This window comes from Argiope bruennichi, chromosome 7, assembly GCF_947563725.1.
Source record: "Argiope bruennichi chromosome 7, qqArgBrue1.1, whole genome shotgun sequence".
Taxonomy (NCBI): Eukaryota; Metazoa; Arthropoda; class Arachnida; order Araneae; family Araneidae; genus Argiope; species Argiope bruennichi.
This window is the reverse complement of record NC_079157.1, coordinates 105,485,092-105,629,270: the sequence shown is the minus strand read 5'-3', so window position 1 is coordinate 105,629,270 and position 144,179 is coordinate 105,485,092. Positions and strand designations below refer to the sequence as shown.

At 29.1% G+C, this 144,179-nt stretch overlaps 4 protein-coding genes across 15 annotated transcripts in view; 3 read left to right on the top strand and 1 right to left on the bottom strand.

The window, feature by feature from the left end:
* LOC129975087 (ankyrin-3-like) overlaps positions 1-10,606 on the bottom strand; it is a 20,131-nt gene extending 9,525 nt beyond the window's left edge. For 6 of the 7 annotated variants that reach the window (XR_008785010.1, XR_008785009.1, XR_008785011.1 and 3 more), the window contains exons 1-3: positions 10,467-10,594; positions 5,890-6,242; positions 3,619-5,115 (exon numbers count right to left, since the gene is read on the bottom strand). Coding sequence is in view for 3 of the 7 variants with exons in the window: in XM_056087994.1 (XP_055943969.1) it covers positions 3,619-5,115; positions 5,890-6,060 (1,668 nt within the window). In the remaining 4 variants the exon portion in view is untranslated. Of the gene's footprint in view, positions 1-3,618; positions 5,116-5,889; positions 6,243-10,466 lie in introns of all 7 variants that reach the window. The other variant, XM_056087995.1, reaches the window with a different exon arrangement.
* Positions 10,607-11,480: 874 nt separating this feature from the next.
* Positions 11,481-50,864, top strand: LOC129975849 (polyphosphoinositide phosphatase-like). Of its 2 annotated transcripts, none has more exons than XM_056089097.1 (22): positions 11,481-11,762; positions 12,809-12,907; positions 13,306-13,429; positions 17,428-17,584; positions 20,293-20,343; positions 20,668-20,848; positions 22,176-22,314; positions 23,361-23,489; positions 24,444-24,544; positions 25,622-25,784; positions 26,814-27,045; positions 28,129-28,387; positions 31,024-31,082; positions 31,788-31,954; positions 32,101-32,242; positions 32,976-33,034; positions 38,120-38,267; positions 39,710-39,959; positions 40,919-40,998; positions 44,078-44,158; positions 46,352-46,525; positions 49,309-50,864. In XM_056089097.1, the coding sequence occupies exons 1-22, from the start codon at positions 11,688-11,690 to the stop codon at positions 49,367-49,369; spliced, it is 2,931 nt and encodes a 976-aa protein (XP_055945072.1). In that variant the 5' UTR covers positions 11,481-11,687; the 3' UTR covers positions 49,370-50,864. The 2 variants fall into 2 exon arrangements, with proteins under 2 accessions (XP_055945072.1, XP_055945073.1); XM_056089098.1 differs by having other exon boundaries at positions 11,506-11,524.
* A 23,117-nt stretch (positions 50,865-73,981) lies between these two features.
* On the top strand, positions 73,982-127,486 carry LOC129976116 (peroxidase-like). Of its 5 annotated transcripts, none has more exons than XM_056089506.1 (15): positions 73,982-74,231; positions 83,669-83,819; positions 87,514-87,632; positions 92,972-93,032; positions 98,277-98,473; positions 101,726-101,896; positions 103,806-103,952; positions 110,263-110,367; positions 111,694-111,795; positions 115,158-115,293; positions 116,954-117,310; positions 120,211-120,402; positions 122,208-122,377; positions 125,942-126,044; positions 127,411-127,486. In XM_056089506.1, coding segments are annotated over exons 2-15 (1,923 nt in total). In that variant the 5' UTR covers positions 73,982-74,231; positions 83,669-83,817; the 3' UTR covers positions 127,472-127,486. The 5 variants fall into 5 exon arrangements, with proteins under 5 accessions (XP_055945481.1, XP_055945484.1, XP_055945483.1 ...); XM_056089508.1 differs by lacking the exon at positions 73,982-74,231 and adding an exon at positions 74,439-74,475; XM_056089505.1 differs by lacking the exon at positions 73,982-74,231 and adding an exon at positions 76,848-76,938.
* LOC129975513 (uncharacterized) lies at positions 80,923-81,411 on the top strand. The gene has a single exon (XM_056088575.1). The coding sequence runs from the start codon at positions 80,923-80,925 to the stop codon at positions 81,409-81,411; it is 489 nt and encodes a 162-aa protein (XP_055944550.1).
* Positions 127,487-144,179: the final 16,693 nt, after the last annotated feature.

Sequence of the window (144,179 nt, the reverse complement as noted above, 5' to 3'; positions counted from 1 at the left end):
TATATAAAATTAAGGCATTCTATAAAATGCTTATTCAATAAAGTGTAACACTTAAACATATCTTTTCTAAGGAATAATATAAAATATTCACAAATTATATACAAAGATAATATTTATTTTTTCATTTGGCACACTATGCAAACTGTAGAAGCAACTGCCAATATATATATATAATGTAAGCATATAATTTTTCAGGTTATAAGGCAGGTTTGATGATAGAGATGACACTTTGCATTTTTAAATTATCTTTCTCGGGAAGGCATGATTATTTGCAAGCAGGAGCGACAAGCACACACACAACACAGAACAAAAAGAATTGATGGAAAGCCGATGAATATTTCATACCTGGTCTTATTATGACACGAGATTTCTGACATGTGTTGTTTCTAATTGGAATTTCTTACACGTGTTGTCCTTGACAAGAGAAATAGAGGGATCCTTTAGAAGAATCTCTTTACATCAGCGCTTCTCTATGCCTTCACTCGGCAAATGGGAACCGCTGATGCAATAATTTTTACAAAGATTCAGTTTAATTAATTAGAATTGATATTAGAGTTTAAAATATAGTTACATGTATATATATAATCTGAACAGTTAAATAACTAACTGCTTAAGTCATTTTTTTAAACTCATCAATACTTAAAAACACATGCGAAACATTAAAAACAGAGGTATTTACGTATTAACCACATAGCAATGATTAAATGACATTAAAAGAATTGTCAAAGATCTTGCACATTAATAGCTTCTTTTGTAATTAAAATGTAACCACATTTATCAAAGACATGATTGTCAATGCAAAAATTCCGAATTAAAAAAAAATTATTATTTGACTAGACATTCTAAGGAATGCCTGAATTTCTTTCATTATTAATATATATGCATAACTTCATTTTGGAGGCTGACAGCCATGCTATATTACTGTCTAATTTGTAATGGTATCGAGCTATACGATTATGTTTCAAAGAATTTTGATTTCAAAAAACATTTATATCAGATAGGATGTTATACTTTTATTACCATTATGCAGTTAAAATATTAGTACGATTATGTTTACATTCTTTTTTCAAATTCTAAGCATAAAATCAAAGTATAATTTAATTATTTTAAATTATGTTTAATATTCAGAAATCAAAATAGAATAGTAAATAGTTACACTGCAATTTTAATTTCTATGAAAAGTTCTAATTTTTCTCCATTAATTATCATCATTCAAATAACAAATTTCACTGAATTTTTCAATATTAGGACACAATTACAACAAAAAATGCTAAATTAAAACAAATCCTGTTTTTATATTACTTAAATGAAATGCCTGATACAGTATCTACTGAAAATTCAAATGCAGTTTTCAATATAAATGCTTTTTTCCCCTCAAAAATTTTAATGAAGTAATAAGTAATTTCAGAAACTTTTTACCCACAAATAAAACTATATATCTATCAAAAAAATTGCTGTAACAACTTTTCATTTTATTTGTGTAATAAAATGCCTATAATAGATTTTGAAAAATGTTAAAAATCCAATGGAGAATTTATATTTTATTACTAATTCATCCAAGAAGTATGTCTACCTTAAACTTTATTAAGAGCTAATAAATTCTGCTGCTGCATGAACTATTTAAAATTTTGAACCATTTAAAAAAACAAGCAACTCAATAAATATTAAAAGAGAATGTGTCTGTCAGCTCTTTACAAGACAGACGGTTTGACCAAGACTTGCCAAATTTGGCATAAATATACTTTTGAGAGTTGAAATGTGCACATTGATGCAATTTGCTTGAACTTTTAATTAATTCAATTGGTGCTTTTCCATGATAGTTCCTGAAAATGTTATTGTGCAAATCTGATTTTTTTTACATCATTTTAAAATTTACCTTTTTATTGACACTAATTAAAATGTCAATAAATTTTTCTTGAATTTTTTTAAAACAATTTTTGCATAAAGGATTTTAATTGTGTAATAAAACTCCTACTGCTTACATAATTTCATCAAATATTTAATAGCCTGTTTTTCTTACACTATTGAAGATTCTCTAATTTTCTGTAGAATTTATAAGAGGAAGAAAAAAAATTAATTACATTACCATAAAAGACAACATATAATTTCAAATAAAATACATAGATAGTTTAAAGTTTCGAATGGCACTATAATGCCATGAGATTCAACTATATTAAAATAATTTGAGAACACAATACACCAAACAGTGAAAAACCTTCATGTGGGTCAGAATTTGATGGAGAAAAGTAATAAGCTGAGGAAATTGTTAAATTTAAGATTTGCATCAAAGTTAAATGAAATTAGAAGCAACCAATATCAATGAAAAATTAGGTGGCTACCAAAGGGTACTAATGTAATAAGGTAACTAAATAACATAGTAATAAAAGAATACTGCAAATCATAAATATGGCAAAAACAAATAACTAAAAATTCATAAGTTTACATTCAAGCTATATATTTAATAATAAAAAGGGCAGGAGGGATATTTCAATGAAATAAAAATCAGTGACACAGTTGTTCAGTAATAAATCTGTCATTTCTTTTTTCAACTATGTAACTGCATCAGATAAATATTGAGATATTAATGGTCATAATATGTTTTCATTATGTAATGAATAATGATGTCAAGAATTTTCTTTCTACATAGTATTTTGTTATAAAATTCTTCTACAAGTATTTAACTAGAGTAGAATATAATTTCGGACAAATATCATATTTTCATTTAATTTTAAGATGCTCAAATTTCTTAGAATATATTTTATTGGGAATTATAATTTTCTAATGTATTGGGAATCATCATCATTTCCCATTTCAGCAAGTTCTAGATCATAACAACTATATGCTATCAATTACAATCCAACACTGCCTCCTAAGTGCATTTTCAACTTAGACATGCAAAAGAATTTCTTTCTTTCATAGCCATACAACACAATGCAACATACAACCCTTGCTCATCCTTTCTTTCATAGCCATACAACACAATGCAACATACAACCCTTGCTCATCCTTTCTTTCTTCTTCCATTTGGTGCCCACACCAAACAATTCTTTATTACCCATTTGTCAGAATTCTATGTTTGATCCAACACAGTTTTTTTTAAATTTTGGCAGAAGTTATATCATACAATTCAAAGATCTATTTAGCAATATATTTTAAGAAGCTTTCTGAGTCAAGTAGTTTGGAAGGCATTTAATTTCTGTACTTGTGATTTAGAAAGTTCCAAAACTTCACTACTATAAAGAAATACTGCAAATACTGTTACTTTAAACAGATGTAACTTTAATTTATTGCTTCTATTTGAGGGTTTCTAGAATCTACGTGTAATTCTGAATGAATGATAGACCTCCTACTTGTTTTTTTTATCTCAAATTTATTTTGATTTATTAAAAGTGAATCATTACATTTAATACTTTCATTGACTTTTGTTTTAATTTATTTCCAAACTATCTATTTGGCAATACTGAAGAAAATAAAAATGACACTGTCAGTAATGTATTAGGAATGATATTCCCATAAATACTGGCATGGAAAAACTTGTATTCAATATATTAATTTATATTATTATTAATTTCATTTTTTTTAAAAAAAAAGAATAGAATATAAAATACAATCACTTACCCAATTAGACTGTACATACAGAAAAACAGAGCTCTGGGAATGGCAAATTGTTGCCTCCGCACTGCCAATACTTGCATTGGGATCAGCTCCATACTGTATCAATACAAGAGTTAAATCATAAACATAATGCAAATCACTTGGAACCCGTGCATTTGTTACCATATCCATTAGAGCCTTAAGTATATGTTCATATCGTGCAGAAAATTTAACATTTGGGTCAAGTCCATGCTGAAGTAAGATGACTAGTAAGTTTCGAATGAAAGCAAAAGCCTGGTTCTTGTGCTCTTCCTTACTAAGAATAATATATTCACTGGCAGTGAAGACAAGAACATGCATAGGAGTCAAATTACTTCTGGAGGAACAGTTTGGATTAGCACCATACTTGCACAAAAGTAACACAGAGTTCAAGTAGAATACCTTCTTGTTGTGGGCCAGAAATTGCAGTGGATCTTTATTGATCAATGGCACAAGACAGACCATGAGAGGTACAGATCCATCTCGGCCTACGCTATTTGGATTACCACCATTCTTGAGCAACATTTCCAGCAGCTCATATCGGAACTCCCAATCCTGGATGTGTCGTAGAACGCATGCTAATGCACTATTTCCTTGGTGATTAATGCTCGGACTAGCACCATTCTGAAGTAAATATCTTACCATATGCAACATGTCCCATTTATTCCAAGGACTAGGTTCTTGGGCATACCCAAACCGGGATTCTTCAAGAGCATAACGGACTATCAAGGCGTGGAGTGGAGTGTTGCCAAGAGTATCTGGTTCATTGATTAATTCACGGCATCCATGATCTAATAACATTTTTAAAGTCTGCAAAGTTGCTTCTGCAGATTTCCGGCCCGACAACAAAACAACATGAAGTACAGTCATTTGTTGGGTAGCAGTTTTAACTAAAACATCTGCACCACATTGGAGAAGGATTTCAAGAAATTTTAGATCCTGCATGGCAGCTTGGTGAATAGGATAGTACTCATCGTAACATTGATTGATTTCATCTGATCGCTCTGCTACCAAGAATCTGGTACAATTCCAAGCTCCCCTTTCACAAGCCAAATGTAAAAGAGGCCTTTTTTGTTGCCATGGTAACCAATTATCCTCACCCTGCGCCAATAGCAGCTCTAGAATTTCTGACTGATCACCGTCAATAGCATAATATTCAGCAGACTGCAATCGATCAGAAATCCGGTCCGGCATACCCATTCCTGGGACATTGCAGGACCTTAATTCACAATTTTGATTGTGAGGACCAGGAAAACACATCCTGGCTTCTAGATCAACACGGGCACCATGCTTCAGAAGAAGTTCAACTATCTCCTCTGTGCCATGGAAGGCAGCAATGTGTAAAGGCAAACTGCATGCTCCCCGGTTCACATCACATCCACGATTTAATATCCATTTTACAAGCTCAACACAATTAAATCCAATGGCTCGTTGTAGTAAATTGTATCCATCTTCACTCTGAACTGATAATATATTTTCTCCCTGTGATATAAAAATAAATATTTTAAATGTTTAGACATAAATATAGAAAAATATACATTCACATTTCATTTTGAAAGAAAAATGAACCGGCAATTAAGAAAAATATAATTAATAATCTATAAAAGATACTAGTTTTCTTTTAACTAAAATATATTTTCAGGAATCAGGAAAATTAAATTATTAAAATTAAAATAAAGGAGAAGAAATATTTATAGAGATCCATAAGTTATACAGTGTTTCATTTAGGTTTTTAATAAAACCAGATTTGTAAAGAAATTTCTATTGCCCAGGAAAATCACTATTTTGCTTACAATTAAATTGCGTCTTCACAATAAGCATTGAATAATTATATATCCATTCCATTTTTTTTCTTCTAAATTTAATTTTGAATTTCCCCAAAGAAAAATTGAAGAAAAACTTATTTTTATAACCTCACTATTCAAAGATTAAAGAAAGTAACCTCACTATTCTCCATATATTCAAAGATTTCTATTACAAAAATCAATTATAGAAAATATGAAGTAAATGTAGAATTATCTTCATAAATATATAAGCTTATAGAATTAACTGGTGACATTTCTGCACATTTTTAATAGGAAACATAGAATAATGGTTTAAGAAAAACATTAGCTAATGGTAACCATTAAATGTTCATGTAATAGTTGCTGGCAATGAAAATTAGAATGATATTTGACTTCCATTTCTTATGATTACAGCTTTTTGAATAGTCACTACAATATTTTAGAAACTAATGAATAAGTAAATATTAGTTACCTTAGGTATATTGCTAATGTATCGTTCAATGTGACACCATTCTATATGAGACATTTCTTTCTCTCGCATATCTCGCAAGAGAGCTAGCACAGCATTCTGGGTGGCCTTTGAGGTCCCTGGAGACAACAGATGCCCCCCAGTTTGGAAGAAGCTGCTAATCATGGACCCCATCTTGCACAGCAGTCCAAGAAGGTAGCAGCCTTCTTCTTCAGATTCCACCTCCAACGTTCACGCTGCCAAGATCTCACAATCAGGAGAAATTTGAAAGAGTCTTGGCCACATATCTCTATTATGAGGATGATGAGAGCTGATCAGCATGCTCTTAGAAGATTGGTGATAATAAGTAGAGAATACTATAAGAAAAAAATATCATGTGTATAAACTGATACAAACTACATACTTGTCAAAATAAAATCGTTGAATAAAATCTAAATATTGAAATCAAAACATCTTTCCTGTCTTAAATTTGAATTATCTTCTGTATGCTACTTAGTTTTATATTATCATTAAATTTTGCACCGATTTCTTTGCTTATATTTTCACTTTAAACAATTTCCTTTTAAAGGAATACACATACATTTTTAAATTAAAAATCCAGTAATTAATATTATATCTTGACATATTTCCATTAACATTTGGTTATTTAACTTTAAGCCCTTAATTTTTTAACTTTGTTAACTATTTAATCATTGGCGACATTGTCTGTTTCGGAGAATATGTCGCATTGATTAAAAAAGAATCGATAAATTATTTGAAAAGCTTATTGTTTATATCTATAATTTTTGTATAAAATTGCAAGACTAAAAAATAACTTAATTTTAGTCCTGAAGTTTAAAAATTTAATGCTTAAGTGATTCTCATTACCACAGACAAGAAATTATGGAAAAAAATAAAAAATAAATAAAAAAAATGCTAAGATACTAAAGTTAACAGCCAGAAAACAAGCATATGTCTTAAGGAAACTAACAATTTCAATATCGATTAAAAGCTATGATTACATAAATTCTACTAGGCCCTTTATCATTTTAAAAAGCTTTTCTTAAAATTTATTATCTGTAAGTAAATAGTAATTTATTGTATATTTTTTAGAGAAGAGACCTTCTCTTTCTCTAAAATGCAGACATGCAAAGCTTTTATTCTCCTCATCCTTCATATGTTTGTACACATGAATCTAAATGAAGTAGGCTGAGAATCTTTTGAATTTATTTATTTTTGTATAATTTCACAAAAATCCTACATGCTGTAGTTTCTAGAAACACTTCCAAAAAAAATTTAAAAAAAAAAAAAAAGACAAACAAAATTATTTTTCAGAAACAACAACTTTATGATAATTATGAATTTAAATAGCTAAAGAAAGTCTGAAAAGAAGGATAAATTTATATAGTCCTGGAAAATAAAAAAACATTTTTATTATCACTGCACAATTTTCAATAAAAAAAGTCTAATAAGAAATTAAGTGATATAAAAGATTTAAACAAAGAATATCTCCATGTAACATAAGAAAAACTATTTTCTGATCTGGATTCCACTAACACAAAAGATTCTATTCAGAGTGGTACCATTATGATCAAGTGCCCTTGAGAATTGCACTCTCCCCTTAAGTGCAAAATTTTTATTTTTCACCACTCTGTGATCTGTCCCTAAGAGGGAAAAAACTGCATATTTTTTAACAATAAAGGTTTGAAGAATTTTATAACTTGTTAATAGTTTAATAAAAATTATGTATTCTTGAAAAATAATACTTTAAATAGCCATATTGATGAAAAGTATTGTATGCAACAAATCAAATTTACAATTACAGCAAATGAAACAGAAACCATAAAAATTTTCTGAAAGATTGAAAATAAAATAAAATTACCTTATTGTTTACTAGATCCCTGTGGAATCAAATGGTTTGCTGGGAATATCAGTTGTGTTAATTTTCAATTAAATCGCTTATACAAAAAATTCTGTTCATGATTTGGACAACAAATATTTTTAAAGTAACAAATGGTCATTGATATTAAATCCCTGTTATATTAGTAGTCTTAAACTTGCTCTATTCATAGTGTACATAACCTCTCTTAACTAAATCAAGTTCCATCTGGTTCCTTTTTCTTTTAATTTTTGCATTCTGTGACTTCTTTATATATTCCTCATGTAAACTACACATATATTAAACATTATCCTTCCTTAGCTTTTAACAATAAAAGAAAATTATGCAATTAAATCTTTGATGAAGAAATGAAAACAGTATTAATTTCAATGCAACAGTGAAGTATATTGTTTAATATCGTGCAAAAACAGATCAGGTGGTTAACAGGCTATTATAAGTGGGAAAATTGGCATATAAACTCATAAAAAACTTATGATTATAAAAATAAAAATATGATTTAATAATATGAAATGAAATTTCAAACTTTACCAGATGCAGAAAAAATGCAGTTATTTTAATAACTTGCATATATCAGAAAATTTATACTATTTATAAAGCAAATTATAATTTATTTAAAAATAATTAACTATTTAACTGGCACATATGTAATTAAAGTATTGCACTTTAAAGCTGATAAACTAAAATAAAGCCATTTTAAATCAATAAAGAGAATTATTGGAACAATGATCTTTTTAAATTATTCAATGGACTCATTGTTGAATCAAAATAATTACACTATTCCAAATAACAGACACTTCATTAGAAAGCTGATAAATAAAAGCAATTAACAAAATTTAATTGCACATGAAAATAATATTTACATAATTTTCTCACCCAAAGCAATTAAATACATAAAAAAAAAAAACCTTCTCAGTTTATATCTTAACCATCTGTAAATTTCTCAAAAGCACTTACTAAAAATGATGAATGGATCTTTAGCAAATTTAATATAAATAATCCTTTATGACTATATTTCCTTTGGTTTTATAAACTCAATAACAATTAAAAATTAAGGAGATAAAAAAATACTACAATACTACAAAAGGAATCAACTTTGCTGTTAATAAGTAACATCATTTATAGCACATTTCCAATCCCAAACAATTATGCATCATGAAATTTTTAATTTTTCAATACAAAAATAGAGATTAGGAAAAATCTAGGAAAAATTGAAATGTCATCTCACTACAATAAAAACAATCAGATAATATGTATTTTTGAATTAAATTTTTACTACTATTCAAACTAATTTAAATAGATTGTTTATATTACTGTTAATGACAAAGTTCTATTTGTTAATATGTTTCAATTTTTTTATATTTTGGTAAGAAAGTTTACTATTTTAATAATATTTATTTAATTATAATATAATAATCTTATTGGTTTAGAATTAATGACTTTCTTAAAATAATACCAATGCAATAAACAAAAAAATAGTGCCAATTTTGCATCATTCAATTTTTGAATCTCTCAAAAGCAAAGAGAAAAGTAATATACATAACATTTTCTATTAATTAAAATTTTTTAAAATATTATAAATAATTTAATTATCTAGTTTGAAATATCATTAAACCATTAATTTTTCCAATGTTATAGATTTTTATTTTTACTAAACATTTTGCAACTAAAGTAAAAAAAAAAAAAAAAAAGATATTTCAGATCTCAAATAATAAAATTAATACATTCTACTGTTTGAAAATAACAATGTTAATAGAACAAAAATTTTGAGGAACTTAATATGTTTTGATTAAAATGACAAAATGAGATAAATAATTAAGATCTTCAATGAAATGCTTTTTCAACATTACTAACAATCAGTATAAAAATTAGTATTTTCATTATAAAACATAAAATAAGTTATTAATAACTTTTCTATTTTTGAAAGTCACAATAATCGAGAATGATTTCTGAAAGAGCAGGTCTTTATTTTATCCAATAATTCTTGACAATTTTTATTAATCCAAAAATTAAAGTTATCGAGAAATACACAACAAATGACAAATATCTTGCATCATCCACTGATTTATATTAGTAAAAAAATACATTTCTTTCTCTTTTATTTCTCCTCAATCTATGGATTTTTTTACAGTTAATTTTTAAAATATAACCTCATGGATTAACTTCATAACATTTCTGTTGAGCAAGAAAAGACTTAAGAAATTATTTGTAAGTTGAAACACTTCAAACATTAAAATAATAAGCACTTATTTATATAATTTTCAAGACTTCGTACATTTAACATGCCTTTTATAGAAAATACAGACAATTCGCAAAGGAACGCCATGTCGACGGATAAAAAATTTTAAAAAAATAATATTTGACTAAAAAATAAATTTTATATAATTCTTAAATGAATTTTTTTACAATGCACGACCAATTCTGGATTGGCCGTGCATGATTTTAATTAGCCGATGAAAAGTTTGTCTCACTAATGATACTAAATAAAAAATTAAGGTTAAAAAAAGGAATTTTTCACTTTTGAAATTTGCATTCTGAATTCTTAAATACATTATTAATAAATAAAAATTAAAGCATGGTGGATCTCGCTGGAATAAACAGATTAAACCAATGACATTTAATCACGGCACACACAGGAACTGAGATCTGCGATGAAAAGACTGGTTCCGTTATAGGAAAATAGAAAGAAAAAAGTAAAACATACCTCAAAAATCAAATAAAAACACCAATAAATCCTACCATTTAAATTTTATCGACATGCGTTCGTAAACTTCTCTGCGAAGTTTTGAACCTTTCGATAATTAAATAACGAAATTAAAACAAATACTTCTGATTATGACATATGAAAGTTGCCAGAGCCGCAACTGTGATAGGTTAAACAGATCATCCGATCAGATGATGATGATAGTGGCTGAGCGACGTGCTCAGCATGCTTAATGCACGATATAAATAAGATTGGATATAAGATAATAATATAAGAAATAAGATAATCAACATTTCAAAGTATTCTTTTTCTTATTCATGGATGAGCATTCATTTATTATCCTAGATTTAATTAGAGAAAATAAAAATGATTTAACAGCTCTAAAGTAAAAATAGTTTGCTTTTTTTAAAAATTTTTGTCTTTTATTTATAACTTAATCCGACATTTCTAAACAAAAACTAAATTAAAATTTCAATATAACTACAATTTCAGCAAAAAACATTGAAATATAAGTGCAGTAAGTATTGTTCAAAAGTTTTTGCAGAATCAATATTTAATTTTGTTTTCACCGCCATCATTCACTCCTATGGGCTAAACAGCCTTACTGTTTATATTCAAATTCAAAATCTTACAATTACAAAAAAAATAGACCATGATATTCACCGCTTTATATATATATATATATATATATATATATATATTATATAAATTTTGAAAGATAATTCTCTTTGAAATATTCTCTGAAATAATTCTTGATCGCAAAGATTCCCATATTTTATTTATTTTTTCATTTTAGCAAATTGAGATCCTACAAAGTTCAATTTACAGTTATATTTTTGGTTTCATTTTAAAATCGAATATCTCTGGTTATGATTTTAACTTGTTTTTCGAACGAATAGTTTGATATTTAGAGTAATCGAATCAGTGTGGACGAATCTCGATTTTTGGAAACCAGTCAGCGGAATTTTCCAAAGAAAGATTCGTTTTAACGGATTATGTTTATGAAGAGTTTCAATTTCTGCTTTACTTGAGAACTTCAAAGTTTCGGAATACGCCGAGTAATGTTTAGATTTCAGCACATTTTATTATCAAAAATTTTTAGAAAGTGTTTTTCAAAATGCTTAAAAACTCGAATGAGTTTTATTTAGAATATTTCGATTTAATTTTATACATATGAAACTTCTCAATCTTTGTTCCTGAATATTTCATGAATATCCGAAAATGACTACCAAATCAGCAGTTGCTTTTCCTATCGTCAGTTTAGTTCAAAAAATTATTCTCTACAAAACTAAAACAGTAGGTTTCTCATTTGGTTACTATTAATTAGCATGCTCATTTGATCTTGTTTTGAAACTTTCGTATCTTTTACGATATCCAGTTGAATTTAAACACTAAAAGTAGAAATAGTTGATCTAATTTATATGTGTGTGTGTGTGTGTGTATAAATTATTTTTGTTTTTAGTGTTTTTATTTCATTCAATATTGCAACTTATTAACGAATAAGTATTTATTTAATGATCAAGCAGTAAAATTTGAACAAATCTTTATGTTTTCTTAAATAATTTTTATTATATAACTTGCATTGAATTTGAAATTAATTGAAAAATGTTTCGGTTAGTTAATAAATGGTGATTAATATGATGATTGGTACTGTATATATATTTATATTGAATTATCTATATTATCCTCTTGACACTTTTAATTCTCTATATTCTAAACTGATACTTCTATTAAATGAATACTTTTTTCGGGGACCCATCTAAAAATCTGTAAGGTGATATTTGTAGTTTCCACATAGTTTTTGCGTACTTTTCCGTTAGTTGGGCGCAAATGTCACCAATTGTGAACCAAATGCAAATTTGACATGAGAAATGTGGTAGAATTCTACATTATTTGGCAACTTTTCACTTGCACCCGGCTAACATAAAAGTACCAGTTTTTGTATTGAATATTTGCATGTGCACACAGTTTAAATTTAGTTTATAAAAAAAAATTCTTTAATACAATGCATGAAAGGAATTCACTATAACCTTGTTAAAGTCAATATAAAATTCACATAATCTGAATGCTTCTATTCTTTGTATTTTTACATTTGATGTGCAGTCTGTAATTATTAGCTTATTACGAATTTAATTATTACTTATGTTTATTAATTTATTTCTAATTAAATAATTTACTATAAATTTAAGCTGACTTAATTCATAAATAAGTTTTATGATCTGAGCTGTACTTAATCATATGCATTTTAAAAATATTTCCAGTTTTTTTTCAGTTTTGTCTTTTGGTGCTTTTGTTGTCCTTTTTATTATATCAGCTAATGAACATTCTGCTTCTATTGACAGAGATTCTACCTAGTAGGATGTAACAATACTGAAAGCAAATTCCGTGTCCTGAAGATTGATCGGACAGAAACTAAAGAGCTAAATGTTGTGGATGATAAGGTCTGGTGAAATATTATCTAATTTGATTATAAGTTTTGAATTAAAAAATATATTTAATAGATAAATTTTGTACAAAAAGTAAAAATAGAAAAGATTAATTTTTATTAATAAATTTTTTTTAATTCTTTCTATAATGAATTGATGTTATTACACATATTAAAAAATAGAAAGATATTTTTTTAATAAGCAAATTTTTTTCCATTTTTTTTCTTTTTTGTTTCCTTTCTTTTTTAATAAAGTTTTAATTTTAAGTTAAGCATTATTTAAATGTTTTAAAGTTTTTTAGCATTATTTTTTCAGTGTCAACATTTATCACTAGCAAAACCATTGTTAAAATTTGTCAACTCACCTGTAATAGAACAAAAATGTTCTTTTCTTAAGATTTCAAAATTCCTTAGGTTGAGTACAGCAAACGAGAGATCAGGGACTTGTTGAATATGATTAAGTGTGGTAATAGATCTAAGCAAGGACAAAAGTTTGTAACTGATTTAAAAGGGACTATATCATCCTTTGGAATTGTAGGTATGTAAGATTTTATATTTGTTTTATATTATTAAAGAAAACTGCATCAAAATTTCAGTTGGCTTACTTTTTCATTTTATAATGCAAGTTTTACTTATTATTTTTCCCATAATGATTAAAAAACATATTTGACTAGCAAAACAAACATTTTTTCATTATTTTTTTTATCAAATTTAAGTGATAACAGATTGATTTTTTATAGTTTCAATCATAATTATTTGCGTACAACCATAATTATTATAAATATAATCAAAATTAGTTAATATTAGTAATTCTAGCTGCTGTGTGTTTCCCTTATATAAATTTTTGAACTTGCTCTAAAATTAAATTATGAGGATGGTTTATATATGGATTGGTTAATATCATGTAAAAAATACGAACATTTTCATTAGCTAGGTGTAAATGAGGATTGGTCATATGAAGAATTTATCGAAAAATGCCAAACAGCCATGTTTTTTTTAAAACTTTCCACAAACACATTTCTCTGTAACTTGAAATATGATGTATAAAAATTTGTCTTTCCTCTCATTAAAAAAATAAAATAAATAAGTGGTAAATATATATATATATATATATATATATATAAAGACTAGCATGCATACAAGGCAGCAATTGGGAAAAAAGAATTTCTTGCTTCTGATAGATTTACCAGAGTTAAGCTATCGCTGTTGATATCTTGGGTTTTACTTTTTTAGCAATTCCATTGGAAAATGTTTCACACATTTTTCATTTACCTATATTTTTTGCTTGTAGAAAAAAATCTGAAAATCGTGGTTTTTTTAAAAAAAAATATTTCTTTTTAATACTGGTTTTGGATTTTGTGTAAAGTTTTGAAGGAAAATTTAGCTTATATAAAGATTAACTTATATTTGGCAATTTGCTGTAACAATCCTAACTAATAAATTGTAATAGTCTTAAATATGACTCCAGTGTATTAAGAGATTGCTTTATGCGAATGGAGTTTAAATTTAAATACCAATAATCAGTGCTCTAGAAGAAAGTACTCATTTTGATTTGAGATGGTAAAAACCTTTGCTTTTTTAAATGTTGGTGATTGCTAAATATAAGTCATGTGAGAACATAATGCTGTTTACTTATTGAATTGACATAATAAAAATTAATGTTCTCGCAGGATAATTTGAAATTTGCGATAGCAGATTTCAATTTTTTTTAATTTAGTTTTATACAGCTTTTGCTGTAGTTCTAAATACATGAGAAACACATTTCATATCATTAATTTATGATGTGGCATTTTTTTTATAAATTATCAACTTAAATTCTATAGTGTTAATTAAAAATATGCTTAAATTATGTGATTAGTCTCTATTTAAGGATTTTTCTAATTTCCACCTTGTGCCATACCATGATTCAATTTTTCTTTTAAAAATTCTCCTAGAATATATTTTCTACAATTTCTGTGCCTTTCCCTGTTGCAAAATGTTCCTTTATCACTGCATCAGATCTTAATTATCTGTCTATTTTTGCAGTGTTGTAGGAATTTGCATCTAAAAATAATAAAGGAGAATGTATGTGTATTAGCTCTGCAGGCCAAATCATATGGCCAAGAGCTATTAAACTTGACACTCATAAATTTAGGATGTTAGAAATGTGCTCCTCGGTGCAATTTTTTGAAATTTTGATAAAAAATTAGCCGAGATTTTGATGTCTTTCTTCAATAACTAATAAAAATATTACTACATAAAAATTATTTTTACACCATTTAAAAACTCAAAAATTATTTTTTGAATGATATTAATTTAGGTATCGTAAGATTGTTTGTCTTTTTTTTTTAATTTAAAAAATATTTCTAAGTATATTTAACAAGCTTGATGAGTTCTAAATAGTGTTTTGATTTTTATAAATGACACCCATATTGTCTCCATTACTGTTACTAGCATTTCATGCTGGTTTTTTTTCTCCTACTATTGATGAATAAAATATAAAGATTTGACTTGTTATCCATATTCAGTAGGTTTCTCTTTAACCCTTTGCAGTGTGCTACCTTTTAAATTTCCAACTCAAACAAAAAAAAGTTGTATGTGATCTATTTAGACCTAAAGGATCCTACAGGTTAAATTTCGTGGGGATTCTATTCACCATTTTGATTCTGTAAGTGTTCTATCAGCTAGAATACTGTGCACCTCTGGGTCTCTGAAAAGTGAAAAGAAGTAAGCATTGCAGTGAAATATAAAAATGAATAAAATCTCTTGCATTTGGATAAAAAAATACTACTTTATACCTGTGTAACAGATTTAGCGTGGTTAAAGAGGCATGCTTGGATTCGCTATTTGAAGGTAATGAATGAAGCATTTTTAGTACTTTAGACAAACTTAATTGTTCTCTCCAAGTCAGTTTCATTGCAGTTAATTGGCAATAAAAAGTTAACAACAATTATATTTAAAATATATACTTTTTAATTATATATATATAATTAAAAAGTACAATATATGTGATTATATAAAACTATGTTAGAGAAACTCAAAATAATGAATAGAAAAATCCATGCAGCTTTGAGTATAAATGACCAAAGCTACTAATAAAAAATTACAAAACTTAGTAGAGTAAGGGTCGATCATTTCCAAAAATTCTAATCCTTCCAAACAATATTCTTTGAATTGAGTTCGTTTTTCATTAAACAGAGAGAACAGAAAATTATTACACAGATTTCTCTTTTTGTCATAGCATTCCACCACATAACATGATCTGCACAATGTTCCAGCTGATGGAAGCACCTAATTTTATCTAATGATTGTATATATGCTTTCTCTTTTAAAGAATTTAAAAATATATAGAGTAAATAGTTTGATACAACAACAAAATAATGTTGAAACTTTATTTCAACTATTATGTTTTACTAGAAAAAAAATTAACAAAATTCCTTGAAAAAAAATAGTTTTTTACATAGCATACTGTCAACTTGAAATTATGGATCTGCTTGGTTTAAATTGGCATTTATTATTAAAAAAGAGGATCAAAAGTGAATCCTAAATTTATTTTTTTCATTTATAATTGAATTTAATGATTTTAGAAATGCAAAAGGTTAAAACAGGCTTTTAATAAAAAGATTTTTATTATTATGACAATTATAGCTAAGATCAAAAGTAAGCAAAAAGGAATTTTTAAAAAAAGTTTGTATATTTTTAAAGCTTTTTTTGTATTATTACTACTTTAATTTGACATTTTCTTTATTATATTATGCTGAATCTTTTTCATTAAATTGATAATATTTTTATTGAATAATTCTATGATATATTGTATGAATCGTAAATTATATTTTGTATTATATACAAACATACATATATATTATACTTATCTCTTTTCTTATATTTTTTGCAAACATGCTTGGATTTAAAAAGAATTTTATTGGATTAGTTGAAGTTTAATCATTTCTTCTTTAAAACTAAATTTTAGGTGAAGTAACAGAAAATTAAAGAAGTGTATAGCACAACGAAAATAATTGTATACAGCTTCTAAAATAGTATAAATTACAAGTGTAAAAAGTATTTTGCTGCAGTTAAGAGTTATATAATGCTAAGTATCATAAAAAAGATTCAAATGAAACTATACATGGTCATTATTCTCAGATATTAGAGGTGGTTAGCATAGAATAAAATCTGACAATCTTGGACATGGTCTATTATGTCTCGGTCAAAAGAAATTAGTAGCAAGAGCAACATTTATTTCAACATTTATATTTTATTTTAAAATATTTGGAATTCTTTTCTTTGCACAAAAGTAAAAAGTAAAAAATAATAATAATCTTACTAGTATTATTCTGGTTATCTTGATTATAAAAGACTGTATAATTTAATAAGTTTTTAAGAAACTCATGAATAACCTTTATTATTTTAATGCCCAATCTCCGTTTTGCTTGTTATAATTCAAATTGGTTCAAGTGAATTTCTGCATACAACAGGAAAATGAAGAATTATGCTATTATATATTGATTATAATGGTTTGAATATGCTTACTGAAATAGCTTTTCATTTTTATTTTAGGTTTTGTTAAATTTTTAGAAGGTTATTATCTCATATTAATTACTAAGCGAAAAAGAGTTGCTTATATTGGTCACCATACAATATATAAAATTCAGGATACATGTATGGTTTACATTCCAAATGATGGCGAAAAAAATATGCATCCTCATGAAGCAAAGTATGTTGTAATTTTTATCAATGCATTAATTTATTTATATGGCCTTTATTTTCATCTATATTTTTAGAATAAATATTATTAGAATAATTTAAATGTCCTCAATGTCATTATATTATATTTATCTTATATTGTGTTACATATTAAATCATATCATTACATCTGATTATCTATAGCACAATGTAGACTGAAAAAAGGAAATGGTTGAGCCATTCATTAGGAATTTAATTTCAAAGATTTATTGTGAGATGTTTGAAGAAAATCACATGATACTGAATATCTCTCTGTTATTAGAAAAAAATCCATACTGCAAATGTGTTCGATTATATTAAGACAAACCGATAAAAGTTCATATTTTTATTTAAAATATCCGCAATTCAATATTGGAAAAAATATTAAGTAAGAATGTTAACAATTTTATTGCAAAAATTAGATATATGTAAATAATTTATTAATTATGTAATGACATAATTGCATAACAGAAATTTGAATGGCAATGTAAAATAAAATACTACTAAGTGACGTTTTTTCATTGTTTTATGCTGCAGATTTAAAGTTATTATATCAAAAGTTTATTTTACCCCGATTAATTTTTTATTTTATTAAAAATTTGCATTTCAGAGGGTTGAAACTAAGTTTGTAGTTTGACATGCATACTTATCAAATGCAATTTACTGGTATAAAGCTACTACAAATTTATAATAACAAATTATATAGATTTGCAGAAATGATAAATGAGTGCTAATAAATAGGATAAGAAATAAGGGATGCTTTCACAATAATCAAAACTTTATCCTTAACCCATTCAGGATCATGATCACAGATATGTGATCATGCGATTTTCCCTTCACATATGACACACAGTATCATATATAAGACGAGCCTTTTCGTCTCTATCTGATCATGATTATGCTGGTGTGATTTCTATTTGGAACATTTTGTTTAAATTTTTAAACAACACTAGATAGCGGTTGAAGTTCATTACAATTTTTAATAATATCTCGCAGAGTGCTGACCTTCAATATATGCCTTCGGTTCCTAGTTTTTTTTAACATTTAAAAAATTTATTTTGATGTATTTAAACGTCAACAATTGCACATGATCAGTTCTTTCGAGAGAATTAGACATTTAAAGGGCCATGATTTATTTTGCTCTGAGTTTATGTTTATATTTTTACTGAGTGGGAAAATATTGGAATGCTTTATTGGTATATGTAGGAATTAATTTGTTTTTTGCAGTTTCAGGTTCACTACCTAGTTTCTTATTTGTTTTTAATCGGTTTTATTTTGCTTACCATGACAAGAAAAGTGAAATAGCAGTCAAATTTTATGGCATTTAACCTTCATATGTAGACATTGGTTTCTAATCTCTATTTCTAGATCTGTTAGATTTATCAGTATAAACAAATGGCTCGCTAAAAGTGAACATGCAGTTTAAAGACACTCCGCAATTCTTGTTGATTGCTTTTTTATATTTTTTTTATTATTACTAGGAGAGTATGGGAAAGTGCGTTCAGTTGACTATTGCTGGGGTTGCAAATTTTATATTTATAACTTTATTTTCATCTATATAGTATTTGTTTTCATGGGTACAGTTAAAACTTGAATACTTTGCTTGTTTCATTTATTTCTATTAATGTAATAGTCTTTATATTAATATATATTAAGTAGTTGTATATTAAATACGTTACTTGTAAAATTGAAATCATTATATTTAAATGATTTTAAATATGTGTGATGCTCCATTTTGGAGCATTCAGTCCATCCGTGAAAGTGTTTCGTTCTCCAAACTTGGTCCTGAAGGGGTTAACAATATTAGCTTAACTATTGTTTCACATTTGTCAATCAGAAACTGAAAGAAAGAAACAAGCATACAGTTTCTTTTTCTTCTTCCTGTAACAAATATGTTTTATTCTATATATGTTTATTACTAACGGTAAATGTAAAACTTCTGTGTAATCTCTGGTGTGAAAATTATCACATAGTTAACAGATAATTTATCATAAAATGGAGCTAATAGATAAATTATCATTAAAATAATCTTAAATAAAAGAAATAATTTTTTTTACTACCATTTTTTCCTGTAAACAATTTTTTAAACTTCTTGAAGCTGTGGATTAATTATAACTCATACCTGTTATTTTGATTCTCATTAAAATCTGAAGCAACATTTTCTGGTTCTCTCTTTACAATCTTATTATCATATATAAAAAGTTATACAATATATATTAATATCTTCATGAAAAATTCAGGAATTTCTTTACAATTCAGATTAACAAAATACTATTAACATTTTGAAATTAACTATTCGATCTAAAGCTTTTTCAACTTAGAAGATTAGTTTTTATTTACTGCATTTGTAAGCTCTAAAAAAATAATTAACTCGCCTTTTTGGCTTCAATACATGTTATACATGGAGAAAAGCATATTCTTAAGAGAGACTTGGAGAATAAACATATTATTAAGAGAAAATAAATAAAGTTTTAAAAGCATATATGTATGAAAAATATTTTTTATTTTGTATATTGAACTTTTTGATTAATCTTTATTTAATAATATTAAGAGTTTAAAGGAATTTAATTTTTTTCTATCAATTTTAGCTTAATTTATGTTTATTTTGTAATATTATATTTATTATTAAAATGTTATTTACACATTTAAAAAATTTTTGCCTCTACCAGTTTTTATTTTCTCATGTTTATTTTTTTCTAGATATGTCAAGTTATTTCAAAGTATGGATTTGTCTAGTGATTTCTATTTCAGGTAGGCCTAATTTAATAAGCACTTAAGGCTAAAGTATATAATTTTTTATTTATTTTTCCGAATTTTTAAAATATGTTTTTAAATGTTAAAACAAATTTTTGGTATTAGGGTTACATATGATTTCTAGTGTTATATTATTAAATGTTATATATGTAATGTTAATGTAACTAATGAAATCAAGATTAAGTTTCTTAGGCATTTTTACAGAATTAATTTGACTGTTTTTTTTTTGTCAATTTATTAAATTATCTGACTTATTTTTCACTTAAAAGATGTAGTTTTCTATTGTGTAATATTTTACTGAATTTTTATTGATTTTTTTAGCTATAGTTATGACTTAACTCACACTCTGCAATATAATATGGCTGTGTTAAGAGAACTCTCTTCCTTCAATGTCTCTCAGGATGTTGACCAATCCAAAAGTACACCATTTTGGGATCCACAATTGAAAACTATTGAAGGAGCACCTGAGGAAATAGCCGACAATTTCCTTGAAAGCTTAAGAGTAAGATTTGTTTTTGTATAATATTATATTTTTATTATCATTTATATATTTATTCTTATATTTTTTTATTATAAAATTATTTGTATATTGGCCTGAGTAACTTTTATCCAAGTTAATGTCTTTTAAAAGTTGTTGATTTTTATAAATAGTTTGAATTCCAAACTATGAAAGGTCACATTGTGTTTCTGTTACTGTGGATGATAAATTATCTGCTTTAAACTGTGTTTTAATCTTCTGTTTAAACTGACTTGATTTTATTGAACTGATTGAGTTGACTTGCTGTTCATTTTGGTCCTATCTTTCATTCTGTCTCCTTTATATATATGTGTGTGTGTTTGTGAGAATTTTCTCTTATTTTTCTTTTTACTCTTTGCTCCCATTCAATTTATAATTGAAAAGATTTAAATGCTTGTTAGTTTAATTTTATTAAAATTTTGCCAATTTATTGAACTACTATATACGACACCAAACTTTGTTATGAGTCTTAATCTAAAAATTTGAATTGATTTAATTGCTTCCTAAATGGGGTTGTAGAATAACCATGTGGGTGCCAAAATTTTAACAGAACCTTTCAAAATCCTCAATATTTTTAAATGCAATTTTATTATTTTATTAATTTAAAATATTTTATTAGAATTTGTGAAATAACTATCTTAAATTTAGCATTATTTATTGCTAACTGTCTGTGTGGACTAGCAGATTCACTATGGATTAATTGCATATAATTTCTTATGCATATTTTAATAGTCCTTTCAACAGTATTTTTAAACATTAAATGGGGATAAGGTATGTTAATTTAATAGTCTTAAACTTAATTTTTAATTATTTATATGAAAGTTTTTTTGTGGAGTCCAGTACTTTGATGCCTTTGTGCCATTAAAAATGCAATTGTCTTTGTAATTCATCTTTTAATTGTTGATGGTATTGAGACTTCACTTTGATTCTATATGTAAATTTAGCAAATAATAAACAGTATCTATTTTTCTGAGCCTTTTAATCAGGGCAAAAATTTATTCAGTAAAATAATTAGCATTTCTTTTTAATTTAGAGAAAAATTGCATAATAGCTTAATTGGTTACCATTAAAAATTTATTTTTTATTAGTCTTATTAGTTTCTGATGGTCATTTCTTTGTTTCTATATCTAGGAATCAGATTATGAAATTTCTAGATAAGGAAAAAATGTGTTTGCCTATTAATGTTTGATGGTAATTTTAAAAAAAATTAGAAACTCATTAATTATTATATCAAATAAAGCATATATACTTGATACATTTCTTTCAAACTAAGATGTTCAGTTTTAAAATATTCTGTTTTTTTTTTAAACAGAATTCTGTTGATAAAGACAGTCCAATCAAAGCAAGGGGCAGCACTGGGTCATCTCAATTTGATAATTCATCAGATGGTGATGCTGTATGGTCAGAACTAAGATCTAATGAAGACTTAGTTGCTTTACCTAAAGAAACTGGTGTGTTCATTTACAACTTTTTATTATAATTTTTATCATCACAATATTTTTTTATCAAATATAGGAGAAAGTCTTAATTAAAACCCATTTAATTTCTAAATTCATTAACTTCACTTGCACATTTCTTAATACATAACATATTGCTGTAAAGGAAACAACTATGTTCTTGAAACACCTTATGTGAATATATCATTTAACTATTTTGAAATCATCACTATAATTTTAAAAGTGTTTCTTTATAATTGTTTGTCTTGCAGCACACTGTATTTATTTTAAATGAAAGATTAAAAAGAAGAAGAAGAAGAAGAAGAAATAATAAAATGATACTTTTAAAAGTAACTTCTCACAAATTTTGAGAGTAATCTAAGTATATTTATAAGCTTCAAATGGCAAATTTCGAAAAATGTACTATTGTTGTTCCAAAATAGATTTAATTTATAAATATTGCAATATTTTATAATACATCTGTTGTATTTCAATCTTTTAAGAATTTTTTTAAAATTATATTTAAATATTATGAGGTATCCCTAATAAAGAAATATAATTTGTTTATCAGTTTGGCTCAGAAAGTTTTGGGTTTAAATTAATGATATTTATACAATAGCTCAATTATATCAATAAGTTTACTCCTTTATGTACTTTTTACATATTATATATATAAAAATGAAGGAAAAAAGAGTCTTGCATTTTAAATAGAAAACTTTAACCTTTAATATTTTTTTTATTTAATTTTGCGATTTGAAATTATGATTTCTAAAAAATTATTAGATTTGAATGTATGTAGTTATTGGAAATATGAATATATTTATTATATCCCATCCGCATTTTTCTTTTAATAAATAAATATTATATATGATTATTAATATTTTTTGAAAGAATTTTGTTTGTGGTTCTTATTTAATTTACAAATAGAATTAATAATTTGGAACTGATATGTTTCTATGAAATTTTAATAAATTTGATTTTTGATGTGATAAAACCTTAATAATATGCTTATTTTTAAATAACTTTCAATCAAAAATTATTCCTTATTGTGTAATTATTAGGACAGACTAACTATGGTGTGAAAGTAAAACCACATTTAAGATTTGTATGGAATTCTCACTTATTGGATATGGTTGATTTACACCCAGACTGGCTTCTGTATATAACTCATGGTTTTGTTGGTCAATCTAGTATCCTTTTGAAGCATGCTTATTGTTGTGATAAAGTTTTACATTATTTTTATAATTAATTACTATAATCTTTAATTATGATTGTGTTTTAAGTAAGATAAATCTGGGTAACCAATTTTGAATGGCTGCCTCTCCATGAATAATAAAAACAATAAATTCTACCTGCATTCCAAGTCTGTTATTTATTTTTTTGTGCTTGATGTACATTATCAGAACATTAAGTGGATACTTCTATTAGATGAGATCTTAAAACTATTATAATATTCTTAGTTTGATGAAATGTAGTTAGGCAGGGGAATCAACATTTTATACATCTGTTCTTTCACTCTGCATGTCTATGATAAAAATAAATAATATTATATCACAAAAGTGTGATTTTATAGGAAAATAATTTAAGAACAGGAAAAGGGTCTTTATTTGCAGCTTGTAATAAATGTTTTTTGGTAAACCTTGACATCTGTTCTTTAAATTGTTGACTTTTAAATTAATACATGCTCATAATTTTAAGATTTATTACTTTTTAAAATAAAAAAGTGCAATATTGTTTTTTTATGACTAAATATTTGTTGATTAACAAAATATTAGTACCTTTAATATGTTCATACACACACAACAATAAACATGTAGAAAACATATATAAAAAGAAAGAAATTATAGAAAGATCATGGCATATTGTTCATTAGTAATATCTTTATTAATAATAAAGGAGAAAATGTATATATATGCATTGGCGCTGAACAGAGCAGATCATTTGAATATAAAATTTCATGCAAATATACTTTTAAGAGTAAAAATGTGCACCATTGAGCAATTTTTTTGAAATTTTTAATTAATTTGGATTAAATGAACATTGAAACTTACAATCAGATTGAATATCTTATTGAAATATCCTTCAATTCTAACATAAGATCATGGTATCTTGCTTAAAAATAGTAAAATCTTAACAAAATTCAGATTTAAGTATTTATGGACATTCCATCTATTTAACGCTTATTGCTCGGCGCTCACAATTTTTTGCTGGAACAAGATTTTTAAAGAGAGGAACTAATGATAAAGTAAGTATCTTTAATTAATGAATAAAAAATTATTTAACTTTTATTATATTATATAGTAAGAAAATATGACATAATTAAAATACTACAATTGATGTATCTTCCCATATCCAATAACTTTTAATACAGGCAATGAAGTACTATTTTCTTGATATGAATACTTCAGCTATGTAAACTTACTTATCTTAAACATTTTCAATCAAGTTCTAAACAAATAAAAAATAAATGAAATATCAAAATATCTTATGCAACTTATATTTCTAATGCAATAAATTTACAGGATTTACTCTAAAATAAACTGCTTTTGTTTGAGAAAAAAAAAAGAATATATATTTTATGTTAATACTTTCTAAAACGGAAAAACTAATTATGAATATGATCATAAATAAATTAAAAGCAAAATTCTATGATAAAGTCTTTTAAGATATTAGTGAATGAAAATGGCATTCATTTAAATGCATTTCGAATGGGAGTGGAAACTATTGGTGAAAGGAGGGGAGGAGGGATCCTTACTCTTATCTTATATCAGATTAAAAACAAAATAAGTGTTCTTCTAAGATAAATAATCATGACTTAGTAGTTTTTAGAATATAAAAAATATATATATATTTCATCTAGTATGGTGGATTTGAGTCTTATTAATCATAAAATAAGGCCCAACTGTTTAAATTTAGATTTCATGTTTCATTAAAACTTATACAGGAATATTATTTACAGTTCCTGGCTATAAACTCACCATATTTAGCAATTATTTTTAATACTGAAAGTCTCACTGTGATTGTTTACATGATCTCTAACTTTTCAGATTAAACTGAAAAATCATTGTCTTATAACCAATGTAGTTTAGAAATTTGTTATGTCACAAACATCCCCAGTGTGCTGCTACTCTTACTTCTAGAAAAACAATTAATACTCAATTTTCATTAGAGGATGAGCAGTTGATAATACATTATTATGAGAAAAAGATAAAATTTGCCTTTTTTAAAAATGTATTTTGTATTATTGTATTTTATATTTTTGAGAGATTTATTAAAATATTTTTTCTTTCAAACCTCATTATTTTAATATATTACTTCACAGGGTGATGTTGCAAATGAAGTGGAAACTGAACAAATAGTATTTGATTCTTCTGTCTCTCTTCTGAATGTTGGCAACTTCACATCTTTTGTCCAAATGAGGGGTTCTATTCCCTCTCAATGGTCTCAAGATATTTCCAAGATGGTTCCTAAACCTCCAATTACTTGTAGGTATCTTTACTAATGTTGTAATTTTCATGTCATATATTTCAAAGCGTGCATGCATACACACAATTAATAAAAAAAAATATATCTGCAAATCATTATATTAATAATTTAACTTTGGATTTTGTATTTCATAGAAGATATTAAATGAGTGATTAAAAAATGGCAATATTGCTAACTTTTTTTCATATAGAATAACACCTATGTTGTAGCAGTAAATATTTTTTATCATTGTTAACATCTTGGTTCATATGCTGTATCAGTAAGTTATTAGGATTTCATTTATCTTACAAATCTAATCTTTTGGAATATTCAATTCTTTATGGATAATACTACTCCCTTTACTTATTGTGAAGCAACCTATATATGGGTAGCTTTATTATAAGTATGTGGAGACAAAAATAAGTAGTTCTATAAAAGATCTTTTAATACTTTCTGGTGATATGGAAGGAGGGAAGTGACACTTTCCCATTTCTTTGTCAAAATCTCCTTCTAAAGCAATTTTAGGTTCTATCTGATCATGAGCTAAAGGGTAAATTTTTAGAATTCTGATGCTTTCAAGTCTAAAGAAAATTCTTAGCTATTTATCTTTTACAATTCTCAATCTTTGTTGGAATTAATTTCTACCAAATCATTTTAACAAAGTGTGTATTAATAACACAAATAATTGATTAATAAATATTCTTAACTTTTATTCTGCTCCTTTTATGAAGTATTTATTCAATTCATATCAGAAAATGTATTAAAATCACTATTAAGCAAATAGTCTAAGCAATTATATGTTTAAATTATTTTTGTCTCCCTTTTATCTGTCGAAGTAATGACATTATTTTTTGACTTTGTTGTTATTTTTAAAAAATTATGGATAATTTTTAGAACTTAATAAGTATAATACAGTAGTCTCGATGTTACTGCAATATATATTCACAATCTTTAAAATATGTGGAATCATTAAAAAAAAATTCTACTTTAATTATTCAAGTAAAATTCTACAGCAACAAATTTTGAATTAATTTTTTTCTTTTATTTAGTGGATATTGCTGATCCATTCTGTTATGTGGCTGGTCAACATTTCAATGGACTTCTTCGACGCTATGGTTCCCCCATTATAGTCTTAAATTTGGTGAAGAAACGAGAACAAAAACGCCATGAAAGCATTTTGAGTGAAGAATTTTCTGGGGCCATTGGTTACCTTAATCAATTTCTACCTCCACAGCATCAAATTATCAACATTGGTTTTGACATGGCTCACACAAATAAAATGTATGAAGCATTTTTAATTTTTCCATCTTATTACATTTCAATATTTGTCAAGACTTATATTGTTCTCTGTAAAAAAAATTTTAATATCATCCTTTTAGTATTTCCTGCAATTTTCAGAATGCAACTATTTTAGTTTGTAACTATCTTAGAAAAATACCTCATATGGCTTCTTGTTTGGCAAATGTACTTTACTGAATGTAACAATTCTTTGAATTTCAATTTTTATACTTTTAAAATTTGTTATATAGCATTTTATTGTTATGCAAAATTCTGTTAGTGAGTGCCGCTTCAAAAATATTGAGTTATTTAATGGCAAGACCAAGTAGAGAAATTTAGCATTAGCATTATATTGTGTTAAGCAGTAGCTAAATTATGAAATATTAACACAAAGTACTAGAATTGTCTTTATTTCATTAACTGTTGTCAAAATTCTTTCATTATGTGTGTTTGGATTTAAAATTTTTAATTTTTTTTTTAATGAAAACATTCAAATTTTGAATGACTGATCAAATATACTATAGTTCACTGGAGATTAGAAGAGAATTTGCCAAATATTGTCATTATGCAGGAAAAAGAATATGAATATTAGTTTATCTTTACAACAGTTCATCTTTTCACTGTTTTAATAATTTGCTGTTCTATATATTTTAATACTTACTATATGATTGGGAGTTTTATTCGTTTAAATGTGAAACTGAAATTGTGTTTGCTTTGTAAATGTCTCTTCTGTACCTATTTTAAATTTTCTTCATATAAAGATAGGCTCAAATTGGTCATGTTTTTACAAAATTAAATAACTATGTTAAGTCTGTAGTTTTAAATCCTATATGTATGTATTTGATATCATTATCCATTTTCAACATAATATTTATGAAATTTCAGTTTCTTTTTAAAAATTTAAAAATTATAAATTAAAAATAGTAGAGCAATCACGGGTAATAATTTTATTTATTTTGTATTATTGCATTACCTTACAGCTATGTAATAAAATCTTCTTCCTTTGGAAAACTTTACCTACATATTTTTTACAACATTTATTCTTTATAATTTATAAAAATGTTTGTATAAATTTTTTTTCCCCAGGAAAGAAGCAAATGTCATGCCTCGTCTTGCTCAGATAGCTTATTGTGTTCTAAATAAAACAGGATTTTTTCATACCAGAAAAGAATTTTATTGCCAAACTATCAATCCACATATTAACAAAAAACTGTCTCTTGGTGGTCATCTGAGACCTGATGGCTCCCGGCTTCAAACGGGTATTGTGAGAGTAAATTGTGTGGATTGCTTGGATCGAACAAACACAGCTCAGTTTGCTCTTGGAAAGGCAGCTTTAGCTTTTCAGGTAATTTCTAGAACATTTATATTGGCTTATGTATATATATATATATATGTACAGTATATACTTTTACAGAAAATTCTCTTTTTGAAATTCTGTAAAATCAATTGTTTATTGTACTGGATGTATGGTGATATAGCCTAAACAGCCTCAATAACAAATAAAGATGTTCATTCACACGAAAGAATAAAACACAGCCACAACATATATAGGAAATAAACAGCAGCCCACACGTAGCTAATCCATAGTAAACAATCACATAAACAATCCATATAAAGCAACCAGACAGAACTCAATAGGAAGAGAGAGTTCACACATCTATTCTTGTCCCTCCAAATACCTGTTATTTTCCATTGTTTCCTTACTTTAGCTGTACTTGACTGTCAGTTAACTGTTATAGGATTGGCTACTCAGCACAATACTACTACTGCAGCTTCAATACTAGACTCCAAGATTCAGCACATGACTTAATCCTCTAGTCTCTTGACTCTCTAGTCTCTCAACGCTGATTGATGAGTGATCCAATTTCATCAATGCTTATTAACTAAATGACTGACTTGAGTTTGGTTTACTGACCATTTATTAGTTCCGAGACAGAATACTGAAAATTCTCAAAATGTGGATATAATTTGCTTGTTATTGGGCCCTCTTGCCAAAATTCCTGGTTATTGTAGAATCTACCATATAATCACCAAGTCTGAGGGTCACTGATTGAACATGCATTCAGTATCCAATAAAGCTGTCTGTAAAACTGTCTTTCTTACGATTGAATTAACTGTGCTGGAAAGCAGCATTACAGATTCCTAACAATATATATTCATAAACTGGATAATATGAATATGTTGCTTAGGGTTAATATTTTTACTAATAAAAAGTTACTGTTTAATTTATTGTAATGAATCTTCACTAATATCATCCTCCTTATATGGCAGTATTTGTGGGTAAAATTTAATGAAATTATATAACTGATACAGATGTGATAGTTGTCAGATATCAAAAATTACAATCATATCAAATCGTTTGTTGGCTACTATATTATATAAATATCACATGCAAGAAGTTAAAAACATATTTGATATTAAGATTCAGTGGAATGGCAGCATGCATATAAATAATTGCATTTGTCAAATGTTGATAATATTTTTAATGTTAAAAATGTATGAAGTACTGTAGTACTCAAGATCCTACTATTATATCTGAGCATATCAGTTGCAGCATTAAATCTCAATGTTTCTTGAAAAATCATGGATTATATTAAATGTTTTAAAAATGCCAAAAGCTAATTATTTCCATTAGTTATCAAGTTATTTTAAAGAATAATGTAAAATTTAATTCACATTTTGAATAGTAACCTAAAGGCAGATAAATCTAAACTATTTTCGTTCAAAAAGAATGAGCATAAATGACTAAATCTTTTATTTTAAAGGAAAAGTGATCTATGTAATTGATTGTTATAAAACTTGCCTTATTCTTCCTCATAGCATTTCAATAGTGTAGTAATCAGGCCAAAGGGAGGATGAAGGGGTAACAGAAGCTTGGGCATTAATGCTTTTTTGCCACTTTTTTCTATTCAATATGTAGAGGGAATTTTTTCTGGGTGTCATTTATATTTCTTAAGTTGCTGATGGTGATAGTTAGAGGGTGACTGCAAAAATATCCTGTTATGTCCTAAGCATTGTATATCCTTATAATGTTATCCTTATAATATATGTGAGTGAATTTAAAGAAAACCTAACTTATAGTCTGGATTTTTAAATTATGCAAAGTATTTATGAATTTCACTTTTACCTTTATATATTTTCTATAGCATGTTAAATTTGAATATTAGCTAAAACATCTCAGGATAGTTTATAGAAGTGAAAAATAATTAATATTATGATTCTAATATTGTTATATCATAGCAGAAAGTTGTTAGATATTAAATAAGTTTGTTTCATTGATTATTCATAATGCAAGCGTTTCAAAAATGCAGCTTCAAATATTTGAATGCTTGTTATATGCCTGATTTCTGAACTTAATGACAACTTTAGTGTAAAAAAAAATGATGGAAAAATACTGTTCGTTGAGAAAAGCTTTAAATGATATTTTTTAATCACTAAATCAAAATCTACTATACATATAGTTTAAAATTTAATTTTGCAGATGTCAGAGTTTGTTCTGTTTAAAATATGACATTAGTCAAAGTAACTATTAACAAATGTTGAATTGCTCATCTCTCTCATGGAATTCAACTGTCAGTCAAAGTTTTTCACAGCATTGGATATTTTTTTGAGTAACTTTTTTTGTAGCTTTAAATGTTGCTAATATGTGTGTTACTTAAAGGTCATTTCAATACATTATTTAAGAAAAAATAGGAAGGCTATGAATGAAATAGTATTTCATACAATTAGACTTGATGTTTGACAAAGCAACAATTAAAGAATAAGTATCCTGTGGTATGTTTTATTAGAAAGGGGTCTTTGATTTCGAATTGTAAAATATTCTTATTGTTGTAATGTTATAAAAGTGTTTTTCTATTTTCAATGATTTAAGAAAAATTAAAAAGTATTAAAATGAGCTATCAAATAATCAGGTGAACATTTAAAAGTATAAAATATTATGAATTTACTTTTACATTGATGTGATTTTTAATATAATTTTAGTTGTATGTTCTTGGAGTGCTAGAAAACCCGAAATTAGAGTTTGATACAGATTGTGTGCGGTAAGTTGAGTAGTTTTGCTTTTATACATCCTTTAGACAGCAGCTCTATTCATTAATCTCTGTAATTTATGTTATCACTTTTCTTAAATTTATTTATTTTTTTAAAAAATTATTTTAATAAAATTTAATCATTGTTTTCTATAAAATTCTTCTGTGGATAATTTAATGAAATCTATTATTGTCAATGTTTCCCAAGACTGATCGAAAATCAAATGCAAGCAAAATTTCAACAATAAGAGAGTACAATTACCATTAATTGTAATGTTCTACTTAACTTCTAAAAAAACTGTTTCAAATATTTTTGACATGAGTTGTGTAATGCTTTCTTAAAAAGGAATTTTTTGTAATTTTCTAGAAAATTAGAGAAGTAGTGTAAGAGCATTTTTTTTATGTGTGAAATTGTTATAATTCCTCAGTACCAAAATTATAACACAATTTTCATCAAACATTTTATCAAATACATTCAAATACCTCATAAGAAGTGAAAATTTCAATTTTATTAAAAAGTTAACTAAAATTGAAACATTTTTTATAGATATGTTTAATCCTTTTTATTGTATATTTGCTTTTATGGAATGAGATTCTTAATTCTGTATTTCCCATTTTTGATTAACATAAATTATTTTCATCTTGTTTATTTTCACTAAAATTGAATTTTGATATTCTAAAAAATTATAGATTTTATAGCAAATTTGATATTTTTAGAATGTTAGAAGAACTTTATGAAGATCATGGAGATACATTAGCACTGCAGTATGGAGGTTCTCAGCTTGTGCATAGAGTTAAAACATACAGGAAAATAGCTCCATTGTCATCTCATTCGCGAGATATTTTACAAACCTTATCAAGATATTATAGCAACACTTTTTCTGGTAAGTTACAGTTTTGGTTCAGTTTAGGTTATTTTTGAATTATTAAAGTTTATCTTTTATAAAGAATACTTAACACTCTATGTAATAATAATCCTTATTTTAAGTAAAAAACATTCTGTTATCTAAATTATTATTATTATTTTTAGATGCTGACAAGCAAAATGCTATCAATTTGTTTTTGGGAGTTTACAAACCTAGTAAAACAACAACACCACTTTGGGAATTGATGACAGACTTCTATTTGCACAATTCTTTAGCTGCAGGCCAAAGATTATGTCATAGAAATTTGTAAGAACACAGATTTAACTGTTTCAAAAGAAATGTCTTGAAAAAACGTAAAATATTTAAAAAGTTAAAGCAATATATATAATATGATTTAGAGGTTTCTGTAGATGATTCTGTATATGATATGAGCAAATAGCATCAACAAAATTTTAAAATGATACAACAGTTTTTTTTTTTTTTTTAAATAGAAAATGTGTGAATAGAAATGAAAACATTGAAATATAAAAAATGTATTATTCTTGTTTATTTTTACTGAAGAAATTTTTGATTAAAATATCAAAATTGTTCCTGATTTGTAAAAAAAAAGAAAGAAAGAGTAATGTGACAGTTTCAGATATATATATTATTCTTAAAGAAGGATTATTAAAAATTAAGGCCGGGAGCTCTTTTTACAATGCTATTGTTATAATATTGACCAATCTTCCTCCTCCCAAATTTTTTATTGTTTAGGCTGTATCAATGATGATGTTTTAAGACTTGATTTTATTTATTGAATCAAGTCTGTTTGAAGTTTTTGGATTCACAAGGAGATAGTTTAACAGAGCTAGTCGATCTGAAATTTGTAACAGTATCAGTAGCAGACTTAAAAATAGATAACATATTAATAATTTCAACGTATTTAAATATAAAAAGGACTTAATTATCAAGTATAAATTATTGTTATGTTTTGTGGCAGCTTATATTACAGTTAATGCTTTCATTTATATTTCAGTCATTTAAATCTGTATTATTTTAGATACACATGTTGGTGGGATATAAATGTCATGAATTCTCTTCCTGTTGCTGTGATAGAAGGTATGGTTTATATATATATCTCGTTATTTCAATAGAGAGACTAATTTAAATGTTTATAATTGGTGATAACTCTGTAGTTTAATTGTTCTGGTTCATGTAGTTTAAAGAAATGAATTGAGTATGTGTCTTAAATTATGCCCAAACTTACTTCCTGTCCTGACTTGACTGTAATTATCGATAATGAATTTCTCATTTTTGGGTATCTAATAAGTGCTAGTATGAAATATGAATATGAATAGGTCCAATAGTATGAATAGTATTTAACTCAATAGAAATTTTCATCAAAAATAGTAGTGGTTGGGTAATTAATAAAATAAATTTCTTAGATGTCAATATTAAAGTTATAGAGAATCATGAAGGGGTTGTGGTAATATAAAATTACCTCACTGCCTAAAGAAAAAAAAAATCGCTTCTAAATATAAAATGCAACGATCACAAATGTTTGGTATATAGTTGTTTAGCTCATCTGTTCCCCACTTACAAAAATTCGAATTCCCCATGCAGTTATTAGAATAAACTAAAATATTTTTAAATGAAAAATGTGAGTTTCCCCATGAAACTCTCAGACATAAAGCGTTTTGAAAGGATAAACGATTTAAAGTTAAATATTTTCACTTACGACAAGAAGCCGCTCTTATACCAACTGAATGGCGCAAAAATTTAGCTCACCCTCTGCTCGAATACTTTGAAAGAATAAACAAAAATTCCGTTGTCTTTAAAATGAAGAGAATTAATTTAACACTTGATAAACCGATTAACGTAGGATTTTGTATGCTTGAATTAGCCAAGCTGCACATGCATACTTTATACTACTCTAAGTTCAAAAAATATTATAAGGCAAATTGTAAACTGTTGTATACTGATATGGATTCTTTGTATATGCAGATAATTACAAATGACGTTTTCAAAGATTTTAAAAACAATTTTCTGACATCATGGATCTTAACAATTATCCATCAACAAGTAAATTTTTTAATTCTGAAAATAACAATAAGGGTATTTAAAAGATGAAACAAAATCTCAGTCAATTTTAGAGTTCGTCGGGGTAAGATATCAAATGTACAACTACAAATGAGAAAATTCTGAAACAAAAAAAAAGCAAAAGGAGTGAGGCAGAGCTATCTAAAAAACATAACACACGGAAATTTTAAAAACACTTTACTTAATTAAATGTTTCTTTGCCACAAACAATTTTCTATACAATCTAAGACACATACTCTTTCTACAAAGTAACAAATAAAATTTCTTTATCTCCATTTTATGATAAATTATATTTAAATGATAATGGCATTGCGGGAAAATACTTTAGACATCATACGCTGCTTAAATGATATAGTAGTGTCTCTTTTTCCGCCTTTATAATTTTTTTTAAAAAAAAGTTTTGGAAATTTTCCGATAGATAAAAAAAAAAAAAGATTTAATAATTAATGAATAGTTAACTGCTATGAGGGGAAAGAAGCGTCTCTTAGGTTTTATTTTTCTTGCTACCTGCTTATTTTATGTGCCACCTAACAACTGAGTGTTTTTCTTGGTTTTCCTTAGTCTGTAACGCAAATGCAAACTAGCATCGAAAAAAAATCCTCCATGAAAATGTATATTCAATTATATTTCTATATGCTATTTATGCATCAATTATATGTATAAATGCTATTTTATTCTCTTTATTTTTACTCCATTTTATATTCTTTATTATATTTTTGTTTTATAGTGTTTTCATGATGTATCCAATGCAATACTGTTTTTCGAGTAAAATAAAAATTAATTTGCATTCAATTCTTTTTATTTGTTTAAACAATTTTTACTTGTTCAGAAAAAAATTTGAAAATATATTTATATATGTATACACTGAATAATATTTTAGAGCCAAAGGATATCGGTAAACGTTCATTGCGGAAATTCATTGACCATCAAATGAAAATAAGTATCATTTATTATTCTACTGTACGCAGTTTTAATTGTTACAGAGGAATAAGACTTAATTCAACATTTGCAATGTAATGAATCTCATTATGCAAATAATGTGTATTAAGTGAAACCTCTGTAGAAATAAAAAACGAGTGGAATCTTGCCACCTCCTTTGGGTGCAAATGGAAACGCAAAACATATCCCGTTCACAATTGCAGTTCAAACTTTCACATAAGAGGAAAGAATCAGAGTACATCAATCTCTTGTAGGTGGAAGAAAGGAGGTTTATTTTAGATCAATACTATACTTCTTTTTTTTGGTCTTTGGGAGTCGATTAAAGCAACAATCATCATGTTCTTCCATATACACAGAATACAGATACAATTTTTTCTTATTTCTTATTATAATATAGAGAAACTTATTGTAATTATAATGTTATTCTTAATTTTTAATTCTGTAAATGAGATCAAAAAAAATTTTATTTAAGCGAATATTTCTGCTTTCATCAAACACACTTTTTATCTGAGAGCCATCGCAACCATATTACTTTTATGTACTTCAATAGAAGTTACTTTATCGGAAAATTCATTAATTAATACAGTTTTAAAAGCATGATACGAATTTCAATTTCTCAGAAGATAAAAAAAGATTTAGCTGCTCTGGAAAGTAACCTCTTTGTGAAGATTAATTTTTGTTGTTCGCTTAGAGAAGGAAAGAGCGAAAAATTCTCTTCAACATCACACACATAAAAAACTTTTTATAGAATATGAATCATTTCCTGTGAAATTTCTACAACTTCTACAGAGATCACGTAATAAAAAATAAAACTGAAGGTTTATTTCATTCATTGTTTGGTTATTCGAAGGATCCTTTTCGAGTGATTCCCTTTTGGCGCCAGTAATTAATGCCTGACTGTTATTTATGTATGTTTCCTCTGATGTAGCGGAGAGGGAGAAGGAAAAAAATATTAGGGGCATTATTAGATTATCTTTCTCTTTTGGGTTGAGAAATCTGTTGAGGAGGCAAAACTTCTGTTTCTGATAAAAATCTGATATCTAGCGAGTTCTGAAATTCGGTTAAATTGGTTAAGACTTTAAAAATATTTTCACACAAAGCATCTCTCAGTGTAATAAATTAGAAACGGAAATAAAATCAGATAAAAAAAAATTCTTTAACAATTCTTGTTTATGTTTCTCTATATCTAAATATTCAAATCTTTCAAAGTTTCTCAGTCTTTTGGGAAGAATGGTCAAAATTATTGTAACCTAGCACAGAGTTAAGCAATTTTACTGAGTTAGTTTTAGCATATTTAATAGAGTTAGCGATCAATGGAATTTCGCTTAGTTTTAAAGATATTTTAAAGAATTGAAACAGAACTAATATACATACAATCGGGATTAAAATTAAATGGGAGAATAAAATAAAATAAAGCACTATAAATTACAAAGTTATCAAGAATCGCTTTTATTTATAGAGGAAAAATTGGGTCTACCTGGTTGGGGGGCAGTCGAACTATTTACTCCTAAATAATTCACACATTTCCAAATAATTCAATTTCTTCTGTAATTTAGAAATGTCGAACAGGATGATGTTCCTTTTTGAAAGCAGCCAGTATACGTCATCATAGTTGCACAAGAACACAAAGTAATTGAACCTTGAAAGTTTTCACTTGAGTCATATACATCAAAAACATGCACTAACATCCATTCATAAGTCCAGTAAATCATCCACAGCAAAAATCTACTCTTATGAAAATTTTTGACACCAATTTAACGTCTTAAATTTTACTAACGTCCAACGAGTTTCGACGATTTGGCGAGATTTGCTAGGGGTATTCATAAGAAAGGTCGAGACCCTCAAAATGTGGGGAAAGGCAACGACCAGCATTAATCTGTAAAATATATTTATTAAGTATGCAAGAACAAAACATTACTAAACTAACATAAAAAAGATGCGTGAACGGTACGTCTCGCCGTCAAGCTCTCGTCTGCCGCTTTTGGCAGGAAAAGCGGCATGTTATCAATAACGCAACACGGCACCATACAGGATATGAGAACTCTTAGCAGCTCCCACATTATTTAAATTGGAATGAAACCTATTTGCGAGAAATTTGCCTGTTAATATATGCAAGTGAAATCAATTAAACACAAAATTAGATTAATAAAATTTGGTAAACAGTTTCGGTAGGCAAATTTGTAAAAATTGCACATACGAGTTGACCATTTATCAATCTGTACATTCACATCTATGTGGATGTGATAATTCAAAAATACAAGGATTTAAATAAATGAAATATAACATTTGATTTTGCTTCAAAAATTTGTATGTCAAATTTTGGTTTCAAACATCTGACAAAAAAAATGCTCAAAATACATACTCAGTTTTCTTTATTATACTGTGAAGTATTAAACACTCATTTACAGGACTTTGAAATTTATTAACTAAACATTTCTGGCTTTTGTATCCTTATTCAAAATTTAAAATTTTTAAGCTGGGCTGAGGAGGTAACACTTCTATTTGGGAGTGATCAAAAATGTTTTACGAAGACCAATTTTTGCCCATTTAATCAACCACAACATTATATTGATTTGCATCCGCCCTTCTTACCTGATTCATTCATTCAAATGTGAATTTTTTTCCTTTTCTCAAATTCATCTCGATTCGATCAATTCCATCAGTAAAGAAACTGATAGGGGGGGGGGGGAAGAGAAAGAAAAAAAATAAACTTTAGTATTGATCTTGCGACATTGGCCATTAGTTTCACATTCTTACTGACAGTCAACAAGATTTTTTTTTAATTTATGGACTTATTTATGCAAAAAAATTTTCATGCCACATTCTAGCTGTAGCAGAATTATAGGAACTAGTGGTGTAATTTCACCCTTTCGAAGAAGATTGTATTTAAAATATAATCATTAATGTGGTGTTTTTTTTTTCTCTCATAAGATGTAATTACACAACAGATGTATGAAAATATCTATTATTAATGTAAAATGGATTATTATGTCTTATAGAATTGATTTTATTAATTAAACCTGAAATTTAATTTAATGTATAGAATTAAAATATTATATCATTTCTATATATCTGTTCATTATAATGCATCTTATTAATATATGCTTCAAAGAGAAGGTAATTTTTTGCAATGATATAGCAAACTAAATTTGTTTTGTTTTTTAGATAGAAAAGAATTGGAATCATCTCTGGCAGAAATTGTGAAGACTCATCTTATGGATCCCAGAACAGATGGTTTCTTTGATCACTATCGACCATTTGAAATGACCTCACTTGCTGATCTATTATCATTTTACATGAACCATTCAATGAGGTATGAATTTTAGCTTAAAAAAAATTGATTGGTTGTTTATTTTAACCTTTTACTTCAATCATTTTCATTATGATGCACAATGAATAATTGTAAAACACTCGTATTTGTTAATCACATTTTCATGCATTCATTTCTGTATAGCTTCAGTTTTTGAAATTATTATTCATTTTAAAGTAATGGGTTATTGGTTCATAAAACATTTTAATTTTGCAATTTCTTTTCACAATCCATGAATATGTTAATGAGGTATGCAAGTTCTCCTAGTGATGAATTATGTTAATGGATTAAAATATTTGGTTGTAATTTGAAATTTCTTGTTGGGATTTTTGTATTTATCCCTTCCTTCATTTTGTCCATTTTAAGCTTGAATAATTAAACATTTTATTTCCAAAATAGTGATGATGATTTTTTTTCAGTATTTTTTTTTAACTTCAATCAGTGTAATGAAAGTAATGTTTATAATTCTTGATTTAGTTTATGACCACTACTGGCAAACAAAGTGATTTTTAAAAGCTATGTTTTTGTACATTAGTAGCATAGGATGTCTTTAAAATGATATAAAAAATGAGAACGCATGTATTATCTTCTTCATACATTAACTCTCTATTTCAGGATTGGGTATTCTGAGATGTTCATGGGATTTTTCACATACAGACGAGGAATCTGATTTGCAAGCATTTAGCTAATTCTGTGAGGATTAGAAATTCAAAGTTTCATATAAGGGAGGGAGCTATTTGTATTCTATATCTCACGGACCATTGTGCAATGCCTTTAAGTGGGAAAGTATTCGCAGATTAAAAAATCTTGTATTGAAAAAAAAAAGTATTTTTTAAACATGCTTTTATTAGTTTTCAAAAAAAAAAATTATTTTGGCTATTTCAATTTTTTTAAATCAATTTATGTTGTATTATTATCAACCTTTTTTTTTTTTTTTTTTTTTTTTCAAATTCATTACAAGTCAATACCATTTGTAGAGAATCAGAATTTAATTAAAGTAACTGATTCTGAAATTCTGAAAATTATAAAATATGGGACTCATAAAAAATATGCAAATTTGAAAATTCTAGCACATCAGAAAATGAATGAAGAATCGATCTCATAATTTTATCTTTATGGACATGAAACAAGTCAAGTTAAATAAAAATGAGTAAAAATCGCAGTCAATTAATAAAAATATTATATTGGCATATTGATTGTTCGTAATATTTGGAAGCAATTGGTCCACCAGAATTATTAAGCCCATTTCCTATAATTCATTTCCAATCTATGGGTAATTGTAAGACAACTTCTAAGCAACTGCAAAGTGTTAAAGGTTCTTTAAATCTGTATTTTATTAATATGTCTCATTCCAAGCATTGTTATTAATATAAACTATGTTTGTTATGCTAAACATTGTTACAATTATAAACTATGTTATATTTATAAGATTAAATTCTTTTCAGAGATGTCATGCCTAGTTTCACCTCAGACTACAGTCCTTTTTCCGTGCGGGTTAGACCTGGTCGGAAAAGGGAAAGTATTGGGGAAAAGCCTCCGAATCCTTCTGTGACTGGCATTTCTTCAACTGCCTCTGCGTCAAGTGGCACTAGTGAGACTGACAGTGGTGAATCTAGCAGTGAAGATAATTTTGTCTTTCTTGACAGTGAAGAATCCAGCTACTCGTTATCTTCATCACGTGGAGTGACTTTTGAGGTGTGAATACTTTGCTTCCTTCTTTGACTGGAATTCAGGTTCTTGCTTAGGGTTTATCCTGGCAGAAGAGTCTTCTCTTTACAACTCAAATATCTGGATTCATTGTCATCATATAAACTGTGTGCATATATTGCACCCATAGAGCACATTGAATATGTATTTTCCATCCTTGTTAAAGTGTAAAAATTTGGAAAGAGTTTTGCTATCGCAAATTAGTGTCACACTTAGCATCTATCTAAGCTTCAAAGTTACAATATCTTTTCCAACAGTCTTGTTATTTTCAAAATATCATGAATTTAAATAGTTATCCTTTTTTTTTTTTTTCCTTCAGATTCTGTATTAACATTGTAATTTTATGCTTTTTTTTCCATAAAATAACTGAATTTTCGCAAAAGCAATTAACACATAGTTAAATTGGAACTGAAATTTAGAAACATTACATTATCAGTACAAACCGCTTCTTTTAATTTTCACAATTTGTTAGATACATGTGTGTTAAATAAGATAATTATTTATGTCAATATTTTGATAAATTTCTGAATGTAAATATGCTTAAAATCAAATCATTAACTTTTTAAAAAAATAACTAGACAACAAAAAGAAGAAGAAAAAATTTATTTTAAAATAAAAATTCTATTTCATTTTTCACACCAATATTTTTCAATCAAAAACACTATATATCTTTCAAAATAGCCATTTTACTGATTATTTTATTTAATATTAAATAATATTGGCATGTATTATAGCACCACCAAAATTTGTTTTTAATTATGCAATTATTAGTTTAATACCTAATTTTTTTTTGTTTCATATAAGCATAATTTTTACATAAATAGGAGGGGGGACTTATTTTATACTTTAAGCACTGGAAAACATGTTTTGTTGTTTTTTTAGAATATGAATTCTTATTTTTTATTGTTATACATAAAATTATATATATAAAAAACTTTTTATTGCAGAATATATTTACAACTACAAGGCAAGTGTATGGAATGGAGCTTAAAAATCCATCTGACAAAGATATGAAGCAGTATAAAAAGTGAGTTTACTTTTTCTCTTGAAATTTCTACATTTTTTTGCATTAAAAAAAAGCAAAAAGCTCTAGTTTTGTTATTGTTTTGTTTATGATTTTTCTTTTTAATATTTAAAGAATATTATTAAGGATTATATGCTGAATTCTAAATTTTCTACATTCAATTTCAATTTTTGATTGTATATTAGTATATGTTAAATAAACTGTTTCATACATAGATAATACATTCTCTTTCCTTAAAATTTATTTTTTTTCTTTAGTTTATTTATTAGTTTGTATAAGGAAAAATCCTTGGTATAAAATCTTGATTCAAGTCATTTCTACTAATATTAAAAACAAATCTGTGCTTGTTTTCTGGCTCTCTATTGGGCAGGATATTGAAAACCGAGTTACCAAATTTTACAGAAATATATTTTGGAGTGTAAAAATTGCACCTCAGAGAATTTTTTTTTAAGTTTTAATTAAAACTATACAAAATGTTGGTGTTTTTCATTGATCACTTTTAGAAATATGATCAATCAAAAAGTATTCTTTAAATTAAAAAAAATTCTTTTTAATAATACCTGTTTTGTTCTGTAATTTGTTCTTAAATTTCAACAATTTTAAAGATATATTAATATAATAATTACAACAATAGTTTTCATAATAATATATCCAATTTGTTGAAAGTTTATATGATCTATTCTTTCATTGAATTTTTTTATCATATTTCAATTCTCCTAGCATGCTGTTAAACATACTCATACAATACAATAAAAATATACAACTGCATTTCAATCTATGAATTAAGTGTGAATTTTATATGGGAAATAAAAACATGAAGTTGAGTTGTCAGTATACATAATTACAGTGTACGAATGTACTTGATCAGCAACAATTAATAAAAATACACAATAATTGAGGGTACCTTCCACAGAAATTAATGGACCATAAGTATGCCAAGAAAACATGCCTGGAGACCATCAAACTGACTCCTTCACCGTATCCAACAATTGTATTTGATGACCTTTGAACTGACTGGGATATCGAATACCGGTATTTTGAGCCATTTGTACAATGTTGTAATACCGGCGTTCACAAGATTAAATGCCGTTTTTTCGGTATTTACTAGAAATTTTTTTGTTTCCACTATATATTCAGGTATCGCCAACAAATCAAAATAGTATATATTTTAGTTTTTAAGTCTCCCTAGTGGGCGAAATTAATTAGACTGTGAATACAAAGTTCCATCGTACAATCAAGAAAAGTGATAAAATACTGTTTGACAACGGATTGTAAAACCCTATAATTTATAAAGTTCGAAAAATTGTTAAGATATTTAAACGTTCCCCAATAAAAAATGCCATATTACAAAAATATATACTAACTGAAAATAAAACAGAATATATGTTGATATTAGATGCTAAAACATATTGAACTGTTTACTCCTAATGATGAAACGATTTTTGAAACTGAGAAATTCAATTCAAAAAGATATAATAGACTTAAACCTGCAAATTAATTGTTCAGGTAATGAATTCGACTTAATATCCAAAACTGTATCAGCTCTACTTCCAATAAAACTGGTTGTTGAGGCATTATGTCTAAGAGATTCTAATTTGTTAACAACTAATGCAGCAATAAATTTCATGTTGCAGTCACTGAAAGAACAACACACATCACTATCTGAAGAATTATATATTACATTCAAAAATTGCACAGAAGAAAGGTATACCGAAATACAAAATGTTTTACGGTATTTAGAAAAGAGACTAACCAATTCAAATTGGATGAAGTTTATAGTGAATTTTATTAAAATGTTTTATCCACAAACCTTTCCACATTCAAAAGAATTCTGTACAGTTATCGAAGATTATGATGACACTAATGTCGAGAGTGAAAAGGAATTGTCTCTTGGAACAAAAATTAGAATTAGCGACAAATAAAAAAATATCAACAAACCAAAATACAATACAGAAATCAGCTATATCCAAAATCATCCGAAGAGAAATCGATTTATTTGAAGATGAGGAATTTAGAGGTAAATACTTGAAAAAAGTATATCGCACACTGCTAACAGTACTACCAACTAGTGTAGATGCCGAAAGAGCGTTTTCGACAGCTGGTAATTTTTGCACAAAATTACATTCCAGGCTTAATGACAGTACAATTGATGCATTATGTTTTTTAAGATCACATTTCAAAAATTTGTAATAGTACCACAGACTGACTAGAGATATTTACACTTTTTACTGGTATTAAGATCTAAAAAATACCAAATACCGGTATTGAACTTTTGGTCCAATATTGCAATCCTTACCTTCGACAAATATGCCAGTACCCATCCATCCAATGTATCAGAAAACTTCATATATTCCCACTAACTAGCTACCCATTAAAGGCATCTAATGTGATATAAAAAATAATATAAATAAATCTATTTTTTAAAATGTTTAATGGTATTTGTTAAAGGCAATTTTAATAAAAAAATTTTAATTTTTTTTATATTTGAAGATTTATTTTAGTTTTAGCTAAAATTAGCTCTATGATTTTCTAACTTTAAAGTGAAATTGTGTAACATCATTTGAATGTTTTCTTAGATAAGATTTGCTTCTTTGATACAGCTAAATATTAGAGTAAAAGGTAATTATACAGTGTTAATAAGGTATCATTAAATTGTACTGAATTGTTGATAAAATTTTATTTTTATTTCCTCCTTATTGTAAATTAAAATATTTAGTTTCTTAGATTTCTGATATTTGCATCTAACGAAAAAGTTTCAAAAATACAAACTTATATTTTTGGAATATAACAATTTTTTAATGTGATTTTGTAATATATATATATATATAGTTAAAAAAAATGTGTTTTAACAAACATTTTAATTAATGTTGTAACAGTCTTTATGAATCTGCTGTTAAGCTTTTTTTTTCTTACTTTGTTTCATGTTTCAATTTGTCATCAAAATATTTCATTAGATGCCTTAATTTTATTCTTTGTTATTATTTCATAATTCAGTCCAATTGTTTTTAGTTGAATATCAAGAACTTAATACATTGAAACAATAAAAAATTATTATATTACTATTTATTTGTTTTTATTGTAGATTTGTCAATATTGGTAAATATGCAGGAATGACTGAACCAATCTCTTCCGATTCAAGATCATTAAGTATATCTTTTAAATTGTAAGTATAAATTATTAGCAGTCATTTTATTTTTCGTTAAACCTTTATCAATTTAGTTATTAGGATTCAGTGACAAAGTTTTGGTTCGGGATTAAAGGATTCCAGGTTCAAGACTCCATTTCATTGTGCACAGCTGTTGAATTTACTGTAATATTAAATCAAATGAGAGATGAAACCTTTCACATTTAGTAAAACAGAGGGTTTCAAGCTCAAGACCCAATTTTACTAAAGATTAATTGTATACTTAGGCCTAGTTAATGTTAAATCAGTTCAGTGGTAAATTTCATCACACTGGTAAAGCACCTCATCATTGTATAATCCCTTTATAGAATTATTATATTTGTCAATAGTTTTTAAAGTACTTAAAAAACAATAAAATTAACTGGAATTATAATTATAAATTAATATCATTATAAGTATTAATTACATGAAGTTTTATCATTGCATCTTTTATTATTCATGGTCAGTTTCAACGTCCATATTTGCTGCATGCTTAAGTTTTATAAATGCAATACTTATTCTGCCTTTTTAATAACATGATAGCATTTTTAAACTTGTATTTTACTTCTTATAAGCAGTATCTTGAAAAAGATAGATATCATTATATATTTTAATTAGTCTTCACCTTCAATCATAATTCATGTCCTTCAGTCATAAATGCTGATAAAAAGGTAATAAAACTGGAAAAGTTACTTATTTCATGCATTTTTTATCCAGAAATAATAAATAAGGTGATATACAAGCCTAAGTTATAAAGAAATATTAATTTGTAGAATATTTATGTTTTTAATATTATGTTTCTCCCACCTCTTTGCTTGAAAAAAAATTTACAGATATATTTTTCCTGTCAATCATGATGTATATTAATTATGATATAAAAAATCACTCTTGACGAAATTATTTATCACTGGCAAATCACCTGTGATACTTTTATATATCCCCTCTCCTGCAATAAAATAATAAATGATTTAGGTCTTTGTTATATGTCTTTAATATTAGTGTTATAATTTTTTACATTGTTTAAATTTTTTAAATTTAAAGATTAAATAATTTTTAAATTTATTTTGTTTAAATTTTTTTAATTTAAATTCTAAGCAATTAATGTATTTCTATGATAACATGCTTTAAGTATGCTATTGCATCAGTCAGCAAACTTCTATCCTTATTCATTGCGGTAAGCTCTGTGTTAACCTAAAAAAAATTATTGTTGGAAGAAATAATATTAAAAATTTATAAAAGTGCATACTTTAAACAAATTTTCTATATTTCCATAATTGTTCTGTGGCAGATTATTAAATATGTAACCATCTAAAGACATTGAAAATATTACAAAAGAAATACCCAGACTTCAAAGTTATTTAATAGTATTTTCATTGAATTTGGCTTGAATAGCTATGTACTTGAATTTATTCAAATTAAAATCAGATGTTGTTTTAACTTTGGTACATTATTCTAATAATATTTCTCATTTAATTGCCTTTAGTAAGTTTTATATTATATTGCTTTATAATTTTAAAAAATATTTATTGCTTTATTATTTAAAAAAATATCAATCCTATAATTAAATAATATCTAAAAATAATAAAATGAGTGTTTTATCATTACTTATTATGCTTTATAAGATGACTTAATTTTTTTTTTTTTTTTTTTAAATCCATATGCTATTCCAACGAATATGAAGGTGATCTTTATTTTAATGTTTCATTGTTTCAGTTAGTCAAAATTTACTATTTAAAACTTATGTAGAGATTAAATTACAGTCAATAAAATAATTACCTTGTTGTGGTCATTCTAAAGGGGGAAAAAATGTCCCAGGGTCTTCTTGTTTTACTTTAGATACCTTAGAGGGCTTTATTTGGTTTGTAATTTTAAAGGAGACTTTCCATATTTGGTTATCAGTTTTTTTTTTTTTTTTTTTTCTTACTTTAAAGAATGACAAATTTATATTCTTAATTTTAAAAGTATAAATATATTTTTCAATACCAAATCAGTCCTTATCTTTTCAAAGATTAAATGTATCTGACTTTCTTTATAATAATTTAATTCTTTAAAATAATGAGGAAAAAATTAGCATATAATTTTAAATTTTTGTATGGTTTTCAAAGTGTCTTTTTCAATGCGTCTTCTTCTTTTGATACATTTGATCATAATTTTTGATGTCAAAAATAAAGTTATGAAATTTATATCTCATAGGAATCAAAAAAGCAATTTCACTAATGATTCCACCAGATGTACAACTCTCCCTACAGTGAGTAAAAATTCCATTGATATCTACTGCGCCTATGTGACTAGAGGTGCAGATGGTGCTTCATCTCCTCCAGCAGAATCAATTGAGCTTTACAAGGAATTTGTTAGAAAACAGCGCCAGTAAGATATTGTTCTGCATGGAATTTTTCTTTAAGAATTTTTATTATGTGTCGTTCATAGCTTTTTTTAAAAATATATTTTTTTATTCCTTAAAACATAAGTGTTTTTCAATGCCAAAGAGATAATTGCCACATGTGAATAAGCATTGATTTAAAAAAATGTATAAAAATTTCATATAAATTACATGATCCCTTTCCCCTCTACTATTTTGTGATGCATGAAACATTGGATATTGTTGCATTTTAAAATATTGCTATCTATATATTATACTAAGCAATTTTATATGAGTTTCACATATATTTTATCTGTATTAAAGCATTCTTTTATACTCTTCAAAATTGATTGATTTTTAGCATATATTTTTTAAGGTTTTCAATCTTCTATGTGAACTGTGTTCTAATGAAATTGTTTTAATTTAAAAATTTTTAATTTGTATGACTAGATTTTATACATGCCTTGATATTTAAAAATAATAAATGGTCAAATATCCTTCTTCAAGCTTTTATTTTTAAACTATTTTCTCGAAAATTTTCGTGTGAGTTCTTAAGATAAATTGAAGAAAATTAGTTAAATGAATTGTCTTATTTTTTACGGTCAAAAATTATATTATGGAGTGCATTTGCTATTTTCGATGCAGCCTAGATCTTCTAATAGTATATGTTATACAAATGCCTAGAATTTATTTTATTACATAAAATTAAGTATGGTTGTCTTATATCTAAATAGTGACCCCATTTTATAAGACTAGTGAAATTTCTGTTTTTAATTTCTTATTGTAATATCTACATTAATACTAAATATAGTAATTCCGTTTATATTTTTTTTAAATTTAGATAAAGGATATTTTAAAATTTTGATTCATGCATCAAAGTTTTATAACGGAGTTAGCTGATTTTTATAGTTTATGGCATTAGATTCAAAAACTATATAGTTTTATTTGTAGCTTTCTCTGTGAATTCAGTTAGTATTAATTATTCAATTAGGCTTAAAAAGCAATTATAGCATGAGTGGATGTCATTTACTTGCTTATATTTTATTCGTATGAAATTGAAGTACAGAAATGATGAAAAATTAGATAACTTTTGTGTAATTAAAAAAAATCAATTTTTATAAAATTATAATTTTTTTTACCTTTCAATAATTAATATTTCTTTCTGTGAATTATAATATTCCATTTTCAGGATGAATCTGCTTTTAATTTCTAAATATTCTTTTATTCTAACTTTTATATATGAATACCATATGCATTTGTTCTATATAAATTTTGTATTACTTTATAAGATGTGTTTATAAAATAGATGCTAATTTAATTTTTGCATATTAATTTAGGATTCAAAGATTTTCAATTTTTCATCTATTGCTGATTATTTTGATTAAAGATATAATTGTACTCTTTTATGATTTAGTTTTTGTGAGAATTAGAAAATTTATTTTCTAAAAAAAAAGTTTCTTTTGTAAAATTAAAAGAAGAAATTATTTTTTTAAAAAATTATTCATTATTGGATGAAGCGAAATTGGGTCTGTAATTCGAAAAAGATGCATTTAAAATGTTTGAAGTAAAGAGTTTTGTTACTGTGTTAGCTAAAAGTCTGGTATGAAATTTGGATTTTAATTTGCAAATGCAAAGCAAACAGCAAAAATTAAGAATGTTCTAGAGCCTTTTATAAGAGAATTTATAAGAAATAAGATATTACTATCCCACTCAACTCAAATAAACAAATATCTATAGTAATATAAATTATTTATTTGCATGTATATATTTCATTATTCTATGGAGTAAGCTATTGTTTGGACTCAAACTTTTACTCATTAAATCAATCATAAGACTTGTCATAATGTGCAGTTAGAAATATGGGGAGCAACTTCTCTCCAGTATCATTAAGAAGTTGCAAATTTTTCAAACTACTGATACAATTGTAAATGCCCTCTGGTATTTAAGATGAAAAATACTGCACAATGACCTTCAACTTGAAGCTGTTTTGAAATTTATCTAAATGTCAAATTATTCCAAAAATTTCCTTAAATTGCTACAAATACCAGTGTATTATCTAGCTGTTCCCTGTTCTAGAAAAAGGCCTGGAGGCAGCAATTGATATTATCTATATTAGCTTCTCATTTGCAAAAAGACTGAGAAGCATTTGCATTTTTGCCAATTGGGGTTTTTAGTTTTATCAAAATTATTTTCTATTTTGAATCCAGATTGCTATAATTTCATACACATGTGAAATTTTGGGAAATTGTTTTAACTTTTTTAAATAGTTCAAAAAATTTTTTATTGGAACCAGGTATGAGCAACATAATTGCACTAAATCCATCTTTTCCCCATTAGTAGTTTTTATATTATTTTAATAGTAAATTTGATCAAAGGAGATTCCATAAAACCAGTATTAGAGCTTTATGTTTTTTTTTTGTTTTTTTTTCTAATTTGTCCAACTAATTTTAATTATTTGCTCAAACTACAAATAATGATGTGAAGATACTTGTAACCACTTTCTCAAACCACAGAATCTTCACAAAATTTCATTGCCTCATACAAGTCTTTTATACTTATCTTATACATGCATATACAGCCAGATAAATTATGTTTTATATGATTTTTTGTACAAAAAGTAATATATATTTTTTAAATCGAATACTAACTATAAAATGCAATGGAAATAATTTTACTAAATTTTATTATCAAGACAAAATTTTAACATTCACATTTCCAAAAAATCCTTTCAAATGTATTTATTCATTTTTTTAAAAAGTTTTATTCAAAAGAGTTGTATATAACTTTTTAGGCGGGATCTGTCTGATTCTGGAGACTCAAGGGGGGATCTCCTACATGATGAGGAAACATAACTTCTGTACCATGTTAATCTGACACCATCTTACCCCTGATTCAAATCTGGACTTATCAACGTACTGGCATGCAGTCATGTCAGAAAGAGGCTTTTGGTCTAACATTTAATTTTTCAGGTCAGTTTGTGATCTTATATTTTATGCTATAAAAGTAAAGTCACTACAACAAATTCTCTCTCAAAAAATATTTATAGTTTATGAATCCATTTCTTTCGAACAATTACTTTTAACAGTGCCAAAAATTGCTTTTTGTTCAATCAGTATTCTGTTTCTCAAAGTTTATATAAAATATTATTGTTGAACATTAAATGTGGACAGTACATTTTTCAATGTTTATCAACATTTTGACAGTTTTTTAAGCTGCTTGATTGTGTTATCAGTTTAATTCCAAATTCTTTTAATCAATATATATTACATATGAATTTTGAAACATTTTACTAGTGAAGCAAAAAGTCTTAAGAAGAATTATTAAAATTTAATTTGTATTTTACTGGATCAATTTTGTTCCTTAAAGTTCAATATAATCGCCAATAAATTTTATATAGAAAATTGATTCAAGTGAAATTAAAATTTTTGTATTAATATGTTTTGGAAATGAAGAACTAATAATGGAATAATAATGGTTCATGGAATATAAGAAATTTTGTTAAGCCATCGAGTTATTCAATAAATTTATCAAATGCCTTTTTCTCACAAAAAGATTTTGAGAGAAATTTTCTGACCTAAGAATTTCTTAGATCTTTTTGTATAGTAAGAATAAATAGCATTTAAATTAGGACTATTCGAGAATAACATTATCTCTGTTATATCATATTAATTTTTAAATGATATTTTTTCTTCTTAATGAGATACAATTAAATTATTTTCATTACTTTTCTCATTAGCAAATCATTGAAGTTAAGTCCTAATTTGAATTGTGGTGTAAGATGGATTTTATATATTCAATAAATTTTTAATTATTTACAAAATCAAATTCTGTGTAATATTTCTGATTTGCAGCTACTAAAAAAAATATTTAAACTAATGAGAATTTCTTACATTATCATTGTTTCTTAATCATAGTTCATTCACATTATTTTTATTCAAAATATAAAGGCTTAATATATGTAAGGAATTGACCCCACACAAATTTTAAGTACAGAAAGTTTATTATGTGAAAGTTTCTTGAGAAATGTACATATAAAATTTTTAAGGTTCAACAGTTTTTTTGATTCTTTAAAGATTATGATGGAAATTTAGATTCCATACTTCAGATTTCCACTCCCCCCCCCCACCCGTACTATGATTGAAAGTGAGTTACAGAAAATTTCAAAATATGTTATATAAAAGAATTTGTCATTAAATTTTATAAAATGCACTTTGAATTTTCTTCGCTTTCTTTTAATTATAAACTAAGGATAACAGATTTAAAAAACTTTACTATTTTATTTCCTTTTCCCTAAAATTGCTATATTCTGTGCAATATTTTAAATTTTGTGACTTTGTAATAAATCATTCCAGAATCAAATATCTTCATTATATTATATTATTTAAAGTATTATTTGAATCATTTTATATAAATGTATTTTGATGTTAAGTTTGAATAGATTTTATGTTTTTCTAAGCATTGTTATCATCTTAAGCTGTTTTGTATAAAACATTTGTATATTTTTGTGAATAAACATTTATTAATGCTTTCATTGTATTTATACTCTCAATCAACTTATAAAAAATATGAAATGAAAGGTATATCTACTGACAATTACAGCCACTTTTGTCATTTCAAAATAACCACAAAAGAATGCATGCTTTCTATTGCCGTTTATAGATAATCATGAATTTTAACAAACTTCTGCACTGCACCAGTGGAATATCGTTTGACCCAACAGATGTAACTTAGTCTTGGCCTACCCGAAAGGGCGTAAGACCTTGAAGGTCGCTGGGGAGAAACAGATGCAACTTGCACCAGGCCATCTTAATTTGAAGTTTTTCAGTGGAATTGGGGTTTCAAATCCTTAGAGCCCAAAATTGAGACTTAACTACACTAGCCTCAAAAAATTTAATATTAGAATATAAATATGTAAATCATTTTGTATACACACACATATATATATATATATATATAAATTAATAATATAAAAATTTCCATAGTTTGGAGGAAAAGTTAATCACTTTTTTTTAACTTCAATATAAATTTATGAATTTTACATTTTACTTGATTATTATTTCTAAATCTAATTGTTCCACATGGAAAATGCTTAAAAGATGAAATATATCAAAATTTTAATTATTTTATGTATATGCTTAACTCAGATTTTATAAACCAATGATATTTTCAGAATCTCCTTCAGTTTTTTTTTTTGTAATTATACAATGAATATTACTTTAAAGGATTTAGTATAACTCTGTTTCTGCCATTTCTTTTATTGAAAGGTTCTAGTTTCATTTCATAACAAAAGGCTATAATCCATGTATTGTAATAGTTAGGAATACTGGACTGGTTGAAAAATCAGAAAGAAAGCATCTAGGAAAAGAAGAAAAATATATATATATATTGTTTTGATTTAATCTGAATTGTGTGATTGTCAAATTCAAAGAAAAATATAAAAAATAAAATTCTTGTTCTAATTGTTCCAAATGCAATTGTGAATGGGAAGTTCTTAATTTGTGTTTCAAAACAATCTGTTAAAAACTAAACATATATCTTTGTGGTATTTTGAAAATAAATTGTTCATGTACTACATTATTTTAAATACCTGTCTAAACATACATACACATACCCCAAAATCTTATAATTGCTCAATCATAGGTCAGATATGGGAAAAGTATATCAACACAAGTTTATACCAGATTTAAATAATTTACTTGACGTTGTTCACACAAATGCTTTGAAAATTATAAAAATGGAAAAAGAAAATTTTATTAAGTTAAAGAAAACCAGGATGAACTACAGACGTCAAACTAAGATGTTGGAACTGGGGAGCAAGGCAAGAGGGTATAGATGCTCCTGCCGCCAGTTCTAAGGAGAAAAAACATTAGTGATCATTTACTACTATTTAAAGAAAAATATAGTGGGTTAAAAACATAATGAGTCAAATGCTTAATAATTTTTAATAAAAATGTTAATATTGCATCAAAAAAATATAAAATGGAAAGATAAAAAATAAATAAATGTATATATCCAAAAAAAGCACCTCTTCTCTTAGTAAGAGTAATTTTAATATCTATTTCATTTATAAATAGTACTTTTATTAGACATTTTTCTTCATTAAAAATTTGACTTATCATACCAAAGCATTTTATTATAAATATTTACAAATTAAATCATTCAGAGTATATATCAAATAATTAGTTTATTGTAGTTGACTTTTGGTTTTTTTGGGGAAAAACAATAGATAACTTCGACACAGACCTCATTCCAATAGCGAATATTAGGCTAAATTGCATCTGATTTCAGCTCCATCTATAGGCACATTTTGGAATTATTACTATTTCCTCTGCCAAACAAAATTCCATTGCTTCACAATTGTTCTGCTAAAATATCAAGTCATTCTTACCAGTAGTTTTAAAATTATTGATTTTTTGAAATCGTAACTATAATTATAATTACCCTGTATATAAAACTCAATGTACATGGTAACGGAAACAATAGCAAATATGAATGAAAAATTTATTAAAATTAGAGAAAATGTTGTGCTGAAACAAAACTGATATCACCGAGAAGCCTCATTTTTACTTTCTCTTACATGAAGTATAAATTATTGTATTCGCCAAAAAATTCAAACTCGAGATTTTAGCTAATTTTCATGTTTAGACCTCAATGAGTTCGAAAAACACATTTTTGATATTATGTCTGTTTGTGAGCATGGAAACTCTAAGGGTTTGGTCTAGATAATTGAAATTTAGCATGGTCTTTACATCAAATATGTAGATTTCTATCAAATTTTGAGCAACATCATTCAGAGGAAATGTGTCTGTGCGACTACCCGATTATAAATTAACAAATTCACTATAAAACAAGAAAGCAAGATGAATAAAATTTGTCCCACAAATTTAACAGCTAAAATACAGATATCTATCAAATTTGGAACCAAATCAAGGAAGAAGAGTTGATAGACTGTCAAGGGATTGACCTCGGTTAGTTTGTGCTTTTATAAGCATGTAAATGCAATCACTCAAAAAAGTAATGACTTAAATATATGAAATTTGGTGTATGATGCGACTACAATTATAGTTCCACAACAAATTTTCATTTCAATCTGCTGGGGAAAATGCATCTAAAACATAAATTCGGCTTCCAGGATCTATTACAATGAATTAATTTTAAAAAATTCGCCAAGGATCACATAATTGATTCAGTAAAAATATTAAACTAACATCAATATTTTGAGAATACCATTCACCAATGTCATGCAAAACAGTTGCAGTCTTATCCAAAGTTCAAAATTTTATGCTGGGGGAGGAGGGTAATATTTTTATTAAACACTATGCAAGAAAGTTTTGGTGCACTTATGCTGATTTGAAGTGGTGTAAAAAAAGTTTTTGTGCTATAATATACCACAATGTTAATGACAAAAAGTATTTAAAATTTTAATTACAAAAAAAAAAAAAAAATGCTCTTTTTGAGCATCTTCTACCTAAGCAATTCTCACTAGGAAAATGTTCCCTGCCAAATCTCAGTTTTAAATCCAAAGATCAGTAGTATTTTGCCCGATTTTTAATTATTCATATTTCATTGGGTACTTTGCAATTTACAGATGTTATGTCACCTATAAACAGGATCTGTTAAAGTACTTCTGATGCCTCAAAATGATAGCTAGTGTCTCCACCTTCAATACTTAATATTCCAGCAGGTGTACATCATAACAGATATACCAGAATAAAAAATTATTATTTATCTTTTTACAAGGCACTACGAAAGCATGATTTTGGTGATTCATGCAACTCCTTTCGCCAAACTGTTAGTCAATATTTGGAATTCGAGGCGTTAATAAGACAATGTGAATCCGCAATTTGTATTGTGGAGATATGTTAGCCTATTGAAATAAATTTTTGCTTCTATTTTTTAAAATTAATTGTATAAAAAATATAATTACAATCAACAGCTACATTATTCATTCGACTAACAATGAAGAAAGCTACTTAGAAAGAAATCTACAAAACACTCTTATGAACGAATTATAGCAAATAATTCATTTTTTCACTAGTTCTGTACTTATCACTTTAGTATAAAGTTCCATTTTCTAATAAAAAAAGAAGTTAATAAAATCATAAAAAAGATTTAAAAATTTGAATAGTAAAAGGCAAGTAATATGCAGAATTCCATATAAGAATTTATCATCGACTTTTTTAATATTCTTATATTTTGCAATTCCAAGTAATTAATAAATCAATTATCAGTCAGTATCTTAGGAACAAATAAAATATATAAAAACCACATATTAAATATTTTTAACAAAATAATTGAGTATTTTTTTTCTTCCTTATCATATAAATAACAGGCAAACTCCTAATTTGAATTCAAGTAATGCAAATAAATTTGTTCAGGTGAATATATAGAATTCTGTATTTAATATAAATACAGTAATCACCTACTTCAGGTCAAATTAACAGAATGATAATATTTATATCTAATATTGTCTTTTTTTTTGTTAGATAATCTAGAATCAGAATCCCAGCTATTCATAAAAATTAAACAGAAATCTATAATATATTTCATATTGAAGCATCAAAAGAATTTAAATACAAATAAACAAGAAAATTAATTGCTATTGCTTTATAACTTCATTTTAATATAGTAAGCACTTTAAAAATGTTTAAGTAATAAACAGTAAAAATGCGATAAAAAAATACATTTTGCAGAAATGCATAATTCAATTACTCTCGCATAGATATGAAATATTTTTATATGTATTGGGCTCAATAAAAAAAAAAAAAAAATCAGCAATAAAGTTGTTACAAAATTCTTGTTAAAACTGCTTATTATTTTCTAAAATTACATTTCATTTTTTCTTTTGTATTTTAAATGCATTGTTTTAATAACCAATAGAGGATTTATTTCTATAAGATTTTCCCACTCATCTGAACCAAAAACCTCCTGGTCATGCTCCAAAATGAAATCTTCCACAAATGTCTTGAGATCCAAGTCATTGTGACTATCTGCTAAAAGCAGAAGTTCAGTGGCATTGGATGTGCTGAGGTTATCTATCAAAAAAGAAGAACATAACATCTTCAGCTTTTCAATAGCATATTTATCTCCTACATAGTATAGTTTAATGGCAGATTCCCATTGCAAGTTTTCAAGGTTATCAGAATATAAAAAGAGTAGAAGTTCCTGCACAGTGTCATTTTCTATGTCTTCCATTTGGATACAATTTCTGCTTTTCTCTTTCATGTCAACAGTCAGCATGGCTTTGAAAACAGAAGATCTGGCACAGAGTACAAACTTGTGGGCTGGGAACGATTTTGTTTCTGTTTTGAGCTCTATATCAGTTAGGAAAAGATTATTATAAATTTCTTTTAAGTCATCTAGCACACTAGGACATGCAGACAGTTTTTTTTTAATGTTATATGTATCCTCATAATTTATCTGATGTGCTGCCACTAAAGGTATTTGATGCATGGTTTTTTCAATTTTCTCAAGTTCAATGTCAAAAGTAAAAGTACATTGACACAACAAAGACAATTTGTCATCAAGTAAGTATTTATCTTTTCTGTTCAGAATGACAGTTCTTGTAAGAGACAAAGGTAATTTTTGAATGTCTGCACTAGTAGGATTAAATCGACAATCGGCTTTACTGCATTCAATGACTTTTCCAAATTTGTCTAGCAAAGAAAGTTTACATTTGGTGAGACTTAGTTCAGAGCAGGACGTTGTGATTCCAACTATAATTTTTCCTTTACAACATGAATCATCGCAAAAATATATATTACTTGATATGACAAGTTCATTATCAGAAGGAGAAATAACCTGGATAGTATTCTTTTCATGTGGTTTAAGTGTGCTGAAATTTTCCACAACATGAAGAAAAGACATACGTTCGATTCCAATGCGAGTGACAGCTTTAAATTGTGTAACCGATTGTACTTCCCCTTCACCTCTCCATATCTTACAGCGCACGCACAGAGTGTCATTAATTAAGAAATGAGCTTTTTGGTATAAAAGAACCTCATCTATCTTAATGAACTGTGGCATTCCATATCCGATTCCCCTTCTAAATGTATATTCTAATTGTTTAGATACAAGAACTGATTCATCTGATGCAAGAATAGATAGTTCAAACTTCAGCAGAAAGTCTTCCGGACCATCATCTTTTTTCCATCTGTCAAGAAAAAGTGAAATGTTATATCCGTTTTCCTCTGAATCCTCTTTGAGAAGCAACATCAGATTCCAAACTGTTCCCTCTAAGCCTTCGGAAGTAAAACGTGGACTAAGCAATTTTCCCCAATTCTTTTGACAGCAGTAACTATAATTTTCTATGAACCACGTGATTATGTGTTCTTTCCTTTCATTATTTGCAATCACTTTATTATTCATTCTGCACAATTTTTATAGTATTTTAGAAACAATCGGAATGAAAATTGAATTTCCGCCAAAATCATAACACAAACAGTAGTAAAAGTTATAGTTAGTACATGAATTTAACAGCTGTTGCCAACAAACATGGTGTCAACTACAAAGAGAGAACATAATCCTTTAACATATTAAAATAGATGCAAGAAAATGATCGCCATTGTTTTCTCGGGTTTTGGAACCTACATTTTCGATAAAGAAATTAAAACAGTTAATATTGAAGATTTGTCTGCAATAAATCTGTAAAATAAATTTCCGTGGCGTGCAGATCATCTTTGCAGCATTTGGTGGATTTCTCCAGAAATTATATCTACAATTCTGTCATATGCATAAATATATTTTAAAAACTCATATAGATAGAAAATAAGTTAAATCTAAGAAAAAAATCATTAAAAAAGGAAATGTTATCAGGGCTTTCTACATTCGATGTTGTATAAAATTTTCAAAACTCTGGAGAAAGGGTTAAAATCAATAATTCGCAAATGAACGAGGATAGAAATTTACATTAGAAAACAGAAAAATCAAACGACATTATTTGCACGGACACAAAAATAGAATTTATAATAGCCGTAGGTGTTTCATTAATAGCCGAATTTATAATTTTAGTCATGCTGCGCCAAACTACATGAAATTCTTTCTAGATAAGAGTGTAAATTTTATGTATATGAAAAAATCGATAAAAATTCAATTAAAATTGGCATTGCTTAAATGTGTTGATAAAAACCTTTTGATTTCAAATCAGCAGAGGGATTTCCCCAACATTTTCTTGCATACGGTCAAACAGAGGTTATCCCATCTCCGATAGATAAGAAGTATCGGAAGTACCGTATCCCAGAGAACATGCTGCATGCTATTGACATGCAGTAGTTACGAAATATAAACTTTCGGTGGGAAATTAACATTTTTACTCAATCTATTGGGCAATTGGCGATTTTTACTCAATCCTTGGCAATTTTTTGACGATTAATCCTTGGCATGTTTTTAGTAATATTCGAAAATGATTCGCTGATGATTGAAACAAAAATTTACCCAAAACTATTTAGTCACAAAATTCCATACGAAATTTGATATATTAAAGTCCTTCCATTTTTGAGTTAACGCGCTTACATATTTCCAAAAGTACAGACCTACAGACAATCAACCCCTTGTTGGGTTTGGTTCAAAATTTGATAGATGTCTAGACTATATGTGTTGATTCTGAACATCGAATTTCATTTATCTAATTCCCATTTTTTGTTGTAGTTATCTCTTTAAATTATATCCTAACAGTCGGACAGACAGACTTTCATTGAGCGTATTTTTGTCAAATTTTGACACATCTACAAATTCGGTGTAAAAACCGCATACCAAATTTCATCCTTGTCAAAGCGTTTTTGAATTATCCCAGTAAGAGACAGACATTTTTCAGGAATTTGCTTTCCGAACTCGGGGGGGGGGTGTCTAAAACGTGGAGATGTGTCAAAGTATTGAGAATTTTTCTATGAACCAAGTGATTATGTATTCTTTCCTTTTATTATTTACAACCACTGTATTATCCATTAAGCACCATTATAGAATTATCCATTATTTTTAATTTTTAGTTGATTTAATTTCCTTTACCTATTTATAACGAGGGCAGTGGCGTGAAAATGCTGGATGATTGCCGGAAAAATCACAGTATTTTTGCATTGTATAGTTACAGTTCTGGATATTATGGCTTTTCTGACAGCAGAAGGTACAAGTTTCTTTATTTCTCGAAGCTGTAGCAGTGCGAGCAAATTTTTGACAAAGTAGTGGAAGAGTTCAGGTATGTACAGTTTTATTGTGCAAATTATATAGGTTATTTTGACATTCTTTGATAGTTTAGAGGTATTGAAAGTTAGAATGTGATATTTTGTTGAAAGGTGGTGATCATTTTATTTTTTGTGATAGCAGAAAATAAAACAGAGCGGCACGGGCTCTTATGGGGAATTCCTTGATCTAACTTCGAGGAAAGAAAAGGGTAGAAAAGGGAAGCAACTTAATATGAAAGTAGGCCAGACAAGTATATCTTATCGTGAAGCCCGTCACATCAAAAAAAGTGTGCACATGAAGGAATGATTGCTGGAATATCAGCTTGAAAATATCCAACAAAGCGTTTTTCATAGAAGAACCCTGTTATCAAATGAGCAAACACACTTATTAATGGAATAAGTAGCATTTTTTTATCATGCTTTGCCGTACCAAAAAAAAGTCTACGCTTCATAATGCAAAACGTTAATTGTCTGAAAAATGAGTGTTACTAAATGGAATGCAGATGTTGAATATTTGCAACCCGTTTCTCTTGCGCATGTCTTATCTTATATCACGTATTGCCGAGCCGATTCAAAATAATTCTAGAGATTTAAAACTGTCAAATGTGCTATCAATAAAGTCTGGCTTCGTAATCGAAAAAAAAATCAATTATATCAAAATTAGGCGTCGGAGATTCTGATCCGTTGAGATCGGGTGCTCCATAAAATGATTCAATCGCTGGTATTCATTAACCCTTTATTTACCGCTGATACTTAAAAGTATAGTTTAAATCTATATGTCTTCACAATATGACTATTTTTCTTCAGGGATTCAAAAGAACACGAAAAATGCAGCTTAAATAGCAAGCACTAGATCAGAGGCGGCGGTAGCAGGGGGGCAATTGCCCCCCTGTCTGCAGCCTCTTGCCTCCCCGTCGGCTAGAAATTCAGAGTTTCGTCGGCAAAAGTGTTCACCACTTCAGGATGGTTATAGAGAGCTGCGTATTATCGAATATGATTATTTAAAAACCACCTTGAAATTAATATATTGTAAACAGTCAAAATATCCAAGTAATGGTTAAAGTGTTTTGATTATATTTGGCAAAATAATAGATAGGGTGAAAGGTCAATAATATGACTTATTTTACGAACAATTTTTGATAGGCCAATTAAGAGCTGAACGCAATGGATGTCGAAGATGTTAAGTTCGCAGATTTTCAGACATCTGAATCAGATGTCGTTCATTCAGCTTATAATTTTTACTACTTTTGACAATATAACCGACAACTTAACAAGTGAATAAGATATCAACAAGGTGATAGGCCCACTTTGCTGACAACTTTTGGTCGGCCGACTATGAACTGAATGAGATAAGTGTCGAAGAAGTTAAGTCTGCAGATTTTCTGACATCTGATTAAAATGTCGTTCATATAATTTTTAATTTGCACTTGTTTAGGCAATATATCTGACAAGTGAATGAGATATCGCATTCTGCCGACAATTTTTAGGGGGCCGACTGTGAACTGAATGTGATGACTGTCGATGACTATATCCACATATTTTCAGACATTTGATTCAAATGTCGTTCATCAAGTTTTTAATTTTCATTACTTTGGGTAATATAACCGACAGGGCGATATATGAATAAGACATAAGACATATCGCATTTTCCAAAGAATTTTGATCGGTCGACTAAGAATTTATTGCTCTTGATATCGACGACGTTAAGTTCAAATTCTCAGCCATCTGATTTAGATATTATAATATTCATTCAGCATATAGTTTATATTATACTTTGCAGTCACATTTTTCTCGACTAATCTTTGTCCTTCGACTAAGATTTTACCATTTATTTTCATCGAGCACTTCGATTACCTGCCAGTGGAATTATTAGAGAAATTGAAGTCTTTACATTATTCATGAATAGGACGATAGAATTGTTTTTCATAATTCCTCATTCAAATTCAAGTTCTAAAGTTAGTCGTTGTCTTATTCATCTAATAGTTACTTCCTCGATAACGAATTGGTAAATTTATTTTATTCATTTCACTATGAGAATTTTCTGACTAAAATCTAGTTAATGGTTAAACTAAATTTAATCAAACACTCTTTTTTTCACACTCTTGTGCATATGCATGCTAAAATGAGTTACTTTGCTGTTGCGAAATTATGTGGCTTCATTATAAATCACTGGAGTAAGTAAATTGTATAATTGTAAATTGTTTTTTTAACAGTAAAATATCTGTTTTCATTTGCAATCTAATTTATCAGGCAACAATTATGACACTAAAAAAGTATTACCAACTACAATTGATGACAATAAATAAATATTTGTAGTATGATAGCGTTTTAGCTACACTAACCATGTATGCACTACATTTTTTATATAAATTTTTACCTAAATTATTCAAACTTTGCATTTAATATTATGACTATGTAATCGGGGAACTTATTGTTTTTGCTTTTGTTTTTTTCCTTCTTTCAGTTAATCGCGGCAAAAACTATATAATTCCAGATGCTTCTAAATTTTTAATAGACTTTGAATAAAGATGTCTTGATGAAAAGATGATTAAAATATTTTATTACCTTTAAACCGTTGACATACGAATTAACTTAATTTCCTAATTAAATGGCAGATCTTATTTGAGATAATTATTGTTATTTTAATCCCTAGAATGATGTAAGAGCATTTGAGGTAATGATGCGTTTTCAAGTGATTTTTGCATTTGAAATTATTTAATACTTTCTCTCAATTCCAGATTTAAAGTTAAAAATTTAGTAATTCCACAGTGAATCAGACTCGTCATTGTATTCGAAACGGGTAAGAAAAACCAATGCATGCAACTGAGGGGATAAAACTCACTTTTTGGGAGGAATATTAGCTTGCAATAATTTCAAAAAAGTACTTAGCCATAAGAATGCATGCCTAAAAATGAAGATAGGTGAATTCATATTCAAGATCTAATTGTTTCTTAATAAAATGCATTGGTTTTTTTTAAGCCTAAATATATATGGGAAAATAAATACATGGGGGATCTAATGTTTAAGCAGTCCATTTTTTTCATAAGAATATTTTTCATATCTGGTATAAAATAGTAAGTTCGTACATATATCTACAAAATATTTTCTCCAGCTTTCTTAAGAAGCAACATAATTGTATCTTTTTCGCATCCTATATTGATCGTGTCAGAACTTTTTGTTGAATTGAAATTTTTGTTGTATCAAATGTTTTGCATTTTGTTGTGCATTTATTCTCCTCGGATTCGAAACACATCTGAATTCCAGCTTGTTGCTGCAATCCTGATTTAACAAATATTTTAGATAGGGGGACTATGCTGAAAAATCGATTTTCGGTGAAAACATCGTATATTTTTATTTATTATTTCGGATTTCTGAAAAGTTTCTTTAATAAAACAATTTCTTTCAACGTCCATTTTATATAGATTCCACAATAAAAGCATGAATTTGTTCATTTAGAATGACACGCCATTCTGCCGCAATCTGTGTTTCTATCTATATACCACAATCTAGAATGAAATATAACCATATTTTTTCTAAAATTAGATCTCAGTGCAATTAAAACTCAAGAATCCCATAAAACATAGATCCAAATATTAGTGATCAATTGACGGTCAGTAAAAAAAAAAAAAAAAAAAAAAAAAAAAAAAAAAAAAAAAAAAAAATTGAGAACATTTTTTTATAAATATTTTTGCAAATTTTTAATAATGTAAAAAAGAGTTTGTTTGTTTCTTATGGCACTTGCCACTGACAAGCCCGCTGTTACGAAGACAGCGATTTAAGCCTGAGGGGGAACGTCTCTTATTTTTTATAGCAGCGCCAACTAGGGCCAAGAGTACGACTTTGCCACTCACGCATCATTCATTCGCTTGCACAACCCCTTTTTACAGGAGGGCACATTCACACATCTCACAGATAGAACAACAGAAGAACAACCATGCCCAAACCGGGACTCGAATCCGGGACGCCCAGATCACGGGGAAGACGCGCTACCCCTATGCCAGGACGCCGGCTAAAAAAGAGAGTAAGTATCTGAATAAAAAAGAAGCTAAATAATACTTGATTTTATTTAATTAAATGTAAAATTCATTATTGTGAGTTATTTTGAAGCCAAATTAGAGATATTGTGCTTGCCCCCCCCCCACGTCGGCAAATATCTGCCGCCGCCTCTGTCACTAGCTATCAGCTAGAGAAAGAAATAAAAAATGTTTAATTATTAATTAAATCAATTGTTATTTTAATTAATTGAAACGTTTTTCCATTCTTTTCTGACTTTATTCTACTCCAAAACTTAACTAATTGTGCTAAGATAAAATTGAAAAAAAAAAAATTGATGTTACGTTAATTCGGTAAATAAAGGGTTAAATTACAATATCAGTTTTGAAGTCAGATAAATGACAAAAAGTTTGCAACACCAATTGAAGACACAGATACATTAGGAAACTGAACTAAATTTTCCTTTTCCTTGTCTTATTATTCTTTTACATACAATTAGATCAAAGATTTGATTTTGGCTAAATGTAGTTTTGTATCATAAACACAGATGGCGTAACATTTTTGCTTCCCGTCTACTTACTTTTTATGCAAAAATATTAAAAAAATATAAAAAGATATATAAGATATATATAAAAAAAATTTAATGAATAGATTAATGTATAAAGAAGATTTAAAAAGAAGAGTTATAAATAGAATTAAAGAAAAGTGTGAAATGAGTTGGAATAATTTTTTTGCATTAATACTTTTTCATTACTTTAATAACGAATCAAATACAAATTCGTAATTAAAGTGATATGAAAAAAAAACAAAAAAACTTAACAATATCACATTTAATATCGGAACAGTCAATCGATGAGGAAGCTTTAAAATTTTACTGGTTTCGTATGAATGTAATTACGATTGATATATCGCTCCGTCATAATATTAATTTTCACCCCGTCATCATATTTGACTTTAAAAAATGGCAGAAATACAATAATTTTTTTTCGATCGCGCCCCTTAAGATTGGCGACAAAATAATCTATAATTCCCCTTACACCGAATAATTATGCTACTGATTCAGACGCAGCAAAATCTTAGAAAATCCTCTTGAGTGAAAAAATTTCAACAAAAGTTATGAAAAGTATTTTTTATTGTAACAACTCAACTTTAGCTCTGACAAGCAACAACTCGACTCATGTTTACCCAAGAATCTTTACTTTGTAGAATTCAGTAATAAAAACGGTTGCGTTGCTAGCTCCCAATATGCATTTTGTTTCTTTTATTTGTACTTAATTAATTGCTTTTTGTTTTTACCAGAATTTATCGATAACCTTAACATTTTTAAATCAATATTTCCTGTTTGTTTATTAATGATTCCTTTTTTTCATTAATATTTCAATTTTGAGACTTCAACAAATTTTTCTGATAGAATTGTGACCACAGAAAACTTCTCCATTCTGAAAAAAATAGCATTCGGCTAATGTTTATAACAAGTCTGCGAAAAATGTGCAAAGTAGATTAAACTATAAGAACGTCAACAGATGGCGCCACGAGATAATTTTTCAAATTCTGAACTCTTAAAGCAAATAATTCTTTTCCACCGTATCTTATCAGTCATTGACTTGGAATTCAATAGAAATTCTGAATTTTTGATGGAAAAACGAAACTTTTCATTTCTTCTTGTTTCGAAATAGTTTCTGTTTTTGTATGGCATATGTTAATGAAAGATGTAAGGCGAAAGTTAATAAAAAGGTAATAAATATTCAAATGACGATTAATAAATAAAACGTCTAAAAGATGGCCCTACGAATAAATTTCATCGATTATGGGCTTATCAATATGGCAACGCTCTATTTGATCCGCTAGGCTTAGCGTAAAATTTTATTTGTAAATTTTAACTAAATATCAATAGCTTTTAATTCAGCTAAATTATGGCTAGTGGAAAAATGAAATTTTTCAAATTCTGAATTCTTAGAAGACGTATTTGTTTCAACAATTAAGATGAATGGAAAATGCATCTTGTATTCTGAAGTTAAAAATAATTGAAAAAAAAAAAGCAAACGAGTGAGTGTTCTTTTATTAGTTTTGTCATTATTTTCTCATCGCATCACATTTTGAATTTATTTTCACCTATTAGTATATACATTGAATCTCTTGCTATTGACCGATTACATTCAAAACTTCATACACGTGTAATATTTTAGGGAAAAAAATCACATACCAAATTTCATTAATCTTGCATGTTGTATTTACGATCATATACAGTTTTTGAGTAAAAGTCATATGCTAATATTCACATTTTAGTTTCTCATATACAATGTCTAAATTATTTTAATCATCAAAACAACAACAACTGGACATGAGATTTTGAAGAATGTCTACTTTTCATATTGCCCTGAGTTCGAAAAATGGATTTTTGCCTTATGTTTGCCTGTGAACCCATTAACTCATAAACACTTTGGGCTAAAAAGATGAGATTTCTTATAAGGATTTTAGACCAAATTTTTATCAAGTTTTAAATACAATCCTTTCAGAGGAAGTCTGTCTGTCTGATATTTAGAGTAAAAGTGAACGCGTTAACTAGGAATCAAGAGCTGGAGAGACAAAATTTGGTACACATTTGGATTCATATCAAAATTTTCCATCAACTCTGTTGAAAGGTTGACTACCAGTCAATTTATACTTTCACATGCATCAATGAAATTCAATGTATGATCTTGTGACTATAACTGTAGTTCCTTCTGACTATAACTGTAGCCAAAGATTTTTCATTTCGCAATTATTGTTTGACAACGCCATGCAACGAATTCGTACTTTATTCAAAGTCCTCATTTTTATGCAGATTGAGGGTAATAACAACAGGCGCCTCAATCTCAGAAGACACACGAGCACAAGTCGAATCTGATTGGTTCGTTCGATCACATGACTTCAAACTATACGTCATGGAAAATCTTCTGTTGGCTATTTGTCTTTCCTTCTGGCAATTAGATGCGTACTTTGGCGAAATTAATTTGGGAATAGATATCAGTACTGTAGTATTTTGTTTTGTAATTCAGTTGATTAAAATTTTACACTCACATATGTTTTATAATAAAGCTGATATAGAAGAAATCAGGGTCTGCTACATGTTTCTAAGTGTGCTCTTATTTCTATATTTGAAAAGAAAATATTATGAACTGTTATTATATAAGTTTATTAGGTTTAAAAATGTTGTCTTTCAATAAAAATGCAATGCACAGCTCTACAAAACTCTCACTGGATCCATTTTAACATATGTGTTAGGAACTTAAGGCAATAATTTCACAGGGAGAAGCTCTTATTTCTATATTTGAAAAGAAAATATTATGAACTGTTTTTTTTTTATAAAATGCGTTTAAAATAACTGCGTTTTTTATAAAATTCAGCGCCGCATAACGCACATTTAAATTCTATGTTTATTGCTTATCCTTGCAATACGAACAATGCTTACCGCTTCGCAGATAAAAATTGGTTACTGTAAAATTGGCGGGAAACGAATTTGGCGGTTTTCAATTCACTGATCGAACGAACCAATCAGATTCGACTTGTGCTCGGGTGTCTCCTGAGATTGAGGCGCCTGTGTGATAACACCGTTATTACAGAGAACGCGAGAAAGTTTCAGAAGACCACTCTCACTGGTAGATATTTAAGAATTGTTAAAATGATGATGTAAGAGGAATAAAGAACCAGGTTGTGGCATAAATATTTATTTAATTTTTTTAACGACACATGAATGAGAAAAATTTGTTGAAAGCCTTTTCAACACGAGAACTGAAAAGAATATCATTTTGATGGTTTCCAAATTTCATGCTTAAAAATTTTGATGTAATTTATGAATTGTTCTAGAATTTTATGACGACGTTTAATGAAATATAAGAGCAATTACATATTCCAATTCAATTCTCACTCAACCATTTTGACTTCCGTAATCAGTATGACCTACTTATTTGTGACAGTTTTAGTAATCTCAAAGTTTATAATATTTTATGAATTATCTATGCAATGATGGACATCAATACGTATTTACATTCATTTATGCATAGTTTTCCGACATTTCCGAGGAAATTTTGAATTACATTTTTTATATATTGTCCCAAGGATTCTGCAGAAAAGTAGTATAGTACTGCAGAAAAGAAGTCTCCTCCCGCCCCCCCCCATAAAAAAAGACTGAAAAGTAGTGAATTGTACTCCAGAAAACTATAAAAAAAAGTCTTTGGGAACGCAAAATTTGCCAAATTCGATTGTGCGACAAAAACAGAGCGATTTATGCTTGTAATGCATGCAAAAATATGTTTGTGGTAAGTGCTCATCTAAGATAACATATACTTGTAAAATATGTGCTTCATAATTAGGCCATTCCATATCAAATATAATATCCTATAAATGCAAACACAAACTGTTTTTCTTGTTTTTCATTAAAAATTAATGGTTTGTTATATTAAATATTGTATTTGTTAAATTATATTCTTTTATTTATATAAACTGAGACAAAATTTACAATGAAAGTCAAGATGATCAAAAACCCGTCAATTTGACAGGTGTGGTAAAACTAGGAATATATTTATCATTGGTAGTTCTAGTGTTAAAACAGCGCCATCTGTCTAATACTCGCCCTTGTAAAATTTATTTCTACTAAAATATTACAGTTTTTTTTTTTGCCAAATTAATAAAAGTAATAAATTATTGCAGACAGAAAAATGTTAAAACATTAAGATTACATTCAATTATAATTAATATTTTGATTCTGAAAAAAATCTCTATCCCTACTAATAATAAAGAAGATTATGTATGTGTTTTGGCGGTATACGAGACAATATAGCCAACATTTGTCACGAAGGGCGCTAACTTTCGTCGCCAAGCTCGCCAAATTTCTCCCCAACTTTTGTTGCCAAGGTCAGAATGTCAGGGATACGTTTTATCACTTCGTAATAATATACACAATGACCAGAAAAAATATAAGGTTATTTAAAATAACACCACTTTGATGTCGGGTCACACTTTGATGTTTAAATCAAGGATACCGGGGTAATCAAAAACATTAAATCATGCATAAAAGATTTCGTTGGAATCGACTGGAATAATTTTCCTGGTAAACCAGCTGATTTCCAAAGACAGCTAGTTTTCTATATAGATCCTATACAGAACCTGGTGATTCTCCTGATTCTTTTTGTTTCGGAAATGAGAATTCGCTAGAAAGCTTATCATCTTGGGTTAAGCCTAACTCTCTTCTAAAAGATAAAAAAAAACTCGAAAGAGATACGTGAAAACTGTCGAAAACTTTAAAGTGAAAAAGAAAGGAAAAAGTGTTCGTAAAATTACATCGAAATGCAAAAAAATTACCAGTAAATGTCTGAAAATGATACGCAAATGTAAACACATAATCTGCAAAGAAGAGGAAATCGAATCCGATGAGAATTATAAAGATTTGGACAAAGGGTAGTGTGATAGTGGAGTAGTCTGATATCGAAATCCATATGATAGAGAACATTTCACACTCACATGATGCTGAAATTGAGTGCGAAGCTGTTGGAAATATTTATATAAATTTTCAAGATATAATTTCATTTGAAAAAGATTGCCATGGATGGCACAAATACGCAAATTCTAAATTCGAAACTAATAGGCAATATAATAACATTAAAAAGAAAAGTTTCGTGAGAACCGAAGAAAGTTTTGTAATGCTCATGTAACTTCTTGTTGATTTGAAAAACTGTCGATAGCTAATCATTTAAAAGTCGAAATTTTTCACAACAGCAGCTTACAAGGAAAAAAAAACCAATGACTTGAATCATGCAACAGAAAAAAGAAAAAAGTCCAATTAATGAATCACTTGCAATTCAAAAATTGAAACGTTCGTTATCAGTTATAAAGTTACATTCAAAGACGAACTATGAATCAAATAGAAAAGAAATTATAATCGATACTCTTAGAAATCATCATATTATATCCATTTCAAAGCCTTTAAAACTTAATGTACAAGATGATACAAATAAAAGTATCCCTATTTGGGACACCATGGCGGGAGAACCAGTCAACGAATACCTTGATATTTGTCATATTTGGAGGATACACATTTCAGGCTGTGGGAAATAGATTGAACTGAACATTTTTACAGTTATACTAAATCAAACGCTTCGCTTAGATAATTAGCGGAGCTCCAAAATATTATTAGATGTGCTTTGAAGGTAGTCCGCCCTGTCACCAAAATGAACATTCATACAGAGGAAAGAAGATATAAAAGAAATCAAGAAGTAGACTTCAAACAAAAAGTTAAATCAAGTGCAAAAGTAGGCTTAGTCATTGCTAGATAAGTTATCATGGTAAGATTTAAGATTAATGTACAGTTTCTCGCCAAGCATGTCAAAATCATGCCAATCATCCAAAAACTCTCTGAAAGTCTGATACCAGAAATGCTAACAAACGGCTTTTAAAGTTGCAATAAAAACATTGTGACGTTTATATTTAGCTAGAAATCGCTCCAAAATTTTTCAGTTTTAGTGCCTGTATATTAATCTTTAGTTTAGCCGTAATTGTTATGACTTGTTGACGAAAACTGATATTCACTTCTTTAAGAACAAATATCTTATAAAAATACTTTTTGTATTATCTTAAGAGCAAAAAATATTTTTTGATTATATAAATTTTATTTCTGCACAATTTTTACATTTAACTTTTAAAATAGTTTTAATTCTACTTGGTACACTATCCGAGACAAGGTTTTTAAATGCTACGATGGAATTCAAACTCTCCATAAAAACATTCAAGTACGTGCTTTTGTCAATTATTAAATCAGTAGCAGGATTTTCAATTTCGTAATATATACGCTTTGTAATTTGCAGTAAAGTTACTGAAGCTGTAGTTACAAAATTCACAATGAAAATCTTGGAATAGGAAACTTTGGAATTATTTTTTAATTTTAAATATAATATTTAATTTAATTCTAAACTAAAACGAAAAATTTGGCGCTTTCCTTGATATTTAAAGCAAATCGATTTTTAAATCATCAGAAAATTAATAGTTTTCCGAAAATACGTATTAAATTCATTCATGGTTTCTATAAAGTTCTAAAAAATTAATGAAATAAATAAATAAATAAATAATAACAAAATAAATAATAAACTTTTAAATTTCTGAAAATATTATACAAACTTTTCAATAAAGAAATTAACAACTTTTCTTGCCACAATACATATTCTATGTTGAATTTTCTTTTCAATTACTTTTGCATAATGAATAGGTTTCTTCATAAAGCAATACTTTCAAGAAATTTCTTATCTATTTATTTATTAGTTTTACGGTGATTATAGTAAAAATTTCACTTAAAAATACAAGCAATAATATAGATTTCCTACAATCTGTAAGATTTCAAACACTTTTTCTGCACTTTGGTGGGATATATAAATACATATAATGACATACTGAATATTCACTTTCTTATATATTATTAAACTTTTAATGGGTTAGGTAATTAGCCTTATTCCATTGGCTATTACAAAAATTATGAAATATTTCAAGTACTACCCCCCCCCCCCAAAAAAAAACAACAACAACTTGGTACTCAAAGACTTTGCTTATTGCTGTTATATTTTTAATAAACATATTTCAATTCAACAAGTTATTGAGTTATATTGTTATTAGTAATTGAGTTAGTTGATAATTTTAATAATTAATAATAATTTGGTAATAAAACTGAATATTTAATAATAATTTGTCAATAATAATTTGATAATAATAATTTGTTAATAATAATTTGAATACTTAATAATAATGAGAATTCTTAATTTGAAATTTCAGATTAAATCTCAGACTTTAAGTGCGATGAGAGATAAGTATCTTAGATGACATGATAGATAGATGACAAATAAGAACAGATAATATTTTGATAATAATAATTTGTTAATAAAAATGTGAATATTTTATAATAATTTGATAAGAATAATTTGTTAATAAAAATGTGAATATTTTATAATAATTTGATAATAATAAGTTGTCAATAATAATTTGAATATTTAATAATAATTTGTTAATAATAATTTGAATACTTAATAATTTGAAATATTAGATTAAATTTCAGATTTTAAGTGAGATGAAGATAAGTATCTCAGAGACATGATATGTATTTCTGATAGGTGGCAGATAAAAACAAATAATGATTTGAATATTTTATAATAATTTGATAATAATAAGTTGCCAATAATAATTTGTTAATAATAATTTAAATACTTAATAATTTAAAATATTAGATTATCTCGGATTTTAAGTGAGGTGACCCATAAGTATCTCAGAAAGGTGGTAGATAAAAACAGATAATAATTTGAATATTTTATAATAATTTAATAATTATTTGTTGATAATAATTCGAATACTTAGTAATAATTTGAATATTTAATAATAATTATTTATTGATAATAATTTAAATATTCAATAATAATTTGAATATTCAGTAATAATTTGAATATTCAATAATAATTTGAATATTCAGTAATAATTTGAAGTTTCAGATAAAATCTCAGATTTTAAGTACGATGAGAGACAGAGGGAATTGGAAGATGCTTATCATAACGAACAAAACAGGTGTAAGACTAGTTGCATGTTTACCGAATTTCGAAATTTAAAAATATTTTACTGGTGAAGAAAGATTTGAATAACAGATCAATGAAAATTTTACTCACAGTAATCCAGGCGAAACAGGTGGTGAACAAACGCAGATGGATTCGTGGCAAAATATTAAAAGTAATTTGAAATTTCAAAAGAATTATCCTTACTGTGTCATCAGTTTCATCGCCAGTCATTTTTCTCCGAATTTCCGTCAATTTTTTCAAAATGTTCAACAATTCCATTTTCTTTCGTACGACTGTAAACTGTACGACTTGCAAGTATATATGTTTGCTTTATCTTGCAAGCGTATAGAGCAGACAGTCGCAGGTGTGGCCGCAGGTAAAACGACTAGCCGTGACTAATTCCAAAATCACGATATCATTATTTACGAATAAAGCGGGATTGCGATAAAACGACGTGTAAGTCGTGTATCGCAATTCTTATAAATGCTTATGAATTAGAAATACATAGTTGGTATAATATTGAATTTTCCTATCTTTTATTAATTAACTCATACAAAATTAAATTTTAAAATGAAACTTAATTTCAGGTCATATTATCGTTTGTAGTATGTTCAATAGAATGCATAAATCAGTAAGAGTTTGGTTTGGTTATATTAACGTAACGTTTGAAGCAACACTAGGGCTATTTTGGGACGGACCTCTTCATTTTGTACAGCGGTCAGATGACGAGGACGACACCCCCTCTCCACACCACACCACACTAGCGGGAGGATGTTTGGTCATGACGGATTTAACGTGCAACAGACCCCCTGACACGACACTTCTTCGGTGGAATCGGGTCACGAACCTGAAACCCTCCGGTTCTGAGACCTTACCACCAGGCCACCGCGGTCTCAAAACAGTAAAAGAATAATATACATCAACTATTCATTTTTTAAAATTTTAACACAACCATCCTAATTTATTATTTGATATAAGAATGCTTACATTAACTCTCAATTACCTTAATAGAAATGAATGATAGTAAATAATGCTTTGTAAAGTACTTGTTCTAATAAAGACTTATAATAGAAATAATAAAAACAACTTTTCATTTTTTTTCAACTTTAACACAGCTATCATAATTTATTATTTGAAATAATAATGTTTATATTACCTTAAATTACTTTAGTAGAAATGAACGTTAAAAGAGAATGATTTGTAAATAATTAATATTATAGAAATAATAATAATATAGAAATAATAAAAATAGTGATGGATGTGATTAAAAGGATTATTTTACAGCCCAGCTTGGATTTATTTCAGTGATCAGAGTTTCGATAAAGTTCAAAGTTGTTTCGATTTATATTTGAAGCTATTTTTTACTTTAACAATTCCTAGCATACTCCTAAGGAAACTAAATCAGGTTTTTACGGATTGATGTTTTGGTACTAATTAACATTTCTAGAGAAAGGATTATTATTATTATTTTAAAGTTCTGGCTATAGATTTCCTAAATAATATATAGTGTTCACGATCTAATAGCAAACAGGACTTTTAAAAATGATACAGAAACAAATATGAAAATATTCAGAGCAAATATTCAAAAAGAAATATGAAAGGATTTTAAACCCATAGTTTAAGTGTACTATTGAAAGTGTGTTTTCTAAAGTTCTTTTTTTTAAATCACTGTTTTCTTTCGAATCTTTAATGCATTTCATAACTTATTGTTACAAACATAAAAGTATTTAAATTCTATTTCTTTCAAAAATTTACTACGTATAGCACAGAATATGTAGAATAAAATTTAATTCAAACTAAATGATTAATTGATAATGACCCCCAACAATCTATAATTATTCAACGTTATAATATTTGCAATTATGCAAAAGAGCTAGTAATCCATGCCAGAAAACTAAATGGCAGGCAATGTTTTAAAGTATTGTTTATCTGTTCAGCCTATTTGAACAGATAAACAATAGTGTAAACAATAACTTGCCATGCCTGTTCAAATAGACAATACCATGTCTATTTGAACAGACATGGCATTTTTAGCATACTTGACGAGATGAAAGAGCATCCTAAACTAAATTTCAGCGGAAATGTCACTGGAAACACGCCATTGCTTAAAAACTCAAAACTCAATTAGAAAACGAAAAAATAAGATGATTATAAATAATTTCAAAATTCTTTATAATTTCGAAATAATTTTAAATAAACTTAATTTTTAAACTTTATTGTAATAAATTTTTTTTTATTTTAATATTTGTCTCTCTTTATATTTTTTTATTATTTTAATAGTTATTTATTTATTTAAGGGAAATGCATGAAACAGAAAAAAAATCCAATTACACACTTTGGAATTACGGCATCTTATACAAGACTTCAAGGTAAAGGGTAAAGGATTTCAAATTAGAATGGCTGGTTAGTTACGGTTATTAAACATTAAAAAATAACCTTAATTATTGTAAAAAAAAAACCTTAACTCTAATTAAGTTAAAGTTATTTTTACTATCTTTTGAAGTACTCTTTTTATGAAAGAGAAATAATTTTTATTTCTTTTGAAACATTGTAAATTGCATTTGTTTTCAAAAGAAGGCAGTATTGGAAGAAAAAGAATACGGGGTATGACTGGAGATATTATTTCAAATTTATAACCAGATGGCGCCACCAGTAAGGAAATAAAATTTTAAATTAACCGTAACTTAACTAGCTTACATAATTAGGCTACTTAAAATTCACCTAATAGGTGGCAACTAAATTCTGAAGATCACAAAATATTACTTTATTGAAAACTTAATGCTGTAAAATATTACGAAACTAGTAAATATGGAAATGAGTGAAAATTCCGTATTATAAATATGAAATAAATGAAATGAATATAAATAATGACTAATAAATGAATAATAAAAGCTACCAAGAAGTCTTAAGATTCACCAAAGTTTTATTCAGTAACAGAAGGAAAACATACAAAAAATATCCTCTTCGCAAGTTGGAAAGCAAAGGTAGGCCCTATTCCTTATCATCTAAATAGCTGTTTCAAATCTCTTTAATACTTAAACAGAAATAATGAAATGCGTGTTCTGTCTAAAAAGTATCTGGCCTTGAATTTTCCCGCCTACGGTATTGATGCTTGAACGGCGCCACTATGCGCAGTGGAAGAAAACAACTTAATGCGCAAGCTTGAACTTTTTCTCCGTGTTCGAGTGTGTCAACTGGCACCTGCTAGCCGCTGAATAAAGTTCTGTTGTGAGTATTCGTCGGGTTTTTGATTTCTTCCAAAATGACTAGGGATTGCAATACCGGTATACCGGGATACCGAATACCGGTATTTTGAGCCATTTGTACAATTTTTTAATACCGGTATTCACAAGTTTAAATACCGGTTTTTCGGTATTTACTAAAAATCTTTTTAAATTGTCTTCACTATACGTTTAGGGATCGCAAACATAGAAAAATAGTATACGTTTTTGTTTTTATGTCTCCCTAACGGGTGAAATTAATTTGCTAATTAATGGCTTAATTAATTGCTTAAATCTAAATTAGTGAAACATGGATTATCCCCGAAAGAGGATATTGTATCCATAACGACTGATGGAGAAACAGTTATGAAAAAAGTTGGAAAGTTGATTGGTGTAAATCAGCAATTGTGCTATGCACATGGAATTCAATTAAGAGTAATAGATGTATTGTACCAAAAAAATAAAGAACAGAAGAATCCAAATACTGTGGATATAGAAACTTCGGATTCCAACTTTGAAGAGAGTAAGAGTGAGAGTGATATTGACAATGAAGATAATGACAATGTAATTGTTGAAGAAGGTATTGCTAATGAGGATTAAATATTAATCATCAAGAATTGCTTCCTATATTTTATAAAGTTCAAAAAATTTTTAAGATATTTAAACGTTTCCCTATAAAAATTATATATTACTAAAATATATATTAACTGAAAATAAAACAGAATATATGTTAATATTAGATTATAAAACACGTTGGAACAGTTTACTCCTAATGATGGAACGTTTTTTGAAACTGAGAAATCCAATCCAAAAAGCAATAATCGACTTAAACCTGTAAATTAATTTTTCAGATAGTGAATTCGACTTAATATGCAGAACTATATCAGCTCTTCTTCCAATAAAACTGACAATTGAGGCATTTTGTCCGAGAGATTCTAATTTATTAACAGCTAATGAAACAATAAATTTCATGTTGCAGTCACTGATAGAGCAACACACATCACTATCTGAAGAATTAAATATTACATTGAAAAATCGCACAGAAGAAAGGCATACCGAAATAGAAAATGTCCTATGGTATTTACATAATTATAATAATTTTAAAAATGAAAATGAAAAAGAAGAAAAGAAAATAACCAATTCAAATCTGATTAAGTTTAGATTAAATGTTCTTAAAATTTTTTAGACATAAATCTATCCACATTCAGAAGAATTCGGTTCAGTTATCGAAGATTATGATGACACTACTGTCGATAGTGAAAAGGAATTGTCTTTTGAATAAAAATTAGAATGAGCGATAAATAAATAAATAAAAAAAAAAATTCAACGAACCAAAATACAATACTGAAATCAGCTATATCCAAAGCCATCCGACGAGAAATCGATTTATTTGAAGATGAGGGATTTAGAAGTAAATACTTGGAAAAAGTATATCATGCATTGCTAACAGTACCACCAACTAGCGTAGATGCCAAAAGAGCGTTTTCGACAACTGGTCATTTTTACAAAAAATTACTTTTCAGGCTTAATGACAGTACAATTGATGCATTATGTTTTTTAAGATCACATTCAAAAATTTGTAATAGTAGCCCAGACTGAATAGTGATATTCACACTTTTTTTGTGATTTAAATAAATAAGAAATTCCTTTACTTTTTTGTGATTCTTTATATATTGTTATAATTTATAAGTTACAAATTATTTTTTTGTGATATTTACACTCTATAAAACTGGTTTTATTAGAAACACCTGTGTTTTCTTTCTTTTTCTAAAATTTCTAATACCGGTATTAAAACCGGCATCCCGGTATTAAGATTTAAAAAATACCGAATACCGGTATTGAAATTTTGGTCCAGTATTGCAATCCCTAAAAATGACTGAATGAGTTGAGCAAAGATACTGCATCAAATTTTGTCAAAAGGCTATTGATTCTCAAAACGAAACAATTCGTAAGATTCAACAAATGTTTGGCGGCCCTGCTATTGAGGTAACACAAGTGAAGGAGTGGTTAACTGATTTAAAAAAGGCCACATATCGGTGGAGGGGATCACGAATACGTATCGGAATGACAAACAGTGACAAAAGAGTACTATCAACAAGTTCTTTAGAAATGCAGTTCGGCCAAAGACGAGATCTTTGGACGACGAAAAGCTTGCAGTTGCATCATGAGAATGTTCCGCCTTTTGCCTTACCTGACGAAACACGGAATTCCAATCGTTTCCCAACCTCTCTACTATCCAGATATGACTCTTTGTGATTTCTGTTTATTTCCGATATTAGAGATGCAGATAAAGGGATTCGGTTTCGAAAGTAGAGAAGAAATAATAAATACAGAACGCAACAACGGAAATGAACACCATTTAAAAGGGAGCCTCCCAGGAGTGTTTTCGAAAATGGAAAGATCAGTGGGCTAAGTGTGTGAAGGCGCAAGAGACCTACTTTGAGGGGGATTAGGATTCCAATTTCGTCACGTATGTAATATATTTTTCCTGTCCGGAAATCAGATACTTTTTAGACAGCCCTCGTATTTTATATTGAAGCAACCATACATAATGACTTCATTGGTAGCGTATAATTCATTAACAAATTGCAAAACTAATAGCAATATAGTAAAAAATATTATAAAAAGGAAATACATATCGATTTCTTTTCATAAAGTTTATTGAAGAGCTTCGATCTTTTAAGCAAATGTCAAGAAGGTGTTTCAGCTAACAAGAACTAAAAACTTATTGTCTGCGTTTTAAACATACTTCGATAAATTACCATTGCTTACTATTCTTCTTTCATATAAATGCAGAGATAACGTTTTACAATTCAGATTAAGAATTTAACATTTGATTTTTCAATCATATTTAGGGAAAATATTGACAATTTTTCTAAATATTTAAATTGAAATATCATCTAATCACTTTTGAATATTTTAGTTATAAGTATTAATTGCAGTAAAAGCAACATCATCTGTTTTTAAATTTGCTTTAAGACTATAATGTGTTTTAAAAATATAGTATGCTGTCAGTAATGCAGTAGACATCAGGCTAGAGGATCACCAGATTAACAAAAGCTCTGGATGAATGTGGTTCATTTATATAGCAAAATCTATGTTTTATGGAACAGCATTTAAAAACTTATACAAAAATAAATCATTCTGCTCTTAATAAATGTTACAGAATATAAGTTAGTGTGGTTTAGGCCATGGAAAGATTATTGACACTGGTTTAGTAAATAATCTGATCATTATTTCATGATAAACATTTTCTTTTTATAGTAAAACATTAAATATTTCACCATAGTATTGAATTATGTTAAAAAAAAAACAATTCCTCACCAAGAAACAAACACTTCTCAATTTCGAATGTTTGGTCCTAATGATTAAGAGAATTTTGGCTTTTCTCATGACAAAAAAAAAAGTTTGATTAAAGTTTATTTTAAAACGTGAAGTGAAATCAAACATGCTAACATTCTTGATTCTAAATTGAAAATTATGATAAAATACGTTCGGATGAACTACGCTACATAAAGATTCTGGAATTTTTTAAAGCTGATCTTTTTTGCTTAACACTGCCAAATAATATTTCTACTTATTTTTTTATTTATTAGTGTTTACGAAGCTTTCTAATCTTAAATCCACGTACAATTAAACAGTTCCAACTCCCTTCCCAAAACTGGCAAGGGATATTGACTTTGGACCCCAAAATAAGAAATCGTGGAATTTTCGAAAAGCTAATTGGGAACTCTGCACCGAAACACTTGAAACCCTTTGCACACAATTGCCTTTTTCTGACACTCTTGACCAACTCGTCCAGAATTTTACCACGAAAATACAGTGCACATCAAAGGCCTCTATCCCAAGAGGAAGGAGAAAGAATAAATGGGTTCCCTATTGGAGGGACCATAACATCAATGCTATGATGCAAAAGAGAGGTACACTTTGCAGGGAGTTTGAGAGAGATAATAGAGATGAAAACAGAAGAAAGCCAATTGAAATCAGCCATAAAATTGAAGAAGAAACAGCTACCTGCAAATCTGAAAAATGGGCTGACTTCTGTAGCAAGCTTGATCCTCGAATGGAAAATTATAAATGTCCTCAACAATCGTTGCCCTTTACCCTCAAAAAACTCAAGCTACCTCAAATGTTATAACCTCCAGTGGACTTTCGTCCAAAACTAATAAAGATGCAGCTAGCTTGCTGGCCCAGCACTACGAAAAAGCAAGCAGATTGAGCTTTAATATAGATGGCAAGAAGCAAGGAAAATACTACAAACAGGTCATAAAACAAAGCAAAATGGTTGGACAAAATGATATCTTTTCCAACGAACTCACATCAGAAGAACTTGATAGTGCAATCAAAAGCCTCGACCCCTAAAAACTCACCTGGTATTGACCTTGTTTATAGTCATATAGCCAAACACTTTGGAGTTTTTGCAAGGCTCACTCTTCTCCGGATTTTCAACCTCTTTTGGAATACAACTGCCTACATCATAGTTCCTATTCTGAAATCAGGCAAGAATGCCTCGTACTGCAATAACTATCGTCCCATATCACTAACTAGTATCCTACGCAAATTGATGGAAAGGATTGTCCATATTAGAATTATGTTGTTTCTAATGGCACTTGCCATAGACAAGCCCGCTGAACGAAGTCATCGATTTTAAGCCGAGAGGGTGCGTCTCTTGTTTTAGTAGCGCCAACTAGGGTCAAGGTACGATTTTGCTACTGACGCATCACATTCACTTGCGCAGCCCCCTTTTACGGGGGGGATATTCACTCATCTCACAGATAGAATAGATGAAGAACAATCATACCCGAACCTGGACACGAACCCAGGACGCCCAGATCACGGGGAAGAAGCGCTACCCCTATGACAGGACGCCGGCATATGGGTAGAATTATGATCTAGCTTATCAAGCAAAATGTGCTACATTGTTCTACATTCATTACAGACAGCATATAGAGTTCAACACAACACCGTCGACCAACTTTTCTATCTGGTCCAATCAATCATTGATAGACTTCAATATAAACCCCTCAAGAAGACAACTGCAGTTTTCCTCGATATCTCGGCAACCTTTGATCATGTAAGGGGACAGAAACTCGTCGAAATTACTCACGACGCCGGTATTTCTGACAATTCCTTGCCCTGGTTAAATGATTTTCTTAGGGAAAGAAAATTTGTAGTGAGAATAAATAGAAAATTCTCTAAAACGCACAAACTATAGGTAGGAGTATCACAGGGCTCGGTTATCAGCCCTTTCCTCTTTCTTCTCCATATGAACACAATTCACGGATACATTGGTAATGGAGTTAAGATAGCTTGCTTCGCAGATGATATCGCTATTTGGCACACTCACTCTGATATTAAATTCTCTGAAAACACCTTGAACATTAATTTGGCTAACATTGAAGCCTGGACTAGGGCTCTAAAGCTGACGATCAACCCTGGGAAATCTAATTTATGCGTCTTCGTGACAGACAGTCAAAATAGAAAGGCCCTTCAACCTAATATCAAGGTTTTCAATTCTATAATTAAACATGTCAGCCATCCTAAATATCTTGGTCTTACATTAGATTCAGAGATAAGATTCACCAAACATATTGAGACAATCTCAGTTAGAGTATCAAAAAAAGATTAGCATTCTAAGGAAACTTTATGGGTCAACATGGGGATCCAGACCCATGACGCTTCTCAATATATATACTACCCTCATTAAACCAATTTCAGAATATGAAGCACCCGTATGGGCTCCAGCGTCTTCTTCCTCCAAAGAGAAGATAGATTCTGTCCAATACAGGGCCTTCAAACTCCTCATTGGGCCCGTATCTTCCACAAATAATTTTAAAACCGAGACTGAATGTGGCCTAATCCCACTGGAAAACAGGGTCAAATTGGTTGCTGTTAAATTTACAAATAAAATCAGGAGCAGCCAAGAACAACACATCTCAAATGTAGCACAGCAAAGAATAGACTGAAAAGATCTTCAGCACTTCAATATGATAAGGATATCAGGAAAGACATCAAATTAGACCACACCTGTTTTGACACATCTCAACAGCCATGCTTTTCAGTCAAACCACCCTCATCTGTTAAGATTAACTTGGCTTTCCCAGAGCCACGTACAAAAACAGAACCGAAAGAAATTATTAAAATAAAGGGTATAGAGGCAATCCTCAAGCTTGTGAAGCCTTATCTTGTCACCGCCTACACAGACGGTTCTTCTGACACAGCATGTGACAGAGGAGGATCAGGGATCTTTTTTGTTTTTCCAGATAAAACAACTTCCAAACATGAAGTCCAAGCGGACAAGATTGCCTCTAACTTCACATCCCTATCAAAGATGCTTTGACCATGTACCTTGCGAAGGCAACGCAGAATCCGTCAGAGGGGATCGTGATCTTCTCAGATTGCAAATCCGCTTTAGAAACTATTCAGAGTTTAAAGACAGGGATTTTCCTCCAATATGAATGCTCTTATGTTCTCTATCGTGGCAATGAAGAAGTCGTGCACCTTTCAATGGATCCCAGCCCACGTGGGCATTGAGGGAAATGAACAGGCCGACACTCTTGCCAAGGAGGCCAGAACAGTGGATCCCACCCCTCTATATACCACTGCTCTGGATGCTAATGCCATGGCAAGACAGAGGCTCTGTACCAACCGCAAGAAACTCTCCCTGACAATTCTAAATTATAGAAGAGACATGACAACCACGCTTGCAAGACTCAGAACAGGACACCTGAGGGGCATGTGGATCATGTCTGATGGCTCCAGACTCTATGTAGAATGCAGACACTGTCCAGGCGTGCAGCTGGATCCGGAGCATGTTTTCAGCTGCCATTCTATTATTTCAGCCCTCTTCAAAATAGACATTGACTGCACCAGGGATATTCTTTATTCTAATAAAGTTGAAGATGTGGTCAAGGCTGTTCTGCATGCTTTTGGCCCAATCTAATTGTCCCCCTCTCTTTCCCCCCTTATTTTTTATTGCACTTGTCACACAACAGCAACAACCACCTTTGACATCAAATGTTCACAACCTTTCTTAGTAGATTATCACCCAAAAGGATTGAGGAATATGAATATCAAAATTTTCAATTTATAAAAAATGGCAAGGGATAGAATTTTTAAAAATATTTTTTCTGAATTCAGCATCTAAAAATCTATCAAAATTAGTTCAAAATATTTCATAAATTCTTGTCGCAAGAATTTTATGAGAATATTCTCTCATAAAATTTAAATGACTAATCGCTTTTGGCGACCATCTGCTTCCCCAGAGTTAATGCTCGATAAAATTTGGAATTAAATAATTTATGTAATGTTGACCTTAATAGCTTCCTCAGAAAAATATTTTTAATCTTCAAAATTTGAGAAACATCGAACTCGTTCTACTATTACAGAAACCTTACGCCGCTCTGTTCATTGTACTATCTATATCTCTAATTTTCTGTCAATCACATTAAAATTTTAATTTTAATTTGAAGTGGAAATGATAAAAGATCATTAAAAAGAAAAACTTTTTTGCTGAAATGAAGCATATTGTTTTGAAAATGTCACTAGAGAAAATTGATCCTTCAGCAATGAAGTCTTATGTTTACTACAGAATATTTTTTTTTTATAATTTATGAATATCTAATAATATAGTTTAAGAAGTATTCAATAGAAAATTTTTGGAAACATCATTATAAACAATTTTCAGTCTATTCTCAAAAGGATTTAAGTGTGGTATGTGAGATTTTATTTTATTTCATTAAATAAATATACGTCTGTTCGAAATTTTATACAGTTCTTCTATCCTATGAATCATATTCAGTAAAAGGTTCTTGACAATCTAACGTTTTAAAATTCTGCAATCAAATGTGACCGAGTTATAAAGCTTTTAACATCATTATCCTATGCCCATCTGCTTTGAGGAAACTCCGAATGCTGATGGATGTAATTTCTTCTAGATAGCCAGTGAAGAAGTCTAAAATCGAGCATATTTTTAGATTAGAGATATTTTCATAACTCGAGCAATCTTAGCTGCTAATGAGTGGAACTTTTTTTATTCAAAATATTAGTATTTCAAAAATATTTTATTGAACATGACTCTCAAAATAGATAGTTTGTAAAAATTGGAAATTCGTAATATATCAGAGCATTTATTGATACAAACTACAAAAAAAAGTTATTTTCTTCATTTAGATCATTTTTTATTATATATTTATGACTATTACTAAAGTTTTTAAAAATTAATTGTTGCACCCTGATAAGAATGACTTTCTTGTATGTATTACAAAATATGTTTGTCTTAAATGCAACTGGATTAAAGTATTAACAATATAGATGTGTTAATGGTCACATAATTGTTTTTGTTTTTATTGTTTTAGAAAATTTCTTTATTTTATTGCACATTGACACGGGCTGAAAATTACACTTTCCTAGATTTAGATTGCAGTAAGAGTTAATCTAATTTTTTTTTATCTGGGCTATCATCAACGTGATGACAACACTTTGAGAAAAATTAATTTTTCTATGCACGTGTAACGAGCTTGTGCAGGTTAAATTGTATTTTTATTCTGTATGAAATAAATTACTACAAAATATGGTTAAATGTTTTCTATAAAGTCATTAAAACTAGAAACCTGATTTATAGGTGAAAAAAAAATTGCAATCATTGAAAAGATAAATGTTTAGATTTTAAGATAAAATTAGGTAATTCTGTAAAAAAGTATTTAGAAATTAGATAAAAAATAGACAGGTAATTAGGTAAAAAGTAATTTAAAAATTTGCCAAAATTCATCAAACCTTTCACGATCATTACATTCCTATCTTTAAAAGGACACTATCTTATTTTCTAAAATGATGAACAAATCCTTTTTGTGATGTAATATTTTTAAAAAAATTATCAAGGAAAAATTCAAAATTTCGCATAAATTTTTAATGATTCAAAATTCGATTTAATTTATTTTTTTTAAAAAATCGCTATGAATTAAAAATTTTCTATTTCTAAAGCATGTATGTGCCAAGTTAATCTAAATCAACTAGTCTCGCTTATAGAGCGCCAAGACACACGCATGTCCATCTTTATTTTAATTTAAGATTAAATAGGCTTTTAATACAATAAAATGGAGCAATCCTTGTATAAACGTCACGTACTTTTCTGTTTCTGCGCAATCAATATTTAAATAGTTGTATCGACATAACATCTGTTATTAAACTATGTGTCTTAGGTGCAATTGAAGTATTTCGATAAGAGGCTTTGAAAAGGCTTTGCGGCTTTCTGCAGTATTGAAATTCTTCATTACTGAGATTCTCCTGATTTAACCGACACCACATCCCATTCCCTTTTCACGGTGGATTTTGAATTTTTCAAAAAACAATGTATGTATTCAAGTTCCTTACATTTTTCTAAATAAGAAATTTTATTGTTTCTGGGTTTATTTTAATCACAATAAGAAATTAGAATTGTAAAAAAAAAAAAAACAACACTTACTTATATTTTCCATATAAGAATTACAATTCTATACCAGCGGTATCAGTATATCGGTAAATTCAAATACCGTAAAAAAGTTTCTCAGATTCTGTTACAAAAGTATAAATAAAATTCTTAATAACACATTATAAAGGTTTATGCAAAAGTAAAGGATCAAGCAGTAAATTATATGTTATTAATTTTGAATGTGGTAATCATAATATGAAAAAAGGAAATTTCATAGAATAAGAATTTAAAATTTGCTTATTTTGGTCTGTCTGTTGAAAGATGATATAGTTAAATGTTTAAAGACCGCGCCAAATGCTCATTCAAGCAGTTGAAAATGAATTTTATCGCTTTCATGACGAAATATATGTGATGTGAATTTCAGTAAAGGCAAAAGAGAATTTCATATTACGGTAGTTTTCTTATCAAGTGAATGAAGTATACATGTATAATCTTTTCATCTAATTCACAATTATAAATAAAATTGTTCAATACATAATTAATTATATTTTTAAAGTATTTTTTATGGTCACAACATTTTTATATTCTGTTTTCTTTTATTATAATAATATTCATAACATATTATATAAATTGAACATTTTTATACAAAAAAAAGCAATCATCAGTAATAAATCAGAAACATTAAAATTTTCTAAATTGCTATTAAGTTTCTCTCCTGAATCTGTAATCAAACATCTAAAGTAAAAAATGCAGGATTTAACAAGGAATTTATATGATTTTGGGTTGAAATTAATATTTTTTGAAACAACATGAATTTAAAAATATATTTAATATTGTTGCAACCTACATGTGTATAAATTTAGAATCTAAAACAATGGAAAACTTATTGTAATATATATTTAACAAATCTATTCTTAAAATTTATTTAAATTAGAGAAAAAAACCTGAACAAAAAAAATCGAGTCCCTGAAAACCTTGCATTTTTTTTATAAAAACATTTTTTGTTCCATAATATGCTTTGAATTTAGTGAAGAAAACGATAGAGCTGCTGATTATTTTTTAAAATTAAAAAAAAAAAAAATGTTAATATCTACTATCCAAAAAGAATAAACTTGCTGTCTTTCATCAGGTTACGGAAAACTGTAAATCCAACTGTCTGTGTTATATAGAATTTTGAATGATTTTTATTACAGACAGTATGTTAGTATATTATTACACATTATTTTGTTTAAAAAGCAATAGAGTTGAAAAAAATTAACAAGTCCGTTGGTTTATATATCATTTAAATCGTACAATATCAGTTTTTTTTAACCATAATACTAATAATAACATTAAAGTACGAAAAAAATGTGTTAATAATTCTGACTTTAAACGCATACTCAATATAATTTCTACTTTCTGTTAAGAGTCTTCACAAAATGAGTCTTGACCAATAAGAAAATTAACTTTAAATCAAAGCGTAACACCTCAACCCATCAATTTAGTCGTAGTAGAATTGTATAGTGTTTACTTAGAGCATTCGTCGACACTTTAGAAAGCAAATTCATTTGGCAACTATATTTATAGAGCGAATGTATAGATTCACTCGACTTCAATATTTTATGCATTGCAAAAAGTCTCAACTAGTCATTAGACGGAACACTACACAAAAGATTTCATTTGTTTTCAATCAATAATGACGTTTTGAAAGCAAAATCTGAACATTGCCACTTAATTGATGAACAAATACATTTATACACATAAAACCTATAGTTTTAAATTATAGATAATGATTTCTTTTTGCGAATTTCTGTTTTATTCGAAACGAAATACGTTTCTATTATTAAATATTTATTAAATAATTAATGTCGGATACAATCAAATCTACATGAGTCTTAAATTACTTCTTTTAATCTTTTAATTACTTCTTTCAATCTTTGATGTGACAATAGTATTTTCCTGAATCTATCGTGTCATTATTGGCGGGTTACTTGGCGATGAATCCCTCGAGTGCGATTAATGGTATTCGAAAATCGAATTTGCGTTTGAGATGCGTTTTTCCCAGCTGATTGAAACAAAAATTTATCCCAAAACTTCTCTTGTAATTACAAGATCCCATGCCAGATTTGATATAGTTAAATAATTTTGTTTTTGAGTTATTGCGTTTAAATGTTCTTAAAAGTACCGACCGACAGACAACCAGCCACTTGTTGGATTTGGCTCGAAATTTGACAGGTATCTACACAATGAATGTTGAATCAGTGTACCAAATTTTATCTATCTAACTCTCTTCTCTTTGCAGTTATCATGTTAAATTATGTTCGAACAGCCGGGCAAACAGAATTCCTCTGAACGGATTTTGCAAAAAATCTGATAGAAATCTTTATCACAAACAAACAGGCATATTTTTTAAAAAAATGTGTTTTTCGAACTCGGGGTGTTCTGAAACCCGAAATAGCACATTCTATTGTACAATATTATGTATTATTGTTCAATATTATATTGTTACGAATCTGCGATGCGGCTTTCCAGCATAGTTGGTTCCATAGCAGGTCCCAGAGCTGGTGACAAACTTGGCGACCATTTGGCGACTTTGGCGCCAAAATAGATTATACCCGAAACATCGAGAATTTTCCCGATCCGTCCAGTAGGAACGGAGATACGCCTCGAACGTTCCTGATTGGTTGAGAGGCTTCTAGCCCCGCCTCCTGAGACCTATAAAAGGAAGCACCCGTAGCTGCCGGGCAGCGGTGAATCGGGTTGCGAACCAGTGGAGTCGAAGAGTAGTCGTGAACCGACGGTGAGTCGAGTGGTGAACCAGTGGTGAATTGAGTAGTCGGAAGCGACAGAGAAGAGTGGTCGTGGAGCAGTGGAGTCGTCGTAGTTGTGAACCGAGGGTGAATTGAGTCGTGGACCAGTGGAGTCGAAGAGTAGTCGGAAGCGACGGTGAAGAACTCGTCTTCCAGGGACTAGCGGAGCAGCGACGGTGAAGAACTCGTCTTCCAGGGACTAGCGGAGCAGCGACGGAGTAGAGCTGCTGTGTATACTGTTGTATGCTTCACGTCTCGGCTGAAGATAATCGTCTTCTGTGCTGTATATAGTTGTCGTCTTTGTGCTGTCCTGTGTGTCTTCGTGTAAATAAAAGTCGTTGTTTTATTTTCTACTGCTGCCTGGTGATTGAGCGTTCTTCACACCATATAACCCCCCACAATTCTAACGAACCCCGGGAATTTCGTAACAATATTATATAATTTAATATAATACAATATTTTTCAATATTGAGAATATTATTGTTTAATATCATACAATATTGTATAATGTATGTGCACTACTACGGACATGGAGATTCGTCAAAATCTCGAGTTTCGAATTTCTTGATTATTTCTATACTTTCTCTATACTATGTATGCGAGAAATTAAAAATGTAAACTATAATTTTGGACAAAAGGAATTATTTATTTAGTGCTTCAAAAGGAAAGAAAAATATTGCTAAACATTTTTTAATAAAGAATATCTTTATATATATAAGATATCTTATATATATATAAGGAATATCTTATATCTTTTATATTTTTTAAAAAAATATTCTTTCATACAAAAATTTAACTGACTAAAAATGCTTTACATTCACAAACTTCTTTTTTTTTTATCTTATAGGATTTTCAATTTCCTGTTCCCCATTGGTTTCACCTTTCTGCTACTGCTGACCGAAACCACAGCCGATGCATCAAAAAATGATCCGATTGGCAAACCTTTCTCTTATTACAAGCTGCTAGGTAAATACAAGTTGCTAGAAAGCTTAAGTTTGAATTGTTCATCAGTTACATCTGTCTATATTTAATCTACGGATCGTTTGAGTTTCTGCCAAGCTTTCGAAAGCCCATTCGGAATAAATTCTTAGTAATTTCATTTTTTAAAGAATTTAATAATTTTATTATTTTGAATTTTAGTATAAAGCAGCGATTCTCAACCTGTGGGGCGCAAGAATATCCAAGAGAAAATATTATTTAAGAAAATTGATTAACTAATTGAAAAGAAAGCACACATACACATAGAAAGCAAAATACATTTTGACATATTTAATAACTTATTAAAGTAAAACAACTTACTAAATCAAAACTTACTAAATTAAAACATACTAAATTAAAAACAAATTTAATAATTATTAGTGACTTCCTTGGGCCTGTCTTGCAGAGCAAAGTTTTTCGAAGGAAGGCTTAATATTAGAAATAGCCACTCTCAGTTCTGTTTATATATTTAGCTGAGATCTATATTTTGTCTTCAAAGAAACCACAGCAGAAAATCCAGTTTCACAAAGGTAGGATGTTGAAAATGGTAATAGAATGCGAGATGCCCTTGCGTTTAGTGGAGAAATATTATCCTCTACTCCTGTCCAAAATTCAAATAGTGATTTATTACTAAATTGCCTTTTAGTTCGGCCACTTGTCGTGAAGTCTAGGAATTTTTCTTCCTCATCAATTGAGAGTCTTTCGGGAGTTTTATGAAATGGATCCCTAACCCACTCGTAACTTTCTATCAGTTTGTCGTCAGCAAGAAAATGCTTTTTAAAATTCTTTGTCAGCAAGGCTAAATGATTTTCAATGGTTACAAAAACCACTTTTACATGTTCTTCTTCAGCCTTGTAAGTTTCAGTGCAATCATTCACATTTGCAAACATTGTTATTTTTTTTTATTTATTTGCTTTAAATTTCTGCTCCACAATTTCAATTTTCTACAAAAAGCATTAACTTTATCACTCGTATCCATCATATATTTTTTTGATCCTTGGAGTTCAAGATTCAAGTTATTTAATTTCTCGAATATGTCGCCCAAATAGGTCAATTTCATCACAAATAAAACATCGCGAAAATTCTCGGCCTCCGGTCTGTTTTCTTCTTCCAGGAAAATGCCAATTTCTTCTCTTAATTCATAAACACGGTGTAAAAATTTCCCACATGATAACCATCTTGCCTCGCTATAAAATAATAACGCTGAATTTACTGAACCCATGTCTTTACAAAGTGCGGAAAAGATTCTCGATTTCAGTGGTCTCATTTTTATATAATTTGCTACGGTTACAACCGTAGTTAACACAATATTCAGACCAGGACTCATTTCTTTCGAAGCCAAAGCTTCTCAGTGTATCATGCAATTTGTCGCACAGAGGCGATTTTTGCTTTACAAGTTCTTGTATAGCTTGGAATCTTCCGGACATTGAACGAGCACCATCGGTACATATTCCGACGCAATTTTTCCATTCTATGTTTGCCTCGTTCATGAAATCATTTAAAATAACAAATAATGCAAGCGCAGTTGTTTTGAGTTGCAGAAATGTAGTTTTGTTTACTATTAGCTTGCAGAAATTATTTATTATCATTATTTAAATCATTATTTTACTATTGGTTTGCAGAAATGTAGTTCTACTACTGACATATTATCACAAAATCTAACATAGGCAATTAAATGAGCATCTTTATTACTATCTAATGCTTCATCAAGCTGTAATGAAAACAATTTGTCACGCAACTTCGAGAAAAGCTGACACTGTGCATCTCCAGCTATATCGCCAATTCGACGAGCAACAGTATCATTTGAAAGAGGTATGGACTGCAATTGTTTCGAAAAATGATCTCCAAACATTGTTTCTACAATCTCAATTGCTGCTAGCAAAATAAGCTCTTGAACAATGGTGTGAGGTTTTTTTACATCTGGCAATTTTATATGAAACTTTGTAAGATGCAATTAAAGCTTTTTTATTCACAAAGTTTCTTTAAAAAATGATTTTTGCTTTTTATATGATTTTAATTTTAATTCGAAGAATTCTCTGGGTTTGTTGACGTAGTCACTATGAAGCGTTTCAAAATGTCGTTTAAGTTTATTAGGTTTCATGTTGTCTGCGGCCAACATTTTTGAGCAAATGATACACAGGGGCCTTTCTTCTTCATTTACTTCAGTACTTGTAAACCCAAAATTTAAGTATTAAGTGTACTTGTTGATGCTTGACTATCGTCTAATGTTCACTCACTTCCGCTTAAAAATTTATCCATGAGTCTGCATGAATCTGCTGCCGTGAATATTTAATATTGTGAATTGCAATTAACACGAAAACATATATAACATACACATTCACTATAGATTCGATAGCGATAGAAGGATCGACTCGAATGAGACTGGCTGGAATTGAAACTTGCGTTATCGAACATTTTCTTTATTCATATGAGAAAATATTTGCACTGCGCATGCTCGAGGCGGTGTCGGTCGGTGTATTCCCTTACACAGACATTACTTATTTTTTTCTCTTTTGTTTAGTCATGTTTTTGTTTTATTTCTTTTATTATTTATTATTCGAAAAAAAATGTATTCCCAGTTTCTAAATTTAGCTCACCTCGTCTAAGTTAACTTTCATTAACGAATTTTTCTACTTTCATATTCTTTTAACGTTATTCCCCCGTTTGGCTTTCATTTCAAATATAATATTTAAATTTTCCCCGCTTTCATTCGTTTCATCTGTTAACCGCCCGCATGGCAAAATGCAAATGTGGTTTCTCGCAAACGTTGGCTCACTTTTACTCTTGTTTTGGCAGTGCGTTAAAAATAATTTAAAAACAGAATCCAAAATCCTCAATATCCTTTATTGTTGTATACATTTTATTGTAAGCGGGTGTGAGGGGCGCGATGAAAATTATGATTGAAAACTGGGCCGCGAATACTGAAAGGTTGAGAAACACTGGTATAAAGAGTTCTTTTACAATTGTACTAAATGGCAGATGTTTTTTATTTCAAACTTTTCCAGTTTTAGCTTTTGCTTTTCATTTAGAGTTATAGTATCACAAATGATATCAAATCTCGAAGTCAATTTTTCTTAAATTCACCACCAGATGGAGCCACTCTTATGAAAAATTAATTAAATTTACCAAATAAATTATATTTAAATCTAAAAACATGAAATGGGTTTTTATCGTGGATAATAGACAAGTGTACATAGTTTCAGTGCTCTAGTATTTCAGAAAATGAATGAAAATTCGATTACAAAATCCGACCTTTAACCCTTTCAGAGGAGGGTCATTAATGTTTTTGAAATATAATGAAAAAACTCCATCAATGTGATTAATAGGTTGTGTAGATATAGATTTTGCAATCAAAATTTTTTTTAATGTCCCTCCTTCAGGAGACCACCCGTCTAGAGCAATTTTTGTGTAAGAAAATCTCGAAATAATTGCCCAAATTTCTTACGATAATAGCAGTAATTATGAATACTTTAGGTAAATAAACATTTTTATTTATGTTTTAGGTAATTTGAAACATTTGAAATATTAAAAATGCAATTTATGACATATTTATTACGAAATTTCTAAATTATATTTTAGATATATAAAAAACGAAAAATAGAAACCATTGTAATTTAATACAAAATATCAATTAAAAATAAGAACTATTTAAATAAAATGTTAAAAATATATATTCATGATTAAATTTAAATTGATAAATATCAAATATAAAGCAAAAAATTAAGAATAACTCATTTTTTGGTAGGAAATCTTCCGAAACATTTAGGAGTGTCTTTTTGTCTAACACACAATGGCCCATTGCATGTTTTGCAAACTGTTTGTGTTTTAAGCTCATTTTTTAATTGCAAAAAGCACATCTTCGATATCTTTTCAGCATTTTTTTTTCACAATTTTCAAATGCAGAATACAATAATAATAATGAAAAAAATTTAAATCAAAAAATATTAAGGCTATATAAACTTAGAAATTTGCAGAAAAAATAAAAATTTAAGCAGAGCATGAGCTTTAAAAATAAAAAACCGTCTGGAGCAAAAAGCAAATCTGAAATGTGAAATATTTTCTGGTTTTAAATATAGGTGGATTTTCTGTGAAGACAGTGAACAACCTTCCCCCCCCCCCGAACACAAAATCTGAATTGCACCCTTCTCTAAATACTGATCGCTCCCAACAGAAGATTAGACTGGCAGAATGGCTGTCGGCATTCAAGTTCAATGACCTGTTCTGCGTTAATAGTTTATGCTATTTCTTGCTAAACAGAACTTTTAATCCAAAAAGTGAACTACTATTTTCTAATTCAGAAATTCGGAAAATTTGTGAAAATTAACTTTTTCTCTCATAAAAATCTATTAAAAGAAGGACTTTCAATACTTTCTTACTGGAATTAAAAAAAACTCACAATGTGAATATCCTTGTTTGTTAATTAGTAAAAATTGTAAAGATATTTTGGATCAACCAGCTTTGAATCATTCATTATTAGGCTTATTATGATGTGAGAACATGATGATGTTTTGGTTTGAGATTTTTGAAGCCACAAAATGGAAGGGTAGAAAATTGGCAATTTTTAGAAAATGATAAAAATGGTTGTCACATTTGGCGACTTATCGCCAATAAAAAGTTGTAGTTTGGTGGGAATGTCCACCATGAACCCAATTCTCCAATATGGTCAGTAAAGGGCAAGTTCATGAAAAGTTATAGCCGGCGGAAGAAAAGAGAAGAAAATGGAAATGAACTCGAAACAGCAAAAATGAAATATCGACAGTTATACATATATAATTTTATTAATTTTCAATTTTTCTAGCTGACAAAAAAAGTTTTGGAGGTTAAACGATTTTGAGATGGAGGAGAAAAAAAACCATCTCGTTACTAGAAGTTGACGACTGCGCAATGCAATAGTCATGTGATTATTCCAAACCAGTTTAAACGAGTTTTCACAAAAAAAATAAAAGGCCTCGAGATAAAGTTTTGGAGCTCGAACGATTTTAAAACGAAAAAAACTCCACCATTCCCTAACTATTGAAGCATACTTAATCTGATAGTCACGTGATTGTTTAAAACCGGTTTAAACTGGTTTTTCAGGGGGAAAAAATTTGACTTCGAGAAAAAATTTTTTTAGAAAACTCTATTGATTTTGAGATAGTGAAAAACCATCGTTTTTCTAAATGTTGATGATTACGAAATATGAGTGATATTAGAACATGGTGTTTTTCTGTCAGACTGATGCCATGTGATTTAAAAAATAATGTACTCTCATGATACTTTGAATTTGCATTAGCAGAGTTCAATTTTTTATATATATTATTTTTAATTTTCCCTTTGTTTATATGCAGCAAATGAAACATTTTGCGAGGACATGGAGGATAAGGATTGTATAGCTTGGAGCAATGCATTGTAAGTATAGAAAAATACGTTAGTACATCAAAATACAAAGATACAATAGCATTTGGCAGCAAATTTTTAATCCCCCAGTTTGTACTCTTGACATAAAAGAAACTTTTAGACTTTCGGTATGCGTTATCTCTAACAACCATATACAAGTTGTGACATAATTCTATATAATCTTGAGTAATTTATAATAAAAAAAGTAACGCTTAGACATTTTTTAGTTTATGAGATTGTTATTAGATGGATATCATATTTTCTTTCCATGTATAAAAATGGATTCAGTAATAATGAAAGATGGACCTCACATATCGTACGGAAATATTTTATGTAAATCAAGCACATATTAACAAAACTATGAAGCAGATCACAATAGCACGGAGCTATATTTTATTTAAAGTAATAAAAAATGGTTGAAACCACCACTACCATAAGGTATTAAACAAGTGAAGGGTCCGAATCATTGCACTTATTACAGCTGAGTGTAGCATATAGCATGTCGCAAATCGATGCCACCGACGATCCTTCAAATTACATTTTTCCGTAGCATCAAAGTGGTTGTAGATCAGGTACATAGATGGCATTAACCCTCAACTGGTGAGGTGAAATTTTAGAACTTAATTGGGGAGGTGCGGTCTACGAGACCGCACTTAATTTACACTCAAATTAAATTTTCTAATGAATGTATTAGTATGAAAAACTGCCAATATATTGCGCAGATATTTTTCTTGATATATAAATAAGTTTTAGAAAATTTTCAAAATATATTGTCATTGAAAAAAATAAATGCATTGTAACATACATTTTCTTCTCAAATGACATGTTACAATAAATAATAATCTTGAAAAGGCATATTACTTTTTACTTTTTAAATCATATTTATTTTTACAGTATATGAAGGTATATAGCAGACAATATAATATAAAATTCAACATTTGTATGAAAAATAAAAAAACTGACAGTGGGTAAAATTGACCCTTTTTTTATCGGCTTGTGTGACTTTCATAGCACGGTTTTCTAGGGCATTCTAAACATACAGGTAAAGAACTAGTATAAAAATCAACCTATAAATTCTGTATATATATCTCTTGGCATATTAATATATTTTATAAATTTTTCAAAATACATTATGACTATAAAAATTAATTATGTTTGAACATACATATCAAAATCAGTTCAATGCGAACTTTCATCGAAAAACTCTTCTGTACAATTATCCTTATCACTAAAATCACTTTCTGCTTCATTTAAAAGTGTCTGGAGCACTGCTTCATAATAGGATCAGTAAACTGGATGATATTTCCGGGCCCAAGTATTAGCGCCCTCTGCTAAGCCTTGTTTATCACTGGGACACTAACAGGGAGATGCGGTCTTAGAGACCGGGCTCGAAGAGATAACTGAATTATTTTAAAAAGCATCTGCTGAAATCGGTTGAAAAAGTGCACGTGTATTGAAGGTCACAAAGCAGGAAGCTACAGGTTCAATCCATTCAATTGAGCTAAAAATAGAATAGGGGGTGACAGAAAATCCATCGCTAGCGGTCTCACAGATCGCACGTCCCCAGTTAATGGTTAAATATCCCCACAGCTAAAAATCTGCTGAGGCCAAGAATTGTAATCGTGAAGGCTACATAAACTGACAACTTCGATTTATCACTCAGTCTTTTGGGATAGTGTCCAATAGGAACGTCTTAACATCACGTGCAAAGTGAAGCAGCATATTGTTTTGTAAATTCTTGACAACAGACAACGCAAATCGTTTCTGCAGTGCCGGCACAACGTGATCATGCACAAGTGTGACATACCCTTCTGCAGATACTATACAGATTTTCCAGCTGGATACAGGTCAACGCTCTTGAAGAATGGGAATGGAAGACGCGGTGAAACCACACTAAACAGAAGACAATGAATTTATTTGGTCAAATACTTTTGAGAATTTTTCATTGCTCAGATATGTATATTTTGCTTATACGACTGTTTTACGCGTTCAATTTTTTCGTCGGGAAAATCTTCTGCAAAGCCAGTAGTTAAGAATTCATCATTCGGGGAAAAAAGCTTTAATTACACGGCTCGATCTCGTAATAATAGCATGCTGCCGGTATCGAATGAAGAATCCATTTCCAGGCATGTGCTAGCCTATATGCACAAATCGTCTCAGTACAACGTTCAAGTGACTTATTTCGGTTACATATGTAATATTTTTTATACATGGAAAAGAAATCCAATGTTTTTCTGATCCTTTTCCTACAAACAAATATCTTCTGAACATCACTTCTTTTATTTTTAATTTTTGAAGTTTGCACAAATTTATGGAACAGCCTACACTTTATTTCTATCCAGGTTGAAAACAGACTATTGACTTGAAAACAGACTATTGACACAATTACAGTTTGCTCTTATGACTGTACAAGCTGTAATTATGCTAATAATTTGAAAGCTAGTCTTATTCCCCCATATTGATAGGCCACTAGAAATAATAGCATACGTATTATAGGGTTGAAATAGAAAGTATTACTTCATTTGGTAAGATCTAGGATGAAAATTTACATTTATAACTGCGTCTTATTTTTATGCCAAGTCTGGAAAGCTACTAATTATATATCAAGAATATAAAATATTTAATATATTTACTACAAGCAACAGTTATTTTGTAGATCCTATTAATGTATGTTGAAATGCTTAATTTTAAATATAATTTAGGAAGATTACTTTTTGGAAGAAAACTTAAAATCAATTTCTCTCTTGATACAAATTCCTGAGAATTTCTCCATAACGTTTCCTATTGCTGTTCCTGGGAAACATAGGTATATATATTTCTGCAATAGTATATTAAATCCTTCGGTTTATGAAAAAAGTCCATCACTCATATCGATGATTTATTCACAGAGAAATCTTGAAGCCCGGTAATGATAACAAATTTAAAGTATATATAACGAAAACGACATTTAGAACAACATACAACTAGGCAGCAAATCACAGTACCATAACAGAAATTGATGTCACAGGCCACAAAGTGATCAACAATCATCACTAAGCAACAACAAATAAACAATTAATTCTTTTTTTTGTGTGCGTGCCTCGTCTTTTAATGTCTCCCTACTGGATTTGACATCATATTCCTTGAATTTTTTCAGAACCTTTTTTTTTTTTTGTCAAAATGTCGCCAAGTGATCGCCAATGTCAGGGATCATGAAGATGACCTTCATTCGCTATAAACTTCTCAATCCAACGATGAAACTAGAGTGGCAGGGAATGCACTATTATACATTCATAACAGATATATAAAACTTTGTCCTCGTTAATATCTAAATAAATTAATTGTAGTTGTTTAGATAGTGTTTGAATGACAGAGAAATATGTAGAAAATCTTAAAATATTTAAAAAATTTTCTACAAAATATTGAGCTTAAATCTTTCGGAGAAGTTAATGGAATAGTTTATCCAAGACCAAAAGTGAGGAAGACTGAATTATTCATTTCTCTATATCGTTTTACCAGCTGAAGGTGAAAGATTCATCAAATGAAGGGAATTATCATCTAAATTATTCATCACAAAGAATAAATTTTGTACTAAAACCCTTTCGCAGTATCAGTTTTCAGAAGTTAAGATTTGATTTTTATCTTTGTAGATCTTTGCATTTTGAAACCGAATTTGCATTTATTATTATATATTGCTTTGCATTTATTCCACCGAAGATAAGGTAGTCTCCTGGTAGAGATTCTGTTTCGAGATTGAAGGATTGTGAATTCGTGACACGAATGTATAGAAGAACTTGTGTGTACAGTTGTGGCCGTAAAATCTTTCTCTTATTACAAAATAATAAAAACTTGTGAAATATTTACCTTGAGATAGCAATCAATATTCTTAAATTTTTTTTATCCCAACTGATAGCAGAAATAACGAAGAAATAGGGATTTTACTTTCGATTTGCTATCAAAATAGCATAAACGAAGGAAAAGACACAGTGCGTTCTTTGGTTCTATGAATTCAAACAGGCCATTACTATTCAAAGGAAATTTTGGTGTCATGTAAAGGACAGAGTTTTGGCAATGCTAGTGGAAGCTACTCAAAACTAAAATTAAAATCACAGAGAGTATGTCTAAGGTGACAATCGAAATATTGGACTTCGCTTGGCAAGAACTAGAATACTGTCTTGACATTCTTCGAGCCTCAAAGGGTGCTCACACAAAATTTACTGACGTAAGTGGCTTTATTATTATTATAAATATTTCAACCCTATATCGAAGCAAAAGTATGCAAAATTACCAAAGTTTTTATCACAATATATATTGTAATTAGAAAAAGACTTTCTGGCCATTTCTACACAAATCCCTAACCTAGACAGAAAAGATTTCACCTTTGCCTATAGGTAGAAAAGATTTTACTGAAAATGGCCTCTCCTCCCTGAGTGATTTGAAAATTGCCCATGCCTAATAATTGTTAATAATCGTTATCTCGCTAACTGTTTTACTTAAGCAGATTTTCCAGAACAGAAATTACACTGTTGAACATTAGAATTCCGTTACCTTATTTGTTTCATTATAAAGAAGTATACATTTTTATAACAGGAATTTTACTGATTATGAGTTCTGTTATTATTTTACTTCAATAAATCTTTTCACAATAGGAATTCTGAAGATGAAAGCATGGAAGGCGAACGACAGGTGAAGAAATTGAAACATTTAAATTTACGATCACGGAAGCTGAGTCTAGCGAGACAATCTCGTAAGATATTGAATTTTACTTAGCAAGAATTGGATTAAAGCCTTGACATTCTTCGAGGATGCTTACACAGAAATTTAAAGACTTAAGTGGCTTTATTAAAGATTTCATAAATATTTTAGTACTACATCGAAACAACAGTACACCTGATTACAATAGCTTTTCACAATAATTTTTATAATCAAGAAAAGATTTTGTGACCACCAGGTATACGAATCAGTAACCCAAGTAGAAAAGAATCAATTTTTATCTGTTGGTGGAAAATTCTTGATATTAAATTGTCTGTGATCCCTTGGAGTTTGAAAACAGCACACGCCAGACTAATGATACGAATGTAAATAATATTTATCTCATTAACTGTTTTACTTAAGGATTTTTTTTTCGGAATAAGAACTATATTGATGAACATTAGATTTCCGTTACCTAATTTTTTTTTGAAATAGACACATTTCTAACAAGAATTCGATCGATGATAATTAGAGTTCTGTTATCTTATTTGTTTCATTTTACTGTAATAGACCTTTTCATAACAGGAATCATAACGATGGAAATGAGAGTTCTATTACCTTATTTGTGGATGACCAAACCCAATGTGAACTCAACCAAACCATACGCTGTGATCCTTTATATCCGTACCGAAGAATAAATGGAAGTTGCAACAATTTAGCTCATCCAACCTGGGGAATGTCGAAAGGATGTTATTTGAGATTTCAGCCAGCATTTTATGATGGTAAAGTTGTAAACAAATATGTTTAAAAAAAATTAATTGAAAAAAAAGAAACTACTCAATTTTTTCCCCTCATGATCACATGATTTTTAAAGTTGTTATACTTAATGCCAGCTCAGAAAATCAGATGAACAATGCGGTACAAGGCAGAAGAAAAAAAAACTAACTTCTTCTGAAATAAATGATAGTATATAATGTAATATGTTACATTTTTTATCCTTTAACCGCATTAAAGGAAAATGATTTACAATTTATTCCATCTTTTGCGTTGCCACAGGAAATAATCTAAAACTGTTCGGCAAAACGAACTAATTGTTCTTTCAAAATGTTTATTTTTTTAAATCAGAATAACTGATCTATATAGAAAAAAGACGAAGAAGAAATTAAGTAATAAATGTATTAGACAGTATATGTTTTATTTTTACATCATCATATATGAAGTAAAGAGATCGAGATTTTCACGAATCTTCTTAATTGAGACTGTGGTGAATAGCATATAAGCCAGTAACAGCGCTTCTACCCGAACAGATGTTTTGGTAAAATGGTTTAGTTGCTGGACTGCTAACCAAAAGGTCCCAGGTTCTATCCTCGCCCATATCAATCCGCTTCAAGACCATCCATAGTTGGAAAAAAACCCATTTTCAATATTAATGTTTCGTAAAAAGAATACTCAAAAATGCTTTCAGAAACTCTAGTGAAATTTTGTAAGTGATCTTTCCAACACATTTGTAAATTTCTATTAAATTTTCTGTGAAATCCATTCAGAAGAAGTCTGTCGGCTCGGCTATCCATATAGAATTTAACACGATAACTATCATCAAACAATGAGATAGATAATATTTGAGATAGACAAAATTTTTCACAGTGATTTAACATCTAATACGTCGATACCTATGAAATTTAGAACCAAATCCGTCTAGAATTTGAATTTTTATCGGTCTGTACTTTCACATGCATGCATTCTCAATAATTCAGAAATGCAATAACTTAAATATATCAATCTTGGTATGGGATTGTGTGACTACGAGTGCAGCTTTGTCTCAAGTTCTTGTTTCAGTCTTAGTTTAGTTTAGTTTAGTTATAAACGTCCCGTTTGAAGCAACACTAGGGCTATTTTGGGACGGACCTCGTCATTTTGAACCACGGTCAGATGACGAGGACGACACCTGAGCTGGCAACCCCTCTCCACACCGCACCACACCATACCAGCGGAAGGACTTTCGGCCAGGACGGATTTAATATGTGCAACCCCCTTACACGACGGTTTTACGGTGAAATCGGGTCTCGAACCTTAAACCCTCCGGTTCCGAAGCCGAGACCTTACCACCAGGCCACCGGGGCCCATTTTGTTTCAGTCGGTTGAGAAAAATGTATCTAGAACACAAATTTTCGACAAGATATATATAAAGGATATATGTGGATTTTGATATCGACAAGATATATGTAGCGATTTTTTAATGCATGCCATGGATTAATCGCCAAATAACTCGCCAAGAATGACATGACAGATTCAGTTAAAATGCTAAATTCACGCCAAAATATATTTCTTAACTACTGCAGGTCAATGCTGTACAAGAAATTTTTGGCGTGACACATTCATTAAAGTGTATGCGAGAAAGTTTTAGGGAGATTACTCTAAAGACTTATTATGTGATTAAGACTTAGTATGTGATTTTGTGATAACAATTATAGTTCTCCGTTAAATTTTAATTTCCATCGATTGGAAAACAACTGGTCTAAAACAAGATGTCGGTGTTTGGTTATTTATTGGTAAATACTAGGCTTTAATCACCATATATAACGCGATAGAGTCGGTAAATTCTAAATTCTGACAGCTTAAATTAAATAATAAAGCAAATGATACTAATAACAAAAAAAAAGGAAATATCTAGTACTATGTATTAGGAAAGGTTTTATTCTTTAAACGAAATAATAAAATCCAGTTTAATTCTAAAAATTTCGGGTGAGATACTACTAGAAGATATCGATCCCGGACTCAACACTTTAAAACAGGTCACAACGTTTTGATTATATTGAGATTGGGGAACTGTGAAAGTAAAGATAGACATTTCACATCATCCACTTGTTCATCAACCCATGATTGGACAAGTGCCGCAGCATAACTTAAATTATAAGCATATGAAATATTCCATCTCCTGCAGGAAAGAAAGTTTGCAACACAGGATGAAACTAATTTGCTAATACTTCTTCATACTTCTCAAGAATCATCCTATCTTTTAGGGTTATGATTGGGCCAGCAGAAACCCCATGACATGGGTGCCCGTACCAAGACAAATTCATTTCTATACTCGATAATTAGAAGGAGACAATCGCGATCATAGGCTTTGTCCACTAAGTACCCGTCCTGTTGTCGAGAAATATGTGAAAGATGATTCATCTGATCATATAATTTTCTTCTACCAATTAATCGATTAGGTTTGGTGGTTATAGCACCACTATAGAAGACATTTGGCATTAAGTGGTCTGGGAATGCATCCGAATTTTAATTATTGAGACACTTTAGAATCCAGATGCTGATTCAGTTCTGTGGTCAATTTGGCTGTTTTTGCTTTCTTTTTTCAGTCATTAAAATCCTCTTCAATACTCATCGGTCCCTTTCACTCAGCTTCTTTTTCCATCCCTAGTTTACTCTTTCGAGCGTGTCTTGCCACACTATGTGTATGCTATCATATCTTTAGATATCTTATCTCAAGAAATGTCTAAAAGCTATGAGGCTTTGGCCACAGTTGCTCCAGCTACTCGGGCTCCTGTAACTTGCTATCATTGGAAATCTGCAGAATCTACCATTTTGCACTTTTAATGAGAATCCGACACTTATAAACCTTCACTAAAGCTACCTCATACTAGTGATTCTTATATCATATAGAAACAAGTATCTAGGATTATATCTGTATGCTAATGAAATGCATTCTTAAATTTAACTTTTATTCACAGGTTTTTACATTATTTTGATAATTACCTGCACATAACTTTTGGTAATAAATTCCTTTTGTTCTTTGCTCTATTTTTTGTAGTCCATCGGGATTTGAGAAAGTCTGATTCTTCCATGAGTTGAATAAATTATGGGTGAATGTTTATATTGATATTTGTATGAAATAACCATATAACTATAATTGCAATAAAATTTCATTTTTATTTATTACCTTTCTAAATAGCTTGAGCTTTCCTGAAAATATACATAATACGTACATAATCTGTATTATAGATAAATTTATAATAATGTTTATTCCTTAGGGACTGACAACATTCGGAAATCTGTAACTGGAAATCCACTACCCGAGCCAAGAGATATCAGTATAAATATTTTCAAGGATGTTCACAGACAATCTTCAAAGTTTTCTTTCATGTTCACGCTTTATGGTCAAACTGTAGCTCACGATTTATCTCGAGCCGAAATTTCAGAATGTAAGTGCCTCTATATGAATTTTTAGAGTATTGTTTAATTCCTTTGATCTTATAATATTGTTACAAATCTGTAATTTTGCTATCCGGTACAAATAGTGTCATCCTGGGAAAAACCGTTAAAACCTTTGTAAGATCTGTCCTGTGCGTCAATGACCTGAGAGCTTGGCGACTATTTGGCGACTTGGCGACGAATTTGGTGACTAAATGGATCATACTGGAAAGTTCGAGAAGTTTCATGATCCATCCAGTAGGAACCAAGATACACCCAGGTACGCCCTGATTGGTCTGAAGATTCTAGCCCCGCCTCACGGAACTATAAAAGACGGGCACTCTGAAGCTGCAGTGAAGTTGTGTGTATCGTCAGAAGTCGTTTGTGAGAGCAGTCGGAGTCGCCGACAAGTAACAGGATTTTGGAGGATTAGACAGCAAGCAAGCTGCTGAATTAGCGATTAAGTGCGTTGCTTTATTACAATTGATTAGCGGTATTTGTAGAAAAAAATTTCGTAACAATATAGTTTTTTTTGGAAATGGCCCATGGAAAATCCCGACTTCAATGAATATCTTCTGTGTGTACGAACATAAAGCAAATTAAATCATTCAAAGTTTTTAAGATTCGTTACTAAGACTTGTTGTGCAGCAGATTTAGTCATAAATTTTTAATACTTCCTATAATGGGAACTTAAGGATCCATTGTTGTGTTCGAGGACCGAGAATTGAGCCGCCTTTCCTGAGAAATATCATTAAATGGTCAAGCAACAATGCTAAATCAAATCTTAATTTACATGACAATGATGCGGGCCTTTTTTAATCGTCAATAGTGGACACTCGTTATATAGTTATACCAAGTAGGAAAAGCGCCAGCCATCTCAATGTTAAGTTGCGAATTTTATTGCAATTTATTCGCAAATGCTGGATGCATTACGCTAAAACACTCTGTATGAATGAAAATTTTAAAAAAACCAAGTAGACAATCACCATTTATAATCTAGACAGTTTTCTGAATCCCAGTTTTCTTTAAAATTAAATATAGAGTTAGACTTAAGATGAAAGTATTGTTTCTGTCCAAGCCCATGAATATCGTACCAATAGACTTAAGATGAAAGTACTGTTTCTGGCCAATCCCATGAATATCGTACCAATAGACTTAAGATGAAAGTACTGTTTCTGGCCAAGCCCATGAATATCGTACCAATAGATTTAAGATGAAAGTACTGTTTCTGGCCAAGCCCATGAATATCGTACCAATAGACTTAAGATGAAAGTACTGTTTCTGTCCAAGCCCATGAATATCGTACCAATAGACTTAAGATGAAAGTATTGTCTCTGGCCAAGCCCATGAATATCGTACCAATAGACTTAAGATGAAACTACTGTTTCTGGCCAATCCCATGAATATCGTACCAATAGACTTAAGATGAAAGTACTGTTTCTGGCCAAGTCTATGAATATGTACCAATTAACCACAAATTAGCTAAAAATTCCATCAGCTTGAATGGCTACCTGAAAAGGTAACAACTTACTTTTAGCAATGTAATAAAAAATGTCACAATTACATTTGATGAGATATGTCCCAAAATAATTCACCTTTGGCGATCGTATATTAATCTTAAGTCTAGTGAAATGTAAAAATATGCATGATTTATCATTTATCCGAATTTTTTTAAAACAAATATTATATCTTCAGGTTTCTTGCTCTGATAATTCGATATCAGAATAAATTCAGTAAAGGTTCATCTACAATTTCTTTATTCTGATACAAGGCATTTATACTTGCTTTACTTTTATGGTTTTGTCAATTTATGAATCTCAGATGATATCTTTAGATATTCTACAAAGCAATATTTTTTATATAAATATTAATCCATCTTCTTCTTATCAATATTAATCAACTATGTATTTAATTTTGTAGTGGATCTGGACTGCTGTTCACCAGAATTTATTAATCATTCGGCTTGCGTATCTCTACCAGCAAGATCTGACGATCCATTCTATTCTCAGTACAACCAGACATGTTTATTTATGCACAGGACTCATAAATGTTTACCTTGCAGTGGAAGTAAGTTTCTTTTTTTCACTCTAATTGCGCGTCGTTATGGGCTCATTATGAAATATTCAGAAATATCATTTTGAGGGAATATTTAGGAGAAAAACATTTTGCAAATTATTCAATTTTCCTGAAGATTCGATGATAATCAGTTCGTTTCTAACGTCTTGCATTTTTTGGTAGTAAATTGGAATTACCTAGAAGAAATATATAAATAAACTGATTGATAATCAATGACCTTTAAGTTACCTAGAATAAATATATAAATAAACTGATTGATAATCAATGACCTTTAAGTTACCCAGAATAAATATATAAATAAAGTGATTGATAATAAATGACCTTTAAGTTACCCAGAATAAATATATAAATAAAGTGATTGATAATAAATGACCTTTAAGTTACCCAGAATAAATATATAAATAAACTGATTGATAATCAATGACCTTTAAGTTACCCAGAATAAATATATAAATAAAGTGATTGATAATAAATGACCTTTAAGTTACCCAGAATAAATATATAAATAAAGTGATTGATAATAAATGACCTTTAAGTTACCCAGAATAAATATATAAATAAAGTGATTGATAATAAATGACCTTTAAGTTACCCAGAATAAATATATAAATAAAGTGATTGATAATAAATGACCTTTAAGTTACCCAGAATAAATATATAAATAAAGTGATTGATAATAAATGACCTTTAAGTTACCCAGAATAAATATATAAATAAAGTGATTGATAATAAATGACCTTTAAGTTACCTAGAATAAATATATAAATAAACTGATTGATAATCAATACTTTTAAAATACTTAGAATAAATATATAAATAAACTGATTGATAATCAATGACCTTTAAGTTACCTAGAATAAATATATAAATAAACTGATTGATAATCAATACTTTTAAAATACTTAGAATAAATATATAAATAAACTGATTGATAATCAATGACCTTTAAGTTACCCAGAATAAATATATAAATAAACTGATTGATAATCAATGACCTTTAAGTTACCCAGAATAAATATATAAATAAAGTGATTGATAATAAATGACCTTTAAGTTACCCAGAATAAATATATAAATAAAGTGATTGATAATAAATGACCTTTAAGTTACCCAGAATAAATATATAAATAAAGTGATTGATAATAAATGACCTTTAAGTTACCCAGAATAAATATATAAATAAAGTGATTGATAATAAATGACCTTTAAGTTACCCAGAATAAATATATAAATAAAGTGATTGATAATAAATGACCTTTAAGTTACCTAGAATAAATATATAAATAAACTGATTGATAATCAATACTTTTAAAATACTTAGAATAAATATATAAATAAACTGATTGATAATCAATGACCTTTAAGTTACCTAGAATAAATATATAAATAAACTGATTGATAATCAATACTTTTAAAATACTTAGAATAAATATATAAATAAACTGATTGATAATCAATGACCTTTAAGTTACCTAGAATAAATATATAAATAAACTGATTGATAATCAATGACCTTTAAGTTACCTAGAATAAATATATAAATAAACTGATTGATAATCAATGACCTTTAAGTTACCCAGAATAAATATATAAATAAAGTGATTGATAATAAATGACCTTTAAGTTACCCAGAATAAATATATAAATAAAGTGATTGATAATAAATGACCTTTAAGTTACCCAGAATAAATATATAAATAAAGTGATTGATAATAAATGACCTTTAAGTTACCCAGAATAAATATATAAATAAAGTGATTGATAATAAATGACCTTTAAGTTACCCAGAATAAATATATAAATAAAGTGATTGATAATAAATGACCTTTAAGTTACCCAGAATAAATATATAAATAAAGTGATTGATAATAAATGACCTTTAAGTTACCTAGAATAAATATATAAATAAACTGATTGATAATCAATACTTTTAAAATACTTAGAATAAATATATAAATAAACTGATTGATAATCAATGACCTTTAAGTTACCTAGAATAAATATATAAATAAACTGATTGATAATCAATACTTTTAAAATACTTAGAATAAATATATAAATAAACTGATTGATAATCAATGACCTTTAAGTTACCCAGAATAAATATATAAATAAACTGATTGATAATCAATGACCTTTAAGTTACCCAGAATAAATATATAAATAAAGTGATTGATAATAAATGACCTTTAAGTTACCCAGAATAAATATATAAATAAAGTGATTGATAATAAATGACCTTTAAGTTACCCAGAATAAATATATAAATAAAGTGATTGATAATAAATGACCTTTAAGTTACCCAGAATAAATATATAAATAAAGTGATTGATAATCAATGACCTTTAAGTTACCTAGAATAAATATATAAATAAACTGATTGATAATCAATGAGGTCAAACATAAGGCTCCAGTTGAACAAGGAGAAAACTAGACATTTGTATTCCCCTTAATTTTAGATAAAATCGACTTACCGTTATTAGAAAAATTATAGCAAAAAAGTTTTTAGGTAAATTATTTTCTACTGTTTAGTTATAATTCATTATTATAAATATTACGTTACCTTCAAATCATTATTTTTTAAATTCTCTACTAAGTGACACCATGCGTGCAAAATCAAAATATAACTAAATTAACCGGCTATATAATAATTAAATACTTAAGATATTATACTCTCGCTGTACACACAGGGAAATTACGCACAAATATAAAGAATTTTAAATTTCTAGTATACTCAAAAGTGAGTGAAAAATCGATTGCGAAATTTCATCTCTGCGAAAATGAATCAAGTCAAGAAAACTTATTAAACGTGATCAAGTTATTGATAAGAATATATAAAATGCTAGGAATATTTATTCTATTTCAGACACCGATTATTAATAGAAGAAAGTGTCGTAACTGAAGCAATAGAAAACAGAACTGAAAATTGATTATCGAAAATCAAAAAGAAGTTTCCTTTCCTCCTACATCATTTTGTGTGGATTTATAATTTGTACGCGATATGGTAATTTATGCTAAATTGGTAGGATATCGTTTTATAGTTTTTAAATTGGACACAACTAAATATCAGGGATCAACTCCTGGATTCACTTTTGAGAGATGTGTTTTCACGGTTCATTTTTATGAAATTGAAATTTAGCATTTTTTTTTTAATAATGATTGTCTCAAAATTATTTAACCCTTTAAAGAGCCATTTTTTTCTAGTCATATTATGTTAAAATATTTTTAGGCTTGAAATTAGAATAAGAAAAGGGATTCATTTAGCTTATTAAATAAATTTAATTTGATTAATTCATTAATTTGTTTAATTAATAATTAAGTAACAAATCAAGACACGTCATTTTGTGTGAGATAAAGAATTGTAACATCTAAGTTTCTGTCTTTCTAAAAAAAATTGTCAGAATTTATGCCAACCTACAAAATTTCATACAAAGATTGATAAATTTGGTGGGAAGCATACTTCCCAAGGCCCTAGAAAGGGTTAAACTGTAATGTAATGGATTGGAATGGGTTCATCTTTTTTTAGGAATATACAGTAAGCAATAAAATGACAAAAAACTGAATATATAAAATGAATACTGGCTCTAAATCACATATTTTTGAGTAGTTTTCTTCGCGAATTGCCTGAAAAAATAAATTTGCAGGAGTTTTTAAAAATACGAAATAATACAAATCATGAAAAGTTTTGCAAGTTAAAAAATATAGCTATGTTTGTTTACAAGTAACTCGGGTCTACAAAGAAGCCCCAACTACACAAGATTTTTTTGTGCGTCTTTTAAACCGAAATTCGTCACATCTGTCCTTTCGGTACAGATTCCTTGCATATTTTGATTGAAATTTCTTTAAATTTTATACACTGATGAATTTAAAAAAAGAATATCTTGATAGAAAAGTAATATGTTCAAAGATAATAAATTGCATTTTAAATCTTAATGTTGAATGAATATTGGTTACAAGTTATCTTTCCATCTCTTTGTGTGTCTTCTAATACATTTTGGTATTTATGTATTTTAATAGCACGGTATTAGTTCGCCATTATGGTAAAAATTCCCTAAATTTTGGCAATGTTTCTATATGGTCTACATTTTTTGGGTAAATCTCTTTCTTTCTAATTAAATTGCGGCATTCTTCAGAATTACATTAAATTTCAAAAAGTCAATTGGTTCAGGTACATAAATAGAGTAAACAAAATTTCCTATGTTTGACGAAAATGGAGAAAAATCTCTACATCGATATCAATTAAATAAAAAAAAATTTCAAGACCAATGCAAATTTACATTTATAACCCTTAGAACACACGTTCTGTTTGTTGCTGAGCTCGCTAAATCTCTTATATGATTATTCTGCTTATTTATTTGAAACGTTCAGAATAATAATTCAGTTATTCCAATATAATAATAACAGAGGTCTGCAGTGACAAAATGTCTTAAAATAATTAGTGATTTTTATATTTTTTTCGATGCGGAATATTAGAAAAGAATTTAAATAGTTCTAAATGTTAAATAGTTTAAATGGATAAATTTTCTCATAAGTTATAGGTTTAATATGTTTACACATTCGGAAGCAATGTTATATTATTTATATGAAACCTGTTAAATATAGATTTTAAATAGTTACTTGCTCTATATAAATATATACTAATATTTATTATTTTTTCTATAATATTCATTTATTTATATATTATTTATTTTTTTATACAGTAATATTTATTTAGGGCATTCTTTTAAACTGGTAAATATCCTATTAAACACAAACAATAGAGCAAGAAAAATCATCTTAAAACTGGATCATCAGCTTCTTGATCCATATCTGCGCTACCCTCTGTATCGTTCCACATTCTGCCATTTCCTCCATCTCTCATCAACATCTCTTTCATTTCCTTTGTGGAGTTCTACATAATTTCGAGTTTCGAAGGGAAGCTCCTTTCACTTTAGTTCGTGTCGGAGTTGAGAGAAAGGAGTTTCATTGGATAAAACCAAATTTGAAATAAATATTGAATTTAAAAGCAAAAAATGAATTAAATGGGATAAAAAGAAGGAAAAAAGGTTAAATGATGAATCCAGCCTGAAGACTTTTACAAGGGCCACCTTCAAGCAGAGATTCAGACCAAGGAGTTTCTTCTGTGAGGGGCTTGATTTTCGCCCAAGTATTGACTCCTCGTAATCCGAAAATCCCAAGAAATTGAGGTATTTCTTGGGATTTTCGGATAAGATATATGCTTCTCAGCTAGCTAATTTTTCACATGTGCGTATTGTAGTCACTGTTACTAATTACCATCACTGAGTCTTATATATTTATAAAGTTAAATAATAAAGATAAAAATGTCAAAATATTTTTAATGGGATTATATCAACTAAAATATAAAATTATTTTATGGAAGAGACTTTATGTGATAGAAATAAAATGGAAAACAGATTTCAATTCTGTAATTAGTTTTTGATAAAAAGATTATATTCTATCTTATAGTACTCTAATATAAGTGTGTTTTAAAAATCTTTTACCCATCTTTATTCGGTTGATCTTCGTTTTTTTAGCTAAACGTTTTTGAAAATTCTTATTTTTATGTTCTTTCCTTTTAATTGAACTGGAAGTTTTCTGTGAATTAATTGTAATTTAGACACTGCAATTAAAAACATATTATCCTCAGCCATAACAACTTTCGTTTTCTTTCTTTTGTACGAGAGAGAGTCAAAACGTAAAGGGACATTTGAAAAACGTCCCTTTACTTTCTATCATTTATTCTAATGATAGAAAACTGAAGCATACATTATTTTTCTACATAACTACCTTGGACTTCAAAGCACTTTTCTCGATGTTTCACAAGTTTTTATTTTTTTTTATTCCGTAGGAAAGAAAGTTCTCCGGTTGTATCTGTAACCAATTTTGCACTTCCTCAATGACTTCTTCATTAGTTGCAAATCTTCCCCTTAGCACTTTCATCAGTGGACGAAATTTATGAAAATCGCTTGGAGCGAGGTCTGGACTGTAAGGTGGATGTTCCAGCATTTCAAATCCCAACTCCTTTATTATTTCAGTCGTCCGTTGGATATAATTTGATCATAAAATTCAAATTGTTATGAGCGGCTATAAGCTGAGAGCCGAGGCAATAAGCTTGTATCCGAATAAGCTTGGAATTGTTTTGCCGAAACTGAAATTTTATTAATAACTAATTGATAATCTGAATGTTCAATTTCTGAATTGTGTTTAGTTAAATGCTTAACCTTTTCAATTTCTTAAAATGAGTTTTAATTTATAAACATGAGATATAAAACACTTGAAATTAAAAAATATATTTAAACAGCTAGTAGACAACAGATTAATGGTGCAACAGCTCCGTTGGATGTTTCTACTATATATGGTCCTGGTCATAGGAAATCAATGAAAGTACGAGCCAGGGATGGTACAGGTAAGCTGCTTTTTGCTTTATAATATCATATTAAGTATAAAATAAGAAATACAGAAAGAAAAATAAATCAAAATTTTCAGAGCAAAGCTCTTTTTTTTCCCTATCCCTGTGGGTATGGCAAATTTAAAGCAGGACTGCATCTCAAAATAAAAATCTGAGTATTAGAAGAATTTAATATTTAGAAATATCTTTTGAAGTATGCCTACATTTATGTTATTTGCAAATTCATATAAAATACACTTCATTACTTCAATCACTGATAAAATATAAATCTAAAAGGACTTCCTGATCACACCTCTTGCACGTAAAAATATTTACTATATTAGGTCCCTGTTCGTCACGATAAATATAATTATCATAAGTAATATATTGAACTGTAATAAAAATCTGCTTAGGATGTTCTAATATTCACTCAGTCCAGTGCCTTTCAATTGAATGTCCCAATGCCATTTTTTACAATTTTTGAAATGTGCTACTCCAAATGAAATTTATTATTAAAAATCACACAAATATTTTTGAAAAATTATCGGAATTCAGGAAAATATTTAGCAACATTAAAAAGACATTTTTAAAGGGGTGTAAAAATTAAATTTATTTTATAATGTTTTCGAAGTTTCAGGTAGAAAAAACCTCAAAATCTCTGAATTTTTAATGAGATGAAATTCTATTAAATTTTTTAAAAAATTGCTTTGATGTGCTCGTGTTTTCTTTCTAAAGTATATCTGTTCCGGATTTGGAATCACATATTTCGTCCTGTTGAATGTCGATATATACACAAATATATGCAAAAAATAATTTTATAAAAAACAAATGTAATGCAATTTTTTATATATTTTATAAAATGACAGAGACAATGAATAACGCATATTTATATGAATAAATATAAAAGAAAAATAAATAATTTATAAATGGTAAGAGAATGCATATAAATAGCGCTGAATGATAGCGATGAATGCATATAAATAGCGATGAATGCATATAAATAGCGATGAATGCATATAAATAGCGATGAATGCATATAAATAGCGATGAATGCATATAAATAGCGCTGAATGATAGCGATGAATGATAGCGGTGAATGCATATAAATAGCGATGAATGATAGTAACTTAAAGGTCATATAAATAGCGATGAATGACTTCTTGGATAAACGTATTGATTGCCCTTTAGAGAACCTAATTAACTAAATTATTTTTTGTAGTAAATTTCAAGTGAAATGATAATTAATTAAAAATTAAATAATAACTATAATTGATGATTTTTAAATTTTATGATTTTTATAGCATTTCTAGATTACTCTATGACCTTATTAAATATTGTTTTCAGGTAAATTGCTGTCAAATGTAACTGAAAATGGAGAAATCTTTACTTTTGACTACAACGCTCATAGACTTTTCTGCCCTCTTCAGAGAAATTGCTTTTTAACCGGTGAGTAAAGTGAGAAATGTGGGTTTATATACATTCAAGAAAGAAATAATAAATTAATTAGTCGACTTAATCTACACGGATAAAAATTTACTGCAATATGTACAATCTATTCAGTTTAAAGCAACTTGATACTAACTGATTTTTTTTTAATCTTTAGAAACTTGAATTAGCTTTCTAATGCATTGAACGTAAGCTAATACTCTATAACTATCACACATAAAAAAGTCGATTTATTGTAAAATGCATGTAAAATTTAATTTTAAAAAAATTACTCTTTCTTAAATTTTAATAAATTTTTTAAAATATGCATATTTTTTAGATATTTGGTTAAGTTTAAGAATTTTTATTTATTTTATTAAATTAGTCTTTTTTAAACTTAAATTAGCAAACGATTTTTTCGAAAAATTGTTGCCTATCTATGTATATTAATAAATTTAATGCAACAAATTTAATTTCCTCAGATTGACAAAAAGTAGCTGTTAAAAATATAGCTTTGAATAAGGAAAAGAGAGATTTGTTTATGGAATAAATACATTTTTTTAAAAGACATATAAACAATTAACTACGGATTTAAACAATTCAACTACGGATGCACATTGGATTTTAAAAATGGGGAATATCGGATAATTGTCAATAATTGCAGATTTCATTTTATAGAAAAGATATCCTTAATAACGTTGGCTTGATAGTGATAGGATGGATTTGATTTAAAGTTCCACTGTATTTGTGAACTTGATGACGTTTAAAGTCGAATGTGAGTGAAATGTAAAAACTGGGTGCAGTTTCTCGCTAAGCGTTCCAAAACCTCGCAAAAAGTCAACTATCTTGGACGAAATCAAGAAATGGCAGCAATGAAGAAGAACGCCTTTAAGAATGCAACAAAATTTGTCTGGATTACTATATTTGGCTCAAAAATTAATTTTAAGGGATCTTATTCTTCAGTTGAGCTCAGATCAGTTCATTTATATTAACATCCCATTTTAAGGCAACACTAAGGCTATTTTAAGAAAGATGTCGTAATTTTGAACCGCTGTGAGATGACGAGTACGACACCTGAGCTAGCACCTCCCCTTTCCATACTGCCACACCACATCAGCGGGAGGACGTTAGCCCCGACGGATAACCTGCAGATCCACTTACACAATCGTCTTCGGTGGAATCGGGTTTTGAATCAGAAGTTCCTGGTTCCGAAGCCAAGAGCTTACCACCAGATCACCGCGGCCTTCATTTAAGCTCAGAGGTCTTCATAAAGAATAGAAACACAAAACTTTAAATTGTATATATATATATATATATATATATATATATATATATATATATATATAGAGAGAGAGAGAGAGAGAGAGAGAGAGAGAGAGTAAAGATTTTTCTGCTCTTTCACTAAATTCCTCTTCTTTATAGTTACATGAGGTTAAAATATGGTTTTAATTTGTTCTCAAAAGATTTAAAGAAAAATATTTAAAAAGTAAGGTTGCTGCTGTAAAAACAGGAGTATATACATTTTACAACCTTCTATACCTCTTGAATGGCCAATGGATTCAGGAAGATCTTAATCGTATAAATTCGAAGTTCTGAATCGCGTAAATTCCAAGTTCTGAATCGCGTAAATTCCAAGTTCTGAATCGCGTAAACTCGAAGTTCTGAATGGTGTAAACTCGAAGTTCTGAATGGTGTAAACTCGAAGTTCTGAATGGTGTAAACTCGAAGTTCTGAATGGTGTAGATTCGAAGTTCTGAATGGTGTAAACTCGAAGTTCTGAATGGTGTAGATTCGAAGTTCTGAATGGTGTAAACTCGAAGTTCTGAATGGTGTAGATTCGAAGTTCTGAATGGTGTAAACTCGAAGTTCTGAATGGTGTAAACTCGAAGTTCTGAATGGTGTAGAGTCGAAGTTCTGAATGGTGTAAACTCGAAGTTCTGAATGGTGTAAACTCGAAGTTCTGAATGGTGTAAACTCGAAGTTCTGAATGGTGTAGATTCGAAGTTCTGAATGGTGTAAACTCGAAGTTCTGAATGGTGTAAACTCGAAGTTCTGAATGGTGTAAACTCGAAGTTCTGAATGGTGTAGATTCGAAGTTCTGAATGGTGTAAACTCGAAGTTCTGAATGGTGTAAACTCGAAGTTCTGAATGGTGTAGATTCGAAGTTCTGAATGGTGTAAACTCGAAGTTCTGAATGGTGTAAACTCGAAGTTCTGAATGGTGTAAACTCGAAGTTCTGAATGGTGTAAACTCGAAGTTCTGAATGGTGTAAACTCGAAGTTCTGAATGGTGTAGATTCGAAGTTCTGAATGGTGTAAACTCGAAGTTCTGAATGGTGTAGATTCGAAGTTCTGAATGGTGTAAACTCGAAGTTCTGAATGGTGTAGATTCGAAGTTCTGAATGGTGTAAACTCGAAGTTCTGAATGGATTAGATTCGAAGTTCTGAATGGTGTAAACTCGAAGTTCTGAATGGTGTAAACTCGAAGTTCTGAATGGTGTAAACTCGAAGTTCTGAATGGTGTAGATTCGAAGTTCTGAATGGTGTAAACTCGAAGTTCTGAATGGTGTAAACTCGAAGTTCTGAATGGTGTAAACTCGAAGTTCTGAATGGTGTAAACTCGAAGTTCTGAATGGTGTAAACTCGAAGTTCTGAATGGTGTAGATTCGAAGTTCTGAATGGTGTAAACTCGAAGTTCTGAATGGTGTAGATTCGAAGTTCTGAATGGTGTAAACTCGAAGTTCTGAATGGTGTAAACTCGAAGTTCTGAATGGTGTAAACTCGAAGTTCTGAATGGTGTAGATTCGAAGTACTGAATGGTGTAAACTCGAAGTTTTGAATGGTGTAGATTCGAAGTTCTGAATGGTGTAAACTCGAAGTTCTGAATGGTGTAAACTCGAAGTTCTGAATGGTGTAAACTCGAAGTTCTGAATGGTGTAAATTCGAAGTTCTGAATCGTGTAATTAGACAAAATCTCAAACTCGAATTTTTTGACGATTACAATACTTTATCTCTGTTTATTTTGTATAGAAGACAGTAAAAACTGTACTGCAATAGTAATGTTATTTTAGAGATACTGATTTTTACACTTAAAAGTGGTTCAAAAATGGTTTTTGTGCAAAAAAAAAGAAAGAAAAAAAGGATCTATTGAGAAAAAACATGATACTTTTAATGCTATTTTAGCATTCTGCAATTGCCCATGACGCGTCACGAAATACGAATAATCATTTATAATAAGTCGAAAATAAACGTAGTATTTTCCTACCTATGATTACTAACATTTAGAATATAAATGAGTTCAACAGGTTGAGAGTATGAAATGCCGTGATTTCTAATAAACTTAAAATATGAATGATGAAATGCATTTTCTTTTTTGATTGGTAGGAGATGTACGTGTCAATCAACACGTTTTCCTGTCCTCCATGGAGACGCTTTTCATGCGAGAACATAATAGAGTCGCGACAAAACTCAAAAAGCTGAACCCAGATTGGGAAGAAGAGAAATTGTTCGGAGAAGCAAGGTTTGAAATTAAATTTTTGAATATGTTTTTAAATTTTATATTTTATAGTAGTGATTGGAAAGTCGTACTTCGTTCAACAGTAATATGCTATGTTAACTGTTCTGTCAAGACGAAATTAATAATAATAATAATAATACAAATAAACGAATTCCTGATACAAAATACATAGAATGCATAATGAGATTTCAGGATTGATTTGTCTGCATTGTTCCTTTTGGCCTGATTACATACTATACATTGAACCAGCTGGAGTGCCTATCCCAAAACTTTCTCGAATGTCCCCCAATAAATTTTTCATACGAGAAAACGTCTTACATGGCGTTGGCCTGACAGTAATTACGAAATATTAATTTTTGGCGTACTTAACATTTTTATTGAATCTATCGTGTCATCCTTGGCAAGATTTTTGGAGATTGAACCTTGGCATTGTAATGTCCTGATCTAGACTGATCAAATAACGAAGTAGAATTTCCAGACAATTCTTTATTTTACAGCCCTATATATACAAAGAACAACTTGTTCTAATCTTGGTGAAATAAATAGCTATTTACACCTGTAGTAGAAGATACAACAGTCAAAATCGAAGGTTTTTCTTGAAACTCAGTTCTTTATCTCGTCAATACGACCATTCCAGGGGTAGTTTCTGAGACTCCGAACTCGTGGGCGTAGTCCAACCGTCTACTGCAATTCGTTTCTTCTCCCCTCCTAAAAAAATCTCCGCGCTTTATTTCGGCGACAATCTCCGCCTCTTAATTTGCATTGGTCATTTGAGCTTACCTTCGGCCAATCGGGGTTCAGCCATATGCTCTCTCAACGGCGCCGGTGGGTCGTGGGAAGGTCCTTTCACAAAGAGAAACATCTAGCATCCAGATGTTTGGACACCCCTTTCTCTCTGAAGGTACTATCAACCTCTGGAACGAGGAATTCCACATGTGGTCTGTCATTGCAGTCGCTAATGAACAGATGCGAGACCACCCACGTGAAAAGACCCACCACCTGGCTATCTCGAGGAGTTTAGTAAGTAACAGCGACGACACAATGAATCAGTACAACACAATGTCTTATCAGTACTGGGAAACGGGAAATGTTACAGCATCCATTAATAATATTCAAAAATCGAATTTGTGTTTTAGATACATTCTTCTCATTCATTTGAAAACAAAAATTTGACACGAAATTGCACTTATATTCATAAATTCCCCTATCAAATTTGATATATTTAATTCATTGCGTTTTTGAATTATCAAATTTACTTATTTCTGAAAAAACAGACCGACAGACAGTCTACCCGTAGTTCGATTTGATATGAAGGAGATACTTATATATACAAAGGAAGATCGGACAGACGGATCCCAAAATTTGATATAAAGACCATTTACCAAAATTCAGCCATCTAGCTCAAAACGTTTTTAAGTTATCTTTGTCAAGGACAAACAGACAGACGGACATTTTTCAAAAATGTGTTTTTTGAACTCCGGGAGATTTAAATCGTCGAGATTCGTCAAAATCTGCAGTTGGAATTTAATGACTACATTTTTTCTATAATGCATACATGAGAAAGTAAAAAATTTAAATTAAAAAAAATTGATATCTATTAATTATTTTTATTAATATTCCTTTATGCTGAAAATATTTTTATTTTTTAATTTTACTTTTACAGAAGAATAGTCACTGCAACTCTACAGTGCGTCACCTTTAAGGAATTTTTGCCGAAACTTCTTGGACCCTATGCTATGAGAAAATTTGATTTGGCTGTAAAAAATACTTCGGATGGAACAAATTACAACCCGAATATTCAAATTGGGGTCAGGAATGAATTCGCAACCGCAGGCTTCCGGATCCATAGCATGATTCCAACAGAAGTCGGCTCATTCGATTTAAAATTCAGATATGCGTATCAGTATCCAGAACTGATTATGGATGGTCACATGGGGAAATTACTGAAAGGAGCCTCTAAAACTCCATCCGAGAAAAATGACCGTTATTTTGTGAGTGATGTTACCAAATACTTGGCTATGTAAGTTGACCCCCTTTTTTTTAATTCTACATTCAGTGTTACGCATCATTGTAAAAAATTATGTTAATAGCTTATTTGAATTCGATTAAGAATGCCAGAATTAGAAGTGACAAATGTTCTTTCCAAATCTCTCTAGTATACTCTCTAATAAAATTATCATGCCAGAGAATGCCTTGCATGATATTGGCGCATAATTGATATGAAATATTAACTTTTGGCGTGACATTAACATTTTTACTGAATCTCTCATGTTATCCTTGGCGAGTTGTTTTGGCGATTAATCCTTAGCATGCCATTAATAGTATCCCAAAATCGAATTTGTGTTTTAGACACGTTTTCCCGGTCTGATTGAAACAAAAATTTGACAGAAAACTGAACTTATTGTTATGAAATCCGATACCAATTTCATACATTTAAATAATTCCGTTTTTGAATTATCGCGTTTACGTGTTTCTAAAAGTACCGACCGACAGACAACCAACCACTTGTTGGATTTGGCTCAAAATTCGATAGGTGTCTAGACTATCGATATTAATTCTGTAATCCGAATTTTATTTATATTTATTTTGTAGTTATCGGATTAAGAGTCAGGCAAACAGATTTTCTTTGAACGAATTTTTTTTTTGAAATCTACAAATTTTGACAGAAATTTACAAATTCGATGTTAAGACCGTATACTAATCCGATTACAATTCTCTAAGAATAACAGGACAGAAGAAAAACAAATCACAGAACATCATTCGAATTATTCATATTCGAACTATTCATCATCGAATTATCATATTCGAATTATTCATATTCGAACTATTCATCAGCGTATTATCATATTCGAATTATTCATATTCGAAATATTCATCATCGAATTATCATATTCGAAATATTCATCATCGAATTATCATATTCGAATTATTCATATTCGAACTATTCATCATCGAATTATCATATTCGAATTATTCATATTCGAACTATTCATCAGCGTATTATCATATTCGAATTATTCATATTCGAAATATTCATCATCGAATTATCATATTCGAATTATTCATATTCGAAATATTCATCATCGAATTATCATATTCGAATTATTCATATTCGAACTATTCATCATCGAATTATCATATTCGAATTATTCATATTCGAACTATTCATCATCGAATTATTCATATATTATATATACATCAATGTTGATCCAGGCTTCCTTGTCTTCTTATGCTTGACGAACTTGTAAGCTTAAAATAAATCATGAATGTCTTGAATGACATTAGCGAATGATAACTAAAAACTATTGATATTTGGTGTGGAATTAGCCTTTTTACTGAATCTTATTACTTGGTGATTTTGAAGCAATTAAAACACAGCATACGGTTACTAATATTCGAAAATCTAATTTTTTTAGCAGCGTTTATTCCAGTCGATTAAAATTAAAATGTGAATGTAGAACTTCGATTGTAATCTTAAAATCACATACCAAATTCCATGTATTTATATCATTTCGCTTTTGTGTTACTGCTTTTGCATTCTTATGAAAGTACAAACCGACAACCTATTAACCCCTTCACAGGTTTAATTTCAAATATGATTGATCTCCATACTTTAGGTATTAAATCACTGTATCAAATTTTACCCAACTAGTTCTTTCATTCTATAGTTATCGCCTTAAATCATATTCGGAAAATCAGACAGAAACAGAAAAAATATATACAAATCTGTGTAACTACCATATACCAAATTTCATCTGTCTAGATCAAAGCGAGTTTATTTTGTCTTATTCAAAGATAGGCAGGTAGATTGATAGAGAAATAGGCATAGTGCCAAAAATATGTTTTTCGAACTCAGAGACGTCTGAAATTTGGAGATTCTCAAAATCTTGAGTTCGAATTTTTTTGAGATTTACAAATATTTTCTCTATACTTCGTTTGCAAGAAAATAAAATAAAAAGTACAAGAGCTTCGTTCTTGCTCACACAATGTGTCTTGATAAATTAATTGGTAATAAATCTTTCCAAAATACAGAGATAACATTAGATTATTACAAACCAAAAAAGGAAATGTGAATGGTCTTGAACAATTTTTGAATATATAAATTTAAGAATGGAAAAAATCGATGACTTTAGATTACATTTTATGACAATTATTCTGACAATTTTGCTTGTAAGACTTTTATTTTCTGAACATTAGTAAATATCAATTTGTATGGGGGTAGGTTAACAAAAGCAAGATATCAGGTGAAATAATATCACCTCAGAAATGAAGAGTCACGTAATATAATCGAATGAATATAGAACAAACGCAAAAATTATTTATCATTAATGATTTTTTGATTAATGATTGATTTATGAACGTCAAACAATGATAAATTTAACACTACGTTCAAGAATTGTAAAAGCATCTATAAGTCCCATGTAGCATATCTTTATCCAAACAGAAAGTATAAAGGGGTCAAGATTTAAAAAAAGAAATGTTCTAATTCATTTTTTAAATTTTATATTTATTAGCTTTATAATTAAAGATTTCTTGTATTATTTTTCATGTATATTAACTTTATTCTATTTATCTATAAAAGTAATTAAAAAAACATCAAGAGCATATGCTCCTGGAATTAGTATTTAATATTCTGGCCATATTGACCCAAGCGTCGCAGATGCATTGTAATAGCAATGTTAGCAATATTCTTGGGAATTTTGTACAGTTAGAAATATTATCTGTAATATTTAAAGGAAAAGTTTAAACTGAAATATTGAGATTTTTTTCGCATTGCTATTATCGAAATAGAAAAAAAAAGCTTATAAGTCAAATACGATTCTTTTTCTCAAAAATATATATACTATGTCATACACTCTTTAACAGAAATTTTGTACCTTATCTAACTAACCGATTATAAATTTCATCATTTGTCTACAGGTATAGGGGAATACCAATTGGAACGGATCTAGCAGCTGTCGATATTCAGAGAGGGCGAGAACATGGATTGGCTCCTTACGTAGTCATGGTGAGATTTTGTTCGGAAGGAAAAATTAGCATTAAAAGCTTTCATGATCTTACACCTCTGCTGATGTCGAAGAAAAGAGCAGAACTTTTGAAGGAAAATTATGAGTAAGCTCTTAATTACTATTAGACGTATTTCCTAAAGAAAATATGGGTTAACAATACTAAGCATTAACTTCATACTTAATTTTTAGCTGAAGAATTTTTTAAAAAATTTTACATGAAGAATTAAAACTTATTAAAACTTCCGCTCTCGAGGCCTTTTTAGATAATCCGTATCTACACCAAGATATTATATTATTCATATATTATATCATATATGAGGAAATAATTGAAATTGGAAATGAAAAAAAAAATCAGATTAATAGTTTGGTAAAAGTGAATTATAGTGTGCCCCCTGATGCGCCAACAATGCCAAGTCGCCAATAAAGATGGCGGACAAAATGAACAAATACTTCCGCGGAACAGTTACGGTTACCATTTCCCGCCATGTATATAAGACTTTTTACTGATAAGTATTTTTTTTTTCATACTTCCCGGTGCCTTCTACAGAACCTAGTAGCTTCGCTAGCACATTGAACCATTCTCAATACAAAATTTCAAACAAGCATCCTTTCCTAATTTCATCAACTCTGAAAAAAATACATATATACATATTTAACTCACCCTTCATCCGTTCTACAGGTTCGAAACACTCCCGACATAACAAATTATGAAGGGAACCAACCGTTAGAACACCAAAAGAATTACGAGAACTGCAAAGAATTCCATTGCAGCTGTCTTTTAAAGTAAGAATGCAGACGATTTTTTAAAGCGCATACTGACAGTTAAAAATTGCAAAAGAATAAATATTTTCTGTTCGTATTCACATTAAAAAAAAGAAAGAAGAAAATAACTTTTTACTATAAGCTTAACTTTCTTTATTTAATAAACTTTTAATTATAATAAAAAACAAAATTAAAATCTTTAATCGATATTTTTTTAATATTTTTAATTTAACATTTTTCATAATGTAGTTGTAGTTCATGTACAACTCAACCATTGCAAAAAGTAGTAAAGCAAACAGCATTAGGGTTTCTAGAAGAGCGTTCCGATGGATTACCATATTGGCGGCAAACTCGGGGGCACATTATTCTTCACTTTATCCACTAGTTTTTACAGTGAAATAGAATTTTCTGTAGCAATGAAAATGTTCAAATCCAAGAAATTTAAGACAAAGTATTATGAAACATGAGAATTATTATACACTTTCTCTAGTGACTGTATATAACACCTAGACATTCTAAAAAATGAAAAATGCTATTTAGACAAAATATGAAAAAAAGTTCAGGATAACGTTATTATTTAAATAGCTATTAGTTTAGAAACAAAATAAGCACAAAATATTCACTCATCTTATTAGCTTAATTACATACGGTATGAATAATTCAAACTCATGCACAACAAGTGGCAAAAACGAAAATCTGTCATTGGTAAACATGTCACCATCATATTGATTTAATAGCATCGAACATAATCCTATCCCTGTTTTTTGAAACAATATCTTCTTTTGCACCAAAATTGTTTTTCATATCTTACTGGTTTGGCATTTGTCATTCGATTGAATGATTAGGAAATATGGGAAATATTTTCTAACATATTTTCTTCATATGTTATTTAGTCATTTCATACATTGCTGGCCAGTTCCCGACATTCCAAACAAAGCCAGAATAAAATACAGTTCCATCTGTAGAATATCAAGGTATTCTACAGAATGCGAGATTTGGTGATAAAATAGGAAATTTTAATTTAAAAAAAACTGTCTTGAAAAGAGTTTAAAAATAACGATTTTCTAAGTATGATTTCTACCTAGAATTAAATACTTATTGGACTATCAATATTTTTCACTTTTATAACTTTTTTAAATGTTACAGGTCCGTAGAAGACGTAGATTTGTACGTAGGATTACATTTGGAACATAAATTTCCTGGTTCATTAGTCGGTCCAACAGCTATGTGTATGATAACCCAGCAGTTTTATTTCGCCAAATTTGGCGATCGATTTTATTTTGAACATGAAGGAGAGGTGTCTTCCTTCACTAAAGGTAATTCATGTTTGCACTTATCTGTACTTTGAGAAATTCTAAAATATAGATATAAAAAGCTTAGTTTCAACATTTTAATTCTCTATTCACTTTCAATGGAAAAGGTTATTCTATCATGAAAAAATATGGCAATCGCATTTGGCGACCAATTTGTTCGTCAGAAATAAGTTTTGCTATTAATATCTATTTCTACCAATACTAAAGATGAAAGTGTAATTGTCTTCGCGGATTGCCGATTTACTGACCAGATGTTGGCCCAAAACCTACCCAATTTGGTGATGATGTCGTGCCCGCGTTACCACGGAAAGGGCGTGCAGAGCTTCTGAGGGTAAAGACCCCTGAGCACCCGAGGGCAGAAGTTTGACTTCTAGCTCATATGAAGATGAAACTCCCACATTCGCTTGCACAACTCCTTTTAACAGGGGGACACATTCACACACCTCACAGATAGTACACAGATGAAGAACAACCATGCCCGAACCGGGATTCGAACCCAGGACGCCCAGATTACGGGGGAAGATGCGCTACTCCTATGCAAGGACGCCGGCACCCAATTTGGTAATGTATACATTAGAGGATGGATATATGCCTCTTCGAGCGATTGTTTTGGAAATTTTAATTAATTAAAAATTCAGCTGCATTTTGGCGATTTTCTAAGATAACTTCCGAAAATATTATTGCATAAAAATGAATTTTTCGCCACTTTAAAATTTAAAGCATTCTTTTTAATAATACTAATTCAATAGACGTGCAAACTTTTTATGAATTTTGACAACTTTTCAAAAATAGTTTTTTTCGTTATTTCTTAAACTAGACTACATTGTTTGTTACTCTGGAGTTTAAATCGTGCACATTGTTCGAAAAAATATGTAACCGCATGATATTGTTACATTGCTCAAAGCTAAAGAAGTAGCTTTCTGCTTAATATCTTCTATAAGGTCTTCTGCTTAATATCTGTCTATTAGCTTGTTCGGAAAGTAATTTCGTTTTTCTTAATGCAAATGAAAGGTAATTTTCTTATAGTGAATAAATATTTTATTGAATTATATATTGTCCATTCTGACCCAAAACCTTTTTGTCGTCTTTCTGGAAAATAGCATGATTCCACGCTCCTAAAATTCTTGTTCTTTGCTACCCAGTAACTGATCCATGCGATTTTTGACCTCCTTTTACTCAGTTAGGTCTGTCTCCATTAGAAAGGATACTGTACAGAAAAAACAGAGCTTAAATAAAACTATTGAAATCATTTAATTTTAATATCAGATACTGCGGAATCAATGATAAGAAATCATATCTAAACGATTTATCTCAAATCAAATTTAATCAATATTGGCTAGGAACTAGCCAAGTCTCCAAATATGACTTGTTTCAAATAAATTTGTAGAATAGTTCAATATCCATGGTATTTTCACCAAATTATTTTATACTTCAGTTTGAGATAAAAGTTTAAACAGAATTGTTTTAGTAGTTTTGCTTTGCACATTATATTCATCAACCTTCCTTTTAAAATCATTTCAAATATTACAATTGCAGGGAAAACATAATATATTCCAACTGCTTGGATTTATTTCTCAAAAACAATGAAGGAAATGAAATCTGAAAATAAAAATAATATTATTTTCTGATTTAAATTTTCTCCAAAAATATTGTAATATACATAATATTTTCATTTTCTAACTTTTAATGTAAGAAATCAATTCAATGTCTGATGAACAATGAAAGGGATTGTAATTTTATTACAACAATTATGTTGCTGTTGTTTCTTATGGCACTTGCCATGGACAAGCCCGCTGTTACGAAGACAGCGATTTAAGCCTGTGGGGGACGTCTCTTGTTTTTTTAGTAGCGCCAACTAGGGCCAAGAGTACGACTTTGCTACTCACGCATCGCTCATTTGCTTGCACAACCCCATTTCACAGGAGGGCACATTCACACATCTCACAGATGGAACAACGGAAGAACAGCCATGCCCAAACCGGGACTCGAACCCAGGACACCCAGATCACGGGGAAGACGCGCTACCCCTATTCCAGGACACCGGCACATACAATGTTTCTTGTAATGAAAGAAATTGCCAAGAAATGAAACATCTTGTGATGCATAAATTGATACCCTGGAAGTATTTTTAAGCATCAAATTGTGATGTACATTAAAGCTCAGCTATATTAACAATCTTACACCTGTTTTGTTTATTATATACATGAACCTTCTTAATGAAAATTTCAATTCCCTTAATATTATTTTAAAAAATATAACGGTCTGATTCATCTGTCTTCGATTTGATAGTCTATTAAGTTTACTTGGTCAGCTATGAAGACAAGAAAATCCAATTGATTCTCAAAACGGCAACGAGCTATACTGATAAAATTTGATTTACGATATTTAAACTAAAATTGTAAATCCGTATCGAATTTTCGACAAAGTTCTGCTTAGAGAAATGCATCCTTGTATCAGTATTGTCGATATAAACGTGAAAACTTAAAAACCTTACACAATAAATGAACGAATTGGATAAAGGTTTATATTATTGGACGAAACTTTTTTCATCCGAATATTATATCCATATCAAATGTGAATACCTCCTATCAACAAATTCACAGTCGGTCTGTATATTTGTGTTTATGAAGATGACATAATTAAAAAACAATACTAGATTATTGAAATTTGATGTGCCTTTACAAGACCAGAATTTTAATCTTGCATAAAATTTCGCCAAAATTCATTGTAGGTCATCTATAATCTCTATTAATTCGTAAGAATAGAAATATGGTGACTTATAAATGAGACAGAGAAAAGGAATGAAATTTGGCCAATGGGTGATCCCCAGAAAATTAAATCTATATCAAATCGTGGGTAGATTCCATCAGAATGTTCACTGTGACTGTGCTTGCTTGTTCTTCTTAGGATGACATAAATAAAAAGTGCTATTTGATTGATGAAATTTTATTAGATGTTTAGCATCAAAATTGCAGACTACAAACCAGAATTCAAATTCGCAACTGGATAAATGAACGAAATTTTGCAGAGGGTTAATCAGATAAATAATAAGCCTGCATCAAACTGCAAATCGAATCCATCAATCTGTATGATGTCTGTCCTTCTGCTGTTCTGGCTATTTGAATGCAATAGTTGAAAGAGATCTTGTGGCTTTTACAAGATTTTATATCTAACTCAAATTTTGGGCTAACAGAGAAAACCTACCAAAAAGAGTTACTCTATCGTACTTTTTTTTGAAATAAAGAGACTTAATGTGATATATGTTCTAAGTTATCTCCTTCTTCTTTTATTTATGCCATGACAAGCATTGTCTAGTAATAATTCGAAAGTGAAATAGAAATTTTATACGTTGAAATAAATGTTGATTTCTCTATATGAGAATGGAGACTGATTAAAAAAATTTAACAAGCATTGTTATGATTCTATGTAGAGATACATCGTAATTGTTGCAAAATATAAGCTCAGAAAATAAAGTGATACGTTTTAATATTAAAATAAATTTTTGATTTTGTTAAAAATTAAAATTATTTATTGAATACTCTTTACAATATGTATCTTTATTTCCAGCTCAAAGGAGTTCTCTTAAGCAATGCTCCCTCGCTCGTCTTTTGTGCGATAATTCTGATTTCACACACGTGCAAAAGTCTCCTATGCTTCTTCCTAGTTCCGAGTAAGCAATATCTTAATCAATATATAATAAAAATTTTCCATATTAATAATGCGCCAAAATGCTCATTAAATTCTAAACTATATAAACAACCAAAAGGAAAAATGCAAATAAAGTTTAATTTAAAAAAAGTCAAAATTCTAAAGATTAATACAAAAAAGTAAGGACCCTTAAGCTCTGAAAATTACACGGAGAAGAAATTAAGCTCCACTCACTCTCATAAGAAACATAATTTCTCAAACATTCTTGAAAAAGTAAAATAAAAAAAAATTACAGTGTAATTAATCTAAAAAACCTTAATTTATTATCTAATTTCTGTCAATTGCTTAACCTTTTTTATTGTTTTGATTTGACCTATATATGCCTTAAAATAGGTAATTACTTTTTAAAATCCTAATAAACGCATTTTATGAAACTAAAATAAGATTTAAGAATAAAAAGCCTTTTTTTTTTCATATATTTTATAAATATTTCATTATTTCATTTCATTATAATATTTATAAATATTTCTATGAAAAATGCACAACGAATTTGAAAATACAATCGTTGGCTTCTATATTAAGGTATACGTACACACTAGAAATTTTTTTTTTAAATTTTAACTTTAAAAAGTTTTTTTACAGTAGGTCATTAATATATGTTTAAACTCATTTCAGTGCGAAAAAAATCATATTACACTAATTATTAATTAATTAAATAATATTTAATGAGCTAATTAACATATTTTTTGAAACATGATATCTTAAATTCTAATTTGTACAGACACACAATTCTAGTTGGAAATGATGCCTAATATTAGTCTTCATGTTGTCTGCCTCAATCAAGTTATAAAAATATATAGTTTTTTTAAACAATTTTTTCATCAACGATGAATAGACAAAACGAGTTTTTTTAACATTTAAATAGCTATTAAAAATTTATTTCTATAAATATATCTTTGATTGAGGCGCAAAACATCCGCTCCGCTATTTCATGCAGATTATTTTGGTATATAAATAACTGTATTTGGTTCATTTCTTGTTGAGTTATGATTGTTTAAATTAAGGAACATAGTGGAAAAATATCATTCTTCAAAAAATGAGTTTTAAAAACACCGTGACTAGAGTTTTTAATGAAAGCACCGCAAGAAAAATAATTATAACTCGAGAAATATTTGGAATATTGACAACATCTTGGTATCGCTTGAAAGCTAAAGGATCAGAGAACATTATTAAGCAATAAAAGAATATTCGATATTTTGAACGATTTTCGAAGTTTCAAGTGTGTACATACACCTTAATGTATGTGTAACATTGATATGATGTAACTCCGTTTTTCTCAGTTCTTCTTTTTTAAGATAGAACTAAATAATTTCTGCAAATATTTTTAGGAATCCCGAAGTACCTTGTGAAGATATTCCCACAATCGACCTCAATCACTGGAAGGAATGAGCTGTAGCTGTAAAAACAGCTACAGAATGTTAACTTATTCTTTTATTAGTATGATTGAAACGAATTTACTTATACTTTGTATATTTACTGTATTTTCTTATTTGACTGTAATAAAAAAATTCTAAAAATAAAACACTATTTTTCTTTTAAAAAATTCTTTAGAAATTCCTCAACATCAGAACCCTTTCAGAACAATCAACAATTTCTAAACATTTTCAAAACATCAGAACGAATTTTCCGGATAAATTTTGCGTATATATTGATCTACAAAATTGTTTATTCTGCTTTAAAAAAAAGAAATAAATAAAAGCGAAGGTAATAATAAAATTCTAAATTCTGTGAATTATAATTAATGTAAGCTAGTGGAATTTGATTTCTTTTATTTACTAATTCAATTGAATAAAGAAAACTTACCAATAGTCGAACATGTAATTAATATTAAACGGAAAGGTAACTTGAAAAAAATTAAATCTGCCTAAAATTCCGCACTAATGTCGTTAAACAGAGATAATAGTCATTCAGAGAAATAGTTGAGGAAATGACATCTAAGGTGGAATTTTAATTTTCCATGCACATATACACACGCAAGAGCATACAAGCATCATACGAAATTCCACATTCATTCAGAGTTAAGGTTTCTTGATGTTCAGATTTTTTTACTATCTCGTATAGAAAGTATAGAGAAAAAACTTTAATTGTCAGAAAACTTCAAACTATTGCTTGCCAATGGATTCTAAAACCCTCCGCGCTTTTGAACATGTGTTAAGATGGGTTTAATTCTTCAAAATAAGGGTGAGAGGAAAAATGAAAGGAGAATACAATGGTGGAGGAGGGAAATGGAGGAGAAGGTTTACAGTTAACAATAAAGTAAACTCTAATCACTCGCGGAATAAAAATAAATAAATTTCGAATAAAAATGAAATAATATGGTCAGAAGCGACATGACAGTTGCACATACATAAAAAAAAATTGAACGCAAAAGTATCTAATTGGGTAGAAATCAGGGTCCAAGAATAACGAAGAATCCCAGAAATACGCACATCCTTCGGGGACTCGCCTCTTGGTGATGTAATGGATTGATACGAGCGAGGATAGAACCTGGGACCTTATGGTTCGCAGCCCAGTAACATGACCACAATACAAAAGCAATTGCTCGTGTAGCGTAGCTGTTAACTGGCTTATAAGCTTTTCACCACAGTGAAATAGAATAGTCTCAGGATAATGAAACAAATAGTAATTCTATTTTAATGAATATCTCGTGTTCTGACCTCCGTAAGTTTGAAAAACACGTGTCAATTTCTAAAACACGTGTTGGAATTTTTGAAATTGGAGATGGTAGCGCTATCTCTATTCATGTTTTTCGCAGATGCCTCGATCATTTAATTTTTTTTAACGAATTTCTGTTTTTGAACAAGAAAACAGCAGATCAAAAGAAAAGTGCAAATAAAACAGGACGGAATTGCAGAATATCTTTGATACTTAATAATATAAAACATCTATTCTGAAAATAATCGGTTACATGAGATTAAATATGGATAATCTTTCAAACTGAAAAGTAGGATTAGAAATCTATATATACTTTTAATATTTAAAATTTATTTTAAAGTACAATTTACAACACTTGTAAACTTTAATTTTATTTTTTATTTTATTTTGACAGATATTGTTTAAAATCTTTTTTTGAAAGCGAAAGAAAGCAGAAAAAGCGGTAGTAGTTGTTTAAAGAAAAGCCTAGAAATTCAATCAAAATATCTTTTATTAACTTTATCATCTTATTGCGTGTAGAATGATATTATCTGTGTCGAAAGAATTGAAGCTAAGTTAAAGAAATAACGAAATCAAGAAGTCATTGATTGATTTTAATTAAATAGTAACTTTTGTCTTCTTAAACTAGAAAAAAGAGGCAAAATAGAAGATTTAAAAGAATAAAAGTAAAACGAGACGCAGTTCATGTAAATTGAATAATTGATTGAAAATACAAGAAATTGTATCAGAAAAAAAATTGCTAAATATTTTTTTTAAAAAACTTATTTTTTGGCTCACCACTCATTTCAGGGCTTACTCATAATAATCTTGCAGTGGCGCTAAAAGATTTCAAATCGTACATAAAATTATATATGTGTAATGATATTTTAATTCTAATTTCAATTTAATTAATTTCCAAGATTTTATCTTAATTTATCCCATAATAAATTCATTCTAAAAATATTCTCTTATATCGTGATTCAATTCCACTCTCGGTTTAATTAATTCCTCTGTAAAACTAATGCGCCATCAGTACTACGTATAAAATGAAAGTGATACTTCCGTTGCCCTTGTCAAAGGTCAACAGATGTATTCCATTAGCGCGTGGCCGGAAATCCTATGATATATAAGACTAGTGATCATTTGTTTCACCTTTCTTTCCTTCAGCTTTTGTGCCACGCTGCCCCTTCTTGTAAAAAATTATGCCTGTCTCACATAAGAGAATAAAACGACATTAAAAATATAACGTCTCATCTATGTCTTCAAACATGCCTTCTGTATACATATACTGTGTGTGTGTGTTTACGTGCGTGCGTGTTGCGTAAATCTGAATATCTGAAACCTGCCAAAGATGTCTATAGGTCTATATCTGAGCATGCATGCAAATGCAATAACTCACAAACGCAGTGACTTAAATCAATAAAATTTGGTTTTGTTGAGAAAAAAAAAATGTACATAACGGAGAGCAAAAATTAAATTTGTTATAAATGCGTTTGTGATGAGATAAGGACAGTTTTATCCCACTTTCAATACAGGTAAATTTTGAACTGTTGTTTTGAAAGAATTAAAAACGAGTCAGATCAGAAAATCGATTACTGACGTTCATCTCCTAATTTTTCAAAATAGGCTCGTTTGATATTGCACAATTCTTATTTTAATCTCTTCAACTAGTGATAGTCAAACAAAAGCAAAAATAAATTAACAAAATCTAGTCACAAAATTTTATTATCATTCTTAAAATACAACTTTTATTGAAGAATTTATTTAATCGATAATTTTTAAAACATTAATGTTATTTCTTAATTTTTACCAATTTATTTATTTTTACAATATATCATAAATTACAAATAAACTGGAACTTAAATATTAGTTTTATATAATTTAAATACGATAGCCGATCTAAAACGAAATACGTAATTAATTCTTAATCATGATTAAAGTAAACAGATAACATCTTATATATATATTGTGAATGAATTGTTTATGTACCTTCACATTCATCAGAAGAATAATTGCAATCAAATAAGCTTAAAATTTTTAAAAAAATCATTAAATTCTTTTCTACAGAGTGTACCAGTCAATTTTTCAGCAATTTACAATTCAAATAATTCAATGAATGAATTTATATTCAAATCATTAAAAAGATTACTAATGTCTTAAAGTTCTTGATTGGCCAAAACAGAATTCCAATACAGTTAACTACAATCTTATATCACAATTAATACCATTCCTTTTTCATGTCCCTTTAATAACAAGTTTTTAGTTGCACTTTCTGTTGAAGTACGGCCTCAACAATGACACAGATTTAAAGGATAAAATCGCTTCCATTTGGTCATCAACCAGTCTTTCTCCGGCGGGATTTATTACTTTGTCCTTTGCTATTTTGTTTATTTTTGAAAACTTTAGAAGAATTTCGATTGCGAAGAGACTTGTTTGATTTGGAACAACTGCATTTTTTTGCTCCATTCAAATTCACCTGCTTCGTCTCTTCATTGTCAACAAATTGCACTTCAGATTCTGAAATGTTTAATCGTTGTCGCTTAATAGGCACAGGATCGCTATAATTCACGTATTTCCTTTTCCGTAAAACTCGATCACTTCCGCCGTACACTACTGGTGGAATTTTGGCAATCGCAGATCTTTGATTTGTACTCATTTCCAAACATATATGAGAGATATCCTTGATCAGGTCCTTTGAATGTTGTGGTTTTGAATTCGGTTCAATGTGATTAATCCCAGGAACTTCTACATATCGATTATAATTTCTTTTCGATTTTGTTGACAATCGGCCGTCGAATGAATCGTCATAACTGATAGCTAACGTTTCAATTTTTGAATCTGACGTTGGTGCAAGTGATTCATTAGTCCTGTAATTCTCTTTTGCATGACTCAAGTCATTGTCTGTTGCTTCCAAATTGCTATGGTCAATAACACCGACCTTTAAATGACCAGCCACTGACATATTTTTCAAACTTACAGGAATTTCCATGAGCATAACAGAAACTTCTTCGTTTCTTAAGAAATTTCTCTTTCCCTCGTAATTAGACTGCACATCAGTTTCAAAAGTAGAATTTTTGCATTTGTACCGTCCATAGAGATCGTTTCCGAATGAAGTTACATTTTGGAGATTGTTATAAGTGCTTCCACCATCTCCACATCGAGTTTCAGCCCCATGTGCCTGTGAAATACTCTCCATCATTGCGATTTGAATATCAAACTGGTCAACCTGAACTTCAGCGTCACACTGTACTTTGTCCGAATCTCTATAATTTTCATCCGAATCGATTTCCTCTTCTTTGCAGATTGTGTGTTTACATTTACGGATCATTTTCAGACATTTACTGGTAATTTTTTTGCATTTCGATGTAATTTTACGAGCACTTTTTTCTTTCCTTTTTACTTTAAAGCTTTCAACAGTTTTCACATATCTCTTTCGAGGCTTTTTAACTTTTAGAACAGAGTTAGGCTTAACCCAAGATGATAGACTTTCAAGCGAATTCTCATCTCCGAAACAAGAAAATAAAGAATCAGGAAAATCGTCAAGTGGTTCCTCAGGAATATAATTCTGCGCAGAGCTGGATGTGGCTTCTAAGAAGTGTGATTCATTATCAGAGTTAGGGAAATCTATGACAGATGGAAATGTCTCTGTAGGAATAGCAATTTTATTTGCTTGTATCACCAGAGAATTATTTGTAGTAAATTCGTCGATTTCTTTAACAGGATTTACAGCACATGCTTTGGCTATTTTTTCTGAAAATTTTGAGGAGTCCATTACATTTATATTCTTTGACTGATCATTTGAATAACTGTTTACTTTCGTTCCTTCTGCAGGAGCTAGTGATAATGGAGGTTCTGCTGGTACAATTTCATCGAAATTTTGAAATACGTTATCTGGAAGTAATTCTGAAATTGTTTGCAATGAATTAAATTCTGGGATTTCCATAACATCCAAAATTTCTTTGTTTGTAAAGCTTTCTGTTTCTACCTGCAATTGATTGTTCACTGTCTCATTTTTCTGGAATTCGCTATTACCCGCTATTAGTTGTGAAAGTAAATCAGTTAACAGCTTATTTTGCTGCATTAGTTCTGAAATTGAATCCTCCTTCTCTGAAAGATGGAAACCGTTATCTTTCGGTGAATGAGTATTTAAAGAATTTCCAGCGTCTGTGTTGTTTATCTTGATTTTAGATCCAACAACCATGTCTTCTTCGACCAGTGTTTTGAGTTTATTTGAGTCATACAAGACCAAAGTATTACATGAATTTCCTTCATTCGAATTAAATAGTTCTTTCACACAGCTATCTGATTCATGGGCTTCTGATTCAGGCTGATCAAGTTGTTGAAGATTGAATACCGCTGTTTCCGTTTCATTTGAAAGTTCATTTGGAATATTTGCAACTGAATAACTGTAAAATAACTCGTCGTTGTTGGAACTGTCGAATATGTTTTGAGATGAACTAAAATTTTCTTGATTTCCAATGGTCGCATTTAAACAAGAATCTGAAGATTTACTTTTTTGGTATGTTTCATGAATTAATTTAGTAGATAATTTTTCATGTCGTTTTTGACAAGATTTGGGGTCGTCTTGACTCTTATTCACGATATCTTTTGATGTATCACAAAGAGTTCGATTAATTACTGATGCTAATTTGTTCTCTTTTCCATTTTCTGTAAAATATTTTTCATTTCCTTCTGCTGAACTATTAACTAATGAGGCGAAATCACTTTGCAAATTTTCAGCTTTTTTAGATTCGTTCTTAATATCAGGAGTGGACGGAGATTGAGAAGATTCTTGATCTCCAGAGCATTCAGCAACATAAATATTTATAGATGAAATTGATAAAGATTGTTGTCTATCTTGTGCTGTTCTATATGGACTGTTGACCTCATTCTGATTAACTTTCTCAATCCAATCTGTGCTGTTACTTCCAAGTAAGGATTGGTCACTATTTTTAATAGCTTGAACAGGTTTTAACTGTTGCGAGGAGTCTTTACCTCTCCAGATTTTTCTAGCTGATGTGGGGGGAGGTTTCTCCGTAGATGTTTTATCCATCAGAAATTCATAATCGTAACAATTTTCAAATTGAGATGAGCAAACATTCGTAATTTGTGGCCCAGGATTCCACTTCACTCCATAGTCATAATAAGTTGAGCACGGTGGTCTGACACCTCTTGCAAAATGGTTGAAAGGCGGCGGGAACAGTCTCCTTCTACGCAAGGAACGACCTCTCGGATAGAAACGAGTTATACAAGGTGGCATTGTCGGGGTGTCCGTAGAGAGGGGTGGTGGTGGAAAATACAATGACTCACATCCATTTCCTTCTGATAAAGTTGGGTCTATATATTCTGGCCATTGATAATCTGAAAAAGAAGCTACCTGTAATTATTTCCTTATAACTTGAACAAATATTCCCAAATGTAACAATTATCTTCATTGACACAAGCAATAAAGATAATCATTAAAATTGGAATGACTGCAATCCATCCAAAAGGTGAACAAGTGCTTAAAAGCGGAAAATATATATCCCTAGATATGTTGCAGAAACTTGTGCTGGAATTTACCGATGAGGAAATTATTTTTTTTTTTTTTTTGGAAGAAGGTAAAGAGAATAAACAGAGGATCGTTTCATAATAAAATATTTTTGCCGTAAGAATATGTATTTAATTTTATAAAATCAATAAAATCATTAATGAATAAGGCATGAACAATGAAAGAATAAATATTTCACCTCTTAACAAACTCAATTTTACAATAGTTGAGAGAAATTGAATTTTTTACAAACAATAAATAATGGATCTGACCCTTTTATATCTGGTATGACCACAAGTTTTTGCATATAAAAGAAGCGAGAAATGTTTGTTATTAAAACTCAGTTTCTTTCAGCTTTTGCAACATTTGGAAACCTAGAATTGTTAAGAAAAATTTAAAAATGTTAATTTTTGATACATTGTTTCTATCAAACACTAGCCGCTTTTGATGACCTGCTGGCTTGCCGGCATTCAAGCTTTCTAACATTTTGAATTAAATATTTTATGTAACTTGGTCTCTTAATGTCTTCTTTCGTAAAATATTTTTAATCTTTTCCTTTTGCAAGTCATATAAGTTATGCCATTATAGAAGATTTACACCATTCTATTCGTTTTACTGTGTATTTCTCTAATTATTTACCTGTCCTACAAAGTTTTAACTTTAACTGGAAGTAGAAGTGGTTACATTTCATTTAACACAAAAACTTCTTTGCTGAAACCAAACATGGTTTTTTAAAAATATAATTATAAAAAACTGAACAGCTCAGCACTGAATAAACACATATTCACCTTCACTTATTATGATGATGAATGTTTGTGTATGTGTTTGTGTGTGTGTGTGGGGGGGGGGATTTGGTTTTTTTACAGGCTAGACTATTTGGCTTAGATGTAACAAACTAATAGCATATTATTTTAAAACATGAAAAGAATGTGCACCTCGGAATAATTTTTTAATATTAATTAAGAACTCAGCAAGACTTTGGTGTTTATTTTATTGTGATAACAATAGACAGTATAATAGTTCGAAAAACATTGCTGTTTTGGCGAGTAAAATTGTGCAAAAATCAGCAAAATTGGTATTATAATTTTTAAGATTTGTAATCGACAAGAAATTCATTTTTGTGCATTAATATTCTAGGAAAATACCTCGGAACAAAGATAAAATTGATTTAATTTTTGATTAATTAAAATTCTAATTAAAGTTTTTAAAAAGTTACCAGAGGAGCACAGCACTCTTTTTCGTGTATATGTGCTCAATTTAATAGTTGCAGGAGAAACAGCCTGCCTTGTAGACCGCCAAAGCGCACTCTCACATTCATATTTATTATTGAAAAAGGTTTCATTTCTGTCTTTTTTGTAACATTGGTTATTTACCATTATTTGGCTATAAAAATGATCCAGATGAAATATTTTAGTCATAGAGGATTTCATAATAAGAATTTGAAATAATTCATATTCCAAACTATAAAATTTTGATATACGGTTTGTTTACATTAATATTTTAAATACTGCTTCATTCTTTTTTTCTTTTCAAAAATTGGCATGATTTAAAATAAATGTACGTTTGGCAAATTTAAATTTCGCCAAGAAGGAATTTAATCCATATTTTGTAGCCATCAAAGATAGAAGACCTTTGCAGAACGTATGAAAAGTCGATACCTTCTTAACGAGATATTGGACTTTAATTTTATGTCTCAGCCAAAAATTAATTCATAAAATCTAAATTTTCTGTTTTCAATGGAATGCAATTGATATACTTTCTAATACACACTATTCACATTTAGTACATTTGGTTAGACTTGAGAAGACGATACAGTCAGATCGCCAAGTTCGTTACACTTTCGTCAGCCATTATATCTAAACTATATTGCATCCAATTCCAAAATTAGTAAAAATAACTTATTAAAAATTAAAAACTACGTTTGGATTCTCACCAAAAGGGCCATCTGTCCAAAAAATTATAAAATGTTTACCATCTGAAACGGCCATAAGAAACTGGGTACTTGTCGATTTGAACGGCGACCAAAAAGCGCCAAGAAAAAATTTCGCCAAGTTATAAATATATACTCAAGTGCATAAATATATAATAACTATATGTATAACTCTAGATCAATTTAGATATCTCTTCTTGCGAATAACATGCTGCCAATTGAAATCGCCGAATTGGTGAAATCTTGTCTTGGCGCTTTTTGATCACCTTTACAAACGACAAATACCAGAAATCGTAACAAAATCTTTTATAGATGTAGCAAATGTTATTAAAAATAACTCTGCTGAGAAACCGACACAAAAAAGCTGAATTTTGACAAGCGAGCACTATGCTTAGCTTGAACTAAAAATTCAAGTACTTTTATCGATAGAAAAACAGATATCCAATGAATGATCGACAGCATAGTTGCCTGCAATCATGCAAGATAGTTGAGATAGTTGACGCCAAACTCTTAACTAAAAAGATCTTTGAGAGTAACACAATCCCCCTCGGAATTACATTTACAATAGAAAGAGAGAAAATATACTAAATCCATTTAGTATATTTTTAGCGTTGGACACAAGAGAATATAATAAAATATTAGTATTTATTAACTGATGGTGAAAGATTGTCGATTCTTTAGCGATAATCTATTTGGCGAAAATACAATTTCCATCCTGAAAACTTTGTATAAACAGCGTAAATTGAAGATGTTTTATTTCTTCCTGTAAATTTGAAGTGCGCTCATAGGGTTACATTGCATTTTGGGTTTGGTGCTACATTTGGTTTCTTCCTCGTTAATTATTAAGTACAAAAATATTTGAACAAAATTATCAAACTTTTATGTTTTAGAAAGTATTGCTATTCCATTCTTAGACAATAACTCAAAAGATAGTACTTCGACCCAAATAGAAATTAAATAGATATTTCTTCTTTTATCAAAATTTATTTTGAAATTAACTTTAACGTCCCTCCTGGGTTTGTTACCTGTATAGTAACTCAACGAAACAACTAGAGTATTTCAAATATATTGCTGCTTTATGTATTGATATTTTGGCTTGTTAATTTGTATGTCTTCTACTTTGATGATTCATCATTTTGGTATCTCTGGCGATATAAAAAGTCACATAAAGTAGATTTCAAACGATTAAAAAATACATGCGGATCGAATCCTAGTTTTGTTAGCCCCCTTCTTGAGTTTAGTTCAATATAATAAATCAAACAAGAAAGTAAAGTAGTTCTTCTAGGAATCTTATAGCTGATTTGAGCTTGTTGAGCTGTACATTTACAACAACCATTTTGTAAGAAATGAAAATTAAAAATAACATGGCGAATAAATATCGAATAAAGAATATAATTAAATTATTTATTATAGTTAAATTACTGATATTACTAATAAAAATAGTCTATTGTTATTTTTAAAATAAACGAAGAACAGATAATATTTATCTTAACAGAAGTAACAGAATTAATTCATTTTGTGAACGAATTATGTCCGAACCGAAAATAAAAATTTGAAAACCTCTCCTCGACATTTTTGAAATCGGTTTGTCTTTATTCCACATTTTTTTTTTTTATTTAAAATTATTTTTTTGTTTTAACGGAATTTGTTGTTCTTTTCATGGATTTCTGATTCTTCTGATGTCTGATGATTGGATGAACAGAAAAAATGTAATCTCATTCATTATCAAATATATTACATACGATACAATATATTCGACGTGCACATGATGAAGAATGTATCTCGACTACTGAGAAACATCCACATTAATGAAATGTTCCGTTTTTTTTTTTTTTTTTTTAAGGAATTTCTATATTGTTCCAGAAGCATTAGTTAAACCGAGTAAGCGAAATCTTTCTTTAAAAATTTTTTCGTTACTTCTCCTTTAGCTGGGCGCAGGCGAAAATTCGCCAAATAATGTAGAATTCCGCCAAATTTCTAACGCCAAATTCGCGTTTGGTTTGGTTCACAATCCGTTAGCCGGGCGCGAGCGAAAAATCGCCAAATAATGTGGAATTCGTCAAATTTCTTACTCCAAATTCGTGTTTGGTTCACAATTGGCGACATTTGCGCCCGGCTAACGGAAAAGTGCCTTTTTTTTCTTAAGAGGAAAAACCCGTCTATATTAGCGAAATTTTAGAACCGGATGCCTTTTTTCGATATTTGTCGGTTTTAACGGCGATCAAAAATCGACAATTAAAAATTTTGCTAATTTGGAGATTTCAATCGTCAAACTATATAGCATGTTATACAACTTTATACTTGAGTATATTTTTATAACTTGGCAAACTTTTTTCTTGGCTCTTTTTGGTCGCCGTTAAAACCGATAAGTACCTTTTTTCTGTACTATAAAAAAGGTAATAAAGGATATTTCTATATTCCTCGGAGTCCTTGATTTCAAATGCTAACGACGCTATTAGGTTTCCGCTCCCACCGTTAACAAAGTCGCAAAGATTTTTTTTTTTAAATTAAAAGTTTTTTTCTCGTGCCTTCTTCGTGCCGAAGGTATTGCATATTTTAATTTTATTGTCCAAATCAGAAATTTTTCGCTGTAGATTTGCAGGAATTTTTTTTTCAGAATTTAAAGGCTATTCAGCTACAGTGGCCTATAAGATTTCAAAAAAGTTTTTTTCAATTAAACAATTGTGACTGATAGTTTTAATAAAAAGAAAAGTATCTAATTGTAACTTTTTTACAATAGTGTTTTTCTGTCGGTCATCTATATTCAGGACTTAGCATTTTTGGCAGTCTTGGCGAGATAAGAGGATTACTAAACTAAAATTTTACCAAAATACGAATCTATATATTAAATTTATTGCATTTAATATACGAAAATATGATGTGAAAAATCTCCCATTTTTTTTGGCGAGATTTTTTTGCTCTTTTTACAATGCCAATTTTGGTATCCAAACTGACTTTGTTTTGATGTTTGAGATTTTGAAAGCAGTGGTCGATTTTTCGGTACGACCGGAGTTTAACCTCCTGCTTGGCGCAATTTTCAAGAATCGCCAACTCGCCAACAACGGTCTTACGCCGTGTTCTGCGAAATGTTCAAAAGCGAGGGAGCAGATGTCCAATCATAGCGTATAATAAAGGCGAAATATAATATGTTTACCAATCTAGAGAAAACTGAGGTTGCCGACTTTGGTAACGGAACCACATAACGATATTCGAATGGAAACGGAAAGTACTAAAAAGTCTAAAAAGTACCGTTATTCTTCCTGGAGACAATAATACAAATAGTAAGCAATGTTTAAATAGTTATGTCCTACTTTTGTAAAATTTTTAAATATATTAAGATAGAAAATAATATTTCGTGATATTTAGATATAGAAGCGAATGACAAAATTAAGTCTGTAATTGTGCCAAAATACAGATTCAATAAAAGCTTTTATTTTAATTTAGTTTCCATATGCTTAAATAAAATCGTCATATAAAGTAATAAAACAAATTATTGACCATTTAAAAAAAAAACAAATTTCAAAACGACATTAAATAAAACTTATCAAATGCATAAAATTATAAATTGTTTTATAGGAAATATATTTAAAAATTGAAACTTACGATATTCCATGTTTGATTTTTCTGTATAAAACGATTCAAAATGTCATCAAGAAATCAAACAGATTAAAGTTTGACAATCATTTGTTGTTTTTATCTGAAATATCAAGCTCAAATTTTTATTGGGAAATTTACGAGCAAGAAATAAGCATGAACGAGCGTGCTTTACAAAACTATCAAATCAAAAAACATTTCAAATGTTTGCGTAATAATCCATCGAATATCTGCAGAAAAATAAACAGAGCACGGGTGGCTGTTAAAGGAAAATTAAAATTGCAACATACGGGAAAATATTATAGTTTATTTTGTCTCTCTCTTTTGCTAGTTGAAGCAGCCGTCTCTATTAACACAAAATGCCAACAACATTATTACGATATTTACAGGATGTCTGCCGGTATTCAAAATGACAAACAACATCGTGGAGATATCGCACAATACTTTGTGCTAATAAAGACTACTTGTTAGGGAGAAATATTCTCTATGCGTACGGTAGCAGCCGAAGATTTGCTAATATAGGATTTAACGTTACCCCCAACTGATGATTTAGAATGCTATGTGGTTTAAAGGTACAGAAAATGGGGAAAAAAACTGTCCTGTAAAAGTGATGGTTAACTTCATGTTTTGGTCGACCACAAAATGGCTTTTTTCTCATTCTGTAAATTTATTGCCTTTGCTGCTTCAATTTTTAATTAGTTTTGTTGTTTATTTTTCCTGTTGTTTTTATCCTTATTTTTATATGTACATATTTTTATCTATGTATGTAGTTGCTTCTACTTACTTCTGTAAGCCTTGTGCTGTACTTTGTGGTGCACAAGGATTGACTTATCTATATACTTATAATAAAGCTCAATGTGTGTGTGTGTGTGTGTGTTGGCGCTCTACAGGCCAGACCGTTTGGCATACAGCCACCAAATTTGGTACATGTATACCTTGGAGGTTGGGAATGTGCACCTGGGGTTTCTTTTTTCGAATTTTTAATTAGAATTTTAATTATTAATTAAAAACTAACTTTCCCGCCAAAAAAATCTTCCATTTTCCCCACCGCCAACTTTTCCGCCAAAAAAATCTTTCATTATCCACAGCGCCAAACGAGAAAGGCTTCAGGTTTTTTTTCTCCCAACAGTAATGAGGCTAGGGTTAAAATTTTTCGGCGGATTATTTCAATCGGTTCTGTTTATTTTCTTAATGTTTGATGCATTTAAAATTAAACATTGTTAATGAATCAATCTTTCAGATTCATTCTGAAGTACTTTTGAATTAAAATAAAACAGAATAAAGGAAATTAAAAATTTCTAATCCGCATAGCGTTACCCCAACTGGCGTAAAAAAAATCACGTATTTGCGTTACGTAACCGGCGAAGAAAATTCACGCATGCGCATTCCGTTCTGATTGTTGCCATGACAACGTTATCAATGGATGATTTAAATTATTTTTGGGTTAGTTGCATGCTTTTGTAAGTAAATTGTATTTATGTTAGTTATATATTTTTTGTATATGCTTATAGTTTTAAGTACATCGTTTTTTAAGTAGTTTTTTTAAAACCTGTTTTCAACCGTTTATTTTAAACGATTCGTTTCATTTTCTTAGTGTTTGATGCATTTAAATTTAAACATTGTTAATTAATCGATCTGCTCATAATGAATCTAAGAAAATTTCAACTCTTGAGATATTACATAAATTTAAAAAGATATTCTTTAGTGCCCATAAAGTTTAAACGCTGAGTGACTCTATTTTCAGTAATCAGATTATAAAAAAATGCTTTGTTTCAGTAAAAAATATTATTATATTAATTGAAGATAAATTCTTTCCACTTTAATTGAAAGCATAAATTCTACGGGTGCTAACAGAAAATGAGAGAGATACATATTACGTTATGACTGAAGGCCTTTATAATATTATGAATGAATTATATGCCTATCAAAATTTGAAGTTTTAAAATATTTTGATGAAGAAGCTATTAAAGTAGAAATTGCATAAAATATTTAATTATTAAAATTTTAACGAACATTAAGATTGGCGAACCGGCTGGTCGCCAAAGGCGGCTAGTTATTAATAAAAAAAAAGTGTCAGTTTCAATGTCTAGAAATTTCAATGCAGAGAAGTTCGAGTGGTAGCTCGTCCAGATGAGCTATTCATCGGGAGCCAAAAAGGCGTCCAAAATTCATATTTTCGTGACAGATTGAGTAAAAGAGTTATATTCAAGCTTAAACATCTATATTTCATAAATATAGTTGTCAAAATATTCACGGTTTTATGCAGAGAAAAGGGGATAAAACATTTATTGGAAAGTATGTGTGAAAGTTTCAAGGAGACCATCCCACTAGTTCTTGGTAGAACCACATCCTAATTCGAGCTGGTAATAATTTATCCTCCAGGGAATGAATTTAAATTCATATTTCAACATATTTGTCGCTTTATCTACATTTGAAAGATTTGCATTTTAGATTTTTTTTCATTAATAGTTTTCAGCTTCAACAGAATCACATTTTACACACTTTTATATTATACAGGGTGTTTATAAAGTCCCGGACCCATTTTGATGTTTAATAACTCATAAAATAATAAAGATATAAACAAACTTATGGCATTTATTGATGGAATAACTCATATATTTTCCTTTTCAGGTTTGAATATTTTTACTTTTGTAAATATCGTCTGCGCGTGTGGTTAATTTCAGATAATTTCATTTTCCAGTCTAAATATCTGTACTTTTCTAAATATTGTCTGCTTATTAATTGCATTCTTCTCTCTTTTGTTTTTGGCAACTATTGCAATGTTATGTTTACTTTTGATGTGTTTGTTCTATGTAGTATTTTTGTATGTGATGTTTTATTCGAGCGGATATTAAGGAGAATGCATACACCACAAGAGAAATCACAGATTTTATGGTGGTTCATAGAAATGAAATCGATAGTGCAAGCACAGAGAAATTTCAGAAGAATTTACCAAAAAGATCCTCCATCCAAAAACAGCATCTAGCGGTGGAAAAAGAATTTTCTAGAAATTGGAAGTATCGAAGATAAGAAACGTTCCAGACGTCCTTGCACAAGTGATTTTGATGTTGAGCGTGTCAGAGAGACATTTTTACACAATCCTAGAATATCTGTGAGATCAGCGGCAACAGAATTGGATATGCCAATTTCGACGGTGTACAAGGTTATTAAGAAAAAATTAAGACTGCATGCATACAAAGTTCAAATTGTTCAAGTTTTGGAACCGAACGATAGGCCTAGGAGGATGGCCTTTGCAACAGATATGCTAAGGAGGATAGAAGATGCTGCTGATTTTCTGAAGAGCATAATGTTCTCCGATGAAGCATCCTTTCATGTTTCTGGCATTGTTAATCGCCATAATGTGCGCAAATGGCTCTGTGGATGCCGACATGCTTGTCGCTACCTGGCGTGAAATTGACTATCGACTTGATATTCTCCGTGCGACGAAGTGGGCGCACGTGGAAGTTCATTGACAAGGGTCATGAAACTTTTTGAGTCTATTTAACCATTTATGTTATTAATTTAAATCTATCTTTATTATTTTATGAGTTATTAAACATCAAAATGGGTCCAGGACTTTATAAACACCCTGTATATATAATAACAATATAATATATATATATATAATATAATAATTAATATAATGTAATAATATTATAATAACAAAAAATATAATGCAACATATAGTAATCCGTTCAGTTACATTTAATAAACTATAAATTTTATCCTGATATTTTATAATTCATTGAATTTTTGTTTTTTATAAACTTATTTATTTGACCACAAGATCAATAATATTTTTTTTTATCGACACTCTTGCGGCCAGTCTTCAATCCAGTAGTCTGTTGTCAGCTACCTAGATTGTTTAGCCGGATTTCCATTTTTAGTTGAGCCCGGAACATAACGTTTGAAATTATTTCTCTGTGAAGTTAATAATTCAAAAACTATTTGATCTAGATGAGTGGAATTTTGTATGTAGTCTTAGCACCAAACTTAGAAATTTTTGTTAAAATTTGAATGAAATCTCTTCAAAGGAAATTTGTATATCTGAATGTAAGTAAACATGATAAATATGAATTTGATAAGCAATTTCATCATTAAAATGAAGATCTTCATTAATTTTTAATTGCATTCATCATAGATTAAACTGCTTTTAATCCGAAAATTTGAATATATGTGATTGGTCACATGGATACAGATTCTTTTGAGAAACCGGAAGAACAATTATGCGTTTTTATGCGAAAAAATCAAGTAGGTGATGATTCTGCTGATTTAAAATTACAAATGATTTGTAATTTCAGAAGATGAGAATGTAAATTGTGTTCTTTGGTTTCCAACATTTGACCACAATTAAAAATTCCAAATATCTTCCGCTCCTTTCCGGAGGTTGTTATCTGGCTTATGAAGTT

Bases quoted from the DNA above. Each gene is read 5' to 3' on its own strand.
- LOC129975849 (XM_056089097.1), top strand. From the start codon at position 11,688: ATGACTACCAAATCAGCAGTTGCTTTTCCTATCGTCAGTTTAGTTCAA. The intron at 23,490-24,443 runs GTATCCTTTTGA...AACAAAATTCAG, and splicing joins TGGTTTTGTTGGTCAATCTA to ATTTAAGTATTTATGGACAT. The intron at 38,268-39,709 runs GTATGAATTTTA...AATTCTTTTCAG, and splicing joins TACATGAACCATTCAATGAG to AGATGTCATGCCTAGTTTCA.
- LOC129976116 (XM_056089506.1), top strand. The intron at 93,033-98,276 runs GTAAGTATAGAA...TTTTCATAACAG, and splicing joins ATAGCTTGGAGCAATGCATT to GAATCATAACGATGGAAATG. The intron at 98,474-101,725 runs GTAAAGTTGTAA...TTTATTCCTTAG, and splicing joins TCAGCCAGCATTTTATGATG to GGACTGACAACATTCGGAAA.
- LOC129975513 (XM_056088575.1), top strand. From the start codon at position 80,923: ATGAATGCTCTTATGTTCTCTATCGTGGCAATGAAGAAGTCGTGCACC.